The sequence below is a fragment of the Lycium barbarum genome, chromosome 7 (genome assembly GCF_019175385.1).
Source record: "Lycium barbarum isolate Lr01 chromosome 7, ASM1917538v2, whole genome shotgun sequence".
NCBI classification, from domain to species: domain Eukaryota; kingdom Viridiplantae; phylum Streptophyta; class Magnoliopsida; order Solanales; family Solanaceae; genus Lycium; species Lycium barbarum.
The window spans coordinates 111,290,760-111,434,938 of NC_083343.1; the positions used below are offsets into that span (position 1 = coordinate 111,290,760).

Below are 144,179 nucleotides of genomic sequence, written 5' to 3' on the forward strand. Positions count from 1 at the left end.
AGAGATTGATTACAGTACATATTCCCTTAGCCTGGTAGATATTGATGCTTCTGACTAGAGTCGTCAAAATGGGCTTGGCCCTTGAGGCCAGCCTAGCCCTGCCCGCTATTAGGGGAGGGTTGGGCTAAGATTATTTAAGCCCATTTAAACTGAAGCTTATAAGCCTAGCCTAAGTCAGCCTATTGACCCTTGAGGCTTGATCGAGGCTGGGCCGAGGCCGGCCCGTGGGCCAAAAGTCTATTTAAATTAAAAATTTAAAAGAAGATTGTGTAGGATACTAAGTTTTAGTATCTTACTCATTGGCTTTAAATCTAAATCACTAAGTACATAAGTTGTATTCGTGATTGGAAATTTAATTTTAACTTGAAATTTAAAAAAAAATCGAAAAAAGAAGTAAAAAGTAGGAATAGTGATTATCGAATTAGTCTTAGTATCTTACAATACTTTTCTCAGTTAGCGTTAAATCCCTAACACTAAATTCCTAAAGTGTACCCTAATACTAAAATATCTAATCACCACGTATAAAAATTGCATCCATAATGAAATTGTCAAAATTTGTTACTCGAATTAGCTGCTGAGCTTTACCAAATTCACGGTGGTAATATTATTAAGCGAATTTAAACAATACTGATTAGTTTCTGAAACGTAGTTATTTGATAATGTTTAACTAATTAATTTTGCATATGGCTGTAGATGAAGATGAAGATGTTAATTAAGATAATTTTATCACAAACGGATTCAAATGTGCTTGACAATGTATAGGTGTTGAATATGTTATAAGTTGTCGTAGAATTATGTACTTCCATATAATCATATATTAAATATGTTAACAAATTGGTATACTTAATTGAAAAAATTATTCTTATAAAAAAATATTGAAAAACAAAAAGGGTTGGCCCTCCCATCCCACGACCCTTGTAGGGCTGGGTTGGGCTAGCCATTTTAAGGCCCATTCAAATGAAGGGCCGGCCCGCCCCAGCCCATCAAATTCCTTGGCCCGCGAGGCTTGGGCTGGGTTGGGTTGGGCTGGCCCATTTTGACAACTCTACTTCTGACAGCAAAGGATGGCCTAGAGCACATCATAAGCTTACTCTAGAAGACTTTCCATTTGAATATTCGGAGCATGATACAACAACAATAACAACATACCTAGTGTCGTCCCAAATTTTTGTGCGGAGTGCCCTTCAAATGCGCGGGTCTTTAATTTTCCCCTCAATTGTTGGTCTTTAATTTTTGCCCTACGCCTAAAACTTCTAGGTTCCGGGTTAGAATTCCCGCTCAGTCAAAAATTAAAAAAAATTCGCCAGGTAGACCTTGGATTCGCAAGGCAGAGTTTTGCCTGCGAAAATCTGTCTTAAAGGCAAAATTTTACCTTCAGGCAGAATCCTGCCTTTGCTTGCGAAATTCTGCCTGAAGGTAAAATTCTGCCTGTAGGCCTAACTTTGCTATAAAACTCTGTCTTGCGATTTTTTTTTTTTGGGATTGAGCTCGGGTTCAAACCGCAAACCTCATGGTATTAGTCGAAGGGAAAAAAGTAAAGACCATCCCAAAATAAGGGCATTCCTGCGAATTGCCCATGTATTCCTACATAGTGGGGTTTGGGGACTAGGGACTGGGGATTGGGGAGGGTAAGATGTACGCAAACCTTACCTCTACCTTTATAGGGTAGAGAGGCTGTGTTACACCTCGGAAAAGTCCCCGTACATGTACAAGGAATAGACCAACGAAGGGTATAATTGTGTGGTGTTTTACTAAGTAAGGAGTGATGATTTATGAATTTTTGGAAATGAGAAAGTTGTAGAATTTCATGCAGCTCAGTGGTCGTATAGTGATTTACGGCCCGTAAAGTAATTTACGGACCGTAAACCACCATCGTCCTCTAGCCTTCCAAGTTGCAACTTTCTGTCTAATGTTGTAATGGTTAAATACGACTTGGTATACGGCCCGTAAACTGGTTTACGGACCGTAAACCTCGATCGTAAACTGCAATATTCCTCAGCCAAGCCTTTCTGTTTTGGACATGCTTAAATACGACCAGGGAAGACGGCTCGTAAACTGTGGTTTACGACCACTGTTCACCCCGACTGAAATTCATTAAATATCAAACTTTGAGTTATTAAAAGGGACCAAAGCCTCATTTTATTTCATTCTTCATCCATACACTTCAGGAACACTCTAGAATATTCTCCACAACACTTCATTAAAGAGAATCAAAGGAACATCAAGATCAACCACATTAAATATCCATAAGACCTAGTGTATGGAGTGCAATAAAGGTCATCTACCTCAAGAAACCCCAAGAAGGGTGAAGTAGGGTTTTTGTGCAAAGGAGGTATTACTACTCAAGACTTATTCAACCATCATCTAAGGTAAGTTTCATGACTTTGGCATGTTGTTTAAAGTATTAGGAGACTAAGACACTTGAATTGTAGTAAGACATAGGAAGTGCACCATTATTGAGTGAATAGTGTCACTATGGGATGATAGATGAATGGAATCATGGATGTTGATATTCTATGATTATAAATACGTTATAAATGACGTATAGACCATGGAATAGGTGTGAAGTTAGCAAAATTATGATGATAAGAAAAAACCACTAAATGTGGAGAAATTGGAGAAAATTGTTGGATTTTGCTAAACGTATATAAATGATAATTGCTTAGCTAACGACAACATGAATTCTCTTGAAGGTATATGCACGTGCAATAAAGGAAGAACGAGTAAGCGATAAGAATAGTAAACGTTAAAGGTATGTTAAGGCTAGTCCCCTTCTTTCTAAAGGCATAATCCTTCCGTTATAAATCTTTGTGTCGTACTCATAATATGATTGAATCCATATATGTTCGAAGCTCACGAATTTCATGATCCTTATAATGTTATTGAGTTTCTGAAGGCATGATTTCGATGCTATGGCTTCATAAATGTTTCCATATCTTCCTCGTTTTCCAAAGTTAAATATTTACGACTCCAAGGCATAATTCCTTTCCTAATAACTCATAGTTGTTTTCTCAAAATGTCGTATTTTCCAAACTAGAGATTTATGATTTTGTGAGCTCTTATGATAACAGCGATGAGCGTGTTTTTATGATGGTTATGATGATGACAATTTTATGACTAAAAGTCTTAAGTTATGAGATCAATGCTTTTATGAGATGATTTTATTCGTAGAGATTTCCATGTACATGAGCTTATTATTATTATGAGGTGATTAAGCTTATTCGAAATTTCTTAATTCCTTCATTGTTGGTATTCTCACCTTATGACCCTTGTTCCTTCAAGGTGAGACAAAGCGATGATGATTATTCCATAATATAATCGGAGGTTACCGACCTTACGTCACTCCGATAGAGCTACAACCTTTCCTTGGGCTCTCATGCATGCTATGTACACTATATATATATATATATATATATATATATATATATATATATATATATATATGTATGTATTCAGGGGACATGGGGAAGGTGAGGCGCTATAGACGCATAGCCACCTGGACAGCTGGCATATCATGATTTCATTTCGGACGCGGGATATATGGGTTATGGATCGGGCCGTACGTTTCTCGGCACTAACATATTATATTTATGGATCGGGCCGTACGCTCCTCGGCACTAACATTGTATTGATATATGGATCGGACTGCACGTTCCGCAGCAAAGCACTATTAGGCATGCATGGATCCGCCTTAAGAGGCAAGCAGTTATCGGTTATCTTCTTGTTTTACTTTACTTTCTTATTCTTACCTTATTTCTTAGATGTATGCCTTATATACTCAGTACAATGCTCGTACTGACATCCTTTTCTTTGGATGATGTGTTCATGCCCACAGGTAGACAGGAAAGCGGTCCAGACTAATAGGAGTTACCAGTTGAGTTGAGGAGCACCCCATCTTCCGGAGGTGCTAATTGGTTGATTCTTTTGTGTATATATTGTGTATGTCACTCAATAGAGGCTCGTAGGTGCCCGATGTGGGTTGTGTGGTTCCACGACGTGGGTAGTATGCATGTGTATAAGTATATTGAAATATGATTGTATATCAGAGTATTATATTTTGTAATGGAAAGCAGATCTTCCCCTTAAAGTTAACAGAAAATCGATAAGTGACTGTGGAATAGATTAAGAAAATGATAGCACGAGCGGTGCTCGGTGGTTAGCCTCGGGTACCCGTCGCGGCCCCTAGTCGGGTCGTGACAGAAGTGGTATCAGAGCAGTTCGTCCTAGGGAGTGTCTACGAGTCGTGTCTAGTAGAGTCTTGTTTATCGGTGTGTTGTGCACCACATCTATAAACAGGAGGCTACCGGGAATTTAGGAAAGTTGACCATCCTTCTTCTTAATAGATCGTGCGATAGAGCTGTGTTATAAGATTATTCCTCCTCTAACGGTGCGTTATAATTTCAGCTAAGCTGATGAAAAGAAAAGCTACGGCGGCCCAGAAGGGCAAGATGGTGGTTGAAGAAAGGCTTGATCGAGAGCCGTCTATAGATATAGAGGAAGGTGGATCCCAGAATAAGGCCCCACCTCGATGTTCCCATACTCCGTCCACATTTGAGGACCAAAGGGGAGCCTCGTTCTTAGCTCCAGTACCCCCCGTTCCTTGGCAAGATACCGCGGGCCAAGAGATGAGACAGGCCATTCTTTTACTGACTCAATTGGTAGCCGCTCAAACTCAGCGCCATAATGCGGGTCACGATGACAGGGGTTGGAGAAAGGGAGTTAATTCTTTTGGGTCTGACCATGAGATTAGAGATGCTCCTCCGCAGTTTCCCAAACCCAGATTTGATGGACCTACTTATTCAAGTTCATCCCAGAGTCTCAGAGTTGCCAGTTCTCGGGTTCAAAGTGATTCCGATCAGGCGAGGTCACCAGTACCACGATGTACTCAGTGTCGCAAGTTGCATCGGGGACCATGTTGACAGGGCTTGGACGTATGTTATGCCTGTGGTCGGCCAGGTCATCTAAAACGAAATTGTCCATCGCTACGTGGTAAAAGAGAGGTTCGGACTACGGGAATGGTAACGGGCTCTTCATCATCAGCACGCCCTCCAAGGTCAGGGCCACAGGGGCTAATAAGCAGTGGTAGAGACCGAAGAACGTCTAGTCCAAGCAGATCCCAGCATCATACACAGGCGTTAGCCGAACGACGGGATTCTGAGTCTTCCCCTGATGTTGCTCCAGGTGTATTGTTAGCACCCTTTTATGATTAATGTGAGTACGTGGGCAGTAATCCATACGGTAAGTGTAATGTGACTGATTAAGGAGAATAACAGGCTGAGTGCGCCTGCTTCATGAGGCTATTCCATGTTATAAGCAGACTTGCGAACGGGATTAGGAAGTGTCACTTCATAGGGTAGATTATGATCTAGATCTAATGAGCATGTAACAAGGATTGTAACGTAAAGTATAGTGAGGAAATGCCTAAGGGTGTGCCAAGCCCTATACGAATACGAGGATGAATCAACGAGTGAACCAGTGAGCAGTAGATAAGAAAAGCTTGAAGGACCTTGTTGGGGAACGCTCAGTGCAGGGAATTCTTCAATGACCGAGGCAATAGCCAGCAAAAAGGGGGAAGTTAACCTGAAAAGAATTAGAGAAAAGTGATATAGCGGAGTAGCAGTAGCCGTGGATGGCATAATTAAGAGTATGAATGATACTTTTAGAAGGTGTAAAAGACCGAGACTATAGTAATAATAAATGACGAAAGTAGGATAATTAGTAGGAGAAGGGTCAACGTGATAGGAGTGAGAGGGGACGATCAGAACGAACAAAAAAATTAGTTCCGGCAGCAAGGGATGGATTGACAAAGGTAGTATACCCTGAAGGACAAGGCGGTACTAAGTTAAGAATATAGTCCCTCATATGAAGAGTCAAGAGTCGATTATAAACGGGAGGAACTAAGATAAGTCGAGCAGGAAGGAATAAGAGCGAGAGTATAGCAAAAGGAAATATATGAAGTACGCGTGCCTAGGGAATAGTTGTGTGGTAATTAAAGGAGAAAGTATTCCCTACGAATGTCCTATATCAAGTTAGCACAAGTGAAGTACGTGAAATAAAGGGCTGAAGAGGAAAAGATAGCCATGAGCTATGAATTTATTCTACGACGATGATGCGATGGAGTAGAGTTACAATTAATAACGATAGTGGTACAAGGTGATTATGAAACAAGTGTCAAGGGTAATTAGGAGTAAAGGAATAGAAGGTATGGGGTGTATTAGTGGCGTAAGAGGCTTAAGCCCTGGAGAAACGAAGATGGAGTTACAAGCAAATCTCGAGCGCCGAAGAAGAGGGCAAGTGACATTAGATGGGTGGCGCGGATGGTTAGACCTACCACTCATGGAAGCATCCCTATGGGGCAGGAAGTTGTTAATTGGAGTAGATTCAGATATAGACCCATAATTACTGGATGAGCTAAGTAAGAACATTTTTACTCAGATTGCTATGTCGGGTGCAATGTTTGGTTACGAGGACTGTAAAGTGGGTGTGCTAAGACGTTAGACATGGACCATTACAGCCATAGATTGCTGGGAACGGTGTGAGAAGACGCAGTGTAGTTAGGAGTACGTGAAATCAAAATTTACTGGTACGAGTAAAACCCTTAAAAAGGGGGGAAGCGAATAGAGAGGATACCAGCGTGAAGATTAAGATGATGAGCCTTATGGGAGTGTGTTGACTACAGACGGTAGGATGAGGTGACATCCAAAAGCAAGAAGGAGAGGGAGCAGAGCCGTGAATCGGCAAAGATGGTAAAACACCGACGACAGGTAGGGGTGAACCCACAGTTCCTTAAGATTATACTATCTCCTCATCCCTCTAAATTACGAATCCCAGATGAATTTTAGTGAAGTATGAGGCCAATCATTTAGATGTTGTGTTCCTTAAGGTTCGAAGTGGTGCAAGATGGGGAGAAAAATTACAAAACTCGGATTGTGTGACATGGCTGAAGAAGAGTTGGAATCAGTTTAGGGAGTACTGATTAGTTACTATTACTCTTCCAGCAGAATGGAAACTCTCGTTCCTCTGTCCTCATATTGATTTAATGACTTCCGGGATTGAATACTCTTCTAGCCCAAATGAAAATATGACCCCGGAGAATGTTGTGAATATAGTGGGTGATGGTAGTCACAAGAAGAAAGCATGCAGGCCTGAGACACAGAATAATTTATGAGATTAACATGGGTCTTATTGTAAGGTTACCCCGTTCTCGAGGTAAGGGCGTTAGCGAAAAGGTCATTGAGAAAGATATTGATACTTAGATGAATATGACTATGAATACGAAGACGGACATGGATACAGGTATACGGATAGATGTGTATGAATGCGAATCGCGCAAAAAGAGTATGTAATTTGTAGATATTTACGCGTCGCCAATGAGACCAAGTGAGCACTTAGGAGAGGAATAAGAGATGAAATAAGGATGAGGGAGTCATGATGCCCGGGGTAAGTTGAAGGAGGGTATATGGTAAATGGAACTGAAATGTCGAGTTGGACTTGTTGTGAGAGACAAATAGAATAATTGCTTGGGACATGGTATAAGTACAGGTGAAACAATAATCGGGAAGAAATACTAGGGAAGCCAAAGGGAATGTAGAAGCCAAGTATCCGCATCTAGTCGAATCTCCAGGTAAAGTTCATGATGATATGTATGCTTAAGGTATTGTGTTATGAGGCCTTCAAGGTATGTAAGCTTACTTTTTACTTTTGGGACGTGTGTGACCATGGATATGTTGGTATTCTGTTATAGCCTTGTGAGGCAATGTCATTGTGGGTTGTTGTGACAGGTTAGTAGTGCCATGTTACAGGGGGAACTCTGGCAAAATTTTTCTAGAATTCCCGAGTGTTGAACATTCGAGGACGAATGTTCCAAAAGGGGGGAAGAATGTTACACCTCAGAAAAGTCCCCGTACATGTACAAGGAATAGACCAACGAAGGGTATGATTGTGTGGTGTTTTACTAAGTAAGGGGTGATGATTTATGAATTTTTGGAAATGAGAAAGTTGTAGAATTTCATGCAGCTCAGTGGTCGTATAGTGATTTACGGCCCATAAAGTAATTTACGGACCGTAAACCACCATCGTCCTCTAGCCTTCCAAGTTGCAACTTTCTGTCTAATGTTGTAATGGTTAAATACGACTTGGTATACGGTCCGTAAACTGGTTTACGGACCGTAAACCTCGATCGTAAACTGGTTTACGGACCGTAAACCTCGATCGTAAACTGCAATATTCCTCAGCCAAACCTTTCTGTTTTGGACATGCTTAAATACGACCAGGGAGGACGGCTCGTAAACCAGTTTACGGCTCGTAAACTGTGGTTTACGACCACTGTTCACCCCGACTGAAATTCATTAAAGATCAAACTTTGAGTTATTAAAAGGGACCAAAACCTCATTTTATTTCATTCTTCATCCATACACTTCAGGAACACTCTAGAATATTCTCCACAACACTTCATTAAAGAGAATCAAAGGAACATCAAGATCAACCACATTAAATCCATAAGACCTAGTGTATGGAGTGCAAGTAAAGGTCATCTACCTCAAGAAAACCCAAGAAGGGTGAAGTAGGGTTTTGGTGCAAAGGAGGTATTACTAATCAAGACTTATTCAACCATCATCTAAGGTAAGTTTCATGACTTTGGCATGTTGTTTAAAGTATTAGGAGACTAAGACACTTGAATTGTAGTAAGACATAGGAAGTGCACCATTATTGAGTGAATAGTGTCACTATGGGATGATAGATGAATGGAATCATGGATGTTGATATGCTATGATTATAAATACGTTATAAATGACGTATAGACCATGGAATAGGTGTGAAGTAAGCAAAATTATGATGATAAGCAAAAACCACTAAATGTGGAGAAATTGGAGAAAATTGGTGGATTTTGCTAAACGTATATAAATGATAATTGCTTAGCTAACGACAACATGAATTCTCTTGAAGGTATATGCACGTGCAATAAAGGAAGAACGAGCATGCGATAAGAATAGTAAACGTTAAAGGTACGTTAAGGCTAGTCCCCTTCTTTCTAAAGGCATAATCCTTCCGTTATAAATCTTTGTATCGTACTCATAATATGATTGAATCCATAAATGTTCGAAGCTCACGAATTTCATGATCCTTATAATGTTATTGAGTTTCTGAAGGCATGATTTCGATGCTATGGCTTCATAAATGTTTCCATATCTTCCTCGTTTTCCAAAGTTAAATATTTACGACTCCAAGGCATAATTCCTTTCCTAATAACTCATAGTTGTTTTCTCAAAATGCCGTATTTTCCAAACTAGAGATTTATGATTTTGTGAGCTCTTATGATAACAGCGATGAGCGTGTTTTTATGATGGTTATGATGATGACAATTTTATGACTAAAAGTCTTAAGTTATGAGATCAATGCTTTTATGAGATGATTTTATTCGTAGAGATTTCCATGTACATGAGCTTATTATTATTATGAGGTGATTGAGCTTATTCGAAATTTCTTAATTCCTTCATTGTTGGTATTCTCACCTTATGACCCTTGTTCCTTCAAGGTGAGACAAAGCGATGATGATTATTCCATAATATAATCGGAGGTTACCGACCTTACGTCACTCCGATAGAGCTACAGCCTTTCCTTGGGCTCTCATGCATGCTATGTACACTATATAAGTATATATATATATATATATATATATATATATATATATATATATATATATATATATATATTTGTATGTATGTATTCAGGGGACATGGGGAAGGTGAGGTGCTATAGACGCATAGCCACCTGGACAGCTGGCATATCATGATTTCATCCCGGACGCGGGATATATGGGTTATGGATCGGGCCGTACGTTCCTCGGCACTAACATATTATATTTATGGATCGGGCCGTACGCTCCTCGGCACTAACATTGTATTGATATATGGATCGGACTGCACGTTCCGCAACAAAGCACTATTAAGCATGCATGGATCCGCCTTAAGAGGCAAGCAGTTATCGGTTATCTTCTTATTTTACTTTGCTTTCTTATTCTTACCTTATTTCTTAGATGTATGCCTTATATACTCAGTACAATGCTCGTACTGACATCCTTTTCTTTGGATGATGTGTTCATGCCCACAGGTAGACAGGAAAGCGGTCCAGACTAATAGGAGTTACCAGTTGAGTTGAGGAGTACCCCATCTTCCGGAGGTGCTAATTGGTTGATTCTTTTGTGTATATATTGTGTATGTCACTCAATAGAGGCTCGTAGGTGCCCGATATGGGTTGTGTGGTTCCACGACGTGGGTAGTATGCATGTGTATAAGTATATTGAAATATGATTGTTTATCAGAGTATTATATTTTGTAATGGAAAGCAGATCTTCCCCTTAAAGTTAACAGGAAATCGATAAGTGACTGTGGAATAGATTAAGAAAATGATAGCATGAGCGGTGCTCGGTGGTTAGCCCCGGGTACCCGTCGCGGCCCCTAGTCGGGTCGTGACAGGTTTTTTTCGATAGACCCTCGGCTAAAAAAGATTCGGAGCATGATATGAATCTTAATTTCTATTAGTATAACTGTGTCACACCCCAACCTGGGGGGTGTGGCTGGCACTCAGCACTCGAAGGCCCGAGTGAACCTACCATGGCATTTGTGACATGTTATATGAATAATGGGCCGACAAGGCCACTATATGACACTAACAAGAACCAAATATATTAGCCTGTACGCAGAAGAACCCAACAACAAGGCTATATCATGGTCATGCCAACTGTACAGAGGGTCGACAAGGCCAAGCAAAACATATATACATTGACAAATGGTCTGCAATCCTCTAAAAGAGTAACACAATATCAACAGGTCGGGATAGGGCTCCGATATGCCCCAAAACTATATATATACACATGCAGTAGTTCCTATGGACTCAAACCAGCAACTCTGAAGAAATGGAATGCGACACTCGACCGCTGATCACGGGTCCTACTGAGGAAGCGCGTCGGCCTGTCTATCAGTACCTGTGAGCATGAACACAACGCACAAAAAGGCGTCAGTACAAAAAATGTAGGGCAGTAAGCATAAGTATAAGGAATGTAAAAAGCAAGAGAGGAAATCAGAAACAACCTGAAACCCTGAATAAGGCCACGGTGGGCACCATAACTATGACATGAATATAAATGCATGCACGTGAAATCATTCCTCACTATGGAGGCTTATAACATATCATATTCTATAATAATAAATACCTCTGCGGGGTGAGCTCATCGTCATATCATCATCATCTCTGCCCAACTAATCAGTGGTACGCACAGCTACGTGCCTGCTCGGCCGTATTTGACACGGCACAGTAATGAAAGAAATACATCTAGGTGCACATCTACGTGCCTGCCTGGCCGCTAATAGCGTGGCGCGGTAATGAAAATAAATACATATATATAAGTGCAATGCAAGACCGGCCTCAGAAGGGATATCATAGAAAGAGTCGGAATGACCTATCGTCATTATCCTCCGACTATCGTACTGTCGCTACGTGCTTCTTTCAATTCAAGAGATAACAATTATAGATTACATGAGAAATATACTTGATATAAAGTACATATGAAGTAAGGATCATCTCTATTGAAAGAAACATGTTCGACTTTATTTAATCGTGAACCACTTCATATTGCACATTATTCTCAAACCAATGAATGGGAAAGATACAACCCGTGGAAAAATAATTCAATACAATCTGGTTGTGAAAGATGGACTATCATTATCATCATGGAGTGAAAACAACCTAGGTTTAACGAAAGCATTTCAACGATAGGATAGTCGAATTCTAGTCATGCCGAAAAGTATGGAGAAAGCCTTACATACCTCATTGTTGAAGCGAAACCCGTCCCACGAGCCCTCATGTCCTTTAGAACATACGAAGGATTCGAGATCAATTCCAAGACTATAACTTATAAAAACATGCATTGAGACATTTTATCGAACAACTTGCGGGCGTACGTTCATTGGATGGTTTATAGATCAATTTCTTTCTTCAAGATTACCATTTTCTTCTCTTTTACTCCTACACTCCATTATCAATCCATCCATTAGTTCACAATCCCAAAATAATACATTTACACCACATAAACTAGCCCAACAATCAAGTTCATCTTTAGGAATTCATATGAATCCATAAAAACTTGTTCTCATGGGATTTCTTATCTAATTCCTAGGTTTAGATGTTTATAGCACTCAAGGTGATGAGAAGAAGATCAAAACATACCTTAAGTGTTGAATAACACTTCAACATACAAGTCACTTCAAGACGAAGCTTTCTTCGGAAAGACAAAACAACGAGAAATCAACGATTCTACGATTGTGACGTGATTCCTTATGTTGTAATCACTTGATTTGCAGCCAGAGCTAGAGGCAGTCCATCCGGTATTCCATGTTTCCATGCTTCCTAAATGCTTAGGCGATCATTCTCGTATCACCCCTATTAAGGATATTCAAGTTACTAAGGACTTGTCGTACAAGGAATTTCCTGTCACCATCCTAGATCGTCAAGTTCGTAAATTGCGAACTAAAGAGTAGCTTCGGTTAAAGTATTGTGGCGGAATAATAGTATAGAAGAGATGACGTGGGAGGCAGAAGAACATATGAAAGCCCAATACCCTCATTTGTTCCAATTTTCAGCTTTACATTGACATCCCTGCAATACGATACTTCCTTTCTCATTTCTGTTTCTCAAGCTATATATATATATATATGTTGTGTTAGGTGCTATTGCTGAGTCAATCATGGCAAGTACATCCCAGACCACGGCAGATGACAATTGAGGTGAGTTATGGCTAACTTATCTTGATTTCTGCATACTTAGATAGTTGTGTGAGGCCAAATTGCCATTGTTATGTTGTTATGTGGCCCTGTGTGGCTTTGGATATTGGTTTGAGCTGCTTGACAGGTTTTGAATAGTTCTGTTTACAGAGGAAACTCTGTCAAAATTTTTAGAAATTCTCAGAGTTGAGATATCCCTCAACATTCGAGGACGAATGTTCTTAAGGGGGGAAGGATGTTACACCTCATGTTTTCGTGCGTTATCGTATCGTAAGGTGGATAACATGCTAAAAAGGTAATTTTTTGAGGTATTTAAATAGCATGATAGTCGTATGTTAAGTGTTGAAGTCAAACGAGCTATGATATGAAAGTCGACAAAGGTTGTCGCAAGTTACGTTTGTAAATTTCACTAAACTTTGGGCCAGATGTCGAAGAGTTTTTCTCTCAATATACTTGGAGTTACAGGGTGATCCACCTATCAAATCGAAGGTCTACGAGTCTAATTTCCAGCGCATTTAACCGTTTGTCGATACGACGTCCCAGTAGAGAGAAATTCGCATTTCCGTCCAAGGGTGCAAACTGTCACGGGACAGTGAGCCCAAGTCGGTGGCTGCACAGCTTAAGTGATATAAAAAGAGTCCCAAAACGTTTTAGGCCCTCATTTTCTTCAAGTTAAATCCTAGAACAGCTACTGTAATCTCTCTCAATTGATTCTCTATCAATCACAATTAAATTCAAAGGCAAAATCAAATGATTACAACATAAGGAATCACGTCACAATCATAGAATCGTCGATTTCTCGTTGTTTTGTCTTTCGGAAGAAGCTTCGTCTTGAAGTGACTTGTATGTTGAAGTGTTCTTCAACATTTAAGGTATGTTTTGATCTTCTTCTCATCACCTTGAGCGCTATAAACATCTAAACCTAGGAATTAGATAAGAAATCCCATGAGAACAAGTTTTTATGGATTCATATGAACTCCTAAAGATGAACTTGATTGTTGGCCTAGTTTATGTGGTGTGAATGTATTATTTTGGGATTGTGAAGTAATGGATGGATTGATAATGGAGTGTAGGACTAAAGGAGAAGAAAATGGTAATCTTGAAGAAAGAAATTGATCTATAAATGATCCAACGAACGTACGCCCGCAAGTTGTTCGATAAAATGTCTCAATGAATGTTTTTATAAGCTATAGACTTGGAATTGATCTCGAATCCTTCGTATGATGTAGATAATCAGTTATAAAGGACACGAGAGCTCGTGGGATAGGATTCGCTTCAACAACGAGGTATGTAGGGCTTTATCTATATTCTTCGACATGGCTAGAATCGACTAGCCTATCGTTGAAATGCTTTCGTTAAACCTAGGTTGTCGCTCCATGATGATAATAATAGTCCATCTTTCACAACCTGATTGTATTGAAGTATGTTTCCACGGGTTGTATCTTTCCCGTTCATTGGTTTGAGAATAATGTGCAATATGAAGTGATTCACGATTAAATGAAGTCGAACATGTTTCTTTCAATTGAGCTAATCCTTAATTCATATGTACTTCATGTCAAGTATATTTCTCATGTAATCTATAATTGTTATCTCTTGAATTGAAAGAAGCACGTAGCGACAATACGATAGTCGGAGGATAACGACGATAGGTCACTCCGACTCTTTCTATGATATCCCTTCTGAGGTCGGTCTTGCATTGCATTTATATATATGTATTTATTTTCATTACCGCGCCGCACTATTGGCGGTCGGGCAAGCACGTAGATGTGCACCTAGATGTATTTCTTTCATTACTGACGAGGCCAATGTGTATAGATTTTTCTGCTCGTACTCTGTCAAATTATAGTAAAGTTTAAGATATCGTCCCACAGAGATTGGAACCACCTATGCTACAGATTTGTATTATCTTTGTTACTATTTGAGAGAATCAAATTGATGAAAGGAGGGGTTTTGAAATTATAAATTACTTAAAATAAAATAAACAACTTATTAGAAAATTTAAAAAGAAAAGAGTTGGGAGTCGTTGAATCCACTTGGTACAATTATAATAAAATCTCATTCTATGAAATTCCACAAAAGAATAGAAAAACTTATTTGACTTGATTTGTGTTATGAGGAATAAAGACCTCTTGCGATTAGTCCTTAAAATCACTAAACTTATTTGAGTCAGTCCCTCCGCGAGAATTAGAACTGAAAGAAATAAGATAGAGACCCCTCAAATCATTAAACTTATTTGAGTCAATCCCTCCGTGAGAATTAGGATCGAAAGAAATAAGATAACAATTTTAAACCAACAAAATTATTTGAGTTAATCCCTCCGTGAGAATTAGGACTAAAAGAAATAATATTGAGATTTTTGAATCGATAAACTAGCTTGAATTAATCCCTCCGTGAGAATTAGGACTAAAAGAAGCAAGATCAAAGATTTGAACATCAAGACATGAAAAATATTAAAATAAAGACAATATTATAACATCATACCAAGCTTCTTCAACTATCCCAACAAAAAGAAACTACTCCATTAAGGAGTATGTAAGAAAGAAATCAAAAATAAAATACTACTCCTACAAATATAAAATAAAAAGAAGAGAAATAGAGCAAAGACTATTTCTTGTATCTTGCTAAAAATTGGATGATTTTTGTTTTCATGTAGCTTGCTACTTATAGAAATGGATGCCTGACTTTTTTTCCATAGATGCATCTGTGGATGCCATAGATGCGACTGTGGTGACGGACGCATCTGTGGATGCCATAGATGCGACTGTAAATTTTCACGGATGTGTCTACGGAGTTGTAGATGCATAAGTGGTTCTCTTCTTTTCTTTGTCAATTTATTCCTTCTCTTTATTTCTCTTGTATTCTTTTTCCTGCAAGATTTGTTAGAAGATATGCGGGAATATGATAGTATTGTTCATGTTTTATTTATAAATCTTATTTTTTATATACAAAATTACATGAATAATTTATATCCATCAATTACCGTGCCCTGTCAGATACGGCTGGACAGGCACGTAGCTGTGCATACCACTGATCAGTTGGGCAGAGATGGTGATGATATGATGATGAGCTCACTCCACAGAGAGATTTATTACTCCCTCCGTTTTAATTTATATGAACCCATTTAACTGGGCACGGAGTTTAAAAAAATATAGAAAACTTTTAAACTTGGGGTGTTAGATAAGTTACATATATTTTGTGTGGCTATAAATCATTGCATAAAGGTAAATTGTTTCCAAATATAGAAAGAGGTAATTCTTTTTCACAGACTAATAAGAAAATAGGTTCACATAAGTTGAAACAGAGGGAGTATTATATAATATGATATGTTATAACCCCCCCACAGTGAGGAATGATTTTACGTACATGCATTTATATTCATGTCATAGTTATGGTTGCCCACCGTGGCGTTATTCAGGGTTTTAGGTTGTTTCTGATTTCCTCTCTCTTGCTTTTTACATTCCTTATGCTTATGCTTACCGCCCTACATATTTCGTACCGCCACCTTTTTGTGTGCTGTGTTCATGCCCACAGGTACTGATAGACAGGCCGGCACGCCTCCTTAGTAGGACCCGTGATCAGCGGTCGAGTGTCGCACACTACTTCTTCGGAGTTGCTAGTTTGAGTCCATAGGTACTACTGCATGTGTGTGTGTATATATATATATATATATATATATATATATATATATAAGTATACTTTATATACTTATAACTTATATATTATAACTTAAGTTGTTTATAGCTTAATTTTTTTCTATGTTTATAAATTCGTATATACGTGTATATATATATATATATATATATATATATATATATATGTGTGTGTGTGTGTGTGTGTGTGTGTGTGTTTAAGTTATATGTATACTATATATTATAAGTATATTCTTAGTATATTTTAGGTATATTCCTAACTTAATATAAGTAAAAATATGAACACAAGTAAATAGAAGAAAGCTCAATGAGCCATATATTTTATTCATTCTTGGATAACATTTATTTGCAAGTTGTAATTTTTTTTAACTTGCAAATAATACATGAGTTGCAAAGAAATAGTAGAATAATAAAATCACTAATTCTCAATCATTTGGTTAATTTCCCCCATATCATATTTGGCCATGGAGATATCTTCAAAGTCTTCCATTTGGTTTGGTCCACTTGCTATCAAATCTTCAATCTCTTCCTCTTCGCCTTCCTCCGCTTCTAAGTTTTGGTGGCGTCGCTCTGATCTAATCCAATCGCGAATGAACACTAGTACTTGCAAGCTAAAGACGGATAATGAGTGTCTATGGTCTCCAATTTGTTGTCTTCCTTGGCCAAATGCACTCTCTGAAGCCACCGTTGTTACTTGAACCGTAAGGATATCTCGAGCCATTCTTGAGAGTATCGGATGACTTGCCTTGAATTTCTTCCACCATGCTAAGACGTCCAACTCATCTAGTTCCTTGATATTCACATTTAGCTGCATCAAATAAAAGTTATATTCATCAAAGTTTGCACTACAAGAAGGAGTTGGCTGTGAATGTAAAACTTTTAAATGCGACAAACCCGACAAGCCCTTTTTGCTACTTTGAGAAGTAGTAGGGCGTGGAGCAACGGGTATAGCATATTCTTCCAAATTAAAATAATGAGTAAAAATTTTTCTAAACTCGTCATCAATAGTAAGTTCGGCTTCAGCTAAAGATGGTTGAACTCCCTCTTCAATTTCTAAAAATGTATAAATTTGACCAACCAATGTTTTAGTATAAGACACTTTTAAACAAGGATTTAAAAGAGAACCCAATATAAATAAAGTTGGGATGGGAAAAAAATACTTCTTAAATGTTGTTGTCATATCAAAAATAGCCTCTTGATAACCCGGTTTATATTTATACTCTTGTAAAACTCTAGCTATTTCTGCTAAGTAGGCTAAAATTTCGGTTACCGTGGGATAGAATTATTTAGAAAAATCAAGAGTTGCATTATAAAAATTTTCTAAGAGTTCAACACATTCCTTAACATCTTCCCAATGCGTAAAATTTAACCAATCATCATTATTAATATTATATTTGTTGTGAACTTGTTGTATGGGAATCCTATACTCATATGCTTGTTGTAGCATAATGTAAGTGTAGTTCCACCTAGTCTCAATTTCTACTTGAATTTTTCTAGGTCTAAGGTTATTTTCCACACAACAATTCTTAAAATCTCTAAGTCTTCCCCTATTAGCATTACAAAAAAGAAACGCAACCGCCTCTCTAACTTTTTGAATAGAATCGTCAAAACGCACAAGACATCTTTAACCAATTAAGTTAAAATGTGACAACTACATCTCACATGAAAAATATTTTTTAGCGGAGGGTTTAATTCTCTTTTTAAAAGACCAATCGCCTTTGTATTATTAGAAGCATTATCTAAAGAAATACAAAGTGTTTTTCTATAAATATTAAAAAATCTCATAATAGTAGACATTGAATCCGCTAAAAATTTTCCATCGTGACGACCTTTTCCTTCGTCATATAAAAAAGATATAATTCTTTTTTGCATAACCCAATTGTCATCAACCCAATGACATGTAATAGCAAAAAAATCTAACTTGTTAATACTAAGACCCAAATCAGCGGTAAGAGAAACATTACAATTTAAAGAATTAAATACATGGCGCAAATAAAATATATATTTTTTATACAAATCTATAACATCCGCTCTACAAGTACTTCTAGGAATACCCTCAAATAATGGATTATAACAACGTTGAATGTAAGTAACAAACCTCAAACCCGAAGGAAAGGAAAATGGTAAACAATCATACACTACCATTTTAGCTATTTCTACACGCTCTTTTTTCTTGTCATACTTAAAATTTTTACCGGTTCGTGCGTCTATCGTCATTTGAATACCCCCCACATTTGAACCTGTTTGCTCTCCCCAAACATCCATATGTTTCTTTCTCATATGACCATTTAGTGTACCCGTTCCACCATCCTTACTAGTTTGTTGCCTAAAAGCAAATACTTGTCCACATAGGGTACATTTAGCTGTTTGGCTTTCCCTATCCTTAGTCATAAATTTTCAAATTTTAGCGGTTGGCTTACGAGTTCTAGGCGATTTGTCTTGTGTATGTGATTGTGCAGGACATGTATCTCCTATGGGATTTTCGGGGGCTTGTGTTTCATCACCATCATCATCATCAATTTCATTAAAAGTGTCGGTATAATGTTGTTGCATTGCCTCATGACCTAAAAGTGGATTATTTCCACCAATATCAATATCTAAATTAGGTGATTCTTCCACAAATGTTTCCTCATTAAGCCCACCCCTAACAATACCACTACTACCGGCACCACGTCTAAATCTCTTCTTCATCATTAAATAGAATTAATTTAAATCACAAGAAAATAAATTGCAACAAATTAAATTGCTAGAATTAAATTGCGAAAAATAAAGATAGAGTTGGAACGAAGGTACCAAATTGCCGAACTAATTTCCAACAAAGTGAAGGCGGCTAGAATTGCAAATCCACCAAAGCAACTTCGGATTGTTGCAAAATCACCAACTCCACCAACAATATTATAATTCCAAAATTAATAATTGAAACTATAATAAGACTTTATAATATTTATTTGAGAGAAATTTAAAGTGGCTAATTGTTGCAAAGTAACTATAATTGAGAGATTGAGATTTGAGAGAAAGAGAAAAGTGAATTGGTGTGGATTAAAATGAAAATGGAGAGGGGTTTATATAGGGGTGGGGGATGGGTTAAAGTGTTACAAAAAAAGTTTTGGGGGTTGGGGCGAATGGGTTTGGGACCGTTTGGCAACGACCATTTTTGCAAATGGACTTTTGCCCAACGGTCCAAATTAGCAGCCCAACGGCTACAATTTTTTTTTAATTCGACCGGTTTAACCAGTCCGGTTCCGGTTCCAAAAAAATAGAAACCGGACCGGTAGTTAATATACGGTTCAACCGGTTCCGGTTTTACCGGTCCGGTTACCGGTTTGAACCGGTTAACCCTAACCGGTTGACGGGTTTAGCGTTATGCAACACTCCGCACTCAATTTGATTTGACATAACACTGCAAGACACACTAATTGCATGCATGCGTTGGTTCTATATTCAAACTTCAAATCTTATTAATATCGAGTTCGTATAAGGGAAAAACATTATAAGTTTCATCCAATTTTTAACACAAATTCTAAGTTTCATCCAGTTTTTGCATTTTTTATTCCTCCTAAATTATTCAAAATATGGCAGATGTTCCAAAAATTAGAGTTTCTTTATTCTGGGACGGACAAATTAAATTGGTGGAAAATAATCTGCGCTATGATTCTCCCCCAAAATACCATGTTAAGTTTCCACTTGACTTAAAATTCTCAAAACTACTCCAAGCCTTGTATAATAGACTACAAGTTAGTAGAAGTGATTTTGATCTAAATATAATTGGAAAATATCCAATGTCATTTACACCGCAAGGTGTAACTAGTTATGGACAGTGGTACATTCAAGACGATGGTTCTTTGACTGATTATTTGAAGGCGCCTTATGATTATAGGCAATGCATAACTTTAAACGTCCTTGAAATGTATATAGAGAATGTCCCCATTAATCGACTTAAATTCATGGCTAGGGCTCCTCGGGAAGCCCGAAATAGACCTCGTCGAGAAGCCCCGTCTATAATTCAGGCCGAAGTCACTCAACCGGAACCTACTTATCAACACAATTACCCTGACATGAGTGTTGACACCCAATTTTGTCCCTCCTTTATTTAATTTTATTTACTCGGTTTTCTAAATTTATTGACAAGCGGAATATTTTATTTTCACTACCATTAATTTTCACTATTTTACTATCAACATTACTAGTATTACTTTATCACAAACTCTAAATGGTTCGTCATCGTTTCATTTTTTAGGTTTGGACTCGTTAAATTAATTACAAGACAACACTTTGTTAAAACCTTATTTTTTTATATTAATTAATTAATCGTCTTCACATAGTATATATATTGTACTAGTTGTTAAATTAGAAGCCCAAAAAATAACTTGAATAAAGAAAGTAGAACCCATATTTTCGGACCAACATTTGAGCCAAATTAGTCCACCACACGACCAGCCCATTATCTCACTAACCCGACCAGCCCACTACCATTTCAATTCAGTCCAGCCCACTCCATTACAATACCTGACCCGGCCCAACTCCCACATTTTTCATCTTCTATCCTAAAAAATATACTAAACCTAATCCCTTCTCTTTCTCCTTCAAACCGCCGCCCCTCCACTTTCACCTCTCTCTCTTTCTTCGTCTCACGCTCTCTCCCACTCTCCCTTGTCCCCCACGCCTATCTCTTCCATATTCCCTGTCGTCTCCACTCTCCCCTGTCCCCCGCTCCTCTCTCTCATACGCTCCTCCCTCTCTTTTCTTAAACCAAACGAAGCCCTATAAATCTGTGGCGAATTGAATCTTGAAAGGGGGGCTGAACACGTTCATATCTTTTTTTTTACTACTCTAAATCTGGACTTTGTTCGAATTCTGTTCTGTTTCAGTTCTTTGGCAGCCACTTTAACCATTCCTAATTATTTTACATTTTTTCAATCACTATACTTGGGAAACCCATTTGAAAATTAAGTCGTTTTACTCTTTCGGCTTGTTACTTTAAGATCGAGTGTAGATCGGAGACCTCGACGCCCTGTTCACTGCACACGAGAAAGAGTCTTAATTCGGGACTCACTCAAAACGGAGTTTCAAATTGAGACTCGGCATTAATACATTATCCGTGCATGGAGTCAACACTCTCTTTATTCCTCAATTTCATCCACAGCAAGAAAACAATGAAATTCGCTTGAGGCTCGCCTATGGCAATTCCCTTTTCTTTTTTTTCCGCTTCTTATTTTGTCCGAATATGTGTTTCTAATGATTTCTTTGGGTGTGTGTTTGATGCTCTTAGTACATGATATAATGGCTTAATATTAGCGTGCAATTAACTTTAAAGGTATAATTAAACAAATCGATGCATGAGTGAAGAAAGAGCAGCATAAGCCATTTTCTCTGATCTTAGATTTCAGTCCTAGTTTTGTTTCACGAGGCGAAATTTGACTGATCCAAATTAGTGTTACCATTTGCATTAATGTATTTTTAGAATTAAGGCATGTAGTGCTGTGCACACACTAATACTTTTTCTTAAATAAACTTTATCAAGTAGTAGTTGACATTTGAACTAATAAAGAACGAAACTGTCATTTTCAGGCTAATGTACTATTTAGATGCTCGAGTTTCCATCACAGGTTGGCTAATCCTTTGTTATGTCATTAACAAATTTTTTAGTAGTTATTCCAACTGGACAGCCACACAGATCGTTGAATATGTGGAACTACAGTTTGATTAAGGATGGAATAACATCCACCCGTTTGATTAATCCTTATAAAATTAGTTTCAACATTTTACCTAATGACAGGTCTAATTAATTGAAGGAGTTGTATTTATTTTCAAACCAGGTCCTCGAAAGAACCTATCTAGCTCAACAAGAGTCTGATAATCTGCTTGAGGTTACAGATGTGGTGGACTACTTCTTTCTTCAACTTTTCTAAATTTCCTTTCGGCTTCTAATTTCCTTCAACTTTTCTAAATTTCCCCTTTTTAGTTCATTTACAACTAAACACTGTTATGCAAATTATTATTTTTCTTCTACAAAGTCCTATTTTAAACAACATTCTTATATATCTATCTATAACTTTAGCAATACTTACAAATCTATTTTCTTCTCTATAATATTATACTTACACTTAGCCTAATTAAATTTGAGTCCGGTCGGATTAACCATTATTAATGGAATTTAGAGGATGCCTAATACCTTCCCTCTAGGTTAGTTTGAACCCTTACCTCGAATCTTTCGGTTTCGTAGACTTTAAAATAAATCAACTTTAGATAATTACTTTAATAAACTTTAGGTGTCCTAATTCACCATAAATAATTAGGTGGCGACTCCTTAAAAATAAACAAAAATAGGAATCACCAAAATGTTGTACTCTAATTTAACCCGGTTAAAATGGGGTATAACAATGAGTACTTATGAAAGCATTTTGACTAGCCAAATGCCTTTGGATAGTTTAAGTCAGCAATTTGATGGGCAGTGGTAAATATTCATTTTTTACAATATGTGTAGTGACACTTGAATGCTACTAATGATGACGATTATATTATTTAGGGGTTATACACCTGATATATGGATCATATCGGACGGTCTCCTCAATCGGGATTGATAAATCAGGTTGGAACATCCTCAGCCTATCCAACAACTCAAAGCGATGGTCCTTCCTCAAATTTTGGTGCAGTTGATTACTATCGGTATGTTTATTTTTTTTTAACTGCGCTATAGTGTTATTTGATGTGTAGTAGTTAAAATACTCTAATTTCTTATGTAGGGAGAATGTGGTGGTTGCACCAAATTATAGGCAAAGGCCTGCTATGGATGGTCCGGATTATCCTAATTATATAGTGACATCATCCAGCGATAGTGATGAAATACCTAATGCGGAGCAAAGTGACGATGAGCAAAGTGACGATGAGATTGAGGTTGGAACTAATCCTCAACATCAAGTAGAACTGTTGCAAGACATGATGAACAGTCCGGCACACCAGGAGGAACTGAATTCACAGCAACCATTTGAACAGCAAGAGTCGACTCCGGTTCAGCCGCAAAGCCAATTTCAACAGCAAGAGTCGACCCCGATTCAGTGGCATTCCAATGAGATCCCCTATCTTGATCATCTTCAAGATCGCCCAGATGCCTTTGTCTTTACTAGGGATGATGATCATATTCGACGAAGTTTGTGGAAAGAGCCAGTGGATCTTTTAAAAGAAAAGGCTCATATTGAAAAAGGCATGATTTTCAGCTCAAAAAAATCATTGCAAAGGGCTGTTAAGATTTATTGCATCCAGGGGATGAGGGAGTTTAAAGTTGACGATTCCACACGAAAATTTTGGCGATTGGTCTGCAAGCGAAATTTCAAGGCTGCGAATGGATGCTCCGTGGTAAGGAAACTGCTGAAAAGATGTGGACTATTTCAAAGTTCGACACAAAGCACACTTGTGATATGGGTGACCTCCCAGATGATCATTGCAATCTAGATACTAATTTGATTGCGCGTGTATTAGTTGCTGAAATTGGAAAAAACCTAAGGTATCCCCTTCGCCTAAGTTTATTTTATTTTTGGTGTTAATATAATGTTCCTTGTTGTTATATGCTGATATTTCAACTTTTTCAGGTTCCCTATTAAAGATTGTAATACAGCCGTCGTGAAAGTATAGAGCAAAACTGTTACTAGGAGGAAGGCGTATCTTGGGTGTAGGCGTGCACATGAGATAGTCTACGGCAATTGGGAGGGCTCTTTCAAGAAGTTGCCGAGATACATGGCGGTTCTACAACACTTCAATCATGGTACTATTGTTGAATGGAAGCTCAAATCGAAGCCTGGTGTGCCCGGTAATATTTTTGATTTTGTGTTTTGGGCATTCAAACCATGCATTGATGGTTTTGCTCATTGTCGGCCTGTAATATCAATAGATGGAACACATGTGTACGGGAAGTATGACATAAAGCTGCTAATAGCAGTTGGAATAGATGCAAATGGAGCTATATTCCCTCTACCTTTTGCAATTGCAACTAATGAGAGCATTAGTACGTGGGGTATGTTATTGGACTACTTAAGGCAACACATTATTAAGGATCGCATGGGAATATGTGTGATATCAGACAGAAATGCTGGCATATTGCACAATATGTTCAATTTGCAGGGGTGGCAGCCACCCTTTGCCTACCATCGTTATTGTTTAAGGCATTTGAAGGCAAACTTCCAAAAGGCATATCAAACCCCAGCACTTTGCAATTGGATGTGGGCGGCTGCAACAGAACACCAAGAGAAGAAGTTTAACCTGCAGATGGACATTATTAGGCGGGCGAATGAGGAATCCTTCCACTGGTTGAATGCAATTGATAAAGACAAATGGACATTACACCAAGATGAAGGTAGGCGATGGGGTATGCTGACAACAAACAACTCTGAGTCATTCAATGGCTTGTTGAAATCTGTACTGGGACTACCCGTCACCGCAATGGTGAGAATGACATTTAAGCAGGTTGTGGAGCGGTTCATCAATAAATCAAAAGAGGCCAAAGCATATGCAGCAGCAGGTCTAAGATGGATGCAAAAACCGTCAAAACTGTTCGAGTACCACAAATATAAGGCTCAGAACATGACCAGATGGAGTACAACTCTGCAGAGCGCATATTTGAACTCACAACAAGTGTGCACCAAGGTAAAGGAGGTAACGTCCACACAATTTGTGAGATTCCAAGAACATGCACATGCGGCAAGTGGCAATCATATCACATGCCATGTTCTCATGCCTTCAAGTGTTTTATCGCAATGGGAAAGAACGCCTCCCCGTACATGGCTGAAGAATATACAGTTGAAAATTATGCAAGTACGTATGCTGGAAGGTTCTACCCACTTGGTAGTGAGAGTTATTGGCCACCGAATCCATTTTCAATGGTTGCAAATAAAGCATTTATCCGTAAATTCAGAAAGAATGCATACTCGCGTATTCATAATGAAATGGATGTTCCACCGAGGAGATATACTCGAAAATGCTCATTTTGCAATTATGTTGGTCATGATAAGCGCAAGTGTCCCTTACGGCATGGTGGTCAAACTACATCTCGCGGTGGAAGTACCTCTCGTGGTGGAGGAAATTTTCGTGGTGGTAGATCTAGTGGTGGCGGAAGATCAACTCAAGGGCATTAATTGATGAATGTTTTTAAGTTTTTTTCTTACTTTGATGATTGTATTTTAAAAAGTTTGGGTTTCTTATTAATAAACAAGTTTAAGTATTTTCATCTACTCAAGGTTATGAATGATGCAATTTAATTAAGTTTTTTTTTTAATTTTTTATGAATGTTGTCATTTTGACTAACTTTTGATTAATTATTAATGAACAAGTTTAAGTATTCGTAAAGAACTTCAAGCTAATGACACCGAGCCTTCAAACGAAAATGGCATTCGAGCATTTTTCAACCACTAAAACGGCCATCCGAACTTTTGTGTATCCTTGATGTATTGACCCTACCTTATTAATCGCACAAAAATAAGTAGGGTTCTATATAAAATATTGAAGTTTCGGGGTCCCGAAACATGATTAATCTATGGTCAAAGTACATTAAAAAATGTAATGGAATAAGGGTTAACCAAAAGGGCCGGAAAAAAAAAAGACGAACACTATAGCGCAGTAAATTATTGCGCTATAGCAGTTAACGAAGTCGTTCCCGTTATCTGCTTTAGCGCAGTAAATTACTGCGCTAAAGGTCCTTCGGTAATAATTTTTTTTGTTGGGGTATTTTGATTCAAAATGATTTTTTTGGGGGCATTTTGGTTCCGGATCCTATATTTATGCTGAGGATTATGAGCCGGAACATCTCAATTGGTGTGGTATTTGTGAAAAGAAAGTGGTGGTGCCCGTGACAAGGGGTGGGTGGACTTAATGCCTTAAGTAGAGTAATTTTATTGATACAAAATAAAGTTATTCGACTTTGCTACATACTTCATCATAGTTGAGTGACTTTATAATTGTAAGAACCACCCTCAAAAGGCTTAGTTCCCCTTACTTGTACTTATCCCTATTGAGATTTTTTTTTTAATTTTTAATAAAAGGCCGCTGAACACTTTGTTTAGTGGTATAAATTCGCCCAAAAAATAAAATAAATAAAAATAAAGAACAACCTCAAATGGTCAAAAAGAAATCTAAAAAAAAAGTTAAAGAACAACCTCAAATAGTCAAAAAGAAATTTAACAACCCCAAATGGTCAAAAAGTAATCTTAAAAAAGGTTAAGGAACAACCTCAACTGGTCAAAAAGAAATCTAACGTTGGATCATTGTATTGGAGGACAGGAGTCAAGTCAATGACAACTGTACAAAGTCATCTGATTCACATAAAACCCAGCGGATTAATCATTACACCAATTGTTTACAACTATACTCCCAATGCTTTCTTCTATGCCAACTGGATGATGAAAGCACTGGTCCAACATAAAAAATAATATTTCTTTTGTTTTAATTTGTGTGATATATTTTTTCTTTAGTCGGTCTAAAAACTCAAGGAATAAGAAGGGTTTACTCCCATAGAATAAATTAAGTCCAGACCCAAACTCGAGATATATAAGTAGTAATAATCTTAATTTAGGAAGTATAATTTGTATCATATTTTTTTACTACATAATTAATATAAGTGACATGTTAAATATATATTGTTGATAAGTCTTAATAGTTATTTAAGTTACTTAATCCCCTAATTAGATAATTTTTAAACAAAATATTATTTATGAGGAAAGAAGTTGACGGGAGAATTATCAAATACCACAGAGATACAAGCGACTGAACATTTTGTAACGTAACATGATCTAAATTATAGGAGTATAAATAATTACAACTCGGTGAAAATCATAAAACATAAAAATAATGATTTTTCATGAATTTGTGAGTATATAAGTTCTTTACTTATAGATAGAAACAAATTTCGTGGTATTTATTAAGTTTTAATTTCACTCGTGATATTTCATACTGTATGAGTTTATGTTAGTTAAATAAGGTGATTCAAGTTTAGTTTTAGACGAAATTGAGAAAAACAATTCATTAAATGAACCTCACAAATCAACTTGGTTCTTCTCATATAGTTTATGCTTAAAAATATTAATCCTCAGTTAAAATTGTAATTTATTGTACTTATTGTATAGTTTTTAAATATCTTAATTTTAATTAAAATATTATGTTGATCTAAATTAATTTAACTTCAAGATTTGATCAAATTAAGTCTCGAAAAATGATAAGTACCACGTAAATTGAAATGAAAAGAGAGTAATTAGTAAAATCTTATTAATGCTCTAGTTAGAAACGAAAATGTGTCCATAGTAACTTAAACTTTACCAAAAGGTATAATGACAAAAAATGTAAAGAGTAATCTAATAATCCCTCAGGTTTATATTATACCCTTTTTTTTTTTTAGCTCGGACACACCCTTTAAAATATTACTTACCCCTGGAGAGTAGGAAGCATTTTTCAATAAATTATTCTTGGTTAAATAGTACTAATTTAATATAATTTCTTATTTATATAAAAATTCATTTATCTAAATAAGGGTAAATTTAAAAGAAAGAAATAAAGCTATTAATATTTACTTAATTGTAAAAACTATTTGCATTGAACCAAATATAAAAGCTAAAAATACCCCTTTGCACTCTCCTTAAAAAATAATAAATGGAGTGCATAATTTATCATGATACCCATATTAATTAGTGTATAATTATATTGGATTTGGAAAAAGTGAAAATTTGTTTTTAAAATAATGCAAAATAAAAGTGAATGGAGTGAGTATATATAATATAAATAGAAAGGACATATTAATTAGTGTATAATTATATTGAATTTGAAAAAAGTGAGAATTTAGTTTTAAAATGGAGTGAGTAATATATATAATATAAATAGAAAGGAGTAACGGCTTAAAAAAGATTCAGAAAAATTTGAAGATATCATACGTCAACACTCAAGAAAAGGAATTTAGCATTAAATGTAGGATTAGCCAAGGAAAAGGAGTAGCACCCCCACGGGTAAGTGGTAACCAATGATTTGCAATGTGAGGACGACGGTCCTGCCGGATGGAACTCGTGTTTTTTCTTTTTTTTTTTTTCTTTTTTTTTGTGAATGCTGTTATTTTGACTAACTTTTGATTAATTATTAATGAACAAGTTTAAGTATTCGTAATGAACTTCAAGCTAATGACACCGAGCCTTCAAACGAAAATGGCGTTCGAGCATTTTGCAACCACTAAAACGGCCATCCGAACTTTTGTGTATCCTTGATGTATTGATCCTACCTTATTAATCGCACAAAAATAAGTAGGGTTCTATATAAAATATTGACGTTTCGGGGTCCCGAAGCATGATTAATCTATGGTCAAAGTACGTTAAAAAGTGTAATGGAATAAGGGTTAACCAAAAGGGCCGGAAAAAAAGACGGACACTATAGTGCAGTAAATTACTGCGCTATAGCAGTTAACGAAGTCGTTCCCGTTATCTGCTTTAGCGCAGTAAATTGCTGCGCTAAAGGTCCTTCGGTAACATTTTTTTTGTTGGGGTATTTTGATTCAAAATGATTTTTTTGGGGGCATTTTGGTTCCGGATCCTATATTTATGCTGAGGATTATGAGCCGGAACATCTCAATTGGTGTGGTATTTGTGAGAAGAAAGTGGTGGTGCCCGTGACGAGGGGTGGGTGGACTTAAAGCCTTAAGTAGAGTAATTTTATTGATACAAAATAAAGTTATTCGACTTTGCTACATACTTCCTCATAGTTGAGTGACTTTATAATTGTAAGAACCACCCTCAAAAGGCTTAGTTCCCCTTACTTGTACTTATCCCTATTGAGATTTTTTTTTAATTCTTAATAAAAGGCCGCTGAACACTTTGTTTAGTGGTATAAATTCGCCCAAAAAATAAAATAAATAAAAATAAAGAACAACCTCAAATGGTCAAAAAGAAATCTAAAAAAAAAAGTTAAAGAACAACCTCAAATAGTCAAAAAGAAATTTAACAACCCAAATGGTCAAAAAGTAATCTTAAAAAAGGTTAAGGAACAACCTCAACTGGTCAAAAAGAAATCTAACGTTGGATCATTGTATTGGAGGACAGGAGTCAAGTCAATGACAACTGTACAAAGTCATCTGATTCACATAAAACCCAGCGGATTAATCATTACACCAATTGTTTACAACTATACTCCCAATGCTTACTTCTATACCAACTATGTTTTAATTTGTGTGATATATTTTTTCTTTAGTCAGTCTAAAAATCAAAGAATAAGAAGGGTTTACTCCCATCGAATAAATTAAGTCCAAACTCAAACTCGAGATATATAAGTAGTAATAATCTTAATTTAGGAAGTATAATTTGTATCATATTTTTTTACTACATAATTAATATAAATGACATGTTAAATATGTATTGTTGATAAGTCTTAATAGTTATTTAAGTTACTTAATCCCCTAATTAGATAATTTTTAAACAAAATATTATTTATGAGGAAAGAAGTTGGCGGGAGAATTATCAAATACCACAGAGATACAAGCGACTGAACATTTTGTAACGTAACATGATCTAAATTATAGGAGTATAAATAATTACAACTCGGTGAAAATCATAAAACATAAAAATAATGATTTTTCATGAATTTGTGAGTATATAAGTTCTTTACTTATAGACAGAAACAAATTTCGTGGTATTTATTAAGTTTTAATTTCACTCGTGATATTTCATACTGTATGAGTTTATGTTAGTTAAATAAGGTGATTCAAGTTTAGTTTTAGACGAAATTGAGAAAAAAAATTCATTAAATGAACCTCACAAATCAACTTGGTTCTTCTCATATAGTTTATGCTTAAAAATAGTAATCCTCAGTTAAAATTGTAATTTATTGTACTTATTGTATAGTTTTTAAATATCTTAATTTTAATTAAAAATATTATGTTGATCTAAATTAATTTAACTTCAAGATTTGATCAAATTAAGTCTCGAAAAATGATAAGTACCACGTAAATTGCAATGAAAAGAGAGTAATTAGTAAAATCTTATTAATGCTCTAGTTAGAAACGAAAATGTGTCCATAGTAACTTAAACTTTACCAAAAGGTATAATGACAAAAAATGTAAAGAGTAATCTAATAATCCATCAGGTTTATATTATACCGTTTTTTTTTAGCTCGGACACACCCTTTAAAATATTACTTACCCCTGGAGAGTAGGAAGCATTTTCAATAAATTATTCTTAATTAAATAGTACTAATTTAATATAATTTCTTATTTATATAAAAATTCATTTATCTAAATAAGGGTAAATTTGAAAGAAAGAAATAAAGCTATTAATAATTACTTAATTGTAAAAACTATTTGCATTTAACCAAATATAAAAGCTAAAAATACCCCTTTGCACTCTCCTTAAAAAATAATAAATGGAGTGCATAATTTATCATGATACCCATATAAATTAGTGTATAATTATATTGGATTTGAAGTGAAATTTTGTTTTTAAAATAATGCAAAATAAAAGTGAATGGAGTGAGTATATATAATATAAATAGAAAGGACATATTAATTAGTGTATAATTATATTGAATTTGAAAAAAGTGAGAATTTAGTTTTAAAATGGAGTGAGTAATATATAATATAAATAGGAAGGAGTAAGGGCTTAAAAAAGATTCAGAAAAATTTGAAGATATCATACGTCAACACTCAAGAAAAGGAATTTAGCATTAAATGTGGGATTAGCCAAGGAAAAGGAGTAGCACCCCCACGGGTAAGTGGTAACCAATGATTTGCAATGTGAGGACGACGGTCCTGCCTGATGGAACTCGTGTTTCTATTAGGGCTGGGTATAAATACCGAAAATCGAAAAATTGAATCGAATCGAAACTTCAATAAACTGAACCGAACTAGTTTAGTTCGGTGTTTGGTGTCCATCGTCAAAAAACCGAAACCGAAATAGCCGAACCGAAATTTGATAAAACCGAACGCGCACTGAAATTTAATACATTACCCAAAAAAAATTAAAATAGTCCAGGCCCATTAAGTATAAAGCAAAAAAAACCAATTGTAATAAGTCCTCTTTTGCATTTGTATCCCTAATTTTCCACTTCAATTGAAAAAATCAAATATCCTTAACAAAGAAAGGTAACTAGGATGTCTCTTTAGGATTAATGTATGTCCTTTATGTGTTTTCTTAATTATTCTTACGGTATGTATATAACACCTAGTAATCCTATGTCATGATTATAGTTTTCTGTTCTTGTGTATCCTGTTTGTTTGATTTTGATTTCAATTTATCAGTTTTATATTTTATTGCTTTTGAGAATATGAATTAGTGTCAATGGAATCGCTTCTAATATTATATTAAAAAAACCGAATTGAAAAAATCGAAACCGAACCGAACCGAACCGAACTTGTTTGGTTCGGTGTTTGGTGTCCACCTTCAAAAATCCGAACTCAAAATAGCCAAACCGAAGTTTGATAAAACCGAACAGAAAAACCGAACGCCCACCCCTAGTTTCTATATAGTAGACTAGACGGTTAGATTATAGTGCATCTATGTGTATATAGTTGTCTTTGAATAGTGATATTATATATATATATATATATTATGTATTATGTTCAAAACACGATTAATATAACATTGTAGTTTATGCTCCGTATCTAAAATTTTATTATATTAATGTTTGCTACGAATACAAAATCGGCAAATTTATTAATATTTTTTAAAAGAAAAGACTTGTTTAAAAGGAAACTATTTTCCTTTCTTTGAGATAAAACAATAGCAATATGTAAGCATCAGTTGATATTTTTAATTTTAATTCGATTAATTTAAAGGTGTAAAATACTTATTATTTTTTATCAAATTTTAATTTGGATAATTCTAATTCAAATTATTAAATTAATTTTATATGTTTAAAACGAAACAAAGTAGAAATTGATTTTCTATTTAAACGAAGAAATACTATTTTTTAATTTTTGGTAAATATTCTCGGTTTAGCTCATTTTACTTGTCATGTTGTCTTTTGCATGGCTTTTTAAGAAAACGTCGATTAGAATTATAATTTGACTAATTTACCTTATTCATTATTTGATCTCCATTTGATATATTTTTTTTACTACATTAATCTCTTTTCACATTTATTAGAGTAAGAATAAAAATAAAAATAATAATTAAATTCTATATTATTTTAAAATATAAACATTTTAAGTATATTTATTTTAGTGAACATAACAAATAAATGACATGACGGAATAACAAATACAACAGTTTAATATCTAGATTAGATCCCAGGATAATATAAAAAAAGAAAGAAAACTGTATGGTTTGACTACTTAACTTTTTGAAGAAAAACAATTTCATTTGCTCCCACTAATGGATTGATACGCACGTGGCAATGAATCTATCATTATTGACTTAATGAGATACTTTGGAAATTACATGAATATTGTTTGATTTTTTAATATGGAGTGCACTTTTTTTTTGGACATTATTGATTTGCACTATTTTTATGCATATATATATATATATATATATATATATATATATATATATATATATATATATATATATATATATATATATATATATATACTATGTTCAAAACACGATTAATATAACATTGTAGTTTATACTCCGTATCTAAAATTTTAGTATATTAGTATTTACTACGAATACAAAGTCTGCACTTTTTTTTTTACATTATTTTTTTTTAATATGGGGTTCATTTTTTTTTCGATATTGCTTGATTTTGTTAATATGGGGTCCACTTTTTTTTACAGTGATTTTGGAGATGGTGGGTTCCATTTTTTTTTTATATATTGCTTGATGTTGTTTAGTATGAGGTCCACCCTTTATGGGGGGCACTTTCTTTTTTTGGACATTATTAGTTTGTACTATTTTTATGCATATAATATATATACTATATTCAAAACACGATTAATATAACATTGTGTTTGTGCTCCGTATCTAAAACTTTATTATATTAGTGTTTGCTACGAATATAAAATCAACACTTTTGTTTTAACATTATATATATTTTTTTTAATATGGGGTTCACTTTTTTTTTTTTGATATTGCTTGATTTTGATAATATAGGGTCCACTTTTTTTTTTTCTCATGAGTTTGGAGATGGTGAGTTCCAGTTTTTTCTTCCATTTTTTTATTGCTCGGTGTTATTTAGTATGGGGCCCGCACTTTTTTTTAAGGGACAACGGACGTCTTTTTTTATTTTTATTTTTTATATTGCTTGGTGTTGAAATATATATATATATATATATATATATATATATATATATATACTATGTTCAAAACACGATTGATATAACATCTAAAACTTTATTATATTAGTGTTTGCTAAGAATACAAAGTCTGCACTTTTTTTTTGACATTGTTTATTTTTTAATATGGGATTCACTTTTTATTTTATTTTATATATATTGCTTGATTTTATCAATATGGGATACTATGTTCAAAACACGATTAATATAATATTGTAGTTTGTGCTCCGTATTTAAAACTTTATTATATTAGTGTTTGCTACGAATACGCACGTGGCAATGAATCCATCATTATTGACTTAATGAAATACTTTGGAAATTACATGAATATTGTTTGATTTTTTAATACGGGGTGCACTTTTTTTTGGACATTATTAATTTGCACTATTTTTTTAATATTAGTTATTGTTTAATATATATGGGGCCCACAATTTTTTAATTTATTAAATTGGAACGGATATATATATATATATATATTAGAATTATGGAGCCCATATTTGTTTTTATATTAATTATTGTTTAAACAATATATATGAGGCACACAATTATTTATTTATTTATTAAATTAGAACGGACGACGAGAAAGTGAGTTAGAAGTCACTCTTCTTAATAGTAGGATAACTAGACGGCTTATGCCCGTGCTGCGCACGGGTCCAACACTTTAGATTATAGTGCATCTATGTGTATGTAGTTGTCTTTGAATAGTGATTATATATATATATATATATATATATAGAGTATATGTTATGTTTAAAACATGATTAATATAACATTGTAGTTTGTGCTCCGTATCTAAAATTTTATTATATTAATGTTTGCTACGAATACAAAATCGGCAAATTTATTAATATTTTTTAAAAGAGAAGACTTGTTGTAGAAATTGGTTTTCTATCTAAACGAAGAAATACTATTTTTTAATTGTTGGTAAATATTTTCGGTTTAGCTCATTTTACTTGTTATGTTGTCTTTTGCATTAAATTCTATCTTATTTTAAAACATAAATATTTTAAGTATATTTAGTGAACATAATAACTTGATTTTGTCAATATGGGATACTATGTTCAAAACACGATTAACATAACATTGTAGTTTGTGCTCCGTATTTAAAAATTTATTATGTTAGTGTTTGCTACGAATACGCATGGTGTTTAATATGGGGCCCACATTTTTTTTTTAACATTGTTTGTTTTTTTAAATATGGGATTCACTTTTTTTTTTCAATATTGCTTGATTTTGTTAATATGGGGTCCACTTTTTTTTTCCCGTGAGTTTGGATGTGGTAGGTTCCACTTTTTTTTTAAATACTAGATGATGTTTAATATGGGGCCCACAATGTAGGATTCATTTTTTTTTATATATTGCTTGATTTTGTCAATGTGGGATACTATGTTCAAAACACGATTAATATAACATTGTAATTTGTGCTCTGTATTTAAAACTTTATTATATTAGTGTTTGCTACGAATACGCACGATGTTTAATATGGGGCCCACATTTTTTTTTTTTAATATTGCTTGATTTTGTTAATATTGGGTTCACTTTTTTTTTTCCCGTGAGTTTGGATGTGGTGGGTTCCATTTTTTTTTTTAATACTGGATGGTGTTTAATATGGGACCACATTTTTTTTAATATTAGTTGTTGTTTAATATATATAGGGCTCACAATTTTTTTATACAATTTTTTTTAATGGGCATGTTTAATATGGGGTCCAATTTTTTTTATATATATACTATGTTCAAAACACGATTGATATAACATTGTAATTTGTGCTCCGTATCTAAAACTTTATTATATTAGTGTTTGCTAAGAATACAAAGTCTGCACTTTTTTTTTGACATTGTTTATTTTTTTAATATGGGATTCATTTTTTTTTATATATTGCTTGATTTTGTCAATATGGGATACTATGTTCAAAACACGATTAATATAACACTGTAGTTTGTGCTCCGTATTTAAAACTTTATTATATTAGTGTTTGCTACGAATACGCACGGTATTTAATATGGGGCCCACAATGTTTTTTAACATTGTTTGTTTTTTTAATATGAGATTCACTTTTTTTTTAGTATTACTTGATTTTGTTAATACGGGGTTCACTTTTTTTTTCCCCGTGAGTTTGGATGTGGTGGGTTCCACCTTTTTTTTAATACTAGATGGTGTTTAATATGGGCCCACATTTTTTTAAATATTAGTTGTTGTTTAATATATATGGGGCCCACATTTTTTTTACAATTTTTTTTATGGGCCTGTTTAATATGGGGCCCAATTTTTTTTTTATATGTACTATGTTCAAAACACGATTATATAACATTGTAATTTGTGCTCCGTATCTAAAACTTTATTATATTAGTGTTTGCTACGAATACGCATGGTGTTTAATATGGGGCCCACTTTTTTTTTTTTATAATTTGTTTTAGGGCCTGTTTAATATAGGGCCTAAAAGTTTTTTGAAGATGTGTATATAGTTGTCTTTGAATAGTGAATATATATATTATGTTCAAAACACGATTAATATAACATTGTAGTTTGTGCTCCGTATCTAAAATTTTATTCTAATTCCAATTATTAAATTAATTTTACATGTTTAAAATGAAACAAAGTAGAAATTGATTTTATATTTAAACGAAGAAATATTATTTTTTAATTTTTGGTAAATATTCTCGGTTTAGCTCATTTCACTTGTCATGTTGTCTTTTGGATTTTTTTAAGAAAACGTTGATTAGAATTATAATTCTAATTTACTTTATTCATTATTTGATCTCCATTTTATATTTTTTTTACGACATTAATCTCTTTTCACATTTATTAGAGTAAGAATAAAAATAAAAAAGTAATTAAGTTCTATCTTATTTTAAAATATAAATATTTTAAGTATATTTATTTTAGTGAACATAACAAAGAAATGACTAGCGAAATAACAAATACAACAGTTTAATATCTATATTAGATCTCAGGCTAATATATATAAAAAAACTGTATGGTTTGACTAGTTAACTTTTTGAAGGAAAGTAATTTCATTTGCTCCCACTAATGGATTGATACGCACGTGACAATGAATTCATCATTATTGACTTAATGGGATACTTTGGAAATTACATTAATATTGTTTGATTTTTTAATATGAAGTACACTTTTTTTTTACATTATTAATTTGCACTATTTTTATGCACATATATATATATATATATATATATATATATATATATATATATATATATATATATATATATATATATATATATATATATATATATATACTATGTTCAAAACACGATTAATATAATATTGTAGTTTGTACTCTGTATTTAAAACTTTAGTATATTAGTGTTTACAACGAATACAAAGTCTGCACTTTTTTTTTTTACATTATTTCTTTTTTAATATGAGGTTCACTTTTTTTTTTTTGATATTGCTTGATTTTGTTAATATGGGGTTCACTTGTTTTTTTTACAGTGAGTTTGGAGATGGTGAGTTTCACTTTTTTTTTTTTTTTTAATATTGCTTGATGTTGTTTAGTATGAGATCCACCCTTTATGGGGTACACTTTTTTTTTGGACATTATTAGTTTGTATTAAAAAGAGACGACCAAACTTCCTCTTCCAAGTAGTAAAGTAAAGTAAAGTAATAATATAATATAAAGTAAAGTATCTTTTGTCCTGTTTCCCCTTCTCCCTTAGTCCTTTGTTCTTGTTTTTAGACATCATACGAACCTTCAAAGCCTATTCATGGCCGAGAAATCTGTTTATGTTCTTTTCATTGCCATTCTTTTCATCACCTTGGCAGATGACACTCTCTCTATATACCTCAATTCTAGTGCTTGCGTTGCACAGAGTTGTGGTAATGGGGTGAAGATATCATACCCCTTCTGGATTCCTGATAAACAACCATCCTACTGTGGCTTAACAGCTTTTAAAGTCACCTGCAACAAACTTAAACCATCTTATCATATTTCTGGGGAGGAATTTATTATTAAAGAAGTATTTTATACAAACCATTCGATTCTGCTAGCCAAAGCAGATGTGATTGATGAAGACAACAGATGTCCAGTACCAAGACATAATTTTAGCATCAGGGGTACTCCATTTTCCTTGGGGCCTAACACTGCAGATCTCTTCTTCTTCTATGACTGCACTCAACGTTATGCAAGAGAGACATATGCTTTGGATTGTGCCAGCAATACCAGTCACTATTCTTTTGCGGTTTATAGAACTGATCTTCTGGAGCACTATAACTATTCAGTCGAATTGTGTCAGGATCCTGTTAATGCCCTTGTTGAGGTTGATTCTCTAGAGAGATTGCTAAAAATGAATTACAGACAAGTTCTGCTAGGGGGATTCTTTCTGCAGTGGGATGAGACTAATTGTAGAGATTGCCAGAATAGTGGAGGGCACTGTGGTGCTCAAAGTAATGAGTTTATGTGCATTTGCAAAGACCAAACCCAGCCCAAAACATGCCTTCCTGGTAAATCTAGAAATTATAAGTTTTTAATCCATGTTTGACCAGATTTCCATTTATTGATTAGAGAATATCTTCTTAATTCCTAAATTGAGGAAAAAAAAAAAAAGAAAAGGCAAGCCAACTTCCCTTTTCAATGATTTCTTCTGTTGTGTATTGAGCATATCAAAGGAAAAAATGTTCAAGACTTAGGTGATAGCAGTTCACTAGTTACACTTTATTGAGATTAATTATTTTTTTTTGGTATCAGATGATCACCTTTTATGTCCCCGTTTCAGGAAGTAAAAGAATCGGATTGAAGGTTGCAATAGGTGACTATTTTTTGAATTTGGGCACCTTGATTTCTCTTATTATCTTCCTCTCCTCAAGAAAAGCCAATAAACATTTCTTGTTGCAGCAGTTGATTCAACTGCATTTACATAAAAACAGTTTATCTGATACTGATCGCTGACCTCACACGCCTTCTTTTTTTCTTCTGTCCATTCATAGCATTAATTGCGGTTGGAGCAGCATTCGCGGTAACCTGCTGCTTGATGTGCTGCTTACGAATTAGGAAAACAAAGAAGACGCCAACAAGAAAACACAATGTTGAAGTCTTGCTGAGGCAGTATGGATCCCTAGCCCCAACGGCATATAGCTATTCAGACATTAAGAAAATGACAAATTCCTTTAAAGAGAAACTTGGAGAAGGGGGTTATGGAGGGGTCTACAAAGGTAACCTTAATGGTCATCCTGTTGCTGTGAAGATCTTAAAAGAGACCAAGGGGAATGGAGAAGAGTTCATTAACGAAGTTGCAAGCATCAGTCGAACTTCTCATGTCAATGTTGTTAATCTGTTGGGATTTTGTTTGAATAGTCGGGAAAAAGCTCTTATTTATGAGTTCATGCCAAATGGATCTCTTGATAAACACATATACAACGAAGATTCTAACATGGAATGGGAGATGTTGTACAAAATTGCACTCGGGATAGCTCGAGGATTGGAATATTTGCATAGAGGGTGCAACTCCCGAATTTTGCATTTTGACATAAAACCTCACAACATTCTCCTGGACGAGGACTTTTGTCCCAAGATATCTGATTTTGGTTTAGCAAAATTTTGTACTCGACAAGAGAGCATAATGTCTACAATAGAAGCTCGAGGAACCATCGGTTACATAGCTCCAGAGGTGTTTAGTAGAAATTTTGGAGGAGTGTCACACAAATCTGATGTTTACAGCTATGGAATGATGGTTCTCGAAATGGTCGGAGGAAGAAAGAACTACAATGCTGAAAGAAGCCATAACAGTGAGATATACTTTCCACGTTGGGCTTATCAACGAATTTTTCTGGATGAAGACCTAAATATAAGAGATATGATGACCAATGAAGAAGAAGAGATTGCGAAGAAAATGATATTAGTTGGTTTGTGGTGCATCCAAACAGACCCCTTGCAAAGGCCAGCCATTGATAAGGTAATTGAAATGTTAGAAAGCAGCTTGGAGACCTTGCAAATCCCACCAAAACCTTTCATAGGTTCTCCATCACAATCAGAAGGATCGCCATTGAACACTTTGGAGCAACCAGCAAAGCCATTCAGATTTTCTACTTTGAGTTCGACGCTCGAGTCTACAGCCTCAACAATTGTATAATTTGCTGAAGAAGTTTTTAGACAATATTTTTGTACAACATTGGAATATAACAATCAAATATTCATGAAAGTTATAAATATGTGGCCACTTCCACTTAAAGGTGAAAACTTGTCTATTTGTTTTCTTATATTTAACTGTTTAACTTTTGCAGGAGAGAAATGAGGGGAAGGGGATTTTGTAGTCTGAGTTGAGGGTTAGTTTAATTTACTAATTGATGTATTATGCTAATGCTTGACTTGGAGAAGGAACTAAATGACAGGCTACTTCTGAACTACCCTGAGAACAGATTACCTCCTTTTACATTATGCTTGTAGCCTATCCTATGCCTCTATGAAAATCTGCATTAAGCTGCCAGTAAATCTTTCTGATCTCCCTCTACAGTACACAAGCAATATCTTCAACTTCTTCATTTCAATGTATTTATTGTCTTTCTTTTTCACCTCAATAAACAAAATCTTGCTAAAATGACATTCAAAATTTCACGAAAAATAAGGGAGAAACAACTTCATTATACGCAATGCTAGCTTCCAACTTTCGCTACATCTAAAATTTTCCCAAAAGCACAAGACTTCGTTTCCTTATTGGGATTGGATTAGCCAAGTATACTGAGGCTAGCTAGAGAAGAAATCTTTGTGAATGTGGTTTTAAAAGGGAGGCTTCCAAACAAAGGAAAGGACCTTCTATAATACTTTGAGCTACACTAGTCCATCTAACAACTTGCAAGCAAAGATTGACACAGTTAGGAAGTCAAGTTCTACATCTCTTTAGAAGCAATGCTTGTGAATCCGCTTACAACTACCACCAAATTCTCTCAATAGCACGTTGCTTATATGAGTATTATAATTTGACTCCTTACAAGCGTTGTTTCTATCTTTTTTTTTTTAATTCCAAGTCACACTTTTATTACCACTTTGTCAAAAAGTTACAGTTTGTAGAGAGAGGGGATAGCCTGGCCCTCTAGAACACTTTGTGGGTCTGATGCAAGCAATCAGACCCTCTAATTTGAGGAAAATGAGCCTAAGAACAACATCAGTTCCAACCCTACAGTGATAATAAAGCTAAAAAGGTCATGGTGGCTCCAAGGTAAGCACACCCGGTCTTTTTCCCCTGGCTCGAAAGGTTGGAAGTTGCCATCTATCGACGTTAAGTAAACCTTTGATTTGTCTTGGCATTATATCAAAACTAGTGTAGATGTGTGTCTCTTGCAGATGGTGACTTAAAGAAGCTAACTTGTCCGCAACTTGATTGGCTTCCCGAAAGCAATGTTGGATGGTAATTCCTCTCCCTTGAATCAACGTTTGGATCTTTGAGATTGTTTCAGAAATTCTCCATGGAACTGTCCAGTCTCCTTGAGTGCACTTTTGTATGAGTAAAGAGTCAGTTTCTCCCATAATGAACGACATACCCTGCTCTATACACCATTGCAGTCCAAACAACAAAGCATGAGCCTCCGCCCAGTTGCTATTTCCTTGGCCAAGTGGAAGGCTGTATGCCATCAAAGTTTTTCCAGTATAGTACCTCACTACTCCTCCTCCTCCACAATTGCTATTTATGCAGCTTCCATCACTGTTGACTTTGACAAAAGGGATAGGTGGCTTCATCCATATCACTCTTTTGTAGCATAATTCCACTAGTTTGAGGTCAAACAACTTGCAAATGTCCTCCCAAGTGTTCCCCACTGCAACCCCTTTGAAATGAGCTTTCATAATTTGCACAATGTTAAAAGTAATTAAACTTTTAGACCTCAGAACTGCAGGTTTTTCATTGCCAAACTTGCTAGCACATCTCGACCTCCATAACTCCCAAATGATGATAGGAGCCATGATCTTGCACACATACGAAGCTATTGAGTTTTTGTTCTTAAATTTCCAGCAGTAGGAGAGCATAGTTCTTAGATTCAAACCGGTAAAAGGGATCCCTATCCTACCAGCAAATATACTCCACAGTTTTTGGGCAAATTGACCCCTATAAAACAAATGCTCACAATCTTCCTCTCCGGGGGTCATGGAAGGTTCAGGACAACAAAAGCAAGTAGTACTCAAGTCAATTCCAAATTTTCCAATGTTGTCAACTGTTGCCACCCTGTTGTGGGCTGCTCTCCATGTCATAAAGGTCTTCTTGAAGGGCACATCCTTGTGCCAGATGCTCTTGTCAAAAGCTGTAACCTCATTTCTCTGTCTCAAGCACTCCCAAGCAGAGGAGACTGAAAATTTTCCATTCGTGCTCGGAGTCCATACTGCTGTGTCATCTAATTCCTGGTTAAGAATAATGTGGACAGAGTTCACCAAGTTCTTGACTGCATCTGGAGGGGGAATCCTGAGCACTGCCCAGACCCATTCACCATTTCTAAGCACTTCACAAACTCTAGTGTTGTCGTATTCAGCATCATCAGGTAGGCTACTACAAAGGGGACCGAAATTGGTCCAATTATCATACCAGAAACTTAGATTGCCCCTTCCCACTTTCCACAGGATATGTTGCTCTACCTCAAATTTGATCTTACACATAGCTTGCCAACTGTGGGATTGGCCAGTAACCCATTTCATGAATATAAGATGATTAATGCTACCATACTTTGCCCTGCAAAATTGAGACAAAAAAGAGTTAGTAGTCCTGAGTTTCCACCATTGCTTGGCTGTGAATGCTTTGCAAATGTCATCAACTCTCCTAAAATTAGCACCACCCTCATCATAGGGAAGACAAAGCTTATGCCAAGCTATCCAGTGTTGTCTAGTATTGTTGTCTTGCCCAGACCAGAAGAACCTAGCTAGGTATCTTTCAATGTCTTCAATGGCTCCTTTAGTGGGATGAACAGCAGCAAGAGTGTGAATGTTCAAGGCCAGAAGGACATGTCTGATGAGAACTGCTTTCCCCCCAGTTGATAGAAACTTCAAGTGCCAACCTCTGACCCTATTGATGACTTTGGAGACCATGGCAGAGAAATACTCATTCTTTTTTCTCCCTGAGTATAATGGGCAACCAAGGTATTTAATGGGAAGTGGCTCATACTTCATTCCTGTGAGAGTCTCCAACCTACTGATGGTTTCCAGATCAGTCTTGATAGCAACAGAGAAGCTACATTTTGCCTTGTTGATCTTTTGCCCTGATATAGCCTCATACTTTGCCAAGGTTTTAAGCATCAGTCTTATAGAAGTTCTACCACCATTGCAAAACAAAATGGTATCATCTGCAAATGCAAGGTGGTTAATTTGTGGCCCCTGATTGCTCATGGTGAAGCCAATAAATCTCCTGTTGCTGTTCAACTGGTTGAGGGATTGAGAAAGTAACTCTGCTGTTAAAACAAAAAGGGAAGGGGAGAGGGGGTCCCCTTGCCTTAAACCTCTTCCTGATTGGAAAAAACCATGTCTTCCACCATTTACAATCACAGAGTACTAATTGTTTGAAATGAATCTGAACACAATATCCACCCATCTTTCATCAAAGCCCATTTTCCTTAGCATGTTACAGAGGAAGGACCAGGACACCCTATCATAGGCCTTAGCCATGTCAAGTTTCAACAAAACATTTTCCCCATCCACTGGTTTCCCAATATCATTAACAATTTCCTGGGCAAGGATAATGTTTTCAGAAATTGCTCTCCCTTTCACAAAACCACTTTGATTAGGAGAGATAATCCTAGGAAGCAAACCACTTAGTCTAGCAGTAAGGAGTTTAGAAATGATTTTGGAGGACACATTGCAAAGACTAATAGGCCTTATGTCCGTAAAGTGTTGGGGGAATTCCACTTTAGGAACCATGACTAAGCAAGTATGGGTGAAAAACTTAGGAAGAGTAGATCCTTCAAAAAAGGCTTTAACTGCAAGAAAAACATCTTCAGCAATAACAGGCCATGAACTCTGGTAGAACTTGCCACTTAGTCCATCCGGACCAGGGGCACTATCTGGATCAAGTTGGAAAACAATCTCCTTAATCTCTTCTCTGGAGGGAATGGCAATCAAAAATCTATTATCTTCATCAGAAACTACGCTTTGGATAACATTCAAAGAGGTGGGTTCATCAGTGGTTGATTCAGGTGAGAAGAGCTTCTGAAAAAAATCCACTGCTGCTTCAGCAATAGCAGCAGTTCCTTCAAATAGATTATCATCTTCATCTCTAATCTTTTGGATGTTTAACCTCTTCCTTCTCCCTTTGATTATCCCATGAAAGAAAGCCGAGTTGGTATCTCCTTCAGAAAGCCACCTAACTCTTGCCTTTTGCCTTAGTATAGTGTCTTGGAGAATCAGAAACCTGGAAAATTCAGCTCTGGCCCTAGCAAGTTGCATTCTAATTTCAGCAGAGGCATCCAAGATCATGGCCTCCTCTAAACTTCTAATCAAGATTTCAAGTCTCTTGGGCTCTTCATAGATGTCCCCGAATGCTATCCTCGACCACGCACTTAACTTGGAGCAAACATTTTTAATCTTCTGATGGAGAGCCTGAAGGGGATTCCAGTTGCATTGATCTCCCAAGCCTCTTTGACAATGGATAAATAATCTTCATGTTCAGTCCAGATATTTAAAAACTTGAAATACTTGATAAAATTCATCTCCTCAGTGCCAGCATGAATAAGAAGGGGGGCATGATCAGATCCTGTCCTAGACAGGTGGGTAACCAAAGTTGAGCCAAACGTATCAAACCATTCAGAGTTGTAAACCAGCCTATCGAGCCTCTCCCAAATGGTGTTAGGAGGATCCCTGTTGTCGCACCAAGTGAAATTTGAACCAAAGAATCCTGCATCCTGCAGACCACAATCAGCTAGACAAGAGAGAAAGTTAACACAGTCTTCAATTCTAAAAGGTCTCCCCCCTTGTTTCTCTTCACAACAGGTAATCACATTAAAGTCACCAACTACCCCCCAGGGGCCTTGGATTCTTTCAGCAGTGTTTCTTAGGTCATCCCACAGTTCCATTCTAAGAGCTTCATCACACTTTCCATAGACAACAGTGATGTAAAAAATGTTCGGATTGTTCAAGTAAAGTAGTTTCAGTAGAACTTGCTGGTCTTTGTCCTCAAGAATGTCAATGGTGAAGTCCGGATTCCATAGAACCCAAATTTTATTTGAACAATTAGAAAACGCAAAAGGGAAGTCAAGTGCCCTTTTGAATCTGTCTATCTTCTCTGCTCCAGCCATAGGTTCTTGGAGGATTAGTAAGGAAAGCTTGTGTTGTTTCTTTAGGAGTTTGATTCTTTCAGTTGCTCCTTGGGACCCAATGCCCCTCACATTCCATGAAATTGTATCAATCATGGGAAACATTCGAGGAGAAGGTTTTTGAGCCTTTTTTCAAAGCTTTTTGCATCACATCTCCGGAGCTGGACAAACCCCTGGGTGATAAGTTGTTAAAAAATGACACATTATATTTGACTTTATTTGTAGAATTCTCCTGTAACACACTATCAGAAGGTTCAAATCCTCCAAAGTCATGATAATCATCAGATTTAGAAGATTCAAACCCATCAGAATCATCTTCCATGAGTATATCAGAATTAACCAAGTTTAGTGGTCTCGTGGGCCCTATCTCAGTACTAATAGGGGCAAGATCAAGTCCTCCTGGGTCTATCAAGGCTATATCAGAGGAGGCAGGGATATCTTCCCAGGTCTGAGAATTCAACAGGCAAAGTTTACCTTCTTCTCCTTTCTTAATATTTTTCCTGATAGCAATGATGTTCTCCAGATTCGGGTCCAAACCAAAATGACGGGGAGGGGGGAGATAACCAGTGGGAGAGGTATTCCCTTTCCCTATAATGAGCTCAGGTGGAACTTTCACTGTAGAGGTGAATTTCTTTCTCTTAGGGGCAGCATTCAAAAGAGATACTTTCACTGTAGACTGGACTTGACTTAAAGTACTCTCCCAGATATCTGGATGATCCACAGCCTCTGGAAAATCAGTAACCTTTCCCTGTTTCACCTTAGTAGCTGTTCTGGTACCTTTCAATACTCTAGACTTCTTAGCCTTCTTCGCCAAGTTCTTCTTTCTGTCTTGTGTTCCCCGTTTAGTGAGGCCCACCTGTTGGCATGTAGGGATTTGCACTCTATTCCCTAAGCTCGATTGGACTTCAACTTCCGTATTAATCTTATCCCCCTGCTCAGTGTGAGAGACAATAGCCAAATTTTTCCCTCTAGTCGTCATGTCATGAGAGTTCCCTCCTCCAGGCTGAATTAAAGGCATCCACTGCTTACTTGAAGGGTCTTGTTTCGGGGCGCTTGAACCAGATTTGGCAAGGTGGCCCATCCCCCTACCTTTTTTCCTCTTCACATCCTGCCATCCCTCATTGTCTTGCCCGTTAGTAATAGCTTCCACCATGACCTGGTCTGAAAGTGGGATGGAACAGACCGGGGCCTCAAGAGTAACAACTGGGGTATTTTCGACACTCATGGCATTCTGATTTTCTTTGGCTTTGTTCACAGAAGGATTTCTCTTAGAGATGTTATTAACCCCAGGGAACATTGCTCCCCTCGTGTTCAAACCTCCATTTTTGAGTTCAGGGTGTTGAATTCTGCACTTGTAGTCTTCATGCCCCTTCTTCTTACAATGGAAACAATAGGGTGGAATAGCTTCATATTCGACACCTTGAGTGATATTGACTAGAGAGCCATTTTTCTTTCTAATCTCCAGTAGAATTTCACTAACCAAAGGTTTGGCTAAATCAATTTCGACTCTGATTTTAGCTGTTGTTGGTCTAGTTTTGGACAGAGTAGCTTTGTCCATGGACAGAGGAGTTCCAACAGGTTCAATAATTCTGCATATAGCAGCCCATTCAAATAATGCCATGGTAAATCCGGTAAGTTGACCCACACAGGAGCCAAAGAGGATTCAACTTCCGGTTTGAAATCGGGGGACCATTTTTGGAATTTCATGACATGGTTCCCAAATTGAATGAAGTTCCTGCCAGAGACCTTTAAGTGATCTTCCTCAAAGTCAAAATCAATAAACACATGAAAGAGGTCAAAGGCGCCAATCCTAATCTTCCCCTTGCTTTGGATGAGCTTAGCAAATTCCTCCCTTATCACATCAACGGCGGGTCTATTCTTTGTGAATCTGCCAACAATGGTCCATTTGCACGTTTCAGCTAGTAGATCATTTTCCTCCTCTGTGAAGATGACAACTGGTTTCCCTTGGAGCATTTCAAATGGGCGAGGTAGGAGTCTGACTCTACTCGGGGTCGAAGTGGGTTCCCTAGAGTCAAGGGCGCCTTTATAGGAGTTGTTCTGAACAGCTGTAAGATGGGTCTGAGGAGTCCGCGAAGATGACGGTTGAAGAGATGAGAGAGGCTGGTTTGGTTTTGATGAGATGTTCTGTCCATTGGTGGGGTGAGGCGGGTAAGGCGGAGAAGATGACGGTTGAAAATTTGAGGGAGGGTGGGTCGGTTCTGGCGAGTTTTTTGGGGGAAGATTTGGATCTGGATCTGGGGGTTTTGAGAAGGGGGGTTTTGGAGCGTGGGGGTGAGATTGCCTTGTGTCAAGTGGAGGGTTATGGGATTTTTGGAATCTATGAGTGGAAGCAAGGGGGGGCCAAGGATCTTTAATAGGGGGACCATTAACAGAAGTGGGTGTGGAGGGGAATAAAGAAATATTTGGAGAATGTAAGGAAGTGGGGTTGGAAATTAACGAAGGTTGTTGGTCTTTGAGAAGCATCTGATTTACTGTTTCTGCCGACATCGGTGTTAGTGGTCGGAGAGATTTACTTTTTGGGAAGAGAAGAGAAGAGAAGAGGGAATTTGTCTTGGCGCGTGTGGCGCGTCCCTTCTCTTTGCTCTGAGTTTCTTACTTCCCATTTTTTAGCGTTGTTTCTATCTACTATTATCTAAAAATAATCAAGTTATTAATGATTGGACGAAACCAAGAAATAACCCCTCACGTGTGAAATTATAGAAGATCCCCTCTTGCTTGTAACTTTTTAATCTTCTTTTGATATAGACATATTTGTAGTTATTTTAATTTATGGAGTTTGGAGTTATTTTCTGTAAAAATAAAGTATTTAGTTTTTTTTTTTCATGCCGGTATCCCATTATTAGAAAAGAGAGAGTCTCTGCTATGAAATTCATGCGTTTTGGTTTTGAAGACCCTAAAAAACCACAAGGCTGAATAATCTCATTGTTATGCACGGGCATCACCCATCTATTTGTAGTTATATGTGTGTGTGTGTGTTTGTGTATCTCAGGTATATATATTTGTTGCGGACAGTATTTGACAAATTTGAAGATGCTCATTCTCAGCCTCTCTAAAAGATACAGACACCAAATTTCACGGGAATGCCAAATTGGGAGACTTTGCATCTGAAGGGATGTATAAATCTTGAAGAAGTTGACCAATCCTTGGGGTATTGCAAAATGCTCATTTTCTTAAATTTGAAGGAATTCAAGAACCTTAAGAGGCTTCCAAGTAGGTTCACACGGTATCCCTTAAATATCTGGATTTGGAATAGTGTTCCAGTTTAGAAAGTTTTCCACATTTCCTTGGAAGCATGCATTGCTTGTTAGAGATCAACCTAAAATCCTCCGGGATGAGGAAACTGCTATTGTAAAGTCAGCTGGTTGGAAGACATGGTAACTCTTCCCAACATTATTTGTAAGTTGACAAGTTTGAAGAATCTATAACTTGAAACCTTGCCGGAAAGTATAGAGGATTTAAAGAACTTAGAGAATCTTGATGCCAAAAGTACTCTAATTTCATGACCTCCGCCTTCCATTATAAGGTTGAACTAACTTAAATCCTTGAGGTTTTCAAGACCAATATGAAGAAGGCCAAGCTGCAGTCTATTTAGTGTTCCCTCCGTTTGCTAAAGGGTTACGCTCACTGAAGCTTTTGGATCTCAGCTACTGCAATTTAATAGATGAAGGACTTGCGGAAGACATTGGATGCTTATCTAAAGACTCGTGGAAGACTACATCATCCTTGTGCCTTTCTCTTTTTTACATCTCCTTGAGCTTCTACATTATTATATATATCTTGAGTTATTTACTATGCTAATCCAACTTATTTCATTGATCAAATGAATAGTAGAAACTATTTATTTTAACCTTGATTCTGAACTGATTTTGAAACAATTTTTTAATGCATGGTTGCAGTTGGAAGTTTGAATAAGTGGAAACTATTTCAAGTTGATTGAAAATTGTGTGAGCTAACAGCTTATAAGTTTAGCTGAAAAATCCAAAAACATTCATTCACCCTCCTCTAGTACATTTATCAGTTGATTGTTATGATTATGTGTTTGTAAGACTCTGGATTCACTACCGTTGGTACCTCTGTGATAAGCTTATCAGTCAAAAACACAGAGAACAATAGTCAGTAGTTTAAATGAGTACTAAATTCAGTAAGTTGTTTGGTTAGTCCAGTGCTTGTATGAAAGCCACCAAGAAACGATCCGAGACTATGGGCTACACAGAGATTGAAAGGCAGTATAGTATAGTTTCATCACATTACCAGTCTTTTTACATACAAGCTTTGGTTTAACACTTAAATTGTAGAAACAAGTCTATAACATACACAGAATTCTGGACACACCACATATATTATGAACATTGTGACCAACAATGGTCTTTAGAGAAGAGCCAAACTTGCACAAAACTTCTATTAACTTAAGCAGTGGATAAGAAGCTTGCATAGCAATTCTGCAAAGTCCTTCTTCAGCATCTATGTTTCTTTGCATTCTAATGTAACCATTCTCGCCTCAGCTAGTTCCCCAAGAGTTCTTCACTAACCAATGCTGCGTCTCATCACTCACTAGCTTCACCATATCCAACTGCTGTAACACCATGATCTAACTCAGTTCCACATTCTCCAGTAAAAACACCGCTTGAATAGAACTGAAAATCCGATCCACTAGCATCTATGGCGACTGATACAGGTTGGTTAGCTACAGCTTTTAGTAGAGCAGACTAGCTGTTAGCTGGAACATCTTCGTAACTAGTAATCTTGGCAGCTTGGGTGGATTCCTTGCCAGTTTGGCAAGTGCCATCAGTTCCCTTGTACGGGTAATTTGATTCAGTAGTAAGCCCATGGTTCTTGATGATAAACTTAAATGCATCATCCATGAGACCCCCTTCACATCCCATATCGGAACTTGTGTCACAGTCCACGAGTTCCTGCTCAGATAAAGAGATTAACTTACCAGTTTTGATCTTGTTGATTCCTTCTGTGGCAGCAACAGCAGAAAAAGCCCAGCAACATCCTACATTATAATAAGGTCGGTTAGTTTTAGTGCTGCAGATAAATTTATAGGAGGTTAAATAATGATGAGTTAGTTTGACTTACCACACTGCCCTTGGTCCTTAATTCCAGTAACAACATCCTCCTTTCTCCAATCCATGGTAGCTGGAGCATTTATATTTTCGTATTTGAATGATGTTGTTTCCGACTTCTGATGGGAAGGCATTCTATACCCGTTGCGAGTGGCTTTGAATTCTTCATTTGTCAAATCTGCAAATTCATTGATGTCTAACTTGTAAGACTTGATCCCAGCCTTATTGATGGAATCAATGTACTCAGCATTGTCTTTAAATATTTTGAATCTTTTTGCTTTCTCTACATCAGGTTTTTACACATGCCCAAAGCGAGCCATCCACCGCTTGTGTTTCTGGATCATTGAGGCTTCATACAAGCTGCGAGATGTGGCTTGGGAAGCCATCATTTCCAACACTAGTAGAGCTACAAAAGCAAGCCTCCAACTGAATGCCAATGCCATATTTTGCTACCTGAATTTTCTAGTGATAATACTATTCTGTGTTTTAACGTTGTTGATGAAATGTAAGAGAGTAAGATTTTTATAGTGCTCAAGCTGTTGTTCTGTTAACATTTTCTCATGATGATAGAATTCCTTGAGATGTCCGGTATGTTATGTCTGATTGTGACAACATTTTAGATTTTGTACACGCTGCTATTATGCCCTTATGCCTCTCATTTGTAACTTTGTGATATGTTTTTTTCCCAAAATCTTGGAAATAAAGGTACTAATGAAGTTCATTCATTGGCTACTATTCTGTCTATTTGCAAATCAAAATCACTTCTCTTTTGACCACTATTGTGACACGGAGAAGAAAGAATTTTCATAAATTGACATTTCTTGTCATATTATAAGACTATATTATCTTCTTGAGTAAACAACTCAAGGTAGTCAGTGCTTGTATTTCTTTAGCAAGCGTGTTTATCTAAATCCAGTTGAGCTAGAATTTTGTTTTCATAATTAATATAATAAAGAATGCATATATGCAGATTAAATGAACTATAACACATAATAGGATGTCCAGTAAGTTTTTGATGATCCTAACTTCTTTGAAAATGGTGGGGCAAAAGATTTTGACACAACTTAATTAGGAACAAATGAACGCCCAAATGTCACAAATCTTGGGAAATCAATAGGGAATACTTTTAGTTTAAAGGTGTTCTACTTTGATACAAAGTATGACTTACTTTTGGCCACTATAATGCCAGATAGAGTTAGATGCTAAGTTGCTATGAAGGATGCCTAACTTTGTTGCCTGGTTAGTCATTGAAGAGTCAAATATCTATATGGATAAGCAACTATATTACATTCTGAACTCATAATTTTAAAAGTATGCGATGAGTTTATTGTTAAGAACCTTAAGGTTGAAAATATCAGGTTTAAATTTTGGATCCACGTATGATTAAGAAGACGATACATGAAGAATTTGACAGGCTAGGAGCACTTCTTCTGCATGCATTGAGAAGAGAGAGATTAGCATGACCAAAGACCATCCGGTGAAAGAGGATAGCACTTCCAAGGTGAAAATCCAAGTAATAAGAGGGAGAAGATCCAGAAGAAATGTCCTTGACCTATTTGTTTATTGCATGAATGTGTTCTTGGATGGATGTCTTAATTGCATATATAAAATTTCTCCTCGATGTCTTCGATATTTTTATTCTAGTTGGTGAAAGTATTTTCTTCCATTTTTATTTTTTTGGGATTTCTGAATTGTCTGGATACTTTTTTAATGAATTTGCTTAATTATTGTGGATGCTTAATTAGTTTTCCGGTGGGAGAAAACGTAGACAATCTGATCGTTGGTAGTGAGCGATAGTAGAAAAACATCGTTATATATGTTGGTGAGAGCGTGCTTAAAGCCATACATTCATGGTGATCATGCAAAAATCACTCAACGGATTATATCAGAGCAAAATAAGTGTATAAAAGTGAAAATCCCTTGGATTAAAAACCAGGATAAGTCCTCGTGTTGCATTGTACATACGAATACTGGACAAGTAATTATTTTAACCTTGAATGTGAATTGATTTGTATAACATTTTTTAATGTATGGTTGCAGTTTGAAGTTTGAGTAACTGGAAATGATTTCAAGTCGATTGAAAAAGTTGTTTGAGCAGACTAAAAGTTTACCAGTTAACTCAAAAATCCTCCTCTCCTATATTTTATCAATTGACTGTTATGGATGTGTTTGTAAGACTCTGAATACCCTACAGCTGATAACTCTGTTATAAGCCTGTCAGTCAAAGATACAAAGTAAGAATGACAGTCAGTGAGTACTAAATACAAATAAGTTGTTTGGTTAGTGCAGTGCTTGTATGAAAACCAGCAAGAAACAAGCAGAAACTATAAGATACACAGATTGAAAGGCAATTAATTATAATTTCATCACATTACCAGTCTTTTTACATACAAGCTTTGGTTTAACACTTAAATTGTACAAACAAGTCTATAACATACACAGAATTCTGGACACACCACATAATTTATGAACATTGTGACCAACAATGGTCTGTAGAGAAGAACCAATAGCAAACTTGCACAAACTTCAAAACTTAAGCAGTAGGATAAGAAGCTTGCATAGCAATTCCGCAGAGTCCTTCTTCAGCACCAATATTTCTCTGCATTCTAATGTAACCATTCTCGCCCCAATTGGTTCCCCATGAGTTCTTCACTAACCAATACTGCGTCCCATCACTAGCTTCACCATATCCAACTGCTGTAACACCATGATCTAACTCAGTTCCACATTCTCCAGTAAAAACACCGCTTGAATAGAGCTGAAAATCCGATCCACTAGCATCAATGGCGACAGATACAGGTTGGTTAGCTACAGCTTTTAGTAGAGAAGACTCGCTGTTGGCTGGAACATCTTCGTAACTAGTAATCTCTGCAGCATGGTTGGATTCCTTCCCGGTTTTGCAAGTGCCATCGGTTCCCTCGTATGGGTAATTGGATTCAGTAGTAAGCCCATGGTTCTTGATGATAAACTTAAAAGCATCATCCATAAGACCTCCTTCACATCCCATATCCGAACTTGTGTCACAGTCCACGAGTTCCTGCTCGGATAAAGAGATTAACTTACCAGTTTTGATCTTGTTGATTCCTTCTGTGGCAGCAACAGCAGAAAATGCCCAGCAACATCCTACATTATAATAAGGTCGTATTAGTGTTTAGTATTTCAAATTCATTTATAGGGAGGTTAAATAATGATGATGAGTTAGTTTGACTTACCACATTGTCCTTGGTCTTTAATTCCAGTAACAGCACCCTCCTTTCTCCAATCCATGGTAGTTGGAGCAGTTACATTTTCATATTTGAATAACGTAATTTCAGACGATTTCTGGTGAGAAGGCATTCTATACCTGTTGCGAGTGGCTGTGAATTCCTCATTTGTCAAATCTGCAAACTCATTGATGCCCAACTTGTAAGGCTTGATCCCAGCCTTGTTGACAGAATCGATGTACTCAGCATTGTCTTTGAATATTGTGAATCTTTTTGCCTTCTCTACATCATCTTTGTACACACGCCCAAAGCGAGCCATCCACTGTTCGTGTTTCTGGACCATTGATGTTTCATACAAGCCGCGAGATGTTGCTCGAGAAGCCTGGAATAACAAAACTAGTAGAGCTGCAAAAGCAAGCTTCCAATTGAATGTCAAGGCCATCTTTTTAGTTACCTAAATTCTTTCTATGGACACTAATATTTTTGTGTTTGAATGTTGATGAAATATTTAGAGAGATCAAGGTATATTTATAGTACTGAAGATGTTCATTTAACATGTTCTTATGATGAATTATGATTGTGACAATGGAGATAGATTTCGTACACGTTGCTTTGATGTCCTCAAATGATATAAACCTAATAAGCCTCTCATTTGTAACTTTCTGATATGTTTTATTCCCATAAACTTGGAATATATAGTTCAATGGAGTACTTAACCCCAATGTTGTCTTAACCCAATGTTGTCCTATTTGCAAATCACAATAGCTTCTCTTTTGGCCCTTAATGTGACACGGAAGAGAACAAAAAAATAGTTACCACAGCATGTAATTTTCACTTTAAGCCTAGAGAAAGAGAAGCATTTTCATAAACGACATATCTTACTTGTCCTATTATAAGTATAGCATACGACTCAATTAGTAAAGTGGATTTACGGTGCTACCATGGGCGGACATACATTATCTCAAAATAAATATTTATTCGCACTCGATATTTATATTAAACTATTTATGTCAGATGGATCTAGCTGAATTTATTTAGGATGAAATTTCATTTTCCTCGGTAAAATGATAGCGTATATATGTCAAGTAAATGAACTGACTTGACCACAATATCTCTCTCTCTTTTTTTTTTTTTTAATTTATAACCAAAGTTTTGAACCCACTGGCTCGATTAATCCAGATTCGAGTTCTATCCTATATAGTAGCCCAGCTTAACAAAATAATTACCTTAACCTCTTTTTTATTTTTTTAACAAATTTTAGCCAGTATGTAGTGTATAATCTATATATAATCATCGCAAAACCTATGTATATTCAGTGTATATTAGTTATACACCTATTGTAAATTGAGTATATAATAGTCAAAAACACATCTCAAGTATTGCTTTTTTGTGAGTTTCCTACCTAAATTATCAGGTGTTTGTGTTTCCAACCTGAACTATCACCTACTATTTAACAAAACACACCTGAATGATCAAGTAGTTGCATTTTCCAACCTAAACTATCATCAACTATTTATTAAAACACAACTAGACTAGTATCTGATGGTGCTGGAAACTAGCAAAAAGGTGATATTGACCATTATCTCTTATTTTATTTTTTTATTTTTCCAATTAATTCATTCCATGTGGAGTGTCATTTGACACCATTTTTAAACACACAAAAAGACAATGTACAACACACACCATCAAATATTAGTCGAGGTGTGTTTTGATAACTACTTGGTGATAATTTAGATAGAAAACGCAAAGACCAGATAGTTCAGGTAGAAAACTCACAATAAAGTGATAGTTAAGGTGTAATTTAACCATTATCTCTAAAAACTATTTCGACTAAGCGGATGAAGAAAATTAAGATCCAAAGGGTAAAATACCTTGTAATTAAGGATCAAAGTTACAAGACGTACATAATTTAGAAGGACCTTTTGCATATTAAAAAACATTTTCTGAAAGTTAAAAAAAAAAAAAAAACTTAATTTTCTAGAAAATCATGGCAGACATAATCTCCATTTATGCCCACTTTATTTTTCTGTCTCGCGGGTTCTGACTTGAGCCGGGGGATATATCACTTGTGGATCCGAATATTCTATTGAATTAAATTAAAAACGAATGGAAGAAAGGAAAAAAGTGTAGAAAATGATAACATTAGTCCCTTAACTTTGGTAGCAGGTCCAAAATACTTTCTGAAGTATCATTTGAGCAGTTTTAGTCCTTTTTTTCCCCCTCCACTAGGACTTCCTTTTTGCTTCCTTGGTGACTCAAATCCACAACTTTTGGGTTAGAAGTTGAGAATGCTTATCATATGAGCAATCACTTCTTGTCAGTTTTAGTCCTTTAACTTTGCCTAAAGTGGACACCTTTGGTCTCTGTCAGAAAAATAATAGACAAACCTCTGATCATTAAAAACTAAAAAAGCGCAGATAAAAAACTATAATTGACACAAAAATAATAGAAATTGCACCTTAAGCTACACAAGACTCTTGAAATGTGCAAAAAAAAGAAAAACTGTAAAAATTATACTTCGAAATGCGAGTTCTCATTAAATATTTTCTATTTTTATAATCACTGCAAAATCTTTTTGATAGGCATAATATCAGTTAAATTTAATAGTTAAAATCTGATAAATATCTACCTGAGACAAAAAATGCTCATTTTTTGGCAAATTTAGAGGACCAAAACAGCTTAGTTTGATACTTAAGGGTCCATTTTGAACTTACCACCAAAGATAAGGGACCATTTCGTCATTTTCTCAGAAAAAGTCAGGGGATGCCAGAAATGAAAGCAAGCATTATCCAATAATATGCTTTCTACTGTTCCATCTAGTCTTTGATTCGCCAATTTTGTACACTCTTTCTTGTTAAAAGTATGTTTCCATTTTTGTTTACACCAACTCCCTTGTCTCAATTTACGTAGCAACACTTGTTTTTTTTTAGTCTGTTTCAAAAAATTTTAATTTTTTATATTTAAAAATAATTTAATTTTATGAGATTAATTACAGCCATACAAATATATAAAATTTATTTTGAACTGTAAATTTCAAAATTCTATGTCATGATTTATTTGTGTCAAGCTAAATGGTGCAACATAAATTGAGACGGAGGGAGGAATAAAGTTGTTAAAACAAAATGGACCCCTAAAACCCAACTTGCTCTATATTTTATTTTCATTAAAACTAGATCAATTTTGTACCATTCACACTTTTGTTTTGTCAAACTGAAATTTTTCTGTTTGAGATCATAAGCAAGATGGAAGATGAATACATTAGGAGACACCATAAACATGTGGTTAAGGACAATCAGTGCAACTCTTCACTTGTTAAACGCATTAAAGCTCCTGTTAATCTTGTAAGTTTAATCCATTTAAAGTACTTTGTTCTTTTATTTTCATATATTCTCAGATCTATATGCCATCAACTTGTTTTGAGTTACTCCCTCCGTGTATTAAAAATAGATGTTTATTTTTACTTATCCAATTTAGAAAATCAAGACAGAATTTTATCACTTAGTTCCTAATTTACCTTTATTACTCTTTCCGTTCACTTTTACTTATCCACTTTTGACTTTTTACGCTATTTAAGAAATAATAAATGAAGTGCATAATTTACCAATGTATCCATATTAATTGATGCGTATTTTTATTGAATTTCAAAAATGTTTTGAAGTGAGTAATTAATACTATGGGTAAAATAGGAAAAAATAAATTGTCTTATCTTAATATACTAAAAGTGATAAGTAAAAGTGAAAATCTATTTTTGTAATATTGGACAAGTAAAAGTGAACGGAGGGAATATTAACTATCATCATTTCCTAATGCATTTTCCAAAACATTAAATTTATTATATTGAAAGGGCTATATACTAAACTTATCATTTGATTAATTACATCTTAGGGGGTGTGCCAAGTCAAACATGGACAAGTAAAAATGGACAGAGCGAGTAGTTGCATTGTAGACAAACAAGATTTAGGAATTGGGATTTTGTCTTCCTATAAAGTAAATTGGTCGAATTGTGTAATTTAAGATTTGTTGATATAAATGTTTTTGTTGCTGTTCTGATGTAAAGAAGAAAATGTGTTTTTATGTGTAAGACATTGTTAATTGTTTCGCCCAAGGTTGTGGCCTAGTGATCAATGAAGTGGGTTGAAAATCATGAGGTATCTGGTTCAATTCCCAGCCGAGATAAAAGTACTAGGTGATTTCTTCCCATTTGTCCAAGGCTTGGTGGACAGGTTTCATGTGTAACCAATCATTGGATGTGGGACTGACTGGTCTGGTATATTTCATAGGTATGGTCATTGGTGAGAAGGTTTGATCAACCACAAAGGTACAAACCATTCGTGAGCAGGTGCGTAGTGCAAGGGGACCTTGAAATTGGGAGTGTGAGAGAAGTGAATGTACGGTCGGGTCTTCCAGCCACCACCAGCAAGGAGAGGTTAGAGCTTCTAGACGATGAGGAGCACATCTTTGGCGTAAAGATTGTTGGTGGAGATCACAGGCTTAGGGTATGCATCTTTTATCTTCTCATAGAAAATATTGAATCCATTGGATGCATATATATGTTGGCTACATTGTAATATAAGGAGCTTTGGGTATCTTAAAGTTGAATTTATTCTGTGAAAAGGGAATACAGAATCAAGTGTCCGTTGAATGGTAAGAAACCATGTTTTCCTCTAACCATCTTGCATCTGCGTATAACTGACTATTATATGCTCCTCCTCCTGTTGCGGTTGGGGGTTCATTTGCACTTTTCCCCCCTACTTTGTGCTGGTCTTTAATTTTTGTCCCTCAAGACAAACAACTTTTTCACGGGGCATAAGTTATATTTTCGCATTATAATATCCCGCAAGTTATTCCCCGTTCCCTTAAAGAACTTATGCCCCGCTAGACATAAGTTTGATTTTGAACGGCAAGAATTAAAAATCAGCCAAGTTAAAAACCAGCCCATTTGAAGGGCAAGCCGTGCAATTTCTTCGTGGTTGGGTGAGAGACAGGATTTTCATTGTAAAAGATCTATATGTACTTGAATCCTTGCTGTTCTGAACTCCAACTAGAGATGATGTTACCACCATTCAACTATGCTGATTACTTCTCTGAGGAGTCTTTGGCACTTGAGCTTTAATTTGTCCCTGTTTAAACGAGTTATCCTCTTCCTCCTTCTAACATCTAATTTTATTTTTTCTGATCGGCTTCTTCCACCAGAACAATAAGGGGTTTATTTCGACATTCTATTCTGAAAGAGCTGATAAATCAAAGGCAACTTATAAGTTAAGCATCCATTGTGGGATGAGATTCTCAAGCTTATTGTACTATTTTATACATGCGTGCACAGAGCATTTGAACTTGAAACTTCAAGTGTTCAGCATTCATTATGGTCACCTTTGTTTATTCAAATGTCTTCACGGTGTGTGTCTGTTGGGATGGGAAAAACACAAACAATGAAGTTTAGAAACAGAAATTACATGAGATGTTTTATAGTGATCATGAAGTGTCCATTCAATAAAGAAATTTAAGTTTGAAAGAATGTTGATTGAAGTTTAGACGGAAGTAACTTCAGTTTTACTTGCACCTTGTCATGTGTGACCTTTAAAATTTAATTTTCTGGAAAAATATTTGGACCATCTTCTTTATTGCCTCAGAATTGGCTTACTCAGTTAACACTAGTTGTGTTTGAATATCACATGGAGGCTGCTTACGTTCCATGCTATTCTATCACTTTTTTCTTGAGCAAAATGAGTCTTAGAAAAGTGGCTAATTAATGGTACTCCTCCTGTCCCATTTTACACGACGGTGTTCGACTGTATACAATGAATAAGAATCAAATGAAATTTTGACACAAACTAAATATATGCAAAGTACCATAGTTGACCTTGATAGCAATAATTAAATGGGAGATGGTAAGAGTCCCGCATTTCCCTTCATCTTCATCACTTTTATATCAAGTGGTTTCCAATAAGTCATGTCAATAACGGTAAAAATAGGATGTCTATCTTATTACCACAAACTAAAGAGAAAAGAGTCACATAGAATGGAATAGAGGAAGTTGTAAATTATATCAAGTTTGATCCCATCCCACATGGTTTGTGTCGCGGAACTTAAATGGCTTAGATGGTGAGCATGTTGAATTGTTCCATTCATCAAAATTACGAATCTTCTGTCCTTCATTTACTGTTCTTTGATTATGAAATGGAGAAGTGAATGCCTGGTCAACTTTTCCTCATAGCAAAGAGACGTTTCTGTTGTTTTGTTTCTTGAAGAGGCATCGATGCAGCCCTGCCATTGGGTATAGTGTGGCATGTAGGGATCCTTTTACCTGTACAACATTTCACAAATTCTGATCCTATGAGTGTATAATGCTAATATTTGTTAACTGGAACGATGAAAAGCAAAATGACCGGCTAAGAATGGTTATTACTTTCCTCTGGAAGAGGCTAATGCTAAGTCCAAATAATCTTCCTCGCATCATCTTAACTCAATTTATTGAGCTTCTGGAGTAATAGTAGTTGGATTGATGATGAAGATCATACTCTTTGATTTTTTGTTCCTTATGGGGGTGAAGATTCTTCTTTATTGATATCCGTGGTGTCTAGGCCAGCTGGGGTACACCTCGACTAATTCCACGGGATACCTGCCACTCCCACCAGCAACAAGTATTAGGTAAATTAGCCCACCCAGTCAGTACCTTCTTGATACTATTTACAATGAAATTTACCTTAGATTTAAGAAAAAAACAATTCATTGAGCTTTATATACTCCTTTCTTTCCATGGTCTTATCTTGTGCACATACACTCTTGTTGGGTCTGGTATTTGTCAGGAATCTTTTAGTTTGTTTAGTTATTTGTATACCACTAGAAAATACACCGAATCTTTATAAACCTCTATTTTTCCTCAAGATACACATTATTGAGTAATGGAATGAAGCGGATCTAGATGTTCTTTCAATCTATTTTTAGTTCCAGAATAAAAAAGGTCCAGATGGAGTGAAATGAATGTTGAAGATTCATAAAGCCCTCAACTACTAGTTTGGGATTGAGGTAGTAGCAATTGTTTTTTGGTTAGGAAATGGAGAACTGAGAAGTGAATGCAAGGATAACTTTCGTCCATGAGAAGAGTGGTTTCTGTTGTTTTGTATCGAAGAATCGGTAGACATTCATTGACAATGTGGCAACGGATGCTAGGACCATTTTGCCAAAACAAGATTGTGCAACTCCCTACCATTTCTCTTATTAAGTATGTTATTCAAATATTTGATTAAGCAAAAGGACCTGCTAAGATTAGTACGGATAAATAACTTTCCTATGTGAGGGGCTCATTTGAAGTCCAACGAACCTACCTCTGCCTTAATTTGAACTCAATTTATTAAGCTCTCTGTAAACTCCTTTTCTTCCTTATCTTTTTCTGTTTCTTTACCAAATACATGTAGCTCATCATGAAAACATTGTGCTTCCATTCTCATAATGTGAGCCAGCTCTCCTTCCACACTTTGTAGTAAAATTATGTTTGTATGTTTTTGCATCATTTTCTGGACTGCATGTTTTTTGTTGGAAAACCGAAGTATTACACAGTAGTACTTAATATCTATACATTGAGCTTGTTAGCAAGTGATATCCCTTTTCTTTGAAAACGTGGCAGAACTACTCCTCGATTATCACTGTTCATCCGGAGGTCATTGATGGGAGACCTGGAACAATTGTGATCGAGTCATTTGTAGTAGATGTACCAAACGAGAATACCAAGGATGAAACATGCTTCTTTGTGGAGGCCCTCATCCGGTGTAACCTCAAATCGCTAGCTGATGTGTCAGAGCGTTTGGCGGTGCAGGGCCATACCGAGCCTGTTGATAGAATGTAGCTTCACAGTTTTTGCAAATGCAGTAGCGTGGGCATATGCGTCTTTGCTGCTGGAGCATACATGGATTTTGCTTAGAAGGTGAGTAGAGTGATGGGTATCATGCTTGTCCTCCTCGATCTCAGGCGAGCGTGTGTATATATATTAATGCTTCCTTTAATCATCTGATGGTCACCTCTGTTCTGCAATGACTATTTCACATTTTGAAGAACCCGTACTGATTCTGGCAGTGCGAAGTATTGAGCCTTGGTTGTAAATATATGCTAGGCTACTGGATGAGCTTTTGTTGTCATAAGAATCATGTGCTACTCTGCTGTGGCAAAGGTGCTCTATACACTTGTATCATTTAGAGGCTGGTGTGCTAATGGTATTCCCTAGACTGTAACTCTGCCTTCTTTTTTTATTTTTTTTGGTACTTATACATGACAAAAATTCCTTGTTTGTTGTATATTTCACCCTTCACGGTATGTTGTATATGATTTCTTGGTGCCTTATTTGTTCCCAAGAACATGTGGATCTCTGAAGCAATTTGTCTTTTCCCTTCTTCATCCCTTCATCCCCTGTAAAGAAATAAGAATGTGAAGGGATACTTCCAAGGAGCCAAGAACATCAAGAAAGATAAAGAAGACCACTTTTCTTTGTCTTGGTTTTGTTTCACCTCAGTACACAACCGGACCTCTTTTGTTTCAGTGAATTAAAAAGTCTACCAAATTTGGGAATACGTTTTGTTTTGGGAACATGCATGCATTTCAATTGCTTATCATATGTGTGTGTTGAGCTTAAATGGGAAAATATGATCAGTGGATCACATGCTCTAACCCAACTTGTTTAGAACTGAGATGTTGTTGTATCATTCATGTATGCTGCACTTAAAGTTGGTATACAACAACTACATCTCAATTACAAACTCGTTGAGTTATCTATATGAATTCTTACTTCCCATTTTGACACATTTTATTCCAATATGGAATAACTTGTGATTTATGACATTAGAGGTTTTCTGAACTTTTGGTTTTAACAAAGTCTAGTTTGTCCAATCATTCGTGGAATCAGGTAATCATAGTTTATCCATGTAAAAATCACAAGGAATCTCTCTTTATCTTCACCAAGTGCATTTTGATGGTTTTAACCCAAGAGGATTCTTTCTTAATAGTTACTATATGAAAATTTTCTTCTCAAATATAAATTTATGAACGCAGACAAGTGAGAAAGACTATGCATGAAGAGAGAAGTGATAGAATGAGAAACAATGGGAAGCTTGTTGAGTTATTCAAACCCAAGTCTTAACATTATCAATGGAACCGTTTGGGGAAGAAATGTAACTTCTTGCACATATGTAAACTTTCGCCAATAATAAACCTCATTGATGAATACATTTACCAGTGTGGTTGTGGTAAGGTCAATGCCAAGGGTGAAGTATCACCAACGGGTATAGTGGGATAGATAAAAGTTCTTCACTCTTAATTAGAGGTCTCAGATTTGTGCCTTGGAATGGAGAAAATCCTGGTAGAGGGTCTTATGCAACGCGAATATGGAGTAGTCCAGCCAGTGGTTTATTCAATACCAAAAAAAGGGTTGTGGTCAAGCGAGTTCATTTACTTCACATATATACACTATCATTTTACTGAGGAAAATGGAATTTCGTCCGAAGTAAATTCAATTAAATCCACTTGCGATAAGTGATTTGGTGTAAACATCAGGTACGAATAAAATTGCCCTTGATATAATGTAGGTTCGCCAATGGTAGCAGCAAATACAGGTTCTGACTAATCAAGACCCTGATTTTGCTACTCTCACATGCTCTTGCCATGTTTTGATTCATTTTCCTTTCTAATTCCCTTACTGCTCGAGTTGTTTGCTCCAGAAGTCAATATAATCCTATAATAGGGCAAGCAAGATATGTCATTTATGGAAAATGCTTTAAGTCCCTTTGCTTAAGGTGAAAAATGTTGTGGTAACTACTTTTTGTTATTTCTGCGTCCCATTAATGGCCAAAGGAGAAGCTATTGTGATTAGCAGAAGAGGACAGCATAGTGTTCAAGTACGTATAAATGTCATCAGTAGTGTCTATATTCCAAGATTATGGGGTAAAAACATATCAGAAAGTTACAAATGAGAGGCATATTAGGATTATATCATTTGAGGACAACAGGAGGGCGTGTACGAAATCTATCTCCATTGTCACAATCGTACATAGCAAACCGGGAAATCAGTCATCATAAGAAAATGTTAACAGAGAACATCTTCAGCACTATTTCATCAACAACATTCAAACACAGAATATTAGTTGAAAAATACAGGTCGAAAGAAAATGGCTTTGACATTCAATTGGAAGCTTGCTTTTGTAGCTCTACTAGTATTGGGAATGCAGGCTTCTCAAGCAACATCTCTCAGCTTGTATGAAGCCTCAATGGTCCAGAAATACGAGCCATGAATGGCTCGCTTTGGACGTGTGCACAAAGATGATGTAGAGAAGGCAAAATACTCAAAATATTCAAGGACAATGCTGATTATCTGTTGTTTTTTGTGCTTCGATTATCGTATTAATTTGTGGTAGTTACGACTACTTTTTCTTCCAATAAGATTTATTATGTTTTTTTATAGTATGTTGCCCTGACTTTTTATACTATTTGACTTGCTTTTAAACCAACCCAAACGCGCTCTAGGTATGGAAAGCTTGCTAGTCGAAGAAATATGCTAAACGTGTCACACATAGAATAGCAAGTTTTTTTTTGTACAATGAAAGAAAAGACTAAATAAAAATCTTAAAACATTCAAACGCAACACTGCTCAAGTCCGCTAAGAGAGAAACTCCATGTCCTTAAACACATTACTTCAGTGCATCAAAGCCTCGTCGTGGTTGCACTGGCAACAGTACTGGTGAGTGGTAGAGAGTGACTATATATTCGAGTAATGTACAGTGCCCTCCTCAAATGCTCATGCTCTTCCCCAGGGGCGGAGCTACCCTTGCCTGAGGGGTGTCAAGCGACACCCGTTCGCCGAAAAATTACATTGTATAGGTTGGTGAAATTTTGGTTTTATGCGTATCTATTACAGTGTTGACACTCCTTGATACAAGTTGAAGGCTCATCGCAATGGTTAAGGGGTTGGTAAAAGTCCCTAAGGTAGTGTGTTCGAACGTGGGTCTTGACATATCTATATTTTTTGACATCTCTTAATATGAATCCTGGCTCCGGTACTGCTCTTCCTGCTCATTCCGATGTGTGGCCTCAACTCGAAGACCATCAGAGGTGTCTCATCTTCTTCATCCTCATCGATCTCCACCTCTCTCCTTTTTCTCTTCGCAGTGCTTCGAAGTGGAGGGTCGTCATCCAGTAACTTCACAATGGGCACTGTTGATAGCTGTTGGCTCAATAATTAGGATTGATACATAGAAGGTTTTATGACTAGACAAACAATGTACCCAAGACAATCAACTGGAAAAATAAGGAGGAAATCATTTAAAGAACCAAACATCCAATCAGAGCTCCAAAGGACTCAGTGAAGCAGTCGCAACATTCAATAAGAATTGCTCAAAGGAACTGGTCCTTACACAACTGGAGACTCAAGCTATTTCATTACCGATTTAGAGAAGACGGAATATTGACTGATGCATATTTAATGAAGGGAAGGATTTTAGTTATGATAATATCTACAATTTACCATAATTAAATAACATGAAATTTAGCATTCAAGTAGGACAAGGAAGCTAACACACATACATAGGGGTGGGCATGGTACGATATCTGAAATTTCGGTATGATAATTTCAGTCTTCAGTTTCTAAAAATACTATACCATAATCATACCAAATTAATCCGGTATGGTTCGGTACTTTTAAGTTCGGTTTTGGTATTTTGCAGTACGGTACATTGGTACCATAGTTTGTTCAACTTCGACTTACATTTACTCATATCGTAAAGAATTGTGACTTCGGCTATTCAAGAAACGTCTCAATTATATTGTATTAACACCTTACACATGTAAAAATATTCAAAAGAAAATACAAGAAACCCTTTTTGTAAATCAATTACACGAAAAAGGCATGTAAATCAAGATAGAGTAGTCAAAGTTTCAATCTTTAAAAAATTAATTTTCTAGTAATACTAGTTTATATATTTGTTAGTATCATAATACTAAGATATATAAATTGTATATGTAACTATATACCTCAGTATGGTATTTGTCATTTTCTTTATGAATACCAAATAGCATATCGAAAACCAATTTTTTTAAAAATGCATACCAAATACCATAATACTGGAACCGCGATATAAACAAATTCAGTTTCGGTATGGTAATCGATGTCTACCATACCGTACCCACCCCTACACGTACAACGAAAGAATTGAAGATCCAAGATTTACAAGGTTTGGTTTCTGATACAATTAATGAAACCAAAACCTTCAAGGATTCAGAACTCAAATCAACCAACTACTATATATACATAGCACGAAGGAGCATTGAAACTCGACCACAAATCCAACATTACTACAAACATCCAACGAGAAACAAGTGTGTGCGCAGTCTATACCCTGTTCTAAAAAAGAGCCAACTAATCAACGAAGAACCTGAGCCTTATCAAGTTTTATCCTTCTAGTTCTTTTGTTGTTATAGTTAGGTTCTGATTGTGGTTCCACTTATTTTCCTTTGCAATTATTGGTGATAAGTGTCGTTGATATTATTATTTCTAGGATCGTAGACAGATTGTTCAAGGAATAGGTCCTTTAGGTTTGACAAGAAAGTTGTAAGCATGTTATCGCTTTGGATTATAGTGAAGATTTCGATAAATCCTATAGGAAGATAGGTCGTGGATTTGATTCCCTTGAGCAGGAGTTTTTCACATGAAAATCCTTTTTCTTTTTTAATATATTTCGCTGCAAATTCCTTCTTAAGCAAACTGCTTCAAGAATCTAATTCTTGAAGTGCAAAACAGTAGCCTGATCCTAACAAGTGGTATAAGAACTAGACCTTTATACAAAGGCTAGTACCTTGAAAGATGAAGACACCTCCTATCGTACAAGAAGGACAATCAACCACAAGACCACCATGCTTTGACGAAAATTATTAGGGATGATGGAAAGACCGTATTGAAGATTATATCACAGGCGAAGGTCCGGAGCTACAAGAAATTATTCAAAAACGCTCAGTTATTGCCAAAGCATCAACATCCACAGATGGCAAAGAATCAATATCAGAGTTCTCACTCAAAGATGAAAAGGACTACACAGAAAAGGACTTTTAGGCCATTAAAAAAAAAATGCAAAGGCAAAGAAGATACTCATATGCGGCCTTAGACCAAAAGAATATATTAGAATCTCTTCCTGCAAGACGGGCAAAGAAATACGGGACACCTTTACAGACCACCCATGAAGGAACAAGTCCGGTAAAGAAATCAAAGATCTCCATATTAAATCGACAGTATGAGTTGCTTAGAATAAATGAAGAGGAATCCATCTAAGAAATGTTCAATAGGTTCACCAGCAGAACCAATGAACTCGATTCTCTGGGTTTAGATGTTCCTCAATGAAAGAGGATTGAAAAACTGCTCGATATCCTATCTGGCTCTTGCAAAAGCAAAGTTAATGCTATCATGGAAGCCAATGACCTGGTTACAATGACCATAGAAAACCTTATGTGAAATTTGAAAATGTATGAGATGAGGAAGTTCCAGGCACACAAAAACACTCCATCAACTAGAAATGTGAACCTGGTCCGCGCGGCCAACCAAAGCAAGGATTTCAGTGACGAAGACATGGCCTTGCTCACCAGAAAATTTTAAAAAATTATTAAAAAGGGAGGATTCCAATACAGAGAGGAAGTTCCTCAAAATCAAGACGGTCCGAGAGAAATAATCGATGCTGTAGATGTGGAAGTATGGATCACCTCTTGCTTTTAAGTATGAGATTTCTTTACACACCGTTAATGCATGTATAAAAGATAAAATTATTTTATAAAGTCTCGGTTGGCTTGCTTGAAATAATGATTTTGATCATGATATCTATATGAATTTCCCCTATTTACTCTAATTTAAAATATGTTTTTAGTTGAGAGCAGTATGTATAATAATATTCTTTGTGCAAACGTAATAAACAAAACTCTTGACGTCGAATGACATGGATACCAAGGGCGTTATAATTTTCAAAAACAAAATAAGTAAAACCTGGTGTCTCCAAGGCTTAAAGGTAAGTTCTACATAGTGGTGGTTTGACCAACTTTATTGTATGGAGTTGAGTGTTGACTAGTAATTCCTTTCAATTCTTCAAACCTCTTGAGATATCTTCACTCGCGAATTTATTAGAAATTAAAATAACTTTCTCCTCTTCGTCACCTTTTTTCTCCGCCACCACCATTTTATTTTTGTTTGGGGATGCACTCTTGATTTCAAGTGTAGGAATAGTTGAGCTAATTGGAGAAACACTTGAATGTCGTTGAGAGCGATTAGAGGAGGATACATTAAAGTTTAATGCTCTAGGAACAATATTTATGCCGTTGGGAAGCTTATTTTTGGCACCGCGCCAGTGAGACAGTTGCGGTCATTAGTAAGCGGGGGAGGATGTTTATGTTCACCATGATAGGCCACAACAAAAAGATTTTCACCCTTTGGGCTTTTCTCAATGTGTTTCTTGACTCTCCAACTTTTTAAGGTGCCACACCTGTAGTAGTTCCTGTCGTGTCACACACAAAATAAGCATCACAACATTTTATTAGGTCACGAAAATTGATGAGAAAGGAAAAAACTTTCCATGACATGAAAAACATGTTGAAAAAACAAACCTCGGGAATGGAGAAGTTTTTATTGGCTTTTGACCGTACTTCTGCCATGCCATGTATCATCTACGAGTTCCTCTTGCCTCAATTCAAAGATAATTTTTATCGGTTGATTTTTCCTATGACAATCAGGTGACTCATTTAATCTTAAAAATTCATTTCACGTAAAATGAGACAGATTGAATGGAATACTACCTTCTACGAGTCTGGATCAGACTAGTTCTATTGGGCACAGTTAAAGTAGGATGAACTAAAGCTCGCTTCACCAGTTGTTGTTGTGGATTAATCAATTGTTGTGCGGTTGTTGACACACGTTGTTCTGCTGGTGGTGCAGGAGGAAGAATTATTGGTTTGCTAATTAGTTGAAGGGGGACGGGGTTTGTAGGGTGAATGATCGAAAAAGATTGATCATTTGGTTTTTGCTGTTGAGTGATCGGAAAATTCCTAGAAAAAATTTCTACTAAGCCTTTGAAAGATATATCGTCACAGTCATCATCTAAAAGTCCGTCAAAAAGATTTCAATCATCATCATTTTCAAAAGGCAGTGACTCTATGCCTAAATTAGGAACTACAATGTTGTTAGGTCTATTAATGTTGCAGCTTCTTACAACCGCGCCTAGATCCCAATTATTAACCCATTTCAGCTCTATATAAAAATGTATCTAGTTAGCTAGTTTTAAAAATGGGGTAGGGTAGGGGTTAAAACCATAAGAAATTAAAAAAAAAACAAAAAAAACCCAATTATGTATTGTGAGAGAGAGGAGTAGGGGAAAAGGGGGGCTCAAAGACTAAAGAGGGCACTGACTTTCGGAGAACATTAGCATATAAAAATGGAGAAAGAAAACTGATGTAAAAGGGATTTGAGTGGGTGGGGATTTAGGACCAAGCAAGGGATGAAAAAAATATAAGATTTGCTTATTATATAGGAGAACTCAAAGGGGAACCCACTCGCCCCGCACATCCGCATTCACTTAGCATTTAATGCACATCAAATGTTTTTTTCCTCTTGTAGGGTAAGTGATTTTAGCATTTATATGAACAGATAAAAACAACACTAAGTGAAACGGAGGTACCTAAGAAAAGAAAATTTGCAATTTTAATACTTTTTTGATGTTCTTTGACTTTGTTGCAAGCAACACCTTTTTTTGTGGGACCAATAGTTACAATCAATAATTTTTTTTGTGGAAGATATGTTTGGTGCACCCCTTACTGTAGCATATAAGAAGATGTCACAAACTCTGATGAAGTAGCAGAATATGCCACAACAGCTTCGGAAATTTAGATGTTGTAACATGTTTGGAAAAGGGAAACAATTTTTTTGTGGCAATATAAGTGAGCTTTGAAGTGTGATCTATCTGGTCTATAGCCTATTTGGCCAAGCTTCTAAAAACAGCTTATTTTAAAAAATACTTTTTCAAAAGTACTTTTCAAAAAAATACTTTTGGCTAAAAGTAGTTTGTGTTTGACCAATTAATTTAAAAAGTACTTTTGAGCAACAATTAGTGTTTGACCAAACTTTTAAAAAATGCTTTTATGTGTATTTTTCTCAAAAGTACTTTTCAAAAAAATGCTTTTGGGCAAAAGCTATTTTTTTTAGCTTCTGAAAAACTGCTTCTCCTACTCCCCAAAATCACTTATTTTCTCCCAAAAATTTGGCCAAACACCTCACTTTTTATAAAATAAGCATTTATTGAAAAAAATAAATACATTTAAAGGGAAAATAAGCTTGGCCAAACAGGTTACTAGTGACAAAAGCTTAGAAGAACTAAACCCGAGGTAATAAACTTAAGCAGCGAAACCTCTCAATTACCAACTCCATATTAGAAAATATCTCGAGTACTGCCAAGTGTTTTGATATTTGGAAAAGTAGCGGCAAGTTATGACCTTGTAAGTTGTATGTGTGTTGGCAAAAAAAAAAAAATTGTAGTACGTAATGCTTGTCTAACTGTTACGTCATTAAAATTAAATTTATAGATAGGGAAAAATTAATTGAGATTTGGGACCATGGGAAATTAGATGACTTTTATTCAGTACACACATGAATTTTACATTAACCTAAATTACCCCCTAAACTTTGAATTTTGATAGCTCGATCCCCCTGGACACTAGTGTGGCAAAGAGTGTCAATACACTTTTTAGCCAAATGAAAAGAAGATTTAGCTAAACTAATGAACTTCAAACGGTGTAATTTCTAAATAAGAAAAAAAAACTGTGTATTTCTTCTTTTCATGTAATGACTATTTATTTCAATTTTGTTGTTCTTTTTCAGGTCATATTTGTAAAAAAAATTGATTGGAATTTCATTGTATTTAGCCAAAATGTTGGAGTTTCAACTGTGTATATATTTTAAAAAGTTTCTTATTCATATGCAATAATTATTTATTCTAATTCTGTATTTTTTCTTCCTTGCCAAATGTGTAACAATAACTTAATAGAATGTCATTATCTTTAGTCAAATAATAAACTTGCAGCCACTAATAACATTGTTGCAAGTTTTTTTTATACATATTGGCTTCATGGTCAAAATATACAATTGGTGGACATGAAAAGGTTATAAAAAAAGAACTGTCAAATTGTGAAGGCCTTGCAAACCCATCACAAGCCTTTCGCGGCCCGTTGAATACTGATTTCAATATTTTTACTGCCTAATGCAATTTCTTTAAAAGATGACAAAAGTAATTCCTATGTAAAAGAAACGGTTATCACGAGAAAAACATAACATAAACACAAGAAGGAACAAGCACACAATTGTGAAACAATTTAGATTGATAGCCTTAATTATATATAGCTAACTAGTAGATTTATCCGCGCTTCGCGCGGTTACGAAAGAAAATGATGATTTATAAACTAATCCCCTTAATTTTATGATATTGTCAACCGTTAGGAAAGATACTTTTTATTGACATAACTTAATTAATTGTCAGCTGTTAGGAAAGATACTTTTATTGACATAACTTAATTAATTGTCAAATAAAAAATAGATAAAATTTATAAATAATATATATAATTCGGAAATATAGCTCATTCAGCCAAATAGCCAAAATGTCAATATACACTTGAGATTCATGCTTCATCTCTAATACTCACAAGATAAGGTACATCATCTTACTTAAAGATCATTTAGTTGTATCTAACTATCATAAAATTGATAAGTTCATTCAACATTACCAATAAAAAAAATTGTAATAAAACGTGATTTTCCTTATCTAACATAGATAAATGAACGGGGAAACAAAATACTACAATGGATCCTAAAAACAAAAGAAAAGATGTGGTCAAAATTGTTGCAGTATCTTTTAGAATTGATACATTTAATTGAAACATGATACAATAATGGATTAAAGGTAAAAAGATCACAGTACCTTAGTTGTAAAAATCAATATTCTTCGCATGAAGACACCAGTTTGCTATGAAGCCTTGAGTCACAGTAATTAGAAAGTGCCATGCACAACCATCCAAAAGGTTCTCGTCACTACTAACTCTGCTCAAAAGATAATATTAAAATTAGGAACTTCCACAAAACAAAAAAGTATTTTTCGACATAAAGTTATAAAAGGCCAGTAACATGTTATACACTGCCCAACTTATTTTTTAGGATCATCACAATGAAACGAAAGTTGTCCACATAAGCTTAAGAATGAAGATAAATTATATCATAGCTCTTAATATAGTTCACCTTCTATTTCTTGCATAGACCATTAATATTCAGAACATTTGACAAAAATTAACAGAAAAGAAGGCTAACGAAATATTTAAAAGGATAAAGATTTAAATATCTAAAACAATAAAGATTTCACAAGAGTAAAAATCTGAAATGAGATAGCATGCCTTCTAAATTATGGAGGTCAAGTATAAGGAGTGCTTACATGTGCTATTAGCTATCCATTCATGAGCGCCTGGATATTTCAAATATAAAGAAAAAAATTCTTCAAATTGACATTGGAAGGACTGTTGTAAAGCATGCCATAAAACCTTGCACAGTTAAATTTAATACTATGTGGAAGCGAGGCGCAAAAAATTCATCTACAAATCATATCATAGTTCGAAGCAACCTGAATATATATGGTAGTACAGTTATTTAATCTACTTTCAGATAATAAGGATCAAGATATATTGCTAGAGTAAACTAAAAGAAAAGAAGATAAAGAGAGATTTGCTAATAAATCAAACACTTACAGTATATCAACACGACTGTGTGAGGAAAATTTGTAGCCATCAAGTTGAGCCTTTGCAATTTTCATCTATCATTATAACCCTCAGCTGTCCTCATAACTCTTCATTATTGTAATTGCAACCGTTAGTTTCATTTGCACACGTCTTAATCATTTTAATTACAATCATTATTTCTGTTATTACTACAACGTTTAACTCATTTATATAATTATGTTTCAACCAACCGTTTCTCAATCTTCCTTTCGAAGAGAAGAGCACATACAATGAGAGGAAATTATATAGAGATATAGATTTAATGTGAGTTATGGACATTACTAATTAAACATAAAAGTTATGAAAATGAAGAGGTGTGAGTTATGGAGTGACTTAAATTAAAATAAAATAATGGAGAAAAATAAGAGAAAATGTCAATAGAATCCTTGGCCAAAGAGAGGTGCCACATCACCTTGTCTATGCCTAGCTTTATATTATATATAGATGTAGGAAAAGACGTATTAGAAGAACACCTTAACAAATTGTTTGTTACACACACTAGTTACACAAAAATGATAATATAGAAATTGTTATTTGAACACCTTACCTGAAAAATTATTTGGATCACAAACTAATGTTACACATATTATATGGTGCATACTGGATAATGAGGCAATGGTTATTTTGTTGGTGATTAGCAATGTGGGATTGCGAGATGAATTTTCTACATATATTTATATTATAAGGATTGTCTACTTTAAAAATATATTTGTCTTTAGATACTTTTATCTACGTAATTGTTGTGAAAGTTGTCTTATTATTAGTAATACAAACATGCATTTAATACTGAAGTCATGTAAAATTGAGTATTGGAAATTGGTTTATAACTTCTTCACCATAAGGTTGTTGAACAAAATCATCATTTATATGTACATCATCTATTGATGAGCTCCTGACACTACGGAAAAAGAAGAAAAGGAGGAATAAACAAAAGAAGTAAAAGAAGGAACTGAGCAGTTTTGAAATTCTACTTTGTAGTTAATTATAGGAAAGAATCGCCTGAACTAACAGGATACAATATCTACTAGTAGTAGAAATGAAATATGTGATAATATACATACCTTTTATTTAAGCTAAAACATAGAGTCTTCTTGAAAGAACAGCAAAGTTTCCCCTTTACTTCTTGCTCCATGATCTCAAAGCACAGACTAATCGAGCAAGAGCTGCCCCGAATCTCAGCACTTGCTGAGTTCTCCTAGTACATGTATCTGCTTTGGCTTATTATCTGTTGCAAACAACCCCAATCTCATTTTTTTTTTTGATGCCTTCAAATTTTAGATGCTTCAAACTTGTTTAATATCTATGCATTCCAGCAAGGTAACAAGCCCTCAAGCTCAGGTTTATCCTTATAAACCAAATGAATTCCGCATTCAGTTATTACTCCAAAACTAGAGAACTCAAGATGGCCATAATCATCTGGTGTTTTTCCATTTACCTTGGATGTATCCCATAAGCTAGCAAGAGATACAAATAAAAAATATACTGCATCAGCAAATTCAGACTCATCTAACTCAACTTTCTGGCTCATTATTTCTGACTTATCATCATAATATAGGGCCATCAATTTAACTATGACCTCACATGACCCTTCAGAACAGCATATAGCAAATCCCAGGAAGTTACCACTTGCATACCAATTCTCAGGCAAACTGATTAAGACACTTCTACCCATTCCCTTATGATGGAACCAACTTGGGATTTTTGTGCCAGGATGTACCATGGTAAGCACTCTCTGCTGTGAGAAATCTGAAGCAGAAATGACATGCTGTAGAGCATAGATAAACTGGAGCAGAGTCTGCGCTAACAAATCATTGAACTCATCATATTCACCATACGCAGCTGTGAATACCATCAGCTGTAATTTCTTGAACCTGGTTTCCAATTTGTGGATACTTCTCAGAGCCAAATGATAATTTGGACGCAGTACATTCATATTTGGTGGAAGTTCTGGCAGCTCTTTGAGCATCTTGCAATGTGTCAAGTTCAATAATTGAAGGCAACAAAGTAAAGCTATGCTTTGAGGCAGATGCACAAAATTATTTCCTTCAAGATCCAACTTTCTCAACGAAGATAAGCATCCAATGTCTTCTGGAAGTCCTCCATCTATTAAATTGCAGTAGTTGAGATCCAGAAGTTCCAATGAACGTAATGTTGTTTACAAATAATCTGTATAAGTCTAAATAAAATTTCTGAATCTATAAAACACTTAGTAAAAGCAGATTACACAATCTGTAAAAACTTAAAACCAGTAAATTACAGAAAATGGACAAATGAACAGAAACAGTGTTAGAAAAAATATATTCAGAACATAATCGAGCCCACTTAGTTCAAAGTGTGTCCTTAAGGAAATTATTCCCCTCACAGTACTCGAGGTTGATGGAATATCCCCTCCCAGGATAGAACGATTATCTTACCAAAATAGTAGTACTCCAAATTCTGGTAGCGGCGAACCACTCAATGGCAGTATATCACACAGAAAAGAAAACTTTTAAGAAGAGTAGAAGAATAGAGGATTTCAGAAAATTCGTAAGTAATAATCTGAATATTAACTGGAATTTATAGCCATTAACGCACTGGTTGGGAAAAGGTTTGCACCTTTTCAGAAAGGTTTGCAACCTTTCAGAAAATGTAAACGGAGGGAAATTTAAATTAATCCGGGGAGAAACGGGTCGCGGGTCAGACACGCGGATCCGGGTCACTAACGGGTCAGAATCCGAGCTGAGCGAGCGACGACGGCGCGTGGGGTCCTTTCCCCCTCAACCCTTTTAGCAACTAGAGAAGGTGTAATGTAATATGTACACTTCTCTTTTTCTCTCTTTTTCCTATGTGGGACAGATGCTTTAACCAAAGCACAAGGAAAGGAACCTTTTACATTTCCCAAAGCAAAAAGGGACCTTTTATATTCCCTTCACTTTTCATCCCATCATTTCCCATTCACCAATATCAAAAAACCCAACACGTAACCCTTTAGCAAATGTGTGTGTGTGTGGGGGGGGGGGGGGGGGGGGGGGAGGAACAAAAAATACGCAGCAGCTTGGCCTTCTTCCATTATCGGTCTTGAAAACCTCAAGGATTTAAGTTTGTTCAACCTTACAATGGAAGATGGAGGTCTTGAAATTAGGATACATCTGGCATCAAGATTCTCTAAGTTGTTTAAATCCCCTATACTTTCCGGCAAGATTTCAAGTTCTGAGCAGCCCGACACATCTGGATTCTTCAAACTTGTCAACTTACAGATGACGTTGGGAAGAGTTACAAGGTTTTCCAACCAGCGGAAATCAAGCTGATTAATGGCACGTAGGTATCCAATTGATGATGGCAGTTTCCTTATCCCAGAGGATTTTAGGTTACTCTCTAACAACTAACAAGCACATGCTTCCAAGGATATGTGGAAAATTTTCTAAACTAGAACACTCTTCCAAATCCAGATATTTAAGACATGCCGCGTGAAAACTACTAGGAAGCCTCTTAAGGCTCTTGCATTCCTTCAAATTTAAGAAAATGAGCTTTTTGCAATATCCCAATGACTGGTGAACCTCTTCAAGATTTATACATCCCTTCAGATGCAAAGTCTCCAAACTTGGCATTCCCTTGAAATTTGGTGTTTGTATCAATCTTTTGGAGAAGCTGAGATCAAGCGTCTTCAGATTTGTCAAATACTGTTCACAACAAATACAGAAAGTTGAGATACACAAAGATACATTTAACAACAAAGTACTAACGGTGGAGCTAAAAACCATCAAAATATTGTTTTCCATATGGTTTGAAGAATAAATTATAGTGATGGCTAATATGCCTAATGCGCTGAAGGTAAGTTTAACTGAAAAGTTCATAATAGTGATTCACTTATGTAGGGGTTGAGAACAAAGTTTATATTGAATTATTTGGTCTTGTGACTGAAGAGCATTGTACAACTCCTTAGAAGTTAATTAGCTTATAATGAGGATGAATCATAATGTGGAATGGAGCTCAGTCAGATACCCTGATGTTACTCAATGTCCATTCTTATCTACAGAATATTTTGATACTCTGTATACGTGCATTTATTCTGTATCCAGTCAACATTTTTCTCCGTTATACCCCCAAAAAGAAAAAGAAAAAACGTAATTAGATCAAATGAGAATTTTATTTTTCAGATCTTATAAACTGGAATTAGTAGAGCCCAGGCATGGTATATTCCGTGTAATCCATTTTATAATTTATGTGCACATGCCATAATTATGTGCAAATGTTTTTGTTTTGTCTCAACGTCCTAAAATATACCAAAAAAGCTAGACAAATCTACAAGGAATGTGACAAAGCTAATACACGATTTCTTTTTGATAAGGAAATAAAAAATGATTAGAAAGAAAGTTACAAAAGGATAAAAGAATGAACTCCCACTGTTTCCAAGTAATGCCTCTTCCTACTGTCTGGTTGAGCATCACTGAGATCACAAACATTTTAATAAATTTTCAAATCTGAGTTTCATAGATATATGTTAAAATACTGATAGGAAGAATTTGAAAAGGATATAACGGTTTCAATGTACATTTATTTGACTTTTTTTGTCATAAATTTTGGGATCAAATAAGAAATTATGTCAAACAAAATGGAATAGATTTACATAATAATATTTACTCACCACAATAGTAATGGTTACAGAGAAAAGAAAAACGGGAAGAGCATTCAACTATTTTACCTTTATTTCCGTCCATAATTGACGCAGTAAACTACATTCGAGATGGAGATGAACTAGCCTTTTGGGTTCAAAATTAGCTGGCAATGTTTCTGACGGATAGTACTTCCAAACAAACCAACGCAGGTTGTTCGGTAGAAACTCAATGGGACCATCATGGCAACTGAAAACACCGAATGGATCAAAGAAGAAATCATCTCTGATCATGGAGTTCAAGTGCAACATCCTAAGCCTAGTCAAACTTTTCAGGGCATCTTTGCTAAAGCATAAAGTTGGCTTTTGCCTGCTGAAACAAATCCAGATTGCTTCCACTGTGTTCGTCACCTGGTAAACAAGATCATTAGTCTTGAAATTATAATCAATTTCAATTGCAGTATAGAATTCATAAGTCTAGAAATTATAATTGATTCCACTTGCAGCATAGAAATCATTAGTGTACAAATTATAATTAATTTATAATGCAGTTTAGAATCCATAGCATAATATGAGTACTTTCCTTCAATAGGAAAACTGTCAAATTCCTTTTTATATGTTTTATTTTTTTCTCTACTTGGAAAAACTTTCTAAATAAGTTGTAAAAGTTTTAATTTTAGGTTGCACCAGACAGTTTCTTGAAGCACATTATTGAAAATTATGTTATCAGCTAAGTCAGTTGCTTAACTCACGAAAGGGGTATCAGTTACAATGTGCGATTAATTGCCTGTGTTTATTTTCTAATAATATATTTTACTATGACGTTCTTGAAGGTCCTTTTTGTTTACCCTGATTTTGGATAACCAATTAAAATTGTAAGTGAGGTATAGGATATGTGGTTATATCTTGACCCTATTCAATAGAAAAAAGAAATATCTGAATATGCTATAAAGGAGCAATTGATGATCTATGGTTTGCTATAGACTCATGTATCTACTAATACATAAACGTTATTTGATTTAGGAAACGTAAGAAATAAGCACAATAAATATAGATCGAATCTGATATATTGAGAGGGAGATTTGTATATTTTGCTATTACAAGAGTTCTTGGTAATGTAGAAGCCAACCCCCTAAGAGGAGGACAATGCCTCTTATTTATAGTAGTGCCCCGTGGGCTTCACACAACATGAATAATAAAATAATGATGAGAAAGCTCTGAGTTGGGTTAGGTTGGATTAGGTAGACCGTACGGTCTGACACCCGTACGATTGACAGTTGAACATAGCAGGACGTCATCGACGCGTGACAACCGCGCAACGGATCTCCCGGAGCACCGGCCACGACCAAAAGGACATACGACCTCGAACAACCGGTCATGAAAGAATCTGGACCAAATGATGCCCCTCCTTTGCTCCGGTCCAAGCATTTCCCCGGTTCAGAACGGGAGCCTTCATGCACGTTCTTGTCCCTTTCTTCCCTCGGCCTTCGGTCCCACCGGTTTAACACGTACCCAGTTTTTACCGTATACAGATAGTCCCCACACTTCCTGGATTGTAGATTTGTCGGAGTGACGGGGAGTGCATGAATCACTAAACCGATGACTCCCTTTGTCTGTCGTTACCTTTTCGTTTTTGGCGGGAACAGTTGCGCTACGTTCTTCTGCCATCGGCCACGTGTCTTATCCCGGATGGTCCGCTCTGACAACCGCCGCACGCACGTCATTTCAAGTCATTCCTCATTAATTATGGGGCACGTGGCGCTCCCGGATTAGCCGGGGAATTGTAACCGTCACAGTCCCATGCCTATATAAGGCTCTTTCATCTCTTCATTTAAACATTTTACCTCTTCGATTAATCATTATGCTTCAAGCTTTCTGCTTCTTACACATTCTATATCTCTACTCATAATCATCTGAAAAACTCAGTTCTTGTTGATCTGCTGCTTGTACTACGTGAAAAGAATCGATACCGCCACCTTCTCCACTCGTCATTCTCGTCTATTGCTGCTTCCTCCTGTTGCTTTTGCCATTTTTGAACTCTTTGACTGTTTCCTTTGCTCTTTCACCTTCCTTTTCGAATCCATTAAACTTCTTTTTTCCATATTTCCAAATGTCTGAAACCACTTCCCACGATATTCCCTCGGTTTCATCTCAAGGAACGGAGCCTGCATCCCCGGCTAAAGCAAAGAGCTCCTTCGAGCCTACTGCCTCAGACATTATACCGGCCAAACCCAATTTCAACAAAGACCTCGAGGTCGAAAAACCTTCTTCGGTATCCGATAAGGGGTATGATGTGAGGCGATACCCTTCATCCATTACTGTGGAGAGACTCGACATAGTCCGGGCTGACTGCGGGTGGGACACCCGTCCGGTTCGGGTTTTTGCCCCCAGGCCAAGTGAATCAGTCACTGACCACCGGGAAGGTTTTTTGTATGTGTATACGTATCCTTTCACTCTCAAGCTCGACCCTCCGATCGATCTGGTCATCCTGGACATGTGCCGGACCTACGACGTGACCTTGGCCCAGATCGGTCCGATCGTTTGGAGGGTCGTAGCATGCCTCCGGTTGTTGGCCAATAATGCCGGGAAGGAGCTCACGCTGGCCCACCTGATACGTTTATACTCCCCGAGGCTGTTCCGGGGTGGCGTAATAAAACTCGCTAAGCGTAGCCGGAATTCGTTTTTCTCGAAAATGGACGAAGACAGAGACAGGGGCTGGCTGGAGCAATATGTCCAGGTGAGGACCGAGGACATTATTCCGGTCAATTACATGCCCTTCCCGGAGAAGTGGAACAACAAGCGTAAGTCTGTGTTACACCTTGGAAATTTCTCCGTACTTGTATGATGAGTGGAATGATGAAGAGTTTGAGTGTATGATGTTTTGTTAAGTCGGGAATGGCTAATTATGAATTTTTGGAAATAAGAAAGTCGCGGAAAAATTTTCAGTCTAGTGGTCGTATATGGCACTATACGGCCCGTAAAGTGATTTACGGACCGTATAGTGCAATCGTCCTTCAGCTTGCCAAAAATCTCAAGTTCTGTCAAAGTGTTGAATATGGTTAAATACGACCCAGTTTACGGCCCGTAAACTGGTTTACGGTCCGTAAACCAGGTCGTAAACTGCCATGTTCCTCAGCCAAAACTTTCTGTTTTTGAAATGATTAAATACGACCATGGAGGACGAACCGTAAATCAAAATACGGTCCGTATATAGTGGTTTACGACCACTGTTCATCCCGACAAGAATTCATTAAAGATTAGATTTTGGGATTATTAAGAGGGACTTAAGCCCATTTCACGTCATTTTTCATCCAAACACTTCAAGAAAACTCTAGAGTGTTCTTCAACACTTCAACTCTAAGAATATCAAGAAAATCCAAGGAAACCTAAGATTATCAACACCAAATTCATGAAATCAAGTGTAAGAACACAATAAAGGATCATCTAAGTCAAGAAATCCCACAAAGGGTGGAACTAGGGTTTTGGTTAATTGAAGTATTTCAACTTAAGGATTGTTCAACCATCATCCAAGGTAAGTTTCATGATTATTCCATGTTGTTTGAAGTATTGGAAAGCTTAGACACTTGAAATGTAGAAGAACATAGAAATGGGTCATTTTTGAGTAAGTAAGTGACATAAGTGAATGATAGTGGAATTGATTACGAATGTTGAAATGTTGTGAGTACAAATACGTTATAAATGATGATTATATCATGAAACAAGCATTAAATGAATGAAAACGCAAGGATGAGCTAGAAGTAGAAATAAGGGAAAGTTGGAGGAAAATGGTGGATTTTGCTAAACGCACGTAAATGACGATTGTCGATTATGATATTGCGAATAATATTATGAATGTTGGGAGTTAATATAAAACATGAGAAAAGTAGTGTGAGCGAAGGAAGTGTTGTCCGACTTCTCCTAGAATTAGCGACGCGTTCTTATAGTTAGTTTACTAATGTTGATACGAATTCTCTTATGAAGGTAACGACGTGATATCGACGGAGAACAAGTGAGCGATATCTTAGCTAAACGACCAAGGTATGTGAGGCTAGTCCTTCTTTCTAATGGCATGAATCTTTTAGCTTGAATCCCTATTCCTTTCATGAGTTCTTATATTCTAAGAAGTTAAAAGCTTATACCTATGAATGTCTATATGAGATAAGTTATACGATATGATGACACTAGAATGATGATGATGTTATTCCTTGCCTACACTCACCTTATGTACTAGTCCTTTCAAGGTGAGGCAGAATGTCGATAATGGTTCCATAATGTAACCGGGGGATCACGACCTTACGTCACCCCGATAGAGTAAAGTTGATCATGAGCCTTATATACGCATTATGATGAGATAAGTATTTTATGATAAGCATATTACTATGAGTATTTACGTTAAGCATGTCATGAGCATTTCACACCGTGCCTAGTTGGCCGGGCAGTCACCGCTAATGCGGGCAACTATACGGATACACCATGACCTTCGGGCATGGGCAGACACCACTAGTGGGCGGCATGAGATGGTACCTCGGACGCGGGCTAATATTATTGATTAACATACCGTTCCGACATGGACGGGCAGCTTGCATATGATGCATACATGTTATGATGATGAGTATGAGTAAGATAGCATGCATTACTTCATTTATGATTATCAGTCAGATTCAGACGTCTCACGTTGATGTTATTCCCATATTATTGATGTCTCCTTTCACTATGTATGCCTCTCATACTCGGTACAATATTCGTACTGACGTCCTTTCTTCGGACGCTGTGTTCATGCCCACAGGTAGACAGGGAGGAGAGCTTGGACCAGGTCCTCAGTAGCTGTCAGCTGATAGATAGCACTCCATTGTTCGGAGGTGCTTATGGCTATTCTTTTGATGTACATTCATATATGTATATTTTGGGCACGACGGAGTCTTGTTCCGTCTATGTATTCATTATGTTAGTAGAGGCTCGTAGATACGCAGTGTGGGTTAGATGGTCTCACAAGATGTTTTCATATGTATGTATATTATTTTGATGGCCGAGAGGCAAATGTATATAAAGTATTTATGTTTTGATTAAATATGATTTTCCTACAATTGGTATGTAAAATTGATAAAAGAGTATTAAATGAGCAAGACAAGTAGTAGAGTGAGCGGTGCTCGGTAATTTGCTCTGGGTACCCGTCGCGGCCCCTAGTCGGGTCGTGACAGAAGTGGTATCAGAGCAGTTCGCCCTAGGAAGTGTTTACGAGTCGTGTCTAGTAGAGTCTTGTTTATGGTGTGTTGCGCGCCACGCTAATAAACAAGAGGCTACAGGGCATTTAGGAAAATGACCATCTTTCTTCTCATGAGATCGTGCGATAGAGCCATGTCTAGGATTATATTATTCCTAAAAGTGCGTTATGGTTTCAGAAAAATGCCGCCGAAAGGAAAAGCTACAGTTGCCTAGAAAGGCAAAGCTACGACGAAGAAGCGGGCAGAAAGGGAGCCTCCGGCGGAGGTAGAAGGAAGTGAATCGCAAAGTGAGGCCGCGCCCAATGTAGAAGAGCAGGGAGGAGCCTCAGCTCCGATTCCTCCACCGGGTGCTTCGGGTCAACAAGTGTCCGAGGCCATACATTTATTGACACAGTTGGTTGCCGCTCAGGCACAATGACAGAATGCGGGCCCAAGTGATCGTTCGGCTAGTACAAGAGCCCGTGATTTCCTTTACTCTAAACCCTCCAGAATTTTTCGGGTCGAAGCCGGATGAGGACCCACAAGGATATATCGATGAGATATTGCAGACGCTGAGACTTATGCATGCTTTTGAGACCGAATCTATGGAGTTGGCCTCATATAGACTTCGCGACGTGGCGGTACTATGGTATAAAAATTGTGTGATATCAAGAGGAGAGAACGCACCACCTCCCGGTTGGCAAGAATTTGTGGATGCCTTTATTCGTCATTACTTGCCACCTGAAGTCCGCCGAGCTAGAGCGGACAGGTTCTTGAATTTGAAACAGGGAAGCATGAGTGCCCGAGAGTATAGTATGCAATTCAACTCATTGGCCCGGTATGCTCCGACTATGGTGGCTGACATGGGAGACCGAGTCTATAGATTTGTGAGTGGTTTAGGACCACACTTGTTCAGAGATTGTCTGACAGCCTCTTTGCAAGACGGGATGGATATTTCCCGGATACAGGCCCATGCTCAGAACCTCGAGGAATGACAACGATAGCAGAGAAGTGATCGTGATGGTGACAGAAGACAAGGTAAGAGGGCTAGATCTATGGGAGAGAGCAGTGAGTACCGAGGGGGACCGAAACAGACGCATTCTAGGCACTCAGGTCAGACAGTGACCAGTGCACCTCCCAGATTCTCGGATAGGAGATTTGACCGTTCTTTTCAGTCAGGCCAGGGACAGAGTTCGAGGGCCTCAGATTCGCAGTCTAGGGGAGACTTTAGCCAGAGGAGACCTCCAGTACCGCGGTGTAGCCAGTGCGGTAAATTGCATTCCGGACAGTGTCGTCAGGGTTCGGATGCTTGTTATGCTTGCGGGCAGGTCGGTCATATGATGAGAGACTGCCCCTCCGTGAGAGATAAAGCGGGGACTCAACCTACAGGTTCAGCAGCGGGTTCTTCGTCAGCTCGCCCGACAGCACAAACTCCTCAGACTACAGCAGGCAGAGGCAGAGGTCGAGGGGGAGCGTCCACTTCAGGTGTTGTTCAGCCCCGTGTATATGCCTTAGCTGGGCGACAGGATCTTGAGTCTTCCCCAGATGTTGTCACAGGTACCTTGACTATATTTTCCCGTGGCGTATATGCTCTGATTGATCCGGGTTCTACCTTCTCATATATTACTCCGTATATCGCTGATTGTGTTGGGGTGAGACCTGAGCCAATTAAACCTTTCGAGGTATTCACTCCGGTTGGTGATCCTGTAATAGCGAGACAAGTATATAAGAACTGTGTAGTCATTATATGTGATCGTCAGACAAGGGCTGATTTTATTGAACTTGAGATGATAGATTTTGACGTAATTATGGGTATGGACTGGTTGGCATCGTGCTATGCTAATGTTTGTTGACGGACAAAGGTAGTTCGATTCTAATTTCCGGGAGAGCCCATACTTGAGTGGAAGGGTAATACAGCTTCCCCAAAGGGTAGGTTTATTTCCTACCTTAAGGCGAGAAAGATGATAGCCAAAGGTTATATTTGTCATCTAGTTCGAGTTCACGACACGGAAGCGGAAGTGACAACTTTCCAGTCTGTCTCAGTAGTGAATGAATTCCCAGATGTGTTTCCCGACGAGTTACCAGGCCTTCCTCCAGAAAGGGAGATTGATTTCGCCATCGATGTGTTACCAGACACCAAGCCCATCTCTATTCCTCCGTATCGAATGGCTCCAGCAGAACTGAAAGAGCTAAAAGCACAGCTAAAAGATTTACTTGAGAAGGGGTTTATAAGACCCAGTTCTTCACCGTGGGGAGCACCAGTCCTGTTCGTAAAGAAGAAAGACGGATCTCTACGAATGTGCATCGACTACAGGCAGTTGAACAAGGTGACAATAAAGAATAAATACCCTCTTCCCAGAATCGACGATTTGTTTGATCAATTACAGGGCGCCAAATGGTTCTCCAAGATAGATCTGAGATCGGGTTATCATCAAGTGAGAATTAGGGAAGCAGATATTCCCAAGACTGCCTTCAGGACAAGATATGGTCACTACGAGTTTCGAGTAATGTCGTTTGGGTTGACAAATGCCCCGGCAGTGTTCATGAATCTAATGAATAATGTGTTCAGGCCGTTCTTGGACCTTTTTGTGATAGTGTTCATCGACGATATTTTGGTGTACTCTCGCACAGAGTCAGAACATGCAGATCATCTAAGGATTGTTCTTGGCGTTCTTCGAGATCGAGAATTGTATGAAAAGTTTTCAAAGTGCGAGTTTTGGCTTAATTCTGTTGCATTTCTAGGCCATGTTATTTCAGATGATGGTATCCGAGTCGACACTCAGAAAATAGAAGCTGTGAAGACTTGGCCAAGGCCTACGACACCCACGGAAGTTCGTAGTTTCCTTGGGTTAGCAGGATACTACAGAAGATTTGTAGAGGGTTTCTCATCTATTTCAGCCCCATTGACAAAGTTAACCCAGAAGTCGGTTAAATTCCAGTGGAGTGATGCCTGTGAGCGTAGTTTCCAAGAGTTGAAGGACAGATTGACTTCAGCTCCACTACTAACACTCCCAAAAGGGTCAGATGGCTATTTCGTATATTGTGATGCCTCCGATGTCGGATTGGGATGTGTATTGATGCAGCATGGGAAGGTTATTGCATATGCTTCGAGACAGTTTCGAAAACATGAAAAGAATTACCCGACACATGATCTCGAGTTGGCTGCGGTTATTCATGCCTTGAAGATATGGAGACACTACTTGTATGGTGTATGTGTCAACATCTATACGGATCACAAAAACCTTCAATATATTTTCAAACAGAAGGAGTTGAACCTGCGGCAAAGGCGATGGTTAGAATGACTGAAGGATTACGATGTGAACATTCTATATCATCCAGGGAAGGCGAATGTAGTAGCAGATGCACTTAGCCGCCGATCGATGGGTAGTTTATGTGGAGTTCCTTCGGAAAAGCGAGAAATGGTTCGTGAGGTCCATCGGTTAGCAAGTCTCGGCGTACGGCCAATTGATTCAGGAAATGCAAGTATTAGCATCAATGACCCCACAGTTTTGTCATTGAATCTAGAAATGAAGGAACGGCAATATGAAGATCCTCAGTTAAGCCACTATCGAGATCTATCTCAGGAAAAGGAAAAGTCTCCATTTGAAGTTTCAATAGAAGGGGTTCTTAGATATCGAGACAGGTTATGTGTACCGAATGTAGCAAACTTGCGCCAACGGATTTTAGAGGAAGCACATTATTCCCGGTATTCCGTTCATCCAGGTGCAACTAAGATGTACCATGCTCTTAAATCGATATATTGGTGGGATGGCATGAAGCGAGACATAGCAGAATTTGTAGCCTAATGTCCGAATTGCCAGCAAGTGAAAGCCGAGCATCAAAAGTCAGGAGGCTTATTGCAAGCAATTGAGATTCCTACGTGGAAATGGGAAGAAATTAACATGGATTTTGTGGTAGGATTACCCCGTTCACGAAGGAAGCATGATTCTATATGGGTGATCATGGACAGACTCACAAAATCAGCCCATTTTCTCCCTGTTAGAACCACATATTCAGCGGAAGATTATGCTAAATTGTATCTCAAGGAGATTGTACGACTTCACGGTATTCCTTTGGCCATTATCACAGACAGAGGGGCGCAGTTCACAGCCAAGTTCTGGAAGTCCTTTCAAGAAGGTCTAGGTACTCAAGTTAAGCTTAGCACGACGTTCCATCCGCAGACCGACGGACAAGCCGAGCGTACTATTCAGACCTTGGAAGATATGCTACGAGCGTGTGTGCTGGACTTTGGTGGTAGTTGGGATGAGCATTTGCCTCTTATTGAATTTTCCTATAATAACAACTATCATTCCAGTATTCAAATAGCTCCATACGAGGCCTTATATGGAAGAAAATGCAGATCTCCAATTGGATGGTTTGAAACCGGAGAAGTACAATTGATAGGCCCCGACTTGATCCAACAAGCAATTGAAAAGGTTAAAGTGATTCGAGACCGACTGATAACAGCTCAAAGTCGCCAAAAGTCTTATGCAGATAATCGCCGACGAGACTTGGAATTTCAAGTGGGCGATTGGGTGTTCCTGAAGGTATCGCCGATGAAGGAAGTGATGAGATTTGGCAAGAAGGGAAAGCTAAGTCCCAGATATATCAGACCCTACCAAATCATTCACAAGGTGAGTCGAGTAGCCTATGAATTGGACTTGCCTTCAGAGCTCGAATCCGTGCATCCAGTATTCCATGTTTCGATGCTCCGCAAGTGTATTGGAGACCCAACAAGAATAGTTCCGATTGATGATGTGCAAGTAACAGAGAAGCTAGCATACGAGGAAATGCCCATTGCCATTTTGGATAGACAAGTACGAAGGCATCGAAATAAAGAGGTCGCTTCAGTCAAAGTTCTATGGCGGAACAATAATCGAGAAGAAATGACTTGGGAAGTGGGGGAGAAGATGAAATATATGTACCCCCATTTGTTCCAATCCCCAGAAGAGATTCAAGATGAGACGTCGATGATGTAAGGTATGTATGTTTTAATTTTATATTTTTGGTCGTGTGTGGCCATAAATGTGTTGATATTGTGATATAGCCCTGTGAGGCGAAGATATTGTAGGTTGTTGTAATGGGAAGGTAGTGTCCAAATTACAAAGGAAACTCTGCAATTTTTTTTCCAGAATCCCCGAGTGTCGAACATTCGAGGACGAATGTTCCAAAAGGGGGGAAGAATGTTACACCTCGGAAATTTCTCCGTACTTGTATGATGAGTGGAATGATGAAGAGTTTGAGTGTATGATGTTTTGTTAAGTCGGGAATGGCTAATTATGAATTTTTGGAAATAAGAAAGTCGCGGAAAATTTTTCAGTCCAGTGGTCGTATATGGCACTATACGGCCCGTAAAGTGATTTACGGACCGTATAGTGCAATCGTCCTTCAGCTTGCCAAAAATCTCAAGTTCTGTCAAAGTGTTGAATATGGTTAAATACGACCCAGTTTACGGCCCGTAAACTGGTTTACGGTCCGTAAACCAGGTCGTAAACTGCCATGTTCCCCAGCCAAAACTTTCTGTTTTTGAAATGATTATATACGGCCATGGAGGACGAACCGTAAATCAAAATACGGTCCGTATATGGTGGTTTACGACCACTGTTCATCCCGACAAGAATTCAATAAAGATTAGATTTTGGGATTATTAAGAGGGACTTAAGCCCATTTCACGTCATTTTTCATCCAAACACTTCAAGAAAACTCTAGAGTGTTCTTCAACACTTCAACTCTAAGAATATCAAGAAAATCCAAGGAAACCTAAGATTATCAACACCAAATTCATGAAATCAAGTGTAAGAACACAATAAAGGATCATCTAAGTCAAGAAATCCCACAAAGGATGGAACTAGGGTTTTGGTTAATTGAAGTATTTCAACTTAAGGATTATTCAACCATCATCCAAGGTAAGTTTCATGATTATTCCATGTTGTTTGAAGTATTGGAAAAGCTTAGACACTTGAAATGTAGAAGAACATAGAAATGGGTCATTTTTGATTAAGTAGTGACATAAGTGAATGATAGTGGAATTGATTACGAATGTTGAAGTGTTGTGAGTACAAATACGTTATAAATGATGATTATATCATGAAACAAGCATTAAATGAATGAAAACGCAAGGATGAGCTAGAAGTAGAAATAAGGGAAAATTGGAGGAAAATGGTGGATTTTGCTAAACGCACGTAAATGACGATTGTCGATTATGATATTGCGAATAATATTATGAATGTTGGGAGTTAATATAAAACATGAGAAAAGTAGTGTGAGCGAAGGAAGTGTTGTCCGACTTCTCCTAGAATTAGCGACGCGTTCTTATAGTTAGTTTACTAATGTTGATACGAATTCTCTTATGAAGGTAACGACGTGATATCGACGGAGAACAAGTGAGCGATATCTTAGCTAAACGACCAAGGTATGTGAGCTAGTCCTTCTTTATAATGGCATGAATCTTTTAGCTTGAATCCCTATTCCTTTCATGAGTTCTTACATTCTAAGAAGTTAAAAGCTTATACCTATGAATGTCTATATGAGATAAGTTATACGATATGATGACACTAGAATGATGATGATGTTATTCCTTGCCTACACTCACCTTATGTACTAGTCCTTTCAAGGTGAGGCAGAATGTCGATAATGGTTCCATAATGTAACCGGGGGATCACGACCTTACGTCACCCCGATAGAGTAAAGTTGATCATGAGCCTTATATACGCATTATGATAAGATAAGTATTTTATGATAAGCATATTACTATGAGTATTTACGTTAAGCATGTCATGAGCATTTCACACCGTGCCTAGTTGGCCGGGCAGTCACCGCTAATGCGGGCAGCTATACGGATACACCATGACCTTTGGGCATGGGCAGACACCACTAGTGGGCGGCATGAGATGGTACCCCGGATGCGGGAGGCCTGGACGCGGGCTAATATTATTGATTATCACACCGTTCCGACATGGACGGGCAGCTTGCAAATGATGCATACATGTTATGATGATGAGTATGAGTAAGATAGCATGCATTACTTCATTTATGATTATCAGTCAGATTCATATGTCTCATGTTGATGTTATTCCCATATTATTGATGTCTCCTTTCACTATGTATGCCTCTCATACTCGGTACAATATTCGTACTGACATCCTTTCTTCGGATGCTGTGTTCATGCCCACAGGTAGACAGGGAGGAGAGCTTGGCCCAGGTCCTCAGTAGCTGTCAGCTGATAGATAGCACTCCATTGTTCGGAGGTGCTTATGACTATTCTTTTGATGTACATTCATATATGCATATTTTGGGCACGACGGAGTCTTGTTCCGTCTATGTATTCATTATGTTAGTAGAGGCTCGTAGATACGCAGTATGAGTTAGATGGTCTCACAAGATGTTTTCATATGTATGTATATTATTTTGATGGCCGAGAGGCAAATATATATAAAGTATTTATGTTTTGATTAAATATGATTTTCCTACAATTGGTATGTAAAATTGATAAAAGAGTATTAAATGAGCAAGACAAGTAGTAGAGTGAGCGGTGCTCGGTAATTTGCTCCGGGTACCCGTCGCGGTCCCTAGTCGGGTCGTGACAGTCTGAATCTTCAAGTAATTTCTTTTGTATGCTTCGTCAAACTTTGATCCTACTTTCTCACCGTTTTTCTTCTTTATATCAGCCAATAGATATATTCCTCCGGTAGTCCGGAACCTGAGCGAATGGGTCACTGCACTCCTAAGCCAACATATTCACGACGTCTGGATGTGGGGCCACCTGTTACGCGGCCGATGGGTCGCCCAGAACCACGGTAATACTTTGCCCTTACTCGTGTTCACTGCATCTTCTACTACCTGTATTCATTGTGTCTTTGATTTTCAGGTTTGCCCAAGGGATCGGTGGATCCCAGACCGGAGACGACAACCGAACCTACAACCTCGGCACCCAAGTTTGATTCAGCAGGTGCATCCCGCATCCTTGCTGCTTCCAAAAGAAAAAGGCCCTCAGACAAAGGGCAAAAAATGAAGAAAAGGGCGAGGAGCGTCGTTAGGACTCTTCGGGACGAAGCAGAGCCCGAGCTTCTAGTCCGGAGTATCGGTGCGGCCCCTGCCGTGGCTCCTGTTCCGGAGGAGGATGTCACCGCTTGTCCACCTTCTTCGGCCGGTGAAGGGCTTTTAGTCCCGGCGCTACCCACAGGTGCGGAAGAAGTTCTTCACCCGGCTCCTCTAAGGTCGATTGATTTCGTAGACATTTCAGGTGAGGCTTCCTCCGAAGAGACCCCCCTGCAATGGGAAAGTAGATCTGGGGGGGCGGCTGCTGCCGAAGCTGCTCAAAGAACAGAGCCGGCCCCCGATAGTGAAGCTCCATCGGTCATTGGCCCGTTGCCCGATTATGAGACCGCTGCTACTATGGAGCCTCCTTTCATTGCTGAAGCTGCTGAGGTTGCTCCAAGTTCTTCAACCCCAGCTCAGAGGCTTGACGAATTTGAGGATATGTTCTCGGGAACTCCTCTTGCTGCCGGCAAAGCTGCAGGATTCGGGCATCTCTCCGATCCCTCGGGCCACGAGGTCGGCCAGCCGGACCTCTGAATCTGGGACCACGGACAGCTTGGTGCGTATCGCTCCGGCCCCAAGCGTGGAGCCGAGGAGAACAAAATTGGTTATGGTCACCGTCCCCGAGGACTGCAGCTTTATTTCTCGCCAGGTGGGTGTGGCGAAATATATGAGGCCTCTTGTCTCGGACTCGGACAAGCGAAAGATGACCGGGGTCTCTTTGTAGTGCCTCATTAACGAGGGTATGCATGTGGGCAACCGAGTAAGACTTTTAGCCGTCCTTGCATAACTTTACTGCGAATCTTAGCCTTGTTTTGTTCAAGTTTTTAACTTGCTTTATTTGCAGAGTGTGGTGCTCGTCAACGAAGCTTTCATTCAGGCCCAGCAAGAGATGGACGATCTTAAGGGCCAATTGGATGCTCAGGGCCGGGAAACGGAGAAATATGTGCACCTTCTTCAGGAGCAGGAGGAGGAGTTGAACCGAGCAGTCGCTCTTTCCAATCTCCGACCCAAGCTTGACGCAACGAAGGCCGAAAACCGTCAGTTAAGGAGTGAGCTGGCTGCGATGGCCGAATACAATCGGAGTCTCGAAGCTGACAAGATCGGCCTTAGCCGAGACAACGCTCAAATTTTCTCGAGGCTTGGTTAGCTCGAAACCACCTTCTCCCAACTCCGGGAGGGGCTGGATTTGGTGAAGTCGGATGCTACGAGCTTGGCCGAGAGGAACCGGCTGCTCGAATCTGAGAGTGCCCGATATCAAGAGCGTGCAATGGTGTTCGAGGAGAAGGCGGAGATGAGGGCCCGGATGTGTGATGATCTGAAAAATGAGCTTAAGGAGACGGCTGATGTAAATGACACTCTCCAGGCCGAGCTTCAATCGGCCATCCAAATGCAGAATGTTCTTGGAGAGGCTCGGGATGCTCTAGCGGCGAAGTTAGCCCAGGCCGAGGCCGATTTGGACGAAGCTTTGAAGAGTGTCGAGGCCGCCGAGGCTCATGCTACCATCGCCGCTGAATACGAAAAATGGAAGTCTCGAAGGATCACCCTCTAGCAAGCCGAGCATGGTTTTACGGATCTGCCGACCCTTATTCTGGAGGCTAAAAGAATCGAGGAAGAGGCAAAGGGTGCCCTCAGGACCGACTCTGATGACTCCGAGCGGACAGTGTCCGAGCACTCCGGCTCCAGCCATTCCAGATAGATTAGGGCATGTACTTAGCCTTTTGTTATTTTTTGCCTCTGTAGGAGTTTTCAATTTAAAAATCCTTCGTTATAAATGGAACATGTATTTTCCTTGACTCTTCACTTTACTTGAATGTTTTGTTATGGTTTTCGCCCGAATTGTCAGTTTCGTTTTTAAGGAGTCATTATTTCTGACTGTGCCTATATATCGGCATTTTGCCTCATCCGGTACATTTTGTCCGAGAATTTTGTTGAGTTTTTGCTCGTGGGACTTATCTTATGCTTTGTGAATAAGGACGTTTCCGAATCACAACAGGCATTATTAGGGCCGAAAATTTTCAGCTATTTTTACCTTTTAGGGCCGGTATTTTTCGGACACCTGAATCTCAGCCTTAGCTGGATTTTGATGTAGAAGTCCTCGTTTGTGGGGCTACCAATTTTGGCTTGGTTCACTAAGACCTTGTTGCCTTTGCCGAATTTCGATCATAGCGCCCGATATCGAGTATATATGAATGAAGTAGTGCCGAAATACGGCAGTAATCCTCGGGGTAAAGTGTTTACTAGAAAGACATTTCGAGAATATTATCCAAACTTTCGATAATTTTTGCATTGCAAGTATTTGTATACATGAGAACGAACTTTTTCCTCCTGCCTTTGCTATAGCAAGTACTAAATGGACACGATTCATTCTGATCGTTTGGTCCTTACATTGGAACCTAATGCAAAAGGTCCGGTTCTCTGTTTTGCCGTCGCAAATATTGCGTGGACACGATTCATTTTGATCGTTTGGTCCTTACATCGGGACTTGACATTTTTGGTCCGGTTTTGTTCGTTGAGGGTGGCCTCCGGTTTCAGCTAACCGGGTCAAACTCCGGAGTGGGTGTGATAGTCCCCTAGCCCTTAGCCGAGCTGCAAGATCGGATGAGTGCTATCAAGTCCCCATTCGTTGGGTGTGACCCCGGGAATCCGGACGTTTGTCCTTTATGTTTGTCAAGTAACACGTTGTACTTGTTGCCTCATTAAAAACCTTGTCGGAAACCCATTTTGGGACAAAACCGTACTAAGGAAAAGAGTGCAACACGTGTTTTCAGAATTAGGCTCTTTTCTTTGCCCGATACTCGGTTTCCTGCAAAAAAGAAGGGTAAAAAATAGAAAAGCATGGGGAGTTCATACCTCAGCAGTAGTATCTTTTCAGATGAGCCACATTCCAATTATTACGCAACCGGTGCTCGTCCATGGACTCCAGCTGGTACGATCCTTTACCCGTTACCTCAGTTATCTTGTACGGTCCTTCCCAGTTCGGACCCAGCTTTCCTTCGTTGGGATTCTTGGTGTTCAAGGTAACTTTTTGAAGCACCAAGTCCCCAACCTGGAAATGACGAAAATTGATTCTCCGATTGTAGTACCTTTCCACCCTCTGTTTCTGGGCTGCAATACGGATCAACGCGCTTTCGCGAAGTTCGTCCGTGAGGTCGAGTCTTATGGCCATGGCCTCCTCGTTTGACTCCTCGGTTGTATATCGGAACCGGAGGGTCGGTTCTCCGACTTTCACGGGAATAAGGGCTTCGGCCCCGTAGACCAACGAGAAAAGAGTTTCCCCCGTGCTTGATTTCGATGTGGTTCTGTAAGCCCATAATGCCTCCGGTAATATTTCTTTCCAATGATGCTTTGATGCTTCAAGTCTTATCCTCAGATATTGGATTATTGTCTTGTTTGTGGATTCCGCCTGTCCGTTCGCACACGGGTGAAACGGAGTTGATACAGTTTTCTTGATTTTCAACCCTTCGAGGAATTTGTTGACTTTGCCACCCAGGAACAGGGGCCCGTTACCACAAGTTATCTCAGCGGGGATGCCGAAACGACAGATGATGTGATCCCATATAAAGTTAATGACTTCCTTCTCTCTGATTTTTTCAAAGGCCTGCGCTTCAACCCATTTGGAGAAATAATCAGTCATAAACAGAATAAAACGGGCTTTACCTGGTGCCCAAGGTAATGGACCGACGATGTCCATTCCCCACTTCATGAAAGGCCAGGGCGACACCACCGAATGCAACAACTCCCCGGGCTGATGAATCATCGGAGCATGTCTCTGACACCCGTCGCATTTACGAACAAAATTCTTCGAGTCTTCCTCCATCCGGTTCCAGTAATAACCGGCTCTGATAATCTTTCGGACCAGAGCATCGGCACCGGAGTGATTGCCGCAGGTTCCTTCGTGCATGTCTCTCATCACATACTCCGTCTCTCCGGGACCCAAACACTTGGCCAGGGGTCCGAAGAAAGACCGTCGATACAATTGGCCGTCTACCAAGCAAAAACGCGCAGCTTTGGTCCTTAATGACCGTGATTCTTTTGGGTCAATCGGGAGCTTCCTATCACGCAAGTAGTCGATGTACTTGTTGCGCCAATCCCAAGTTAAACCCATTGTGTTTATCTCGGCGTGTCCGTTTTCTATTGCCGTTTTTAACAAGTGCACCGTTGTCTCGGGGTTGATTTCCTCTCCTTCGACCGAGGATTCCAAATTTGTTAATGCATCGGCTTCGCTGTTCTGCTCCCTCGGTATGTGCTGTATGGTCCATTCTCTAAATCGATGTAGTACCACTTGGAGTTTTTCAAGATACTCTGCATCCGTTCGTCCTTGACCTCGAAGACGTTGTTCACCTGGTTTACGACCAAAAGCGAATTGCACTTTGCCTCGATTATTTCGGCCCCCATACCTCGGGCCAGTTCCAAACCTGCAATCATAGCCTCATACTCAGCTTCATTGTTAGTCAATTTAGCAGTTCTAATAGATTTTCGAACGGCATCCCCGGCCGGGGTTCTAAGGACGATTCCCAGCCTGGAACCTTTGAGGTTCGAGGCCCCGTTCGTATGTAATGACCAAATACCCGAGGCCTTTCCCGGGGTCAGCAGAAGTTCTTTCTCGACCTCGGGGACCATAGCCGGGGCGAAATATTCCACGAAGTCGGCCAAGATCTGGGACTTGATGGTCGTTCGAGGTTTGTACTCGATATCATACCCGCTAATTTCTACAGCCCATTTAGTTAGTCTACCCGATTATTCCAGTTTATGCATGATGTTTTTTAGGGGGTAAGTAGTTACTACACATATCGGATGGCATTGAAAGTAGGGCTTGAGCTTTCTAGAAGCGCTTACCAATGCTAATGCCAATTTTTCCAAGTGGGGATAACGGGTCTCCGCATCCCCCAAAGTTTTACTCACGTAATAGATAGGGAATTGTGTACCTGATTCTTCTCGGACCAAAACTCCACTTACCGCTACTTCGGAGACAGCAAGGTAGAGAAAAAGCGGCTCGTCCGCCTTCGGTGTGTGGAGCAGCGGGGGGCTAGACAAGTACCTCTTCAATTCTTGTAAAGCTTTTTGGCACTCCGATGTCCAAGCGAAGTCGTTCTTCTTCCTTAGAAAGGAGAAGAAATGATGACTCTTGTCCGAGGACCTCGATATGAAACGACTCAATGCCGCTATCCTTCCGGTGAGCCTCTGTACTCATTTGACGTTATTCACCACCTCGATATTCTCGATGGCCTTGATCTTGTCCGGATTGATTTCAATCCCCCGGTTTGACTCCATGAAACCTAAAAATTTGCCGGACCTTACCCCGAAGGCACATTTTTTCCGAGTTGAGCTTCATGTTATACTTGCGGAGCACGTCGAAGGTTTCCTACAAATGTTTTAAATGGTCCTCTGTTTCCAGAGACTTGACTACCATGTCGTCAATATAAACTTCTATTGTTTTTGCTATTTGTTCTTCGAAAATCTCATTAACTAGGCGTTGATAAGTTGCACCGACATTTTTTAATCCAAAAGGCATGACATTGTAACAGTAAGTCCCATACCGGGTAATGAAGGATGTTTTCTCTAGATCCTACGGATGCATCCGAATTTGGTTATACTCGGAGTAAGCATCGAGAAAACTTAACATCTCATGCCCGGCCGTTGCATCGATCATTCTGTCAATGTGAGGCAACGGAAATGAATCCTTCAGGCATGCTTTATTTAAATCCTTGTAATCAACACACATTCGAAATTTATTACCTTTCATGGGCACCACTACCACATTAGCTATCCAATCCGGGTACTTTACCTCCCGGATAAAACCTATTTTTAAAAGCTTTGTTACCTCATCTTTTACGAAGGCGTGTTTTGCTTCCGCCATGGGCCTTCTCTTCTGCTTCACCGGGGGAAACTTCCCATCCAAGCTAAGCTTGTGAGCTGCTACTTCTGGTGATATACCTGTCATATCTATATGGGACTATGCGAAGCAATCTGCGTTAGCTCGAAGAAATTCAATTAACTTGTTCCTGAGCTCCGAGGTTAGCCCCGTGCCCAGGTATACCTTTCTATCCGGTAGGTACTCGAACAAGATGATCTGCTCCAGCTCCTCTACAGTCGACTTGGTTGCATCTGAGTCATCCGGCATGACAAATGATCTGGGTACATCGAAATCATCCCTTTCACAACCCAGATCCGACCCGGTGTACTTTGATTGCTATTTGGTGTTCTCTTCTCCGGTTAGATCTTCTTCCTTCGGAACAGATTCTTTGGGCCGAGGTGTTGCTTCCTCAACTGCGAACATCTCCCTTGCAGCGGGTTGCTCACCTCGGATGATTTTTATCCCTTCCGGGGTGGGGAATTTCAGCAGCTGATGCAGTGTTGAGGGCACGGCCCTCATGCTATGTATCCAGGGTCTACCCAGCAATGCATTATACTTCATGTCCCATTCAATTACATAGAACACTATTTGCTGGATAGTGCCATCGATGTTCACAGGCAATGAGATCTCCCCTTTTGTGGTTTCGCTCGCCATGTTGAACCCGCTGAGTACCCGGGTTTACCGGTACGATCTGATCGAGCAGCCCTAGCTGTTCGACCACTCTCCACCGGATGATGTTGGCCGAGCTACCTGGGTCAATCAAAATACGTTTAACCTTAGTTTTAAAGATAAGTACAGAAATTACCAATGCATCATTGTGCGGTTGAATGATGCCCTCTGCGTCCTCGTTGCTGAAAGAGATAGAACCCTCGGGTGAATGATCCCGGCTGCGCTTTTCGCGAACATCAGAAACCTTGGCCCGTTTCATCACCGGCCCCGAGGGGCATCGATACCCCCAACTATCATGTTGATTATATGCTGGGGTTCTACTGGCTCGGCCCTTCGATGAGCTTCCCTTTCCTTGTAGTGACTTTTGGCTCGTTCACTCAGCAGTTCTCGGAGATGACCATTCTTCAGTAACCGGGCTACCTCCTCTCTCAACTGGCGACAATCCTCGGTTCTGTGACCATGGGTTCCATGGTATTCACACACCATGCTTAGGTCCCGTTGGCCCAGATCCGACCTTAGAGGTCTCGGCTATCTTACATCCGGGACATGACCGATGGTCGAGATGAGACCCGAGGTACTGACGTTGAAGTTGTACTCCGATATCTTTGGTGAGTCCTTGTTGCCGGCAGAGCTTCCGGCATCGCTCATGAATGAGAGACCCTGGCTGTTCGATGGGCGCTCGACCCGTTTACTACCCCGACCGGAGAAACGGCTTGGGCTCACCCTTGATTTTTCCGACCTAAAACTTTGCTTCTCCGAATGGGAGTATGGCCGATACCTTTCCTTCGACGATTCGGCCTTTGTTTCGTAACCCTTCCTTGGTCTCTCAAAACTTTTATTCACATTTATTGGCCCCGGGGGGAGCTCAAATTGATCATCCTCCACCCGAATCTTCGACTCGTATCGGTTATGGACATCAGCCCATGTCACAGCCTCGTATTCCAGCAAGCTTTCTTTTAATTTGAACGAAGCTGTTGAACTCTGAACATTGAGCCCCTTTGTGAAAGCTTGTGCAGCCCATTCTTCTGGAATCGGGGGGAGTTCTATCCGTTTCCTTTGGAATCAGTTGACGAATTCACGCAGTAACTCGTCGTCTCTTTGGGTTATACGGAAAATGTCGGCCTTATAGGCCTGCACCTTTTTGGCACCGGCGTGAACTTTGATGAAGGCATCAACGAGCATTTCAAAAGAGGTGATCGAATGTTCGGGTAGATGGTCGTACCATGTCAATGCTTCTTTTGACAAAGTTTCCCTGAATTTTTTCAGCAACACCGATTCAATTTCGTCCTCCTCCATATCATTGCCTTTTATGGCGCATGTGTATGAGGTCACGTGTTCGTGTGGGTCCGTTGTGCCGTCATATTTCTGGATATCCGGCATTTTAAACCTCTTCGGGATTAATTTTGGGGCTGCACTCGGAGGAAAAGGCCTTTGGATGTACCTTTTCGAATCCGGCCCCTTCAGTAAAGGCGGAGCCCCCAGTATTTGATCCACCCGAGAGTTGTATGTTTCGACCCTCTTTTCGGTCGAGTCTACCCACTTTGCCAAAGTTTCGAGCATTTTTAGAACCTCGGTGGAGGAGCCAGCCCCGGATCCATTGCTCTCGATAACGCGTGCCTCGTCCCTTCTGGGTTCAGCAACACCGCTCGTTTTCTCCGGGGTTGTTGTATCACCTCCATTTTGCAACCGGGCTATTGCGATTCCCTGTTCGGCAATTGCCACTCTCTGCTCCTGCAACATTTCAAAAATTAAACGTAAGTCAATATTGTCATTAGGTTTACCCGGTTCTTTCCGGTCCTGTGCCCGGGACAAAGTAACAGAATTGTGGGTATTTAGAGGATCAGTGGCCGGTAAGGTGGCATTCTCTTGGTCCACGGTGTTTTGACGGTTGAGGCCCTCCCTCGAATTATCGGGGTTAGGATCAGCGGGGTTTGGAGGTCCTCGTGGACCGCTTCCTTCGTTTTCGGCCACGATTTCGTTGTTGTTGACGTGACCAGATTGCCCACTGTCCGCCATTCAGTCCGTTTTTTCAGACACGAACAGAAGGTGTTTTTGATTTAGATGGGTAAGGTGGAGATCAAGATAAAAGACCACTATTATCCTAGCCCCACGGTGGGCGCCAAACTGTTTACCCTGATTTTGGATAACTAATTAAAATTGTAAGTGAGTTATAGGATATGTGGTTATATCTTGACCCTATACAATAGAAAAAAGAAATATATGAATATGCTATAAAGGAGCAATTGATGATCTATGGTTTGCTATAGACTCATGTATCTACTAATACATAAACGTTATTTGATTTAGGAAACGTAAGAAATAAGCACAATAAATATAGATCGAATCTGATATATTGAGAGGGAGATTTGTATATTTTGCTATTACAAGAGGTCTTGGTAATGTAGAAGCCAACCCCCTAAGAGGAGGACAATGCCTCTTATTTATAGTAGTGCCCCATGGGCTTCACACAACATGAATAATAAAATAATGATGAGAAAGCTCTTAGTTAGGTTAGGTTGGATTAGGTAGACCGTACGGTCTGGCACCCGTACGATTGGCAGTTGAATATAGCAGGACGTCATCGACGCGTGACAACCGCGCAACGGATCTCCCGGAGCACCGGCCACGACCAAACGGACATACGGCCTCGAACAACCGGTCATGAAAGAATCCAGACCAAATGATGCCCCTCCTTTGCTCCGGTCCAAGCGTTTCCCCGGTTCAGAACAGGAGCCTTCATGCACGTTCTTGTCCCTTTCTTCCCTCGGCCTTCGGTCCCACTGGTTTAACACGTACCCGGTTTTTACCGTATACACTTTTCATGCTTTAAAAAAAAAAAAAAATTCAGTGATAGGTGAATTCCTGAGTACTTCATGACTCAAAAATATAGGAAATATGAATTCGGCAGCTAGATACAAACCAAAAAAAAAAAAAAAAACTGATTCAGAAAATAAGAAAGACATGCAAGAATAAGTATCAAGAAGATTTTTTTTTTGGAATTTACCCTATATGTTTTCGGAGTAACAAAAAGTTAACATTCAATGTTATTGAGTTGCTCTGGATACTTACTGTATTGTTGAGCATCACTTCTTCTATATCTTGATGGAGCCATAGTCTAGTAGAGTTCCAAGGATCCTTCTGCATTTTCACTGCATATTTTCCCATATCTTTTATCAAATCGTGCAGTTGGATCGTATCTTCTCCAGCTATGAACACTAAAGATTTTTCTATTAGAATACTCAATCCAATTGTAGGTCCCATATGGCAACTCTCCAGGACTTTGATGACATAATCTTTCTTATACCCTCGGAAGAAACATGCAATATCTAGAAAGATCTCTTGCTCTATTGGCTCCAATCCATCATAACTAACTTTTAGCTTTTTGAAAATTTCAGAACTGGAATCATTCTTTATTCGCTCTATAGTACTTTGCCACTCAATTATGCATCTCTTATGCAAGAAACAACCCCATACTTTCAAGGCTAAAGGAAGGCCTTTAGCATGATTTACAACCAACATTGAGAGCTTCTCAAAACCCTTATCCGGAATTTCTTTCTTGAAAGCATATTGATTGAACAATTGAATAGCTTCATGGTCAGTTAGTGTAGTCACTTCATATATTGTGTCATTTTTACCTAACAAATGTTTATCTCTAGTTGTTACAATAATTCTACTACCATTACCAAACCAACAAATATCCCCTGCTAAGTAATCCAAGTGGTCTCTGTGATCTATGTCATCAAGCACAATTAGAACCTTCTTGAAATGAAGTCTACTCGCTATCATGTGCTTACCATCATACGTATCATAGATGTAATCAACTTTGTTCCTTAACAGTTTCGAAAGAAGGGTAGTATTTTGCAAAGAATGCAACTCGTGTCTTGCTTCAGTTTCTTTAACATCTGCAAGGAAACACGATGACTCAAATTGACAAGATAGTTCATCAAATATGGCTCTTGCAATTGTCGTCTATCCGAACCCCCCCCCCCCCCCCCCCCCACACCTTTTTCCCATATTCCAACAATTCGAACGTCATTGATTTCCTTCTCTAGCATGTATTTTATTTGCTGGAAATGAGTGTTCATTCCCACAATATCTTGCCTAGAAGATAAAAAGGCATTGTATAAAGTGGAAGATATTAGATCAACAATCTGCAAAATGCATTCTGACTCAATCCTGCAATGGTAAGAGGATTGTTGACAAATAACAATGTCATGAAACAAAATTACTTTATACAGTTAGCACGGATAATATGAAAATGGACTAACCACATAATAAGAATTATCTAAGCAGAGCTAATAGTACCAGTTTCAAAAAAGTACCATAAATTGATCTCACACTTGAATCTCATTTTTTACACTGATTTCTTTTGCTCCAATTGCAAATATGTTCAGAATTGACATAACTATGAAATTCCAGCAAGAAATTCCCCTAATAGCTTATTCAACCTAACAGAAGTTCAGTGAGTGGTTTCCCACGTGGGAGACCTGGGATCGATTCCCTCGCTAACAACATTCTCAGTCTGAGCTCGTCGCACTGGGCTTACCTTGTGCGGTTTACATCTCCTGTGGTTTGCAGGCTATTATCCAGCGCACACCCAAAGAGTAGCGGCTGCGGGTCCCTAGTTACCAACAAGTTGGGTGTCAACTATATGAACCCTGACTGACCATGATTCTCTGATAAACTTCAACCTAATGGAATATTCAAGTAAATTCTAACTTGTATTTATTAGTCCCTCCGTTTCATAATAAGTGGGTCTTTAGCTTATGCACGCCCTTAACAAAGTGCTCACTCCTAGAAAATTAAGAGTGCTTTTACTAACTTGCCCTTAATTAAATGTCTAGAAAAAAAAAAGCTACTTACTCCGATTAAAAAAAAGTGTCCACTTAGCCTTTATTTTTTTGTTCAAAAAAAGTGTCCACTTGCTAAATCAAGAAAGAGTTAACTTTACTTTTTTAGATTTGTCTTTATTAATTATTAAGTGACCAAATTCCAATACCTATTTAATTAGCGTCATTTTGGTCAAATTACCTATTTTGTTATAGGAGTTAGTGTTTTCTCAGAGGGTGTGAAAAAGACTAAATGGACACTTATTTTGAACCGGAGGGAGTAGTTGCTAATTCTTGATTATGTAGATAAGGATAATTTTGAAAAGATAAAAGATAAATTTCTTCTTGAAATCCTAAAGCACTACTTATTTTAAAACAAAACGAAAAGCCAAAAACACCATTTATTTAGAAACAGATAAAAGTACCAATTATCTGATTTAACTCACCTATTGCGGACATCCCAGCCTTTTAAATTGGCCACTAAAGTTGGGGCATTCCTCCATTTTTGCACCTTCTCCATTCCACCATTATACTTCGATTCTTGTTTGTCAAAAGCTTCCGCAAAGTTCTCTGTTTGGTTTCGAACAACGGATGGATCCACATTATAGAAGATGGGTATTACGATCTGTTCATATCGGTTCTTGCACTCCATTATTTTTACTAATTCATCTAAACTCCACTCAGATGAGGCATAATTATGTGAGAAAATAATGACAGAAACTTGAGACATTTCAATAGCTTTATGGAGTTCAAATGGGACTAATGTCCCTTTCTCTAGTCTTTTATCATCTTGAAATGTGTGGATCCTCTTATATCCAATGCTCTGTACAAGTGACCTGTAAATGTTTTGCGAGTATCTTTGCCTCTGAAACTTAGAAACACATCGTACATCCATTTACGACCTTCTGAAGAACAAGTTGCCATGGGATTGTAGTTGTGGCTGTGTTACCAGATTTCAGTTTTATGCAGCTTCTACTGCAGCTGGTCAGACTAATAGTACAGTAGTGCTTCTCCAGGGTTAGCTTGGTTGGAAACAAAAAACGGAAAAGGACTAAAATTACCCCTGAACTTTGAAAAATAGTTCATCCATACCCTTCGTTATACTTTAGGTCAATTATACCCTTACAATTATACTATGAGGTCAATTATACCCTTATATCTAACTGCTGCCACGTGGCATCATCCCAGCCCTTCAAAATTATTTTACCCTCAAATAATTTTTTACCCACTAAAATAACTCAACTCGACCCGAATTTTTTTTTTCCAGCAAAAATAATACGGATAATTTTTCTAGCAAAATAAAATAAAAATAATTCCGTATTATTTTTGCTGGAAAAACAAATTCGGGTCGGATTGAGTTATTTTAGTGGGTAAAAAATTATTTGAGGGTACAATAATTTCGAAGGGCTAGGATGATGCCACGTGGCAGCAGTTAGACATAAGGGTATAATTGATCCCATAGTATAACTGTAAGGGTATAATTGGCCCTAAAGTATAACGAAGGGTATGGATGAACTATTTTTCAAAGTTCAGGGGTAATTTTGGCCCTTTTCCGAACAAAAAATATAATAGTGGGTTAAATAATACTCCCTCCGGCCTTATCAAATCAAGAAAGAATTAATCTTATTTTTTCTAGATCTGCACTTATTAAGTGTAAAGTGATTGAATTTCAATACCTATTTAATTAGGGGTAGTTTAGTCAAATTACTTATTTTTACCTAAAAGTTAGTATTTTTTTAAGGGGTGTGGAAATGACTAAGCGGACACTCTTTTTGAACAGGAGGGAGTAATGGAATTATTTAGCTTAAAAGTGAGTTATATAGAAATTAATAAGGCAACAATTGTTTATGTGATGATTAATAATAAAAACATTATTATGCGGTAATTAATAGTTAAGAAAATCTTATAGATGGAATAATCCCTCTAAGACATTTCTCTCTAAAAAACTTAAACCATGTGTTACTCATACACGTAATTTTATATCGTATGAATGATTCACAGATTCCTGCATAATTTAATGCGGGTATATTTAGTACCGCCAACCAAACATTGTGTTACTTTATGCGAGGTTTTATGTTAAGATTAGTTATTTATATTCCTCAACTATATATTACATTATATTATTTTATGCGAGAGTTTATGCTGAGGTTAATTCTTTCTATACCCCAATCAAACGACAGTGGTATATTTTTATTGGAAGATATTTGATTCGTTGGATTAAAATGAGATATACGAGGCTTAATAATATTGATCCCGTTTGGATTAGCTGATTGTAAATAACTGATAAGTTTTAAGCGCTGAAAAGTGTTTTTAAGTGCTGACATTGATTTTATAAATAAGCAGTTATGTGTTTAGATAGAAGCTGAAACTGTTAATAAGCAGTTAATGTGTTTGACAAAAAAGGGCGGGCAATTCGCAGAATTGCCCTTCTTTTGGGGTGGTCTTTAAATTTTTCCCCTTATATTTGCGGTCTTTAAATTTTGCCCCTCATATTTGTGGTCTTTAAGTTTTGCCCTTAGCTTGGATACCTAAGGTTCTGGGTTCGAACCCCCACTCAGGCATGAAATAAAAAAATAATTTCTCAAGGCAGGGCTGGAGGGAGTGTATGCCGGATCCGGCATAAAGTCCTTAAGGAAAAACTAAAGTTATGCCGGAGGGGGCATAACTTTTCCTCGAGGCATAGTTTAGTTATGCCTTATGAGACAAAACTTTTCCTTAAGGAACTATGCCTTATGGGACAGACTTTTAATTAAGACATAACCAAAAGTATGCCTCATAAGGCAGAACTTTTCCTTAAGGCAAACTTTTAGTTATGCCTTAAGGAAAAGTTCCGCCTTATGGGGCATACTTTTAGTTATATTTTATGGGGCACACTTTTAGTTAAGGCAGAACTAAAGTATGCCCCATAAGGCGGAACTTTTCCTTACGGCATAATTAAAAGTTTGCCTTGAAAAGTAAAATAAAATAAAATATATATATATGTCTCAAGTTAAAGTCTGCCCCCTCCGGCATAACTTTAGTTTTTCCTAGGGATTGTATGCCGGATCTGGCATAAAGTCCTTAAGGAAAAACTAAAGTTATGCCGGAGGGGGCATAATTTTTCCTCAAGGCATAGTTTAGTTATGCCTTATGAGACAAAATTTTTCCTTAAGGAACTATGCCTTATGGGGCAGACTTTAATTAAGGCATAACCAAAAGTATGCCTCATAAGGCAGAACTTTTCTTTAAGGCAAACTTTTAGTTATGCCTTAAGGAAAAGTTCCGCCTTATGGAGCATATTTTTAGTTATATTTTATGGGGCACACTTTTAGTTAAGGCATAACTAAAAGTATGCCCCATAAGGCGGAACTTTTCCTTAAGGCATAATTAAAAGTTTGCCTTGAAAAGTAAAAATAAATAAATATATGTCTCAAGGCAAAGTCTGCCCCCTCCGGCATAACTTTAGTTTTTCCTTAAGGATTGTATGCCGGATCCAGCATAAAGTCCTTAAGGAAAAACTAAAGTTATGCCGGAGGGAGCATAACTTTTCCTCAAGGCATAGTTTAGTTATGCCTTATGGGGCAAAACTTTTCCTTAAAGAACTATGCCTTATGAGGCAGACTTTTAATTAAAGCATAACCAAAAGTATGTCTCATAAGGCAGAACTTTTCCTTAAGGCAAACTTTTAATTATGCCTTAAGGAAAAGTTCCGCCTTATGGGGCCTTAACTAAAAGTATACCCCATAAGGCAGAACTTTTCCTTAAGGCATAACTAAAAGTTTGCCTTGAAAAGTAAAAAAAATAAAATAAAAAAATATATGTCTTAAGGAAAAGTCTGCCCCCTCCGGCATAACTTTAGTTTTTCCTTAAGGATTGTATGCCCGATCCGGCATACACTCCCCTTAGCCCTGCCTTGCGAAATTATTTTTTTATTTTATGCCTGAGCGGAGGTTCGAACCCAGAACCTCAGGTATCCAAGCGAAGGGCAAAACTTAAAGAACACAAATATGAGGGGCAAAATTTAAAGACCACCCCAAAAGAAGGGCAATCCGTGCAAAAAAATGAAAAAGGGCTGATAAGCTGTTATTTTGTTAAAATAACTAAAATACCCTTAAAATTTTTGCAAAATATTACTTCCTCCATCCCAATTTATATGATGTAGTTTGACTAGACACGAAGTTTAAGAAATAAAGAAAGACTTTTGAATCTTGTGGTCTAAAACAAACCAAAGATATTTGTCTGATTATAGATCATCTCGTTAGGCATAAAAAGTAAAGTTTAAAGTTAAATTGTTGCCAAATAAAGAAATATGTCATTCTTTTTGGACTGACTAAAAAGGAAAGTGTGTCATATAAATGGAGACAGAGGGAATATAAATTTTAAAATGTCGGCATAAAGAAAAGGAGGAACGACGAATATCAACGATAAAATAGTAAAATACATTGTTAAATCAAAAGGGCTTATAAGTTGAAAAGACATAAGTTGGGAATGATCAACTTATAACTTTTAATTGATTTTGGCTTATAATCACTTGACTTATAAGCACTTTGGTCATTTTGGTGTTTACCAAACGTGTGGATTAGGTAAAAATGCTTAAGCCAATTCAACAAGCTTACAAGCTTAGCCAAACAGCTGTACTCCGTTTCTTTACATGGCCTTATGTATCTTGTGCATTTACACCCATGTTAGGTCTGGTATAATTGTCAGGAATCTTTTAGTTTTTTTAGTTGTTTGTATACCACTAGAAAATATAGAGAATCTCATAGACCTCTAATTTTCTTAAAATACACATTATTGATTATTGGAATGAAGTGGACATAGATGAAATTCTTTCAAGCTATTTCACTTACTGAAAAGAAAAAGGTCCAGATGGAGTGGAATGATCGTTGAAGATTCATAAAGCCATCAACAACTAGACATTCATTGACAATGTGGCATGGGCCATGGGATGCTAGGACCATTTTGCCAAAACAAGATTGTGCAACTGCCCACTACCCCTCTCTTATTAAGTATGTTATACTAATATTTGATTAATCAAATGATGCAAAAGTAAAAGGACCTGCTAAGAGTATGAACTATAAGAATGGATAAATAACTTCGATCCCTATGGGAGAGGCTTATTTGAAGTCCAAGGAACCTACCTTGCGTTCTGAACTCAATTTATTAAGCTCTCTATAAACTCCTTTTCATCCTTACCTATTTTTTTGTTTCTTTTACTGTTAACAGTCCCACATCGGATATAAAGATGGCTAATTGATCTCCTTATATGGACTTGGACAATTCTCCCCTCATGAGCTAGCTTTTAGGGTTGAGTTAGGCCCAAAATCCATTTTTTACATGGTACCAGAGCCAGGCACACCCAATTCTTTGTTCACCGATGTTGGACCCCCATATTATAAAGTTCACGCTCCAGTTAACAAGGTCTGGCGTGCAGGGTAGTGTTAAGAGTCTCACATAGGATATGGGATGGGTAATTGATCTCCTTATATGGACTTGGATAGTCCTCCCCTCACGAGTTGACTTTTGGGGTTGAGTTAGGCCCAAGATCCATTCTTTACATTTACCAAATACATAAAGCTCATCATGAAATTATTGTGCTTCCATGTTCATAATGTGAGCCAATTTCCTTCCACACAGTGTAGTATTATTATGTTAGCATGTTTTTGCATCATTTTCTGGAGTGCATGTTTTCTGTTGCAAAACATATATAACTATTAAGTAGTACTTTTTTTTTTTTTGAAACTGGTAATGTAACATAAGTATTACTAGTACTTAATATCTGTACATTGAGCTTGTTAGCAAATCATTTCCTTTTTCTTTGAAAACATGGCAGAACTACTCATCGATTATCACTGTTCATCCTGAGGTCATTGATGGGAGACCTGGAACAATTGTAATCGAGTCATGTGTAGTAGATGCACCCGATGGAAATACTAAGGATGAAACATGCTTCTTTTGCAGGCCCTCATCCGGTGTAACCTCAAATCGCTAGCTGATGTGTCACAGCGTTTGGCGGTGGAGGGACATACCGAGCCTATTGATAGGATGTAGCTTCACAGTTTTTGCAATTGCAGCAGTGTGGGCATATACGTCTTTGCTGCTTGAGCATACATGGATTTTGCTTAGAAGGTGAGTAGAGTGACGGGTATTATGCTTGTCCTTCTTGATCTCAGACGAGTGTGTGTATATATAATTTATATTGATGCTTCCTTTAATGATCATCTGAAGATCACTTCTCTGGGTAACATGCAACCAGATTATTCTTGCAATTGGCTATTTCACATTTTGAAGAACCAGTACTGATTCTGGCAGTGCAAAATACTCACCCTTGGTCGTAAATAAATGCTACTGGATGAGCTTTTGTTGTCATAAGAATCACATGTAAGCATATAACTTAATGCATACCAGGATCTTGAACATGATAATCTTACAGAGAAACGTTACAGAAAGCGTACCTGATGCGGAAGACATTATCAGAAAAGCGGAAGCGTTAATTGTAGAAACTGGTTTCTACCTCCTTGCCCTAACCTTACGTTACCACAGCCGTCAATGATGGAAAAATAAAAATATATTGAATAAGTGGTAACCCTAATGGGTGGAAGGAGGATAAGTTTATAGAGATTGAGACTTAATCCGGTACGTCTATCATGTAACCGATCTAACGGACGAGATTTATTCTTCATTAAATATTAGTTATGGGCTTTACATTAATTGGGCCACACAAAAGAATAATAAAAAGAAATTCTTACATTCTCCCACTTGGCCCAATGACCACATAACACTAATATTTAACGACATAAACATTAGTTGCGCATAAAATAAATCTCTTATATAACGTCCATCATACATACCATAATATGACAAACCACTAATCGGAGTTATGACGGTTATACATAATTTTATGCTACATACTCTCTTCCATATACTACGACATTAGTAACTTGTCATACTAGGTTCATAAGCTATAAAACATTTAACATTATGGTCCACAATAATGTCTCATTGAGACTCATCCTGTAATATCTCAAAACAATAATGTGTACACCATTATGAGAAACATGAAATTCATTAATGTATATCAGAAACACATAATTAAGCTCAGAGTGTCAAACATTATAAAGAAAAACATTAATCATAAGTATAGCCAAGACCCATTCTATGTACATGTTCTTTAAATGTCTTTGGTTGTAAACCTTTCGTTCACGGATTTGCAATCATGAGATCAGTTCTAATATGCTCAAGTGACACCCTTTGTTTCTGAACTACATCCTTGACGGTAAAGTACTTTAATTCCATATGTTTGGCACCTTTGGAGTACTTATCATTCTTGGAGAAGAATATTGCTGCAGTATTATCACAATAAATTTTCAGCGGCTTGGTAATGGTGTCGACAACCCCAAGTCCTGAAATAAAGTTCTGCAACCATAATGCATGAATTGTGGCTTCAAAACATGCCATAAATTCCGCTTCCATTGTGGATGTAGCAATGACGGATTGCTTAGCACTCTTCCACGATATTGCTCCTTCAGCTAATAGGAACAAGTAACCAAAAGTGGACTTTCTAGTGTCAACACATCCACCATGATCTGAATCCGAGTATCCAATAACTTCCAAACTATTGGATCTCCTATACATGAACATGTAATCCTTTGTTCCTTTCAGGTACCTCAAAACTTTCTTTGCAGCTTTCCAGTGATCAATTCCCGGGTTACTCTGATATCTTCCTAGTATTTCGACCGCAAAACTAATATCCGGTCTTGTGCAAGTTTGAGCATACATCAAACTTCCAACAATAGAAGAGTAAGGAATTGACTCCATTTATTTTCGTTCTACATCATTCTTTGGACACTGCATAAGACTAAATTTGTCCCCTTTTTGAATTGGAACAGCTCCTGCTGAACAATTGTTCATGTTAAATCTCTCAAGAACTCTTTTGATATAGCCTTTCTGAGACAGTACCAATAGTCCTTGTGATCTATCACGAAATATCTCTATCCCTATCACATAGGATGCCTCACCCATATCTTTCATTTCAAAATTCTTAGAGAGAAAATCTTTCGTCTCACGTAATATGCCCAAATCATTAGCAGCAAGCAGAATATCGTCAACATATAGGACTAAGAATATAAACTTGCTCCCACTGATCCTTTGGTATATACACCGATCAACAGTGTTTTCCTTAAATCCAAAAGATGTGATGGTATCATTAAACTTTATATACCATTATCGTGAGGCTTGTTTGAGTCCGTATATTGACTTATTTAATTTACACACCATTTGACCTTTTCCTTTAATTTCGAAACCCTCTGGTTGGTCCATATAAACTTCCTCCTCGAGGTCTCCATTAAGAAAGGCAGTTTTCACATCCATTTGGTGTAACTCTAAATCATAATGAGCCACCAAAGCCATAATAATCCTTAACGAGTCTTTCTTTGAGACCAGTGAACATGTCTCTTTATAATCGATGCCTCTTTTCTGAGTATAACCCTTGGCAACAAGTCTGGCTTTATATCGTTCAATAGTACCATTTGAATCGCGCTTGGTCTTTAATACCCATCTATACTCGATTCTTTTAGAATTTTCTGGCAATTCAACGAGATCCCAGACTTTGTTGTATTCCATTGATTTTAACTCTTCTTTCATGGCATCAATCCATTTGTCAGACTCAGTGTTTTCTATGGCTTGTGAAAATGAAACCGGATATTTATTAAGTCCAATGTCAAAATCTGACTCTTGTAAATAAACCACATAATCGTCTGGAATAGCTGATTTTCTTTCTCTTTGAGATTTTCTCAATGGCACTGTTTGTGGTTCATTTGCGTCAGATATTTGTGAGTTAGTTCCTTCCAGGAGTGTTTCATTCAAATGTTGTTCAGTATTGTCAAAGTGTTCTTCGACAACGGGAACAATATTTGTTATTGGTGTGGAAGTAGGCACATTCATGGGCAATGGAACATTAACCCTTACCTCATTTATTTCCATACTTTGTCGTTCGACACTCCCACTAACTTCACCATTTTCAATGAATCTTGCAGTACCGATTTCAACAATTCTTGAGCTATGGTTTGGACAGTAAAACCAATACCCTTTAGATTTCTCTGGGTAACCAATAAAGTAACAACTTACTGTTCGAGAATCTAATTTCTTTTCATGTGGATTATAAATTCTAGCCTCCGATGGGCCTTAAACTAGGTTTCCTTCCAATCCACAGTTTAAAAGGAGTCTTTGGAACTGCCTTACTAGGAATCCATTTAATAAATACACAGCGGTACTAAGAGCATACATCCACAAAGTTTTGGGTAATGAGGAATTACTTATCATACTCCTAACCATATCCATAAGTGTCCGATTACGCCTTTCTGCAACCCCATTTTGTTGAGGTGTTCCTGGCATAATATATTGTGCACATATGCCATGTTCCTCGAGGAACTTTGCAAATGGACCTGGACATTGTCCTGATTCGCTATATTTTCCATAAAATTCACCACCTCTATCTGACCTAATAATGATTTTCACTTTTCTATCTAATTGCCTTTCAACCTCATTGACGTACACTTTGAGGGCGTCCGTTGCTTGAGATTTTTCTTTTAGCAAGTAGATATATCCATAACGTGAAAATCATCGATAAAAGTGATAAAATATTTTTCTCCAGCAAAAGATGGAACATCAAAAAGTCCGCAAATATCAGTGTGTATAATTTCAAGAAGCTAGGTGCTTCTTGTGGCACCTTTCTTACTATGCTTGGTTTGATTTTCCTTAATGCAATCCAAACATATATCAAGATCAGTAAAATCTAGATTTGGGAGAATCTCATTCTTTACTAATCTTTCTAACCTTTGTTTGGATATGTGACCCAAACACCTGTGCCACAAGTAAGCAGAACTTTCATTCAGTGAACTACGTTTAATTCCAACATTTTGATGTATAGCAAGAAGGGATTCAGGAAAAACATTATCGAGTTTCAATTTATATAAACCATCAATAAGAACACCAGAACCATAAAAACAACATTCTTATATAAATTGAAACATCTATGTCCAAACTTAAAATCAAATCCAGAAACATCAAGTCTTGAAAGAGAAATCAAATTCCTAGAAACTGAAGGAACATAAAGAGTCTGTAATAGATCAAGGTGATGTCCAGTCTCCAAGATCAAACGATAAGTCCCTATGCCTTCAATTGGAGCCTTCATACGATTTCCCATGAACAAGAAATCCTTATTTGGATTTGTAGTTTGGATCGTAAGAAATCCCTGCAACATAATGGATACATGAGTAGTTGCACCAGAATCAAGCCACTAAGTATTATTAGGAACTTCTACTAAATTTGATTCGAAACATACAAAAGCACTAAAAGTACCTTTCTTTTCGAACCAAGCTTTACGTTTCGGGCAATCTTTCTGATAGTGTCCTTCCTTTCCACAGAAACGACACACATCTGCCTTGAGTTCCTTATGAGCATCCTGTTGAACTTTAGCAGGTGCTTTCTTCTTCTTGAACTTGTTGGCCTTCACTTTAAGTCCTTTACCAGCTCCTTGAACCATGAGGTTGATAGAATGACTTCTTTGTTTCTTAAGTCTTGATTCCTCCTGAGTAAGCATACTGGACAATTCACTAACATCCCACTTATCCTTAATAGTGTTATAGTTAATTTGGAATGGTCCATACTCAGGAGGCAATGAGTTCAGAATAAACTGAACCAAGAAGGAGTCATCCACTTTCATCCCCAAGGTCCGGAGTCTTGCTGCAATGTTAGTCATCTCGATGATATGATTTTGCATACTACGCGACCCATCAAACTTCATGGTTGTGAGTTTAGCCATCAGTGTACCAGCGAGAGACTTATCAGCAGAACGAAAACGTTCTTCCACAAACTTCAGGTATTCCCTGGCACTTTCTGTCTGTGGAATAGTACTCTTAATGTTGTTGCCAATAGTCATTCGCATAAACATAAGGCTCAATCTGTTAGAGCGTTCCCATGCTTTATGGAAAGACTTCTCTTCCTCACTGCTTGTATCAGTAATTGCAGCAGTTTTTTCTTTCAGCAGAGCCAAGTCAAGATCCATCACACCTAAGTGGAACTGGACTTGTTCATGCCACGCAGAGAAGTTCAATCCATTGAACACAGTAACAGGTGAAGCAAGCGAATGAAGAGGAATAACTGCAAAATAGATATACATGCTCATAAATTAGAAAATAATGTGGATTCAGCAAAACAATAAAAGTATATCGTAATTGTAACACCTCGTATCTTAGAACTCATGCTAGACTCATAACGTTAGAGTTTTAGAGAAAAATTTGAAAGTTTGTACGTATTACAAAAGTGGTTGACCAGCCTATTTCGGGCACCCGCAACTCCTTTATTAGTTGATAATTTGAGAAAACTTAAAACATGAAAGTTGTATCCCTTTGGAATTTCTTTCCAATGGTATCTTATGGAGCTCAAACAGAGCCTCGTGCTAAGAGTTATGCCTGTTTTACTATCACTGGTTGGAGCAGAATTTTCAGATTTTGGGTTACATTTTTAGCCTTTTCCTACTCGAATTGGGACTCCTTATTTTATTGTTGTATGAAGTAAAAACGTCCCTAACACTATTCTAAATCCTAAGAGACTATTCTTTTTCTCTCTACCTCCATCCCTAAAGAACCTAGACACTTCAATCTTGCAAGAAACTCATTCTTGCAATCAAGAAAAATCAAGAAACCTTCAAGAATTTGGTTTGGCAATCTAGTTTCCTAAGGTTTCCTCCAAGGAAAATATTCAAATCAAGAACCTTTGTATTCTACAAGATTTATCATTTATAAAGACTAGAATAAATTCATCCATCTCGTTACCCTATAAAAATCAAGAGTTGTAAAAAGTTGGAGAAAACTCTAGTATTTTTCTGTTGAGTTTCATTCCGACCAGCCATATTAATTTGGTGTTTCCCGATAACATAACCGTTGGATCAAGCCCAAATTTTAACTAAGTGTTCATAACACATAATTCTAAAATATGAACGGTGGAGATTGGATTTAGTAGTCCGGAGGAGTACCCGTTGAGCCACGAACAGTAGCTACGAAAATTAGTGAAAATCCTCTCAATGTTTCCAAATTCAAAGCTTTTGGAATTCTTCTTCAAAGATTCAGACTTTTCTTCAAGTTTTGGAGCGATTAAGGTATGTAGAGTTACTATCTACGTGTGGGAACATCATTGTTCTTCCCCACGCCTCATAATCCATAAATTATGATTCTCTACTAAAACTAGGGTTTCTATACCATGCTCATGATAACCCTAGGTCAATGTCCATGATTATATTATGTATGAATTATTATAATTCAATCATTGAATTCTTAATTTCTTTATGATTATTAAGAATCCGTCCGTATTCCATGAAAACCCATGTCTCGTATTCCATGGGTTCTTGCATGCATGTTTTTAAATAAAAATGATTATTTCATGAATATCCTACATGTCTACAAGTTTTCATGCAATTATATTATATAATTACTTTCATGCTATGATACAAGATACATACATACTAAATCTACAAGTTGTTTCATGAAACCATGTTTACAAATTATTTCGTGAAATCATGATTTCAAGACAAGTACAAGTTAATTCACGAAAATTGTCACGACCCAACTAGGGGCCGCGACGGATACCCGATACTTGTACCGAGCACCCCCTAACTCGTATCTCATTCTTATTACTAAGTGGGCCAGATTGGTAATACCGTTGTTTCTTTACTTATTCCTATCATTAATAGCATAACCATAATCAGGTGTTAATAAAATCTGCTAGCATGTTATACAACCCCAAAACGAACAAAAGTACAAAGTATCTGACTGTACATATCTGTCTACGAGCCTCTAAACATAGCACACATATCTCTACAAGATGGGTCGGGTTCTGCCGTGCCCGAATATATACACAAAAGTAGTACCAATAGACTGAAGCTCCGGATCAACTGGAGCACTCTCAATGAACAGCTGGTGGAGCTCCTAGGGATTAAATTCGTCTATCTGCTGACCTGCGCGGCATGAAACGCAGCGTCCACAAGAAGGGACGTCAGTACGAGTAATGTACCGAGAATGTAAGGCATGGAAAATAATACAAACAGAAACATAAAGTATGAATAACGATATCATGGAATCATAGGACATGTAATGAGATAAGAAAGTAACCTGTACCTAGAAATGCCCTTTCAGGCCGAATACCATGCATGCTTGTCTTTCCCTTATATAAAAAAAACATTTCTTTTTCATAGTCATAGAAAATAGAGTTTATACCATATCATGTCTCTTCTTTTTCATATCGTATCGTATCATATCATGCCGTATCGTATCATGTTGTATCATATCATGTCATATCAATTCATATCATATTATATCAAGTCATATCATATCATGTCATAGCATAGCACCGAACGACATCGGCTCGCCCACATAGCGCCGAAATACGTAGGCTCGCCCATATATCCCGCGTCTGGGCATCCCGCGTCCGGGATGATAACGCCAGCTGACCAGGTGGCAATGAAACATGTATCCCTTCCCCTCCCCCATATACATATACATATCTCGTATACATATGTCATATAAGCATGCAGGAGAACCCAAAGAAAATCATGTATCCATCGGAGGGATGTAAGGTCGGTGACCTCCGATTACATTATGGAATAACCGTGATCGCTTTGTCTCACCTCGAAGGAATGATACTTATAAGATGAGACTATCAACGAAGGACAACACTAAGAAAACATAGAATAAAATTATGGACATCATAAACATCAATTCATATGCTTTGGAATCCTTAGAAAATAGGGTCATAACCAAGGAATAGAATTAACGATCAAGATCTAGTTTGATACTTTCATGCTCATATTGAATCCTTAACTTAAGGCTCTTAGTCGCGGAATCATTCTTGTCATACTCATCATAGGCATATCCTCATTAGAATAGTCACAACACTTATCGTTTGGTAAACGGAAAAATAAAGAAAAATCCGGGAACCATGGGCCCACCTCGGGTCAAATGAGGCGGCGTACACAATTTACGTACGTTACGTTTTATGACGTCACTTGTGAGAGTTTTAAGGTAGTCGGGTCTCATTTGTACAAGTTCTAGATAGCTAGGCAATTCTTCCCACTATTCATGAAAGGTCTAATTCAATTCTATTGAAAGAAAAAGGGGAAACTTTAGGTGCGGATTCCGGAGAATAGAGTTGTCCCCGAGGCTCGTATCCAACCTAGTATGTCTAAGACATGCCAAAGAAGGAAGAGTAAATCCTTACATACCATTTTCCGCTCCTTATGCTACTCCAAATTCAAGGTGCAAATCCGCCAAAATCTACAATTTGGTCACATTTACCAAACATTGATTAGAGCATTTAGAAGTTGAATCTTAAGATAACACTTGTCTACCGAAATTTCGGCAGCACTTCCCCTGTAAATACACCGTCCCCAAAATTCAACTTAGCCAATTTTTAATCAACAACAATCCGGGAATTCAACCCGGCCAAACTATCAACATAATGCCAACAACCATACTAACTATTTCCATATTCAATCCAAGATACATTATAACACTTCAATTAACATACTACTTCCTTCAAAACCTTCCAACTCCAATAAAACAATAACAACTTTATAATATATATTCCAACAACACCATTGTCACGCCCCGAACCATGGCCTGGACGTAACACGACACTCGGTGCCTGACTGCATGTGACCGAGCGAACCACATGGCTTGATGAACTATCATGAGGCATACATGAGCGGAAATATAACGTGAATGCATGATGAGCCAAAAATGGCTAGACGACTCTGAATGTCTGACATAACATAACTGACTTGTCTAGTCTATGAAACCTCTATCATGAGTCTAACTAGAAAACATACTTACTGGGACAAGGCCCCCAGCATACCTTTAGATGCAAAACTAAATAAAGAAATACAATGTCTAAACCCCGAATGAGATGGGGCTCACCAATAAGCTGATACGAATGTTGTCCTACTGAGTAGATGTGTCGTCCTGTATATCAGTACCTGCATCGTGAAATGCAGGCCCTCGGGCAATAAAAGGGGACGTCAGCACATTGAATGTACTGGTATGTAAAGCAACTGAAAGAAATAACATAGGACATGAATAACATGATAAGAACTGAAACTGAAAACCTGGACATGAACATGAGCATGAGTACATAAGCATGAAATTGAAACTGAAACTGAGTACTGGAACTGAACATAAACATGAGTACTGTAAGCATGAGATAATCTGTAATAATCTGTAATGATCTGTAATAATGACATGAACCACCACGGGGAGAAACGTGGAGTCTGATCTCTGCCCGATCAGCTAAACCATCTCGTACCTTGTCGGGGCACGAGACATGAACATGACATGAACTGTAATACCGACATGAACCACCACGGGGAGAAACGTGGAGTCTGATCTCTGCCCGATCAGCTAAGCTATCTCGTACCTTGCCGGGGCACGAGACATGAATCTGACATAAATGGATCCAAATCCCTCAATGGGGAAAATATGAAGGAATCGTCCTATCTGGGCGGAGCGATCCTTATCCTACGTTGGCGTACGTAGTTTCAGGCTATCTTGAGCCTTCTCGGTATTAATACAACTCCCGAACATGAGAATAACGTAGTTGGCTAAGAAGGCCATGACTTTCGTGAATTAACTTGTACTTGTCTTGAAATCATGATTTCACGAAATAACTTGTAAACATGGTTTCATGCAATAATCTTGTAAACATGGTTTCATGAAAAAACTTATAAAATAGTTTCATAAGATAACTTGTCATAGTCTTGCAAACATGTTCTTGATTCATGAGTAATAAGAATATTTCGAAATCATATATATAATTGACTTGAAAACATGCTTGTAACTTGCTAGATAAAATCATGAAGTTTCATGTAAACATATTGAGAACCCATGAGGAAGAATTCATGATTCATGGATTAAGCTAGGGTTCCTAATAACCGTAATGGAAGATTAGGAATACAACAACGAATATAGATACAAAATTCATGTACATAAATACTTAAATACGGGCTACCAATATGTTGGATTTAGTGCCCTAAGATTTGAACTTCATGTATATCAAGGAAACGAAGCATGGGGAAGAACATAGAGATTCTCTCATGTGGATGGAAGTTCTACATACCTTAGTTGTTCCAAAACTTGAATTAAAGACTTGGATTTTGAAGAAGATTTCCTAAATCTTGATTATTGAATCTTGAGATGGGTTTTCTTGAAAACCCTAGATTAGGAATGATTATTTCTTATTTAGATTACAAGGATATATGTTAGAATTGAGTTGGAATAATTGGAATGGACTTACCTTGGTGTTCTTGATGTTGGAGGAGAGTAGGAGGTCGCTCTAGGGTTTGAGGGAATGAAAAATAATGACTTGAACTGATATAAACGAACATATAATGTTTTGGAAAATGCAGTTTACGTCCAGCACTGTGCTGTCCGTATTTCAAGTTTACGGGCCGTAAACTGCAATACGGGTCCGTATTCTGCCATATGGACTGCACTGCCTCTCTTCAGTAAAATGGCCATAACTTTTTGCACAGATGTCCGTTTGACCCCCGTAAGATACCGTTGGAAAGGTATTTCAATGCTCTACAACTTTCATCAAGGAAGTTTTCCCAAATTCCAAACACGTTTTGAAATACGGGCCGTAAAGTGAAATACGGTCCGTATTTAACCATATGACCTCAAAATGTCAAATTCCAGAATGTTCAGAAATTCTTGGTTTCAGTTTACGGGCACTGTTCATGGTCGTAAATTGAAATACGACCACTGTTCATGGGCGTAAACCACCATATCACAACTTAACGGAAAAATTTCAATTCCCACATTCTTTATCTGATGTTCTAAGTCTAGGATCGTGGTCAAAACTTTCATTAAAAGTACGGGGTGTTACAACCATACTAATATCATTGTCTTCCATACATGTAAAAACATAATATTCAATTTACATAAACTTCAACCACAAGTCTCCAACTTCTACCATTTCACTAAGATTATTAAGCTTTTATTAGCAATATAGAATCCACACAACAACAACCAATATACTAAATAAAATTAACTCATTTTCCTCCACACCACACCACAACTACACGGCTACCACACACACAACACTCACGGCCAACATTATGCATACACAACTACAACCTCTCCAAAATCATTCAACTTCCATTATCAACATAGCATCCACAACAATAACAACCAAACACTAGATAAAATAATTAGAACATAATTCCCACACACACATAGGCATACACGGCCACACACCTATATTCTTGTTCTTCATGAATTTCACTCACTTTTATACACTACAACATGCACAAGCATCCATAACATAATAAAAAGAATGAATTCTTACCTTTCTCCTCACTTCTTCACTTGGCTAAAACTTCCAATTTGCAAGAATATGAATTTGTCTTCTTCCAAAAACCACTCCACCTTGCTAGGAATCCTTCAATTGATAGAAAATAATTTTTTGAAGAAAATTTTTTCCAAAATTTTTGTTGATCTTGCCTTGGCCGAAATGGCCTAGGGGTTTTTCTCCTTTTTTTTTTGTTCCTTGTTTCTTGAAATTTCTAGAGGATTATGGACAATTAGAAGACTTAGTCTTCTTTTATTTTGACCACTTAGGCTTTAGTTGGGCCTAGGCCCACCCATGTGGATGGCCCAAGTGGCCCCTTTTTAATTTCCAAGCCCATATTTTGCTCTCTTGGTAATTTTTTCCAAAATTTCACATTTGCCCTTAGCATCCGTCCATATTTCCACGAGTCATATTGCGAATATACCCTTTTTACCCCTAGCCTTTCTTAATAATTCCGCTTCTAAATTCTTCATAAGCAACTCATATGCCAAACAAAACAAAAATAAGGCCTTGCTTGTTGTCTTCCCGCGATTATCTTGAATTATCCGATTGCACAAAAATGCGGGATATAACAAAAATCATGGGCTTCTTAGCCAACTATATTATGTTTATGTTTTTGGGAGTTGCACAAATTACCGAGAAGGCTCAGATAGCCTGAAACTACTTAGCCACCGTAGGACAAGGATCGCTCCGCCCAGATAAGACGATACCTTAATTTTACACTGAATGGATCCATCAGGCACGATACCACCTTATACCCTGGCAAGGTATGAGGGCTCTGCTGGTCCGGCGAGGTACCAGACTCCACGTACCCACGTGGTGATATCACATGTCGGTTTATGAAATGCTCTCCCTACTTATCATGTTTTGCTTATATCATACATATATATATGTACCTATGCTCATGCTCATGTTCATGTCTAGGTTTTCAGTTTCAGTTCTTATCATGTTATTCCATGTCCCATGTTATTTCTTTCAGTTGCTTTACATACCAGTACATTCAATGTGCTGATGTCCCCTTTTATTGTTCGGGGGCCTGCATTTCACGATGCAGGTACTGATATACAGGACGACACATCTGCTAAGTAAGACGTCAATCATATCAGCTTATTGGTGAGCCCCATCTCATTCGGGGTTTAGTCAACTTTTGTTTTATGATTAGTTATGCATCTAAGGTGTTACACCCCGGAAAATTTTCGTTCGCGCACAGTGGATCGACTGGCGAAGGACAATTTCGAGTATCGAACTAGCGATGTCTTAAAGATATTTAGGAGAAGAATTATAATTCCCCTTATGTTGGTAATTAGGATCCAAGTGAGTTTCAAGAAGTACCCACAAGCCAAATATGGGCACAAGCCATCCAAAAAGGGCGAGTTAAGGAAACACTTTCGGAGGATCTGGTTTGTAGGGACCAAAACTTCATTTTTAAGTCGGACTTTGGGAAAAACACCACAGTATAAAAGTTGTAGATAATTGAAATATCTTTCCAACCATAGGTGGTGGGCCCTTACAGCACATCGGGATCAAAAGTTATGGCCACTTTACGGCAGATAGTTCACCACGTTCTGGCATGACCTGCGACGACAACATGCGACTCGCACATAGTGTCGCATGTGTCACGACCCAACTAGGGGCCGCGACGGGTACCCGATACTTGTACCGAGCACCCCTTATCTCGTATCGTACTTTTACTACTAGGTGGGCCGTATAGACTATACCGTATCTTTTTTTTTTCTGTTGCTTAACGCTAACATTAATGACATAATTGTAGACATGGACTTATAAACTTTGCTAGCACATTATACAACGACGAGGACCACAAAAGTACAAAACATCTGACTGTACATATCTGTCTACGAGCCTCTAAACAAAGTACATCTATATATACAAGAAGGACCGGTTCTACCGTGCCCGAATATGTACACAAAAGTAGTACCAAGAAACTGAGGCTCCGGAACAACTGGAGCGCTGCCACAGTACTGCTGATGGAGCTTCTAAGAGTCAAATCTGTCTACCTGTTGACCTGCGCGGCATGAAACGCAGCGTCCACAAGAAGGGACGTCAGTACGAGTAATGTACCGAGTATGTAAGGCATGAATAATAACATAAAAGAGATATAGCGCATGTCATGAAGTAGAAACACAACCTGTACATATAAGTGCACGTTGGCGGATACCATGCATGCTTAGCGCTGCGGAACGTGCAGCCCGATCCATATGTGCATATACTATAACGTATTGCTGCGGCACGTGCAGCCCGATCCATATACATATAATACTTTGCTTTCTTGGAAAACATTTCTTTTCATATATATATAACATAGAACATATCATATTGCCGAGGCGTCGGCTCCGATCCATTTAACCATATATCCCGCGTCCGGGCATCCCGCGTCCGGGACGATATCATGTACCATACTCCAACTGATCAGGTGGCTATGCGTCTATAGCGCCTTCTCTTTCCCAATCTTCCCCATATACATGTACATATACTTATCGTTCGATAAACGAAACAATTAAGAAAATTCGGGAATAACGGGCCCACCTCGGGTCAAATGAGATGGCGTACACGATTTACATACGTTACATTTCATGACGTCACTTGTGAGAGTTTTAAGGTAGTCGGGTCCTATTTGTGCAAGTTCTAGATGTTTAGGCAATTTTTCAACATTTCATACAATATTTAATTCAATTCTACTGAATGAAAAAGGGGAAACTTTGGGTGCGGATTTCGGAGAATAGAGTTGTCCCCGAGGCTCGTATCCAACTTATTACGTTTAAGACATGCCATAGAAGGAAGGGTGAATCCTTACATACCTTTTCCGATTCATACACGTCTCCAAAATCAAGTTTCAAGTTCGCCAAAATCTACAATTTGGTCACAATTACCAAATGTTAATTGTAAGGCTTTAAGATTTCAATCTTAACCAATACTTGTCTACAAAAATTTGGGCAGCATCTCCCCTATAAATACACCATCCCCAAAATTCAACTTAGCCAATTTTTTTAATCAACAACAATCCGGGAATTCAACCCGGCCAAACTATCAACACAATGACAACAACCATGACTACAAAACACAATATAACACAACTAGTCTTCTTTCCAACATAATGCAATAGCTTTCGTTCCAACTTCACATTTCCAAACCAATCTCAATATTTTTACATTCATTACTAATCAAGATCATTACAATCTAATTTGGAAGCATTTCATATCATTTCTACCAAATATTCACAAGATACACAAAATATACAAACTTTCCACCAAAACCATAATCCATCCAAAACTTCAAATCTTCAATCTACATATTCATAACATATTTCCATCTTCCAATTTCATCAACCATAATCATAATTTGCACCTTAATAATTTCATTTTCATAATTACATAAATCTACCATAAAATCACAAAACTTCTCATAACCACTTAACAACCAATCTTTCATGCCAATATGGACTATTATCCTTCCAAATTCACCAACTAACATAATAATTCACATTTAAAACTCCACTTCTATAATTACATAAAAACTTCATTAAAATCATATAATTTCCTATAACTATTCCCAATAATTTTCCATGCCAACTTGAACCATTTTCTTCCATTTCCAATATAAATTTCACCATAACCACAACTAGAATACAACATAAAATTCAACTCATATTATTTATACAACAATATACATATATGTCCACTTACATATATGCACACCCACTTTGTAAACTTCCATATTTCCATAAATTCTACTCATTTCTACATACTACAACATAAACCAACCTTCATAACATAATAAAAAGGGATTAATTCTTACCTTTTTCTACAATCTTCTTCACTTGACCAAGTTGTCAACTTGAAGAAACAAGTGTTCTTTCTTCCAAAATAATTACACCAAGTTGTAAAGGACCCTTTAATTGGTAGAAAATGATTTTTGAAATTTTTTTTTTTTTTTTTTTTGGTCTAGAGCTTGGCCGAAAATGGCCTTCTTATTCTTGCTCTTCTTTCTCTTGTTTCTCTCTTTCTCAATTGTCTTGAAACTTCTAAATGTTTCAAGACAATTTAATGATCCTTTATATTAATTATCACATGGGAAATTTATTAATTTTGTGGGCTTGGGCCATAAGATGGCCGGCCACCCCTCTCCTTTGGGCCTTAATTCGTTTTTTATTTTTTTGGGCCAACTCGGTTGATCCCGAGTTGGGCCTAGCCCACTGACCTTTCGACCTTAAAACGTCCATATCTCCTTGTACCGATGTCACCTGGGAACCCACGACCTATGGTTGGAAAGCTAATTCAATTATCTACAACTTCTATTTCTTGGTATTTTCCAAATTCCAAACTTATAATACCGGTTTTGCCCCTAGAAGTCAGATCACCCGAAAACGTTTTCTTAAAAATATTCGTTTGGAGGACTTCCACTTTGATTTGGCCCAAGGGTCCTTCTTGAGTTGTGTTTAACTTCACATATGTGATTCATATGACTTTTCAGATGTCCCAAAAAAATCTCGATGTGTGGGCCCCACCTCAGCAAATAATCTGACGTTCAAAAATACAGGATATAACAGCATGTTGTGCCAGTGAGAGTTGATCAACTGGCATGACCTGCGACACAACATGCGACTCGCACATAGTGTCGCATGTTGTGCCAGTCCAGAATCTTCTGGACAATTATATATAGACCCAATTTCGTTCTAACTTATTTTTTTTCACCATTTTAGTCCTAAAACCTCTAGAACCCTCTCCAAACTTTCATCCACAAGAAAAATCAAGGGAAACCAAGATTAACAACATCAAATCCATGAATCAAAGTGTATGAAACACAAGTAAGGTTCATCTTCCTCAAGGAAATCCAAAGAGGGAAAGTAGGGTTTTGGTGCTAGAAGGGAAAACTCCACTCAAGGCTTGTCCAACCATCATCCAAGGTAAGTTTCATGACTATTACATGTTGTTTAAAGATATTGGAAGGTTAAGGTACTCGACTTGTAGAGAAGCATAGCAAATGGGTCATTTAAGAGTGAATAGTGTCATGTTTGGTTAGTAGTTGAATTGAATCATGGATTATAGGGTGTTGTGAGTATGAATAGATTAAAAATGACTTGTAAACCCTGAGATAAATGTGATACGTGGGAAAATACGATATCGAACCTATAACCATAAATGTGATGAAATTGGAGAGAAATGGTGGATTTTGCTAAATGCACATAGATGATGATTGTTGATTGTGATATTGTGAGTAGCATTGGGAATGTTGGGAGTTGATATAGAACATGGGAAAAGTAGTATAAACAAAGGAAGTGCTGCCCAATTTTTCCTAGAAATAACGACGCGTTCTCATAGTTATTTAGCTAATGTACCTCGCATTCTTTAATGAAGGTGACGACGTAACATCGGAGGTGAACGAGAGACCGATAGCTTAGCTAAACGACAAAGGTATGTGAGGCTAGTCCTTTCTTTCCAATGGCATGAATCCTATAGTATAAGTTCTTTTCCTCTTCATGAGTTCTTATTTTCCGGAAAGCTAGAAGCCTATATTCATAAATGTCTATATAAGATAAGAGATATGATATGATGATGCCATATTGATAGTGATGTTATTTATTGCTTACACTCACCTTATGTTCTAATTCCTTCAAGGTGAGGCAGAATGTCAATAATTGCTCCATAATGAAATCGGAGAAATCATGACCTTACGTCACCCCGATAGAGTATAGTTGATCTCGAGTCTTATGCATGTATTATGATAAGCATATTATAATAAGCATATTATTACAAGTATTTTTGATGAGCATGTCATGGTCATGTTACACCGCGCCTAGTTGGCCGGGCAGTCACCGCCAAGGCGGGCAGCTATACGGATACACCATGACCTTTTGGCATGGCCAGACACCACTAGTGGGCGGCATGAGATGGTACCCCGGACGCGGGAGGCCTGGACGTGGGCTAATGTTATTGATTATCACATCGTTCCGATATGGACGGGCAGCTTGCATATTATGCATATATGAGATTATGATGAGTATGAGTAAGACAACATGCAATACTCCTTTTATGATTGCCATTCAGATTCAGATGTTTCATATTGACGTTCACATTATATTATCATTGTCTTTCTTCATTGTTTATGCCTCTCATACTCAGTACAATGTTCGTACTGACGCTGTGTTCATGGCCACAGGTAGGAAGGGAGGAGACGTTGCTCCAGATTCCTAGAGTTGCCAGCCGATTAAAAGCCCTCCATTGCTCCGGAGGTGCCTATGACAATCTTTTGTGTACAGTTGTATATGTGTCAGCTCATAGAGGCTCGTAGATACTCGATGTGGGTTGTATGGTCTCATGGAAGGGTCATTTTGTATGTATGAACGTATATGTATTATTTTGCTAGCCTATAGGGCTCAAGTATATACAATGCTTTTGTTTCCAAATGAAAATGATTTTCTTATAAATTAACTATGAAGTGGATAATCGATTGATAAAGAGGCTAAAGAGTAGTAAAACGAGTGGTGCTCGGTGGTTAGCACGGTACCCGTCGCGGCCCCTAGCCGGGTCGTGACATAAGGTATGCTGGGGCCTTGTCCCAGTAAGTATGTTTTCCAGTTAGACTCATGATAGAGGTTTCATAGACTAGACAAGTCAGTTATGTTATGTCAAACATTCAGAGTCGTATAGCCATTTTGGCTCATTCATGTTATTTCCGCACTTATGTTTAAACAAGTATTTTTATTAAGTATTATGACTTACTACGTTTTATAAAGGCTCATGATGCATTCACGTTATATTCCGCTCATGTTATGCCTCATGATAATTCAGCAAGCCATGTGGTTCGCTCGGTCACATGCAGTAAGGCACCGAGTGCCGTGTTTCGCCCAGGCCATGGTTCGGGGCGTGACAGTAATTCTCCTTTGGGTGATACTACGACATACTATCATAATTTAAATGTCATTTGCAACTTTAATAGGCAATTAAATATTTTCAATCAAACATATACGACATCTTTGGATATACAATACATATTTGATTAAATAATATTAATTTACCTCATTATATTCACTATTCTTAGAATAACTGATTCACCTTTGGGTTAATCCTTAAGTTCTAGCAATAGTGAATGTCAATTTATCCATCTATTTTCAATTATAGGCATTTCATTAGTTTAATGGACAAACGACAATATTTATACATGCACATCTTTCACAAACATACTAGTTTGGCCACTTTGGTGACTAACAAACTATATAGATATTAATACATGTATAAAATAAATACATAACTTATGTATGTACATTTTAAACATTCTAGTTTGACCACTTTGGTGACTAACAAACTATAGAACCATAATCACATACATAATATAAGCAATAAATTACTTTATGCATGTAAAATTCATAAACAATCTAGTTCGGCCACTTTGGTGACTAATAAACTATATAAACATAATACATGCATAAAGTTAACATGGAGATAATGTATGTGTGAATATTAAACATTCTAGTTTGGTCACTTTGGTGACTAACAAACTATATAAATATAATCACATACATAAAATAAACAATTAATTGCTTCATCAACCTAACGACCCAGGTACTTTAAATAGCCCAAAATTAAAATTGTGGCCTAAGAAACAAACATAAATTTCATGATAAAATAGCAATAAGTTCATGATTAAATCAAACAATTCTGGGCCAAAATCCTGCCAAGACTTACATAATTAAGTCCACATAGATGGCCTAATTTTTAATTAACAAAAATTGATGAGCCAAGTTTTAATTGGTCAAACCAATGACCCAATCCCATACGACGTGTACGATGAAAACTTCTAACACTTAATTATTCTACGGTCAATTTCGGAGAACGAAACCAGATATCATGGTTCAATAAATAAAAATCTATGAACAATGATGATTAACCTTTACTGATTCATGCGTATGGATAATGGGGGAAATCAAAAGCAACAAATAATTCAAAGGTAAAATAAGAGAATTGTAATTTGTTTGATTTTCCCAATTAATTTACTATCCATTACAAAATTCAACTTCCACAAACAGAGAAATCGTATTCTGACCATAAATTGTGACTTTAAAGTCATGATTTTGTATTTTGCCGAAGGCTACACATGATTTCATATAACAACAACGCAGTCATATAACTAGGTCTTTTCTTAATGAAGATTATCAGTTCAAGTAATTCAGGCTCTGATGCCACATGTAAGCTTAACTTAATGCATATCAGGATCTTGAACATGATAATCTTACAGAGAAACGTTATAGAAAGCGTACCTGATGCGGAAGACATTATCAGGAAAGTGGAAGCGTTAATTGTAGAAACTGGTTTCTACCTCCTTGCCCTAACCTTACGTTACCACAACCTTCAATAATGGAAAAATAAAAATATATTGAATTAGTGGTAACCCTAATGGGTGGAGGGAGGACCAGTTTATAGAGATTGAGACTTAATCCGGTACGTCCATCAAGTAACCGATCTAACGGACGAGATTTATTCTTCATTAAATATTAGTTATGGGCTTTACATTAATTGGGCCACACAAAAGAATAATAAAAATTCTTACATCACATGCTACTCTGCTGTGGCAAAGGCGCGCTATACACTTGTATCATTTAGAGGCTGGTGTGCTAATAGTATTGCCTAAGTGTAACTGCCTTTTTTTTTGTGCTTTTTGTACTTATACAAGAAAAAAGTTCCTTGTTTGTTGTTGTATCTTTCACCTCCGGTGTGTGTTATATATGGTTTCCTGGTGCATTATTTGTTCCACGAACATGTGGATTTCTGAAGCAATTTGCCTTTTCCCTTCTTCATCTCTTCATCCCCTGTAAAGGAATAAGAATGTGAAGGGAGAGTTCCATGGAGCCAAGAATACCAAGAAAGATAAAGAAGACCTCTTTTCTTTGTCCTGGTTTTGTTTCACCTCAGTACACAACCGGTCCTCTTTTGTTTATAAGAATTGAAAAGGCTACCAAATTTGGGAATGCACTTAGTACATTTTGTTTTAAGAACATGCATGCATTTCAATTGATCATCATATGTGTGTGTTGAGCTTAAATGGGAAAATATTATCAGTGGTTCACATACTTGAACCCAACTTGTTTAGAACTGAGACGAATCATTAATTTATGTTGCACTTAAAGTTGGTATAAAACAACTATATCTCAATTACAAACTAGTTGAATTATCTATACGAATCCTTACTTCCCATTTTGATACATTTAATTCCAATATGGAATAACTTGTGATTTATGGCAGTAGACGTTTTCTGAAATTTAGGTTTAACGATGTCTAGTTTGTCCAATCATTCGTGAAAACGGGTAATCATAGTTTATCCATGTAAAAATCACAAGAAATCTCTCTTCTTTCTTTTGTATTTATCTTCACCAAGTGCATTTTGATGGGTTTAACCCAAGAAGATTATTTCTCAATAGTTAATATGAAACTTTTCTTCTCAAATATAAATTTATCAAGGCAAACGAGTGAGACTATTCATGAAGAGAGAAGTGATCGAATGAGAAACAATGGAAAGATTGTTGAGTAATTCAAACCCAAGGCTAATATTATCAGTAGAACCGGTTGGGGAAGAAATGTTAACTTCTTGCACATCTGTAAACTTTCACCAATGATAAACCTCATAAATGAAGACATTTACCAGTGTGGTAAGGTTAATGCCAGTGGTGAAGTATCACCAACGGGTATAGTGTGATAGATAAGAGTTCTTCACCCTTAATTAGATGTTTCAAATTTGTGCCTTGGGAATGGAAAAACTCCTGGTAGAAGGTCTTACGCAACGAGAATCTGGAGTAGTCCAGCCAGAGGGTTCACCACCCAAAAAAAAAAAAAAAAAAAAACGGTTGTGGTAAAGTGAGGTCAATTACTTCACATATATACACTAGTATCATTTTACTGAGGAAAATGAAATTTCATCCTAAGTAAATTCAATTAAATCCACTTGGCTCCTGCCATATTTTGTTTCATTTTCCTTACTGCTGCAGTTGTTTGCTCCAGAAGTCAATATAATCTTATAATAGGACAAGCAAGATATGTCATTTACGGGAAATGCTTTTCTTCCCTAAGCTTAAGGTAAAAAATGTTGTGGCAACTACTTTTTGGTTCTTTTCCGTGTCACATTAAGGGCCAAAAGAGAAGCTATTGTGATTAGCAAATAGGACAGCATAGTGTTCAATTACGTATAAATGTCATTAGTGTCTGTATTCCAAGATTATGGGGAAAACATATCAGAAAGTTACAAATAAGAGAAATGTCATTTGTAAAGCTATTCTTTCTTTCTTTTGGCATGTCTTAGATATAAGTGACGTATGATATGAGCTTTGGGGTAATTCTATTCATAAGTTTCGAGTGTGATTCATGATTCTTATTCACTTCTTGATGTTAGAACTCTTAAGGTAATTGAGCTATTGCCTCTCAAGTCGTCTATATGTTGGATAGTAGTCGGTATGTATAAGCTCCTATTCTTAGAGACTCTACGATGACTAATGTCCTTGACTTCTATAAACTATTTCTTATTATCTTGATACATGTCTATGATTCCTGAGGCTCTATTTGATATAGTCCATTGTGACATTTAAAGGGTACTCAACATGACTATCGCCTTTGATACTCGAGTGTTAGTTATTCCACTTATTCTATTGAGTCTCAGATGATGATTTAGTTGCATGTGGTTACTCATGATATTCTACTCATGCATACTGTTATTGTGTCATTCACCGAGTCCCGGGCCGGGTATGTTCTCGTGCGCAGTTTCACTGCATTGTTCACCGAGTCCCATGATGGGCCGGGTACGGTATACGTGTACACGACTTTATTCACCAAGTCCCTCACTAGAGGGCCGTGTACGGTATATATATATATATATATATATATATATATATATATATATATATATATATATAATTATGTCACCGAGTCCCATAATGGACCGGGTATGGTATATGATAATGATATGCATGATTTTGTTTCGTAAGGCACAGGTACAGTGATTTCCTGATTATCATACTTGTCTCCTGGAATCTCTACTTCAGTTATGATCTTCCTTAATGTATTTCATGCTTTATATACTCAGTACAAATCTCGTACTGACCCTCTTTCTTCGGGGGGCTGCGTTTCATGCCCGCAGGTACAGATAGTCGGTTTGGTGACCCTTCAGCATAGGACTTCCACTCAGCTGTCTTGGAGAGCTCTGTTGTTTCGGAGCCTAGACTTTTGGGTACAGATCCTTTTGATGTATATATATGTTTATCCAGGGGTACGGCGGGGCCCTGTCCCGTCATATGTCAGTGTTGATACTCTTAGGGGTCTGTAGACATATGTGTGGGCTGTGTAGAAGTTTGTTCAGCTGTGTCTATACGATGTGCTATGGATATTGATATGTTGTGGCAGCCTTGTCGGCTTGCGTATGATATTGATATGTTGTGGCAGCCTTGTCGGCTTGCGTATGATATTGATATGTAGTGGCAGCCTTGTCGGCTTGCGTATCATATTATGTTTTGATCCGTTGTGACTCCTCAGGAGATAGGTTATCTGAGTATGTGTATACATGATGACATTATGAACCTCTGGAGTTCCTTTGCAAGTTTCCATATTGATTTTAGCTTCAGGTTGACTATATATAACAGATACGTATATGAGTGTCCAGGTCGGGCACTAGTCATGGCCCACGGGGTTGGGTCGTGACAAAAGTGGTATCAGAGCAGTTCATCCTCGGAGAGTCTACAGACCGTGTCTAGTAGAGTCTTGTTTATCGGTGTGTTGTGCACCACATCTATAAACAGGAAGCTACAAGACATTTAGGATGTTACCTTTCTTTCATATCTAAGATCGTGCGATAGAGCCCAGCCATAGGAAATGAAATTCCTTATACTAACCCTTGATTTCAGCTGAAGAACGACATCGACAGAAAAAAGTGACTGATGATATTGGAGGTTACGAAGTACACAGGTAAGTAATGGTGCGAAAGATGCATGTTGGATACGGTAAGAATATTGAAGTATGATTGAAATGTAAAGTCGAAGATTGAAAGGGAAAGTAAACACGAAAGTGTAACAGGTGCAGTTTGAGTTGGACATATGAGGTAAGTTCATCACTTTCATACTATTGTTGATACTGGGAGCCCTGTGTGGCTGTGATATGATATGATATGATATATATATATATATATATATATATATATATATATATATATATATATATATATATATATATGTTGGCCCTGTGAGGCATTGTTGGTATTTCCTGCGTGCAGGTTTTGGGATAGTAAGAAATATAGAGGAGACTCTACCAAAATTTTCCTAGAAATAAAAAGAGAATGAGATATAGGTTTGTAATATGTCCTGAATGGTCGTGTCGATAGTAATGATAGGATTTGACTAAGTTGCGAGTACGGCTGACCTTGAGAAATAAGTTAATTGCTGAATTGATGGTAATAGTAATTAGAAGGTCAATATCGATGTGGTAAAAAGAATTTGGAAAGGGCTTGTGGTACCAAGAGATGATTTAGAAAAGGCTGGCAAATCTTGATAGAGTGTTATATTAAGGCACCGACTGAATTGATAAGCAGGGATAAATTGTGACGAGTTTATAGTTAAAAGAAGTAGTAATATGATTAAGATGAGAGTACAGAGGAAAAAGAATTGTGACGGCTATGAATGTATTGATAAGACAACTTGTAAGATATTAAGGATAAGATTGACCAGAAAGGGTAAAAGGTTAAGAAGTGTTATACTATAGGATTGATTACGAACATGATATAATGTGAATATAATGAGGGTTGTTATGAAATGAGTAAAGCCTAGTGAGGAAGTGACTAAAAGATATGGCGTGATCTATGTGACTAAAGTATAAAGGCGAGCTATAGAACGGATAAGAAAGACTTATAAAGTTCTTCTATAGGGAAAGTTCAGAATAAAGACTATGTGATAACGAAAATGATAGCGAGTACAAGAAAAAGAAAGAGTAATCGAAAGAAGGAAATAAGAAGAAAGCGAGATAACAGTGTAGCAATAGGTCATGACATGTGTGGCCGAGGACACGAGTACTATAAGTGATGGAACTGTGAAAGACCAAGTTATAGGAAGATGAGCAACGAGGTAGAATGAGTGCTAGGAAATGACTGGTATGATAAGAACAAACAGGGATGAACGAAATACATTTTGAAAATGAGAAAGGGGTTATGCGGAAGTGATGTTTTCCGAAGGATACAGAGGTAGCATAAGATTCCTTGTGTGATGGACATAGAATGGAGATATGGGAAGGAATACTAAAGAAAACACCCAAGATAGACATAATTAATTGAGTACGAGTGAAAAATAAAAGGGAAATACATAGCTACGAATTTAAAGGTGTAATACGATGACAAGGCAATAAGATAAGACTATCATTAAGACGAACTTGATATGATTTGAGTCATAAGATTCCTTGTGTGATGGACATAGAATGGAGATATGGGAAGGAATACTAAAGAAAACACCCAAGATAGACATAATTAATTGAGTACGAGTGAAAAATAAAAGGGAAATACATAGCTACGAATTTAAAGGTGTAATACGATGACAAGGCAATAAGATAAGACTATCATTAAGACGAACTTGATATGATTTGAGTAAGTTAGAAGTCAGTGTTGGGTGCACAACAAGGGTGAAAGAGCATAAGGCATAAAGGAGTGCCGCGTATATATGACTTCACCTCGGAAGTAGTGAAATCCTTAAAGAACAAGGATTGTGGAATTAAGAAACAACGGAGGTATTGTAAATTTAGTAGAGAAATCAAGTTATATCCGCTGGGATAAAGATACCGTTATAAGAGAGATTTGGACACTTGTCATCAGAATATAAGTGCTACCTAATTGAGATTGGGACGACCGCAAGTACTAATTAATTATTGATTGGAGTGAGTGGAATGTGGACTTGGATGATTTGTTACCTTGGTCGCATTACTCGAGTACAGATTATCAGATGAGGTTTTGTACTATATATAGAAAGGTTCTCGTCGCTTCGTGATTTTGTTATGGTTTCGTACATAGATAATCAAGTTATAAATTATAAAGAAATACATGGATATGGTACAGTATGCCAAGCGAATTGGAAAAAGGGGATCGGATGAATTTAAGATTGGAAACGGGGACATAGAGTAGAATATAAATAGATAATGGTATAAGTACAACCCCAAAAGGGGGGAAGCGGGTGGAAGCAAAGTAAGTATAAATGGAAACAATTGACACTATAATATATTTGATGTGGATACTTAAACTTCAAGTGAGATCCCTGGCTGAAACAAGTTGGTAAGATCTGAAAGCCAGCGATAAACGGATAGTAGTCAAGATGGTATTTGAGACAGTGCTGAGAATTATGTGTAAAGATCTTGGATAATATGACATTAGAAAGTGGATGCTTATGAAAAGGAAGAATACGACAAGAAAATGGTAATGAGATAGCAACGCTATACTGGATTAGAGGTTAAGACGTTGGCAATGGGGTTGTTTACTAATGATATGTAACTTATAAGTAGCAAAGGAAAGAAGACAGAAAATCTCCTATAATAGGATATAAGAAAAATCAAATGGTGAAGAATGGAAGGGAAAGGAGTATGACAAGATAGACAGCAAGCGAGTTTTAGTACAAATAAGATAGGTAAAGAAGAATGAACCAGGAGAAGGAAAGACTATGACTAAGATTGGATGTACTTTGTACAAGTTATACAAGAATAGTTATGCGATCTACGCGTATTTGTATGTTAGGAATGAAACCAAGTGAGTACTTGATAAGAAGAGTAAGGATTCAGTAATAACAATGTAGTTACGATATTTTGGATACATTAGGGAAAGGTGTAAGATGGTTTGAACCAAAGTACCAAGATAGGATTAGTACTGAGGGCAAAAGCCATAGTTGAGCCCCGATATCAATTGAAAGATATAAGAGAAGAATGTAAGGTCTGCATAAAGACTAGTGAGACGACGCTAAGGTATTTCTCGGGCTGATTTGAGCACCTTCTCATATTCGTGTAAAGATTGCAATATAATGTGTGATAGAGAAACTAAGAGCAAATTTGAGAAAGGGGCAATAGAAGAGTTGAATCAAAAATGAAGAAACGATACGAGATAATATGCCTAAAATGTTACAAGTTGGATTAAGGGAAATTATGAAATGGTAAGCAAGACGATCAGAACTAGCTGGTTACTAGAAGATAGTGAATTTATATGTCAAATCAGAAAAATTCTTTCGGAATTATACCAGTTAATGATAGACAGAGCACAGAACAACTATGTAAAGTTATTATATGAGGGAAGTCCAGCGCTACTCGGTAGACAACTCTAAGGATTGAGATTAGGATCTAAAGAGTAGAGTGACAGTTAATGTCTTTTAAAGAAGTCAAGAAGTAATACATGAGGCTGAAGATTCTAGAATATGGATTTCATTACAGGCTTACCTCGCACCCCACGGAAGTATGATTCTATATGGGTTATTGTAGATAGGCTGACAAAATCATCCCACTTTCTTCCAGTCAGGACTACTATGCGAAGTTACATATCAAGGAGATAGTAAGACTTCATGAGGTTCCCACATCTATTAACTCAGACAGAGGAGCTCTGTCAGTCTGAGGGTGAAATGCTGTGCTAAGACTCACCTGTGTCCCCAATCCCTTCCGGAATGATCTCCAGAAGCTAGAAGATATGTTGCGGGCCTGTATTATTGATTTCAGAGGTAGCTGGGACGATCATTTGCCACTTATTGAGTTTGCTTATAATAATAGCTACCATTCTAGTATCCAGATGACATCGTATGAAGCTTTGTATGGCAGGAAGTGCAGGTCACCTATTGGTTGGTTCGATGTTGGTGAGGCCAAGTTAATCGGCCCAGATATGAGTCAGCAAGCTGTTGACAAGGTGAAGCTTATTCAGGAAAGGTTATTAGCAGCCCAGAGTCGACAGAAGTCATATGTAGATAATTGACGTCGACACTTAGAGATCCAGATTGGTGATTGGGTATTCCTGAAGGTGTCACCCATGAAGGGTGCAATGAGATTCGGCAAGAGAGGGAAGCTTAGCCCGAGGTACATTGGGCCTTATCAGATTATTCGTAGGGTAGGCAAGGTTACCTATGAGTTGGACCTACCATCTGATTTGGAAGCAGTGCACCCAGTATTTCACGTATCGATGCTTCGCAAATGTGTTGGTGACCCTTGCAGAGTATTCCCCGTAGATGATGTCCAGGTAACGGAGGAGCTATCTTATGAGGAGAACCCTGTGTTGACACCCAATTTTGTCTCGTCTTCCCCCAAAATATTTATTTACGCTTCTGATATTTTAGCAACTTTAAAATAGTTATTTATATTTTACTATAATCAACCTCTTATTAATACCGACGTTTCGTTCGCTAGCTGTTATTGTTTTGTTACTGCTGCCATTATTGTTATTATTATTATTATTATTATTATTATTATTATTATTATTATTATTATTATTATTGTTATTATTATTATTACTATTATTATTATTATTATTATTACCAGTACTATTATAATTTGCACTATAATCGTTTCAGCATTTTTACCGCATTATTCACACGCATCGCATTTATTTCCGCACAACTAAATAACAACATTTTATTTACTGTTGACTTTCAAAATATTGCACGGCTATTACGACGTCATATAATTTTATTTTTATCTGATTACTAATAAATACGTACTTTTATATCAGATAATATTTTAACACGTGTTGGCATATAATTAATTAAGATAGGTCTATATTTAGAATTAGAAGCCCATTGTCACCCAAAATAGTGCCCTACCCGTTAATAGCCAGCCCAATATCATTAGCACATATTTTAATCTCATTAGCCCTCATCCACCCAGCCCAATACCCGGCCTACCCACTATCTTAACCCCGACCCAACCCACCTTTTAAACTCAACAACCTATTAACCCTTCGACCCGCCCCGGCCCATCTCGTTTCTAAATGAAACGAGTAGGGTTTTCCTCTCATTCTCCCTAGCGCTACTCCCCCACCCCCACCCCCCCTACCCCCTCTTTCTCTCTTCTCTCCCCCTTCTCTCTTTCTCTTTCTGTCGTCTTCAACACAAGTAGCAAAGCAGCAGACACCTTTCACCTTCCCCAAGCCTTGCATGGCCATTTCGGGGAAGGAAATTAATATTTTTACCCCCCGTCGGTCTTCAACCATGAAGAGGTTTGCCTTCTTCGTTCCGCATTTGCTTTCGATCTGAAAGTTTTTAATGGGTTTTCGTCCCTTTTTGAAAAATAAATCTTTTTCTTTATCAGTCTTTTGATTTTTCGGGTACAGAGTTTTTAATGGTTTTGTTTTCTTTCTCCATGATTTTTGATTCAACAACAGAAAAGGCTTCCCAATGTTGATTTGAAAATATTTGACCAGAAATCCCGCCCAATATTTCAGTTGTCAAACCCTAGCAAAACCCTAATTCACCCCTATAAATAATCGTGTAGGGAGTCATTGAAGAAAAAAAAACCGCGATCGAAATCCTAAGATACAAGTCTCTGTTTTAGTTGCCTGAAACTCCATAAAAAATTAGAAGTTTTTTTAAAAAAAATCGTTCAAAATTTCAAAGTTTTAGTATTCAGTAGTTGAACAGTCTTGATATCGATTCTCAAAATACTAAATATTTCATTCTCTTTTCGTTGTTTCGAATCCGAATACATGCAAACTCAGAGAATCTGAAGTGTTCGAGTGTGAATCGAAGACCCGCACCCACTTCGCTGCACTCGAAGGAGGTAAATTTCCTTCCCTTAATTTTTTTTTAGTATTTGTTGGAGTGTTTGAAACTGTTTATGTGATCTGTTTTTTGCTTAGTTGTATTTCAGTTTGTTAGTAGTTATTTGGTTGAATTAGGCATGTTCAGTTTTGTTCAGTTTAATTCTGTGACGTGTGAATCATGGTTATTTGGCTAATTTAAGCTTGTCATTGGATTAATCATGCGTTAGTTTAGATTATGCGACCTGTTAATCGTGTTCGTATGCATTAGCCTTTTCTGTGGATCAGTCAGCCTGAACAAGTTTATTGGGGCAATGTTGTGATTTAGCTGTGTTGTATGATTAGTTTGATTTAGTTTGATCAATGTTAGTTTAAGGATGTACTGTTCCGTTAGTCTTCATGTTGTCGAATCTAAAATTCATGTATGTTTGAGTGTCAGTCAATAGTTGTCTAGTTCCTTTGTCATAAAAACATGTCTTTGCATTATTGCAAGAAATAATATTGTGTTTTGAAAGGCTTGGTATGTTTAGGTCAGTTTACAGGCCGCCTGTGTATTTAATTCGTTTGTTTGGCCCTTATTGGTTAGTGGCAGTTCAATCCGGATATATACTCATATTTAATTGAGGTTTAGATAAGTATATAGGGATTTGATTCTTAAAACTATGATGTTCAACGCTGCTGCTAATCTATATCTTATCTTCAGTATGCTTAAAGGTCTAGTTGACATTTGATGTGTTTAGAATGTTCATCATTTATTGATTCCTTAATAGTACTAGTCCAGTCAGCGTTCAAATGGGAATAGAGTTCATTACTTAGGTCCTCCATTTGTTAGAATTAAAACTCAAGTGGCATGAAACTGTCCAGTGTAGTTTCGGGTATGGTCTCATTTATATTTGACAAAAGAAACTGCCTAGCGGTATTGTATTGAGCTGATATGTCTCTACTGTGGTCTTTGATAAACCTTTCCTGTTCGCTTTCAATTAATTTGAGCCTAGTGTGGAATACGTGTTTCATCCAACTCTATAAAGGATAACATGTTGGTTCGGTGTCGGTAGTCTGTTTCCTTCAAATTTAAGTAGGGGTTTAGTTTAGCTTTTAATTAAGGATGCATATTTCAGTTCCTTCCTTTTATCCTAGTATGGTTGGTATATCTAACCTATTTTAGACTACTACTAAACTAAGATTAATATTTAAAGCATGCTTGCTAGTTTAAAGCTGAATTAGACCCCTTTGCATACTCCTTAACGACCCTGTTCCAAAAATTGTGAAAATCTATCCTATGTGTTTTGTTTGAGGGTTAGTCGAATGAATCTCAGAATGTGTTGTTGCACTAATGAGCACACAGATAAGCCCTGCTTGCATACTTTGCCCACTCGGAGTTATATGTCACGACCCAACCCCGTAGGCCGTGACTAGTGCCCGAACTGGGCACCCGAACACACTCATCAGATCCGAATCACATACAGATAGCGTATACGGGCTCAAATATCACACGCTGCCTCAAATTATATCAAACTGCCTCAGACACATTTCAAACCCAACCAAATATGTACGTATATATCGAAAAGCCGACAAGGCTATCAAATGGCGCAACGGTCCAAAACATATACAAAAGCACGCCGACAAGGCTGCCATGGCAAATGGGATCATACAAACACACCCGTACAGAAGTAGGCACAAAACCCACATATACGTCTACAAGCCTCTAAACAGACAGACCGAATCATATGGCGGGACAGGGCCCCGCCGTATCCCTGAACAAATACATACATATGCAACGAACGAAGATATATACCAAAATGTAGGCTCCGGAATAAGAGGAGCACTCTAAACAGCAGAAGAGGGTATCCTAAACGGCTGGATCACCAAACTGTGCGTCTGCACCTGCGGGCATGAAACGCAGCCCCCCGAAGAAAGGGGGTCAGTACGAAATATGTACTGAGTATGCAAAGCAGAAGATACAGAAAACAAATCTGAGGCATAAACGAAATAGAAGTATAGAACATAAGTGCAAACCCAAAATATCAAAATGTTTACTCTCAAAATATAAGTCATGCATAGGGCACAGAGAATATGGTCGCCCGCCCGTCGATGGCGCCATAACACAGCATAACACCAGAAGGTTTCAAATCTCCGTATCCCCGTAACACATCATAACGCCATACACAACATAACACCAAATATAAGTGGAACCCGGCCCTCTAGCGAGTGGCTCGGTGAACCATCAACACAGCATAACACCGGAATATATCAAAGTGCGCACGACAACAGAACCGGCCCGGGATCCGGCGAAAGATATAACAGAACGCACGAGCAGAGTCGTGAGTAACCATATGCATAAAATCATTATCATGGACTCAAATATAAGTAAAATGACCATACTTGAAAATCGAAATAATAGTCATACCAAATTCTTTCAAAAGTCTTCCGAATTACATAAAGGAAAGTCGCGGGACCCACGGACGGGTATCGACCCGAGCCGGGCCCGCCTATGGAGAACATACTCATCATACGCCATACAAACTCCTACGAAGATATCGAAGCAATCCGAGCCTTTATGTGAAAGATACGGCGTCCATAATTACGGAATTCTTTAAAACAAAACTTTTTGTGAAACATTTGGAAATCAGTTATTTCGAAGACATAAGGATTCATATTTCATCACATCAAACATACGAGTGCCAAGAAATATATAAGAATCATAACGTGCTCGGATTGCGGATTTTGAATTTCCCCGAGGCTCGTGATATAACCTATTTATAACTAAGGCATGCCAAAAGAAGGAAGGTTTGAGCTTTACATACCTCGTACGCACTCCAAGCTAGCCCAACTCAAGCTAATCCCAACCTACGCCTCGGGCTCCCCAAGGTCTACAAATACGTCAACGAATATCAAACATTAGACATAGGCACTTAGGCGATTTACTCCAAACTAATACTCAAGTCTACAGAAATTTGGGCAGCATTTCCCCTGTAAAAAGGCCAACCCCGAGAATTTAACTCGGCCAAATCAACAATCACAACAACAATAACCAACCTAACAACCCCAATGACTAATCCGAAAGGCAATATAACATTAATAACTATCTTTTACATCATTCAACAACATTCATAATATTCAATTCGACGGCTTACATTCAAGCCACAATACCGCTCATACATTCAATTTCCAACCCGAACCCATACCAACAATATTCAAGGACATTTTAAACAACTTACACAACATTTCCAACAATCCAACAATTGCTCCAATTTTCCCGAAAACAGTCCCAAACCCGAGAACCTCGCTATACACACTTCCGACTTTCGAATCATGATTTGCACCAATAATCCACATTCTAACAATGCTATTCTCATGAAAATAAAAGTTGCATTAATTGCACATAATTCTCCAAATCAGTCCGCAACACTTACCATGTCAACTTGCGACATTAAACTCTCATTTTCAACATAAAAGTCATCACAACAACCACTAAAACACTAAGCGACATTAATGCGTTCTTTGGCATATAGTATGACCCACATTCGGCTATCACCACACATGCATATATTAGTGATTCTTATCCATCCTACAGACTACAACAATCCAACATGCTACATAAGATCAATTCATCACCTCCACACCACACAACATACACACACCTCACACGGCTAACACTCCAAGCACACGACCCACTTCCAACATACCCTATCTCATGATTTTCATCCATTTTAGCATAGTAAAACATGCATACAACATTTATGACACATAAAACAAGATCAAATCTTACCTTTCTTCTTCAACTCCACACTTTGCCTAGGGTTTGCGATCTACTAAACGGATGGCTTGATCGCTCCAACAACACTTCCACGTTACTTAGGGACCTTCAATTTGTGGATTTGCACCAAAGAAATATTTTTGGAAGGGATGAAATTGGATTTGGTTTTCCTAGGTTCTTGGCCGAGAGGGGTGTTGAAGTTGTTCTTCAACTTCTTGATTTCTTCTAAGTGTTGAAATGATAAGAGATGACTTAGAAGTCATCTTTTAAGCCTCCACATAAATTCTCCATGTGTCCATGGCCCACACATGAGTTGGACCAATTAAAATTGGCCATAAAGTGTGGGACTACTTGCATGATTTTCAACTTCCAATTATGTGACTTTTGGTCCCAACTTTTCCTAAGTGTTCCATGCCAACAATTTCATGAACAACTTATGTCTCAAAATAAAATCGAAGGTCAAAAGTCTCGACTTCAAGTCCCGGAATGGTCTTGGCCCTAACTTATCATAGTTAATCCGGATTGTCCCAATGTATTAAAATACAGGACGTAACATTATGTCCACGTTTTGAAATAACTCCGCAACATTCGCTTAATTGGGTCTATATATACTACGTACATCTTGAGATTCATTGTGTATATTTTGCTCCTTTGTTGGACCAGCTATGACTTTATTTTGTCCGGAATGTGAAATATGCATAAATCTGATTTCGTGTACGGATATGCCTGTGTACGGGGTATATGAGTTTTGGCATATTTAAATATACACTGCACACCACTCTTTGCTTGGTTGTGATAATCTTGTGTTGTTAAAGTTTGGGCCTTCCCTTCCTCTTCTTGTGTTGGGCCTTTATATGCATAATGGACTTAATTCACAGTTCTGCCCATTATGCCCATTCTTGTATAGTCGCTCGTTTGGGCCGTGTTTGTTTGTCTTAGCCGAATTAAATTTAATTTTCTTATTGTTATAAAATAGTATTTGAAGTTTCTCTCTTTGAGTTATGAATCTTGCATTATTAATTATCTAGACCCATACTAATCCTTTTTCTTTCCATTTTATGCATGACCTTCGCATACGAGTCCGAGGGACTTGTCTTCCGCATTCGATGTTGGGCCAAGGCCCAACGAAACAGCCTTCTCTCTTCGTTCCAGCCCTGTCCGCAGCATATACACCAAAAGAAAGAAATAAAATTCTGGGCGAAAGCCCAACAGCAGAAACAGTCCACAACAGCTATTAAAGTTGTTATTGGGCCGAAGCCCAACACCAGCCCCTGAACGCAGCATCAAAACGCTACTAATATACAAATATTCAAGAACTTTTTATAAATAATTTCTTCAAGATTTATCAAATTATACACATTTTAGCCGAATACAACTAAATAAAGTTAGAGGAAGAAAACTCATTGTCTTTTGCATTTTATTTATAAATAAGCTTATTTTAGATAGCATTTTAGATAGCATTTGAAGTTTCTTTTGTCCAAATTATCCTACAAGTCTTGTTTTAAAATAGCATTTCTTTTAAAAGCCTTAGCACATTTCTAAGTCTTATTTTAAACAGCGTTACTATATTTTCACCTTAGTAGTATTATAAATCATTTTCTTAAAGTTTGAGCGCCTTATTTAAACTTAATTAATTAACCTAAGTTTGGCCGGTAAACCGTAGTTAACGGATCCTAGAGGATGCCTAACCCCTTCCCTTTAGGATAATTAGAACCATTACCTAGAATTGAAAATTAAGCAGACCATTAACGGAGGTTTAGTTAGGCTTTACCTTAGTTAATAATTAGGTGCCCTAATTCACCTTAAAACTAATTAGGTGGCGACTCCTTAAAATAAAGCAAAATAGGGATCTCCAATATGTTATACTCTAATTTAGACCCGGTTTAAATGGGGTATAACAACTTGGCGACTCCGCTGGGGAAATTAGGTTCTAAACCACAACAGACTTAGGTTAATTAATATTTTGTTGGGTGTTTTGAATGTGTGTTTTCTTTATTTTTGCCTTATATGCCTTTAATGTCGTTATTATTGTTTTATTGTCTTATTTGCCTTTGCCATGTAATATATATGTTTTCTTTTATCAAATTGGCATTCCGTTCATATTTATTCCACCCTTGGAAAATTCACACAATTCACACACTTAAAGCGGTTTCGCGGTTCGCGGCCGTGCACTACTAAAACACCCTTTTTAGTCGGATTGATCTTGTGGATTTAGTCGATCAGCGGTGCAGTCGACAGCCACGGACTTTCCACTCCCAAGTTTTCCGTTTGGGGGAGCCTTGCTTCATAGGAAGCCAACTCTTAGTCGGCTTAAGATAGAGCTAAACCAAAACCGTCTTTAAGAGCATGCACGAACCTAGGAGGCTTAATACCCAAGGTGTATTAAGTCCATTAGTGAACCTCACCCAAATGTCCGAGTGGGTCTATGACCCCGAGCGACGATTATCACGTTATGTGCATTGATTTGAAGTATAAACATGTGTGTTATGTGGACTATGTGCTACTTAGGTAAAACTAATCATTTGCCAATGCAGGTAGCCATGAGTCAACATAACATTTACCCGAGGTTTAGCATGGTTTTGAGTGTTCCTCCTCAACTGAAAGCATGGTGGAATGATTTGGGGGACTACGGACAGCGTGTGGTACGTGGAGCGTTGGGGCACTTACCGTCTTTGATGGATATCCAACCCTGTAGAGACATCATCGAGGCGGCAACTGTGTTTTGGGATGAGAAAAGGGCCGTGTTTAGATTTGGCAACATTGAGATGACGCTGTTGTTAGAAGAAATAAGAGGCTATGTAGAAAATGCTGATTTATTACATAAGAAGAAAAAATGGCAAAACTGTGGCATGATTATTCCAAAGGAACCTTTACCAAAAGAATTTGTTGACAGCCTCGGGTTTAGAAAGGGTAAAGGCGTAGAGTGTTTACAAGGGTCTATGATACCATTTGAGTATTTTTATCATAGATTTGGTTATCAACAAAGTTTCACCCGTCATCAAGACGAATTTTTCTCATATGACTCTTGGAAACAAAAACGATGCTTCGCTTTCGCAGTATGTTTTTTGGGAACTGTGGTATTCCCTAAAGGAACAACAAGAGATATTCACACCCGTCTCATTACTGTGACTGAAGCTCTATTTGGTGGCATTGACGGGAAATACTACATTGTGGTCCCTATGGTCGTGGCAGATATCTACCGAGCGTTAGGACGTTGCAAGCATGGGTACAAACATTTGGAGGGATGCAACTTGCTTTTACAGATTTGGTTGATGGAACATCTTCAAAAGGTCGACAGGGGTCTAGCATTCCGAAAGCCGATGGGTGAAAATCACATTCTGAGACATATTCCAGGCACTATCTTGACGAGTAGATCATTTGAAAAGCCAAATTGTGTAGAAGGGTGGGTAGGACGTCTTAGTCATTTGAACGATGATTCAGTTCAATGGATGTTCAGTTGGTTTCCATCCGAGGGTTTGGTGTTTCGTAAAAAGATCGTGCCATTTTTAGTTTTATGGGACTTCGGGGCTTGCAACCTTACGCCCCATTAAGAGTTTTGAGGCAATCTGGAAGAAAGCAAAACATACCTTTAGTGGCAGACATGGATCATTATCGAGCCGACTACAAAGAAGGAAAAATTCCTTTCGCAAAAGAAGTTATAAACATGTGGAAATCGAGGGAAACCATGAAAACAGGTTCGATTGAGCCAAATAGATACCAAGCTGGATGTGAGGATAACTATTTAGAGTGGCTGACCGCTAACTTGGAAGGATCAATCGAACCTGGCGTTAGTCTGAGGGTACAAATTAAGGATGGGGAAGCAGAAGCATACATCTTACCCCGGCAACTGCGTAAGAAAAGTCTTGTCTCTGAAGCCGAGCACCATGAACAACTTGAAGAAAAAGAAAGGGAGGCAGAGAAATGGAAGCAACAGGCACTTAGTTACGAGCAAAGCATGCAAGAATTGGATACACTTCTAGCTGAGCAAGGAGACACTTGCATCAAAGAAGGCATCAAAACGGGAGGAGTTCTAGCTATGTCATACCTTGCCCAGAATCGCCGAAAGATCGATCAATCAATCCAGGAAACCAAGAGGCTCAAGAGCAACGAAGGGCCTTCCTCA

General features: G+C 37.6%; 7 protein-coding genes, 3 long non-coding RNA genes and 1 pseudogene across 11 annotated transcripts in view; 3 read left to right on the forward strand and 8 right to left on the reverse strand.

Moving 5' to 3' along the window:
* Nucleotides 1-4,746, forward strand: part of LOC132603807 (uncharacterized) — an 11,709-nt gene extending 6,963 nt beyond the window's left edge. The window contains exon 4 of the long non-coding RNA XR_009568537.1: nt 3,836-4,746. This is a non-coding gene — a long non-coding RNA (uncharacterized LOC132603807). The remainder of the gene's footprint in view (nt 1-3,835) is intronic.
* A 32,348-nt stretch (nt 4,747-37,094) lies between these two features.
* Nucleotides 37,095-39,928, forward strand: LOC132603808 (LEAF RUST 10 DISEASE-RESISTANCE LOCUS RECEPTOR-LIKE PROTEIN KINASE-like 2.5). The gene is made up of 3 exons (XM_060317056.1): nt 37,095-38,117; nt 38,390-38,422; nt 38,601-39,928. The coding sequence occupies exons 1-3, from the start codon at nt 37,382-37,384 to the stop codon at nt 39,740-39,742; spliced, it is 1,911 nt and encodes a 636-aa protein (XP_060173039.1). The 5' UTR covers nt 37,095-37,381; the 3' UTR covers nt 39,743-39,928.
* An 881-nt stretch (nt 39,929-40,809) lies between these two features.
* Nucleotides 40,810-44,873, reverse strand: LOC132601740 (uncharacterized). Its single transcript, XM_060314805.1, has 3 exons — nt 44,275-44,873; nt 43,228-44,215; nt 40,810-43,134 (listed from the first exon to the last, which is right to left on the reverse strand). The coding sequence occupies exons 1-3, from the start codon at nt 44,871-44,873 to the stop codon at nt 40,810-40,812; spliced, it is 3,912 nt and encodes a 1,303-aa protein (XP_060170788.1).
* A 4,008-nt stretch (nt 44,874-48,881) lies between these two features.
* On the reverse strand, nt 48,882-50,424 carry LOC132602422 (senescence-specific cysteine protease SAG39-like; annotated as a pseudogene).
* Nucleotides 50,425-52,388: 1,964 nt separating this feature from the next.
* Nucleotides 52,389-53,626, reverse strand: LOC132602424 (senescence-specific cysteine protease SAG39-like). Its single transcript, XM_060315278.1, has 2 exons — nt 53,194-53,626; nt 52,389-53,104 (listed from the first exon to the last, which is right to left on the reverse strand). Exons 1-2 carry the CDS (start codon nt 53,624-53,626, stop codon nt 52,515-52,517), a joined length of 1,023 nt encoding a protein of 340 aa, XP_060171261.1. The 3' UTR covers nt 52,389-52,514.
* A 2,409-nt stretch (nt 53,627-56,035) lies between these two features.
* LOC132603809 (abscisic acid receptor PYL9-like) lies at nt 56,036-61,548 on the forward strand. The gene is made up of 3 exons (XM_060317057.1): nt 56,036-56,525; nt 57,465-57,680; nt 60,809-61,548. Exons 1-3 carry the CDS (start codon nt 56,427-56,429, stop codon nt 61,025-61,027), a joined length of 534 nt encoding a protein of 177 aa, XP_060173040.1. The 5' UTR covers nt 56,036-56,426; the 3' UTR covers nt 61,028-61,548.
* Nucleotides 61,549-67,035: 5,487 nt separating this feature from the next.
* Nucleotides 67,036-68,742, reverse strand: LOC132602425 (uncharacterized). The gene is made up of 3 exons (XR_009567776.1): nt 67,990-68,742; nt 67,801-67,913; nt 67,036-67,691 (listed from the first exon to the last, which is right to left on the reverse strand). It is a non-coding gene; the product is annotated as an uncharacterized LOC132602425 (long non-coding RNA).
* A 6,269-nt stretch (nt 68,743-75,011) lies between these two features.
* On the reverse strand, nt 75,012-102,137 carry LOC132603810 (TMV resistance protein N-like). 2 transcript variants are annotated; one of them, XM_060317058.1, is made up of 3 exons: nt 101,631-102,137; nt 76,682-77,002; nt 75,012-75,659 (listed from the first exon to the last, which is right to left on the reverse strand). In XM_060317058.1, exons 2-3 carry the CDS (start codon nt 76,901-76,903, stop codon nt 75,348-75,350), a joined length of 534 nt encoding a protein of 177 aa, XP_060173041.1. In that variant the 5' UTR covers nt 76,904-77,002; nt 101,631-102,137; the 3' UTR covers nt 75,012-75,347. Both variants share the same exon structure in this region, with proteins under 2 accessions (XP_060173041.1, XP_060173043.1).
* A 6,226-nt stretch (nt 102,138-108,363) lies between these two features.
* LOC132601741 (secreted RxLR effector protein 161-like) lies at nt 108,364-108,981 on the reverse strand. Its single transcript, XM_060314807.1, has one exon. The coding sequence runs from the start codon at nt 108,979-108,981 to the stop codon at nt 108,364-108,366; it is 618 nt and encodes a 205-aa protein (XP_060170790.1).
* A 2,691-nt stretch (nt 108,982-111,672) lies between these two features.
* LOC132601742 (uncharacterized) lies at nt 111,673-112,342 on the reverse strand. The gene is made up of 2 exons (XM_060314808.1): nt 111,831-112,342; nt 111,673-111,751 (listed from the first exon to the last, which is right to left on the reverse strand). Exons 1-2 carry the CDS (start codon nt 112,340-112,342, stop codon nt 111,673-111,675), a joined length of 591 nt encoding a protein of 196 aa, XP_060170791.1.
* Nucleotides 112,343-120,461: 8,119 nt separating this feature from the next.
* LOC132602426 (uncharacterized) lies at nt 120,462-123,215 on the reverse strand. The gene is made up of 3 exons (XR_009567777.1): nt 122,374-123,215; nt 121,377-121,427; nt 120,462-120,583 (listed from the first exon to the last, which is right to left on the reverse strand). It is a non-coding gene; the product is annotated as an uncharacterized LOC132602426 (long non-coding RNA).
* Between the last annotated feature and the right edge of the window lie 20,964 nt (nt 123,216-144,179).

Excerpts from the sequence above, each read along its gene's own strand:
- LOC132603809 (XM_060317057.1), top strand. The coding sequence starts at position 56,427 with ATGGAAGATGAATACATTAGGAGACACCATAAACATGTGGTTAAGGAC. Across the intron at positions 56,526-57,464 it reads TTAAAGCTCCTGTTAATCTT|GTATGGTCATTGGTGAGAAG; the intron begins GTAAGTTTAATC and ends TATATTTCATAG. Across the intron at positions 57,681-60,808 it reads GTGGAGATCACAGGCTTAGG|AACTACTCCTCGATTATCAC; the intron begins GTATGCATCTTT and ends AAAACGTGGCAG.
- LOC132603810 (XM_060317058.1), bottom strand. The coding sequence starts at position 76,903 with ATGTTGCACTTGAACTCCATGATCAGAGATGATTTCTTCTTTGATCCA. Across the intron at positions 75,660-76,681 it reads AATTATGGACGGAAATAAAG|TATTTGACAAATCTGAAGAC; the intron begins GTAAAATAGTTG and ends TGTTGTGAACAG.
- LOC132602424 (XM_060315278.1), bottom strand. The coding sequence starts at position 53,626 with ATGGCCTTGACATTCAATTGGAAGCTTGCTTTTGCAGCTCTACTAGTT. Across the intron at positions 53,105-53,193 it reads TAAAGACCAAGGACAATGTG|GATGTTGCTGGGCATTTTCT; the intron begins GTAAGTCAAACT and ends ATTATAATGTAG.
- LOC132601740 (XM_060314805.1), bottom strand. The coding sequence starts at position 44,873 with ATGGCTGGAGCAGAGAAGATAGACAGATTCAAAAGGGCACTTGACTTC. Across the intron at positions 44,216-44,274 it reads GAGGAGATGAATTTTATCAA|AGGCTTGGGAGATCAATGCA; the intron begins GTATTTCAAGTT and ends CCATTGTCAAAG. Across the intron at positions 43,135-43,227 it reads TGGCTAAGGCCTATGATAGG|TACTCTGTGATTGTAAATGG; the intron begins GTGTCCTGGTCC and ends TCAAACAATTAG.
- LOC132603808 (XM_060317056.1), top strand. The coding sequence starts at position 37,382 with ATGGCCGAGAAATCTGTTTATGTTCTTTTCATTGCCATTCTTTTCATC. Across the intron at positions 38,118-38,389 it reads GCCCAAAACATGCCTTCCTG|GAAGTAAAAGAATCGGATTG; the intron begins GTAAATCTAGAA and ends TCCCCGTTTCAG. Across the intron at positions 38,423-38,600 it reads CGGATTGAAGGTTGCAATAG|CATTAATTGCGGTTGGAGCA; the intron begins GTGACTATTTTT and ends GTCCATTCATAG.
- LOC132601742 (XM_060314808.1), bottom strand. The coding sequence starts at position 112,342 with ATGTATATCTATTTTGCAGTTATTCCTCTTCATTCGCTTGCTTCACCT. Across the intron at positions 111,752-111,830 it reads CTGAACTCATTGCCTCCTGA|GAGGAATCAAGACTTAAGAA; the intron begins GTATGGACCATT and ends ATGCTTACTCAG.
- LOC132601741 (XM_060314807.1), bottom strand. The coding sequence starts at position 108,981 with ATGGAGTCAATTCCTTACTCTTCTATTGTTGGAAGTTTGATGTATGCT.